At 44.9% G+C, this 143,062-nt stretch overlaps 4 protein-coding genes across 12 annotated transcripts in view; 2 read left to right on the top strand and 2 right to left on the bottom strand.

The window, feature by feature from the left end:
* The window catches only part of MEGF11 (multiple EGF like domains 11), a 669,285-nt gene extending 651,284 nt beyond the window's left edge, over positions 1-18,001 (bottom strand). For all 3 annotated transcript variants that reach the window (XM_081965210.1, XM_081965211.1, XM_081965212.1), the window contains exon 1: positions 17,832-18,001. The gene's annotated coding sequence lies outside the window, so the exon portion shown is untranslated. The remainder of the gene's footprint in view (positions 1-17,831) is intronic.
* A 23,922-nt stretch (positions 18,002-41,923) lies between these two features.
* DIS3L (DIS3 like exosome 3'-5' exoribonuclease) lies at positions 41,924-85,624 on the top strand. 5 transcript variants are annotated; one of them, XR_014176394.1, is made up of 18 exons: positions 48,641-48,794; positions 52,231-52,384; positions 59,017-59,145; positions 60,698-60,833; positions 63,386-63,562; positions 67,401-67,479; positions 68,087-68,266; positions 68,886-69,055; positions 69,171-69,332; positions 70,487-70,734; positions 73,076-73,168; positions 75,354-75,887; positions 76,503-76,657; positions 76,751-76,929; positions 79,106-79,251; positions 81,855-82,029; positions 82,686-84,317; positions 84,521-85,624. XR_014176394.1 is itself a non-coding variant. In XM_081965208.1 (17 exons), the coding sequence occupies exons 1-17, from the start codon at positions 42,074-42,076 to the stop codon at positions 82,998-83,000; spliced, it is 3,060 nt and encodes a 1,019-aa protein (XP_081821334.1). In that variant the 5' UTR covers positions 41,924-42,073; the 3' UTR covers positions 83,001-85,624. The 5 variants fall into 5 exon arrangements, 4 of the variants coding, with proteins under 4 accessions (XP_081821334.1, XP_081821332.1, XP_081821333.1 ...); XM_081965208.1 differs by lacking the exon at positions 48,641-48,794 and adding an exon at positions 41,924-42,101 and having other exon boundaries at positions 82,686-85,624; XM_081965206.1 differs by having other exon boundaries at positions 82,686-85,624.
* A 149-nt stretch (positions 85,625-85,773) lies between these two features.
* TIPIN (TIMELESS interacting protein) lies at positions 85,774-100,884 on the bottom strand. Of its 3 annotated transcripts, none has more exons than XM_081965233.1 (8): positions 100,773-100,884; positions 96,723-96,875; positions 94,974-95,067; positions 93,771-93,846; positions 91,613-91,735; positions 91,443-91,506; positions 87,631-87,834; positions 85,774-86,224 (listed from the first exon to the last, which is right to left on the bottom strand). In XM_081965233.1, the coding sequence occupies exons 2-8, from the start codon at positions 96,850-96,852 to the stop codon at positions 86,094-86,096; spliced, it is 822 nt and encodes a 273-aa protein (XP_081821359.1). In that variant the 5' UTR covers positions 96,853-96,875; positions 100,773-100,884; the 3' UTR covers positions 85,774-86,093. The 3 variants fall into 3 exon arrangements, with proteins under 3 accessions (XP_081821359.1, XP_081821357.1, XP_081821358.1); XM_081965231.1 differs by lacking the exon at positions 100,773-100,884 and adding an exon at positions 99,895-100,004; XM_081965232.1 differs by lacking the exon at positions 100,773-100,884 and adding an exon at positions 99,367-99,385.
* Positions 100,885-104,995: 4,111 nt separating this feature from the next.
* MAP2K1 (mitogen-activated protein kinase kinase 1) overlaps positions 104,996-143,062 on the top strand; it is a 52,298-nt gene continuing 14,231 nt past the window's right edge. The window contains exons 1-5 of the mRNA XM_081965227.1: positions 104,996-105,303; positions 127,024-127,234; positions 129,336-129,482; positions 135,374-135,451; positions 136,838-136,889. Coding sequence (XP_081821353.1) covers positions 105,224-105,303; positions 127,024-127,234; positions 129,336-129,482; positions 135,374-135,451; positions 136,838-136,889 — 568 coding nt within the window. The 5' untranslated portion in view covers positions 104,996-105,223. The remainder of the gene's footprint in view (positions 105,304-127,023; positions 127,235-129,335; positions 129,483-135,373; positions 135,452-136,837; positions 136,890-143,062) is intronic.

Raw genomic sequence — 143,062 nt, 5'->3', positions numbered from 1 at the left:
CAAGCAGAGAAGATTGCGGCTTTCTTCATAGTGGGAAGTTCTGGGATGGAAGATCTGAACCCCTCACATCATAGGACTAGGACCTCCGGACAGCAGATATGCAGACTACCACTATATGCAGAATGGGACAACTCATTGCAGCCAAATCGCCAACATACCACCATCAACTTGCCAAGGCCGATTTGCCATGGCCAATGAGACAATTCACTGTGGGACAATTCTACAATTCAATTTAATTTTAAAAATATTTTGTTTCTGTCATTTACAATTTATTTTGGCCTCCTTCGGCATCCTTTCTTTAATGATTCTATTACACTATTTTTTCAATATTAGTGTAACCCTTGTTCCGCAGCTAGTTGGCTTCAGTTGAGTTGGCCATGGTGAGTTGTTCTTAGACCCCACTAGATGGTGAAACACGTTGGTATCTCTGCGCTATCAGTCATCTGAATTGCGTGCAATCTGGATAGGGTAGAGAGAGAGAGTCTACCATTAAAAAAAGACTGTCTGTACATCATAATTCAAGAGTGTGATTTTCTTTCTCCCTCTCTCTCTCCCTCTCTTTTTCTCTCTCTCCCTCTTGCGATATTGGCCGTCAAGGACTCCACTGAGGAGGAGGAAGCAGGAGTACAGGCCAAAGAGGTTGACGACAAGAACAAGTAAATGAGTGGAACCAGGCTAAACATTACATTTGATTCCATGTAATTTACATTTCGCTATCATTAAAATTAAATTACCTCCATTTAATGTGATTAATATAATTATCATCACCATATTTAATAGCTTTCCTCCTTGTTACACCAGAAGTCACAACGTGGAGATATCTACAGAAGAGGCTCTGGGGGCTGTATTTAAAAAATGTGGGGGGGGGGGTTGCAAATATAACTGTGGGGTTTTGTGAAATCTGTCCTGAGCAATGGCTTACAAACAAGAGTAGTGGCATTCATAGAAGTTCTCTACCAAGTCCTCTGTTTTTCTGCCATTCTCATTCAGCCTGATGAAGAATTTGCTTTCAGGTGAGAAATTTTGGTGACATTCACATGTTAGTTTGAGGTGACAAAAGAACCCAAATATGGGGGTGAACACCTTGGCAAACTTCTCATCTGCCAAGAAAGATTCCTGAGGATCTTTCTTGGATTTGAATGTCCAGGTGGTGAACCAAAACATAAAGGAACCAGCAATACCAATTGTAACCCTCTCTGGCTCCATACCAAAAACATCTGGAAGATTTCAGCCAGAGGGGTTTGAAAGAAATGTCCGTGTCCCTTGAGAATAAAACAGAAAAACAGAAGTAGAAGTCAGAAATACCTGGGGAATGGCAATTTGACTCACACTCGGAATTCCAAAGAAGACAAAAAAAGGAAGGAAGGAAGGGAAAGAAGAAAGAAAGAAAGAAAGAAAGAAAGAAAGAAACAAACAAACAAACAAACAAACAAACAAACAAACAAACAGAAAGATTGATTTACAGTACTTTAAAAAAAACTAAAAATAACAAGAAACAAAATCCATGTTCTGGTTTGATTCATAAACACCTCATTCTACTGTACTTCAGCCAAGGATTTTCAGCCATTTAGCAACCGAAAAGAATGATCCTGCCCTCTTGCAGTCCCAAAAGCATCAGACCAATCTCAGAGGTAGATCTCTTATTCCAATTCTCCCAAAGCACCTCTTTAGGAGACGAATTATGAGATCCATACAAAGTTTGGAATCCAAGGATCTGCCCGTGGGTCAACAGTCAAAATCTCTGACTCCAGAAAGCCAGATCCCATTAACATCAGGGCCACTGTTATTCTCACTCTCCAGAAGCTCTGGCCAGGAGATCCTGAAACCAACCAAGGACAAATAATATCTCAAAGCTGGTTCTTAGTTAAGATCCTTCGAGCACCTTCCAAGAGAAAAAAATGTCCCCTCGGCTGGCAGATTCCTTCCTAGCAATTCATCTGTGTGGTGATGTAAGATACAACCCAATTGACCATGTCAGGTTCATCATGACCTAAAGACCCCAATGCAGGGGGTGTCCAACCTTGGCAACTTTAAGACTTGTGGACTTCAACTCCCAGAATTGCCCAGACAGCATGGGGAATTCTGGGAGTTGACATGCCCTACTGAATACCATGATACCAAACGAAGGCCATGCTCTCAGGGTTCCAAATAGCATCTTCTATGAAATAATAGCTCAAGGCAAGAAGTTCCTCAAAACACCGATTTATTAGAAGAGCCATGTTGGCACATCTGGGAAAACCCAGATCTGAAAGCTTCCAGGTTTTCCCCACCCAGTTGAAAGTTCAAGATCTTGCCCAACACCCACAAGTCCATCCCATGCTCCAATCAATCACTGCCGTGGATGAAGATTCCTCCCATCCACATCGGTCCAGGTGCAGGGATAAGGTGACCTTGACTTTCTGAGAAGAATGCTATTATGGCTACACATCTCCCAAGCTCCATACCATCCCCCCTCCCAGTTTCCCATAGTAACTATGTTTGAACACGTGGCCGGCTTGAGGCCCTATCCCTCCAATGGCTTCCAAGCGTGTTTCTTACTCTCTCTACCGCCTGCAAAGGCAAGTTACATTTCAGCATTTTCCTGATAACTTACAAAACAGCAGAAACTCGAAGTGGACGCAGGTTTCCAACCTGTTTCGTGTTAGAAATTTAGAAAGGTCAGGATTTGCCCACCGCCCTCCTCAAGCAAAAAAAATTTAACCTTATCTCCTACACAGCGAGGCTACAATTTATTCCAAACTAATTGCCCACACGGTTTTTAAAATACAAGCAGTTCTGTCCATCTTTTGAATTTAAAGCCAAGGCAATCAAAAGACTAATTAACACCGTATCTATTGCTACAATGCCACCACATTGTTTTAATTTGAGGATGGGGTGAGCTAGCTGGAGGGAGCAGATTAAAAATATCTCTTCCCAGAGAGAGGGGCAACCTGTGCCTTACCTCCACAGATTCTGTCTTTGTCTAACAGCATTGAGAGTTTCGCCCTTAGCGGAAAACATCCAGCTACGGGTGTCAAAGAGACAACTTTGCCTTTTAATGCACCTGGACAGCTCATTTAATAGGATTGGAAAAGGCTCTCGGGCCTCCAAAAGGGGTTTTGAAGAAGCCTTTTGAAGTCAAAGGCCCATCTTCCCTCAAAACCCAAAGGAAGACCTTTTTCCAATTGGACAAATTCATAAGTTCTTTAATACCAGCAATGAAAAAGCAGGGGTTATCCCAGAAATGTGCTCAAAAAAGTCAAGGTGGCAATGCGGTTGAATCTCGAGTAGACTTTATTTATTAAACATGTTTTATAGTCAGCCAATTTTATATGCAGGACATCTTAGAAGCAGGTGCTTTGACTGCATCCTTAGGAAAAGAAGCAAAAACAAAATACACTAGAAGCTTTCAAGAAGAGACTGGACTGCCATCTGTCAGAAATGGTGCAAGTAGGATCTCCTGCTTGGGCGGGGAGTTGGACTAGATGACCTACAAGGTCCCTTCCAACTCTGTTAATCTGTATCTGCTGAATTTAAGGAAAGCCCTCCCTCCCCCCCCCAAAAAAAAACCCACAGGAAAAAAAGGAGCAAAACACCAAATCTTGGGGAAAGAAAGTGAGAAGACTGGGAGACTCACAAAATTAGATTCTGAAGACCCAGCTGCAAACGACTCCAATAAGAAGGGAAGATTTAAAAGCACTTAAAATAGCCCCTGGCTGGGTTCACCCATTGCGGTAAATTGCTATAATGTGGTTTTTCTGATTCTGGCTTAGACTATTGTACGAACACAGCCACTGTGATTAACAAGTCCTGATTTACAGCTTGGCGGGGTGGGTGAAGCCGCTCCGACTCTCCGCATGGGAAGAGGGGACAAAGGTTTTAAAAGGCACAAACAGGAGATGAAAGGAACACAGCAAAAGCTGCTCGCTCGGGGGCATAACTCTGGTGGGGAAGGGTCCACGGGAATAGTCTAAAGTAAGGGGAGGGCTGGGGTGAGAGGATTAAAAGCTGGGGGGAGGACGAGGAGGGAGGAGGAGGAAGAAGGAGGAAGGAGATGGAAGGAAGGAGGAGAAGGAGATAAGAAAGGAAGAGAAGGAAGCTAACAAGGAAGAGAGGGAGGAAGAGGAGAGGAAGAGAAAGAAGAAGGAAAGAACAAGGAGGAGGAGGAAGAGGGGAGGAAGGGGAGGAAGGAAGGAGGAGGAAGGCGGAAGGAGATGGAAGGAAGGAGGAGAAGGAGGTAAGAAAGGAAGAGAAGGAAGCTAACAAGGAGGAGAGCGAGGAAGAGGAGAGGGAGAGACAGAAGAAGAAAGAGAAGAACAAGGAGGAGAAGGAAGAGGGTAGGGATGAGGAAGGAAGGAGGAAAAGGAAGAGAACAAGGAGGAGAGGGAGGAAGAGGAGAGGAAGAGAAAGAAGAAGGAAAGAACAAGGAGGAGGAGGAAGAGGGGAGGAAGGGGAGGAAGGAAGGGGGAGAAGGAAGAGAAGAGGAGGAGAGTGAGAAAGAGGAGGAGAGAGGGATGAAGAAGATGGAAAAAAGAGAAGAACAAGAAGGAGAAAAAAGGAGGGAAAGAAAGAAAGAAGGAAGGAAGGAAGAAGAGGAAGGAGGAGAGGACAAGAAAGGAAGAGGGAGATGATCATTAACTCCTTGAAAACATCAAATCACTGTTGGGCGCAAAGCCCAAAGAGAACCTGGCACTACAGTGCCCCCACCCCTCACCCCGCCCTTTGCACGCTCACTTTTTCAACTAGAGCTTTTTCACATTCCCCAAATCGGGAGCAGCAGCCAGCGGAGGATTAATGTAAGCCGGACATGGCAACAAGGAAGGACTTGAAGCTCAGGAGATTATTAGAAAGCATCTCTCCGCTTTACATGGCTAGCATCAGGCACCGTGTGTCTACCCTGTGGCTGAACCACAGTCGCTGAGCTCAGCCAATATCCCGAGCTGAGCCCGGTACTGAAGGGCTCGTGGCAAGGAATGGACATAAGCAGGGAGGGCCCAGCTCCCTGGCTGGCCGAGAGGAATTGCACCCCAGCCCTTCTTCCAGCCGCTCTTCAGAACCGCTGCCTGCATTCTGAATGCTTTTCTCCAGTATCAGAAAAGCAGATTTGGGCCAGCACCAGATAGAAAACATCAGCTGGGCTTTCACAACGCCCCCAGGTGGCTTCCTTGCAGGTACTTTGGTCTCTGGGGTGAACGCAGCCAATTGTGGTTTATCCATAAGCTGCGGTTAAGCAAACCAGACGTAGCTTGTGTGAACACAGCCACAAAGTGGCCTGCTTTGTTCTCACCCTGTATTGATGTCAAGGGTGGTTCTTAATTAACTTGAAGACAAGAGAAACACAAAGTTAAAGAACGTCTGGATGTGGACATCAATAGAGTTACGGAATTATCAGGAAAGGCAAAGATTGGGAGGGATCTTGGAGGTCATCTAATCCAGCTGGCTGGAGAATTCTGGGAGTTAAAGTCCACAAGTCTTAAAGTGGCCAAGTTTGGGGACCCCTGATCTAGTCTAACCATCGTTCAGGACAGACAGAATTCCTGAAGCATTCTTGCCAAATGAACACACACACACACGGCCTCTGATTTAAACATTCCCAGCAATTGAATCTTTTTTTTTAATTCACATCTTTTTTAAAATCAAATTTTTGTTGAATTGCAGACTCAAAAAAAAAAAAAAAGGAAAAAAGGGAAAAAAATACAGCAGCAGAACAAAACTAGACAAGAGTACACAAAGAGGAAAAAATGTGCATAAAAAACATTTTACCACCTCCTAAATTATTTGGTGTTTAGTGCACTAACAGAGCAGATCTCCCTTCCAGACCCTTCTTTTTCGTTTGTTTAATTTTCCATAATTTTCATAATCTATTTTATATTTATAACTGTTATTACATGTTGTAAGCTGTTCATCAGAGTTGCTTCATCTGCAAAATGGCCAACAAATAAATGTAATCAACCAATCAATTAATTCATTCCATTCAACCCCTTGTGACTCCCTTCGTCACATTTCCATAGAGTTAAAAGTCTGCTTAACTCTACAAAAGTCCTTGTTTTCTGTTTGTTCGATTCCTCTGTATTTTTTGTTTGTTTGTTTTGTTCCAGGAAGAAACTGGAATTGTGAGTGAGTTGTTGGAGGCCAAGTGCACATAATGAAACACTGAGATATTTGGGGCTTAGCTTTTGGGCAAAAGTTATTTTGGATATAAATTGTATTCTAGAGGAGAGACGATTTTTGCCGATGATCATTTTCTTTTGAATTGCATACAAATGGTTGGAAATTAGCAAGTGGAGAACTGTTGTGGCCTACCGGCGGGCAGCACAATCAGACAGTGAGGACGTTGGGGAGGAACACAGGCCGGTCCTGGGGGCTGAGGGAAGGTCAGACGAGGGCTCTGCATCGGAGGCAGAGAGGGAGCTAGACAGCAATGGGGCAGAGGAACAGCTGGAGCCTGTTCCCAGTGTGTGCATGCACAGAGCTGCCAGAAGACAAGAATAACTAAGAAAGCATGGTCGACTTAGGAGTAACACCAGACCTTGGAGGTGATTGTCCCCTCCTCTAGGAAACAAAAGATGAAAGAACAGGGAGTGGGCTTTTGCAGGAAACCATTCATTCATTCGGTCATTTCAAGAGTGGAAAGTTCTGTTTGTGATTTAAGAGACTCTGTGTTTTGGAAACTGGCAGCGCTTCAAACGAGATAAGGTGCGTGTGGATAAACATTCCTCTGAAAGACTTTTTGCTAAGCCTTGCTGACTGTGAATGAAAAGAATTCACAGTCGTGTAAATAAAAGAGGTTTTGCTGGGACCAAGACTTTGCTTCTTGCTTTCTAAGGAAGCCTGGGTCAGAATAAGAAGAGAAATGGAGAAGGCATGTTGTTAGAGTTGGAAAAAAGAAATAAAACTATTGTCGGTCAATTATATAATGTTCTGAGGGACGTATTTCACTTTCTTTATTTGAACAACCATTTTATTTGGGGGGATGGAAACTGGAGAACTGTGGCAATTTGGACTTTATCTACCAATTCATATATTCATTTTCTTTTCTTTTTTTTACTCTCACGTAAACTTAAACCAGTTTGCCCAATAGTAGAAAAACAGGGAGAAAAGCAATTTTAATAACCAAATAGTACAGTTTGACATGGCCCCCTGTGGAAAATTAAGAAAAAGATTTTAAGTTGGTCTGAAAATGGGAAAAAAAGAGTCTGATTCAATGGAAGATTCGGTCAAAACTGGATAGCCAGACAGAGGAGGGATAACAGAGGATCACTAATGGAAAACAAAGAGAGAGGAAAACTTATTTGCTGCCTTCTACTGGGGGTCTAATTTTTATAGCACATCTGGAAGCTCTATCAGAGCACACAGTGGTGTTTCTCAGCCTTGACAACTTTAAAATGTGTGGAATTCCATTCCCAGAATTCCCCAGGAATTTTAGGAGGGGGAGTCCATACATTTTAAAGTTGCTAAAGTTGACAAAGTTGATATTTATGAAATATCCTACAGCCTATTGCAGGAAGTTAGCACCCACCCCCTCTCCTAGAGAAATGAAATATTTTAGGAAATATAAAAAGGGCAGAATTTTTCCCCTAAAAGGGAGGCAGAAACTCAGCTTCCCCCCCACCTTTGTCAATGGGCCATTAAGGCCTGGGTCAGTCTATTCTACATAACAAAGATATCTCCTTCAAGCAGAGCCATAATAGGAATCCCAAAGCCCTTTTATTACATCATCACCCAGCAAGAGTCAACCAAGCCTGGGACTCAGGACAGCCTACAGAGTTGCGCCTGCATGGCCCCATGGGAGTCTGGCAACCAATCAGAACACAAGCTCAAATTCAAAAGCCCAGAGAGGGCATAAGACCCGAGACATTCTCAGCATCTCTTCCCCTTTTTTCCCCTTTGCCCAAGGTCTTCAAGGCATGTCATCCTGTCCACCATTAAAACCTTCTTTCCAAGCAACTTCCATGAATACAGTGTCTTTTTCCCCACTTGGAACTACCGTGTTTCCCCCAAAATAAGACAGGGTCTTATTTTCTTTTGACTCCCGAAATAAGCACTTGGCCTTATTTTCGGAGAGGTTTATTATTTTTGAGGTTCAGGAGGCCCCTTAACCTCAGCCCGTAGCCCAGCTGATCCAGAGAGGACCGGAGGTTTCTAGCACATTCTTGCCAGCTCTAGCACCACTGGGTCTGCTGCTCTTTTTACAATACAATAATACAATAGCAGAGTTGGAAGGGACCTTGGAGGTCTTCTAGTCCAACCCCCTGCCTAGGCAGGAAACTCTATACCGTTTCAGACAAATGGCTATCCAACAGCTTCTTAAAGACTTCCAGTGTTGGGGCATTCACAACTTCTGGAGGCATTTTTTCTCCTCAGTTCTAAGTTGCTTCTCTCCTTGATTGGTTTCCACCCATTGCTTCTTGTCTTGCCTTCAGGTGCTTTGGAGAATAGCTTGACTTCTACTTCTTTGTGGCAGCCCCTGAGATATTGGAAGACTGCTATCAAGTCACCCCTAGTCCTTCTTTTCATCAGACTAGACACACACCTACTTCATTCATGGCCAACGTTCTCAAATCCTCATCTCCTTAAGAATAACAGAGTGGGAAGGGACCTTGGAGGTCTTCTAGTCCAACCCCCTGCCTAGGCAGGAAACTCTATACCGTTTCAGACAAATGGCTATCCAACAGCTTCTTAAAGACTTCCAGTGTTGGGGCATTCACAGCTTCTGGAGGCAACTTCTGTTGCACTGATTAATTGTTCTAAATGTCAGGAAGTTTCTCCTCAGTTCTAAGTTTCTTCTCTCCTTGATTAGTTTCCACCCATTGCTTCTTGTTCTACCCTCAGGTGCCTTGGAGAATAGTTTGACTCCCTCTTCTTTGTGGCAACCCCTGAGACATTGGAAGACTGCTATCATGTCTCCCCTAGTCCTTCTTTTCATTAAACTAGACATACCCAGTTCCTGCAACCATTCCTCATATGTTTTAGCCTCCAGTCCCCTAATCCTCTTTCTTGCTCTTCTCTGCACTCTTTCTAGAGTCTCCACATCTTTTCTACATTGTGGCGACCAAAACTGAATGCAGTATTCCATTCCATTTTTGTGGCCGCCACTAAGCGAAGGGGCGCAGTAGCTAGGGTTTGCAGGATCTGCCTCCACAAGGCCATTCAGTTGCATGTGGGGGCGTGGGGCATGTTCCCCCCTCTCCCCCTGGGAAATGACAGGGACAGGCTGCGCATGCGTTTAAATATTTTAGAGGAAGGCTTATTATCCAGGGAGGTCTTATTTTCAGGGAAACAAGGTAGACCCAGAAGGACATTTCTTCCAACACTATCATACAGCTATTAGATATGAATTATAGAGAGGATTTGATGTGGAGATGACACACAAAAGAAGAATTTACTTGACCAGAAAAGTAGAATTAGAAATCTCGAGGAATTGTAGGTTGGATAAGCAGGTCAGTGTCTAACTAGTTTACTTCCCCCAACCTGCTGCCCACCAGTTAAGTTGGGGCCAGAACTTGGAAGATTGGAACTGGCAGTGCCAGCTATAAATTCTAATACAGATAATTGACTCTCAGCCATTCATTCAGCGATGATTCAAAGTTACAATGGCATTAAAAAGAGTGAGGACTTGTGGTCCTCACACTTACAGCCATTGTAGCATCCCCAGGGTCACCTGATCGAAATCTGGGCACTTGGCAATCAGCATTTTTGTAGGAGATGACGAGGCTGAGCTTGAAGGAGAGGTCAAAGGCGTCACCAGTCATGAGTCCCTGCGTGCCCACAAGAGATCAAAGGGCAGCCAACCTTGAATTCCTTTCAATTCTTAACTGCCACTAATTTCCTTTGACTGTTAGTAGTTCAGATTCTTGTAGAGAGCTTGCAATAAATCTTTATAATCATGTGAACTGCCTTGATTTTATGATTTCCTGGGTGGCGCAGTGGTTAGAGTGCAGTACTGCAGGCTGCTTCTGCTGACTGCCGGCTGCCTGCAATTTGGCAGTTCAAATCTCCCCAGGCTCAAGGTTGAGTCAGCCTTCCATCCTTCCGAGGTGGGTAAAATGAGGGCCCAGATTGTTGGGGGACAAGAGGCTGACTCTGTAAACCGCTTAGTGAGGGCTGCAAAGCACTGTAAAGCGGTATATAAATCTAAGTGCTATTGCTATTCCTGGCACCCACAGGCCTCCAACCAACAAAGTCAATGGGGGAGGAGCCGAATTCACTTAATGACTGCGTGATTCACTTAACAGCTCAAGTGATTCACTTAACAACAATTGCAAAAGGTAATAAATCTGGTCCAACTCACATAATAACCACCTGGTTTAGCAATGGAAACTCTGACCCCAATTAAGGTCATAACGTCCTGCATTGCCTCATTCCAACAGATTTTCTTTTAAGAGATGAAATTTATGAAAATCATGCAGAGTTTGTTTTTCATGCCCGACTCTGAATCTGAAATTGGCACTCTTTCTTTTTAGCTTTAGTTTAGACCAGGGGTGTCCAAACTTGGGAACTTTAAGACTTGTGGACTTCAACTCCCAGAATTCTATGTTGGCTGGGGAATTCTGGGAGTTGAAGTCCACAAGTCTTAAAGTTGCCAAGTTTGGACACCCCTGGCTTAGACCAACTGGATCTACATTGAATAGGCAAAGGAAATCAATCTAAAGAAACAGCATTCCCAAATCCATCTCCCGCGCAAATGTTTGCTTCTCAGCAGCACCTTTGAGAAATTATTACGAATTCTAAGGTTTCCTGCCATTGTTTTTAGCTGATTTTATTTTATTTTTTAATAAAGTTATTAAAATCCAACTGAAAATAACGCAGGCTCAGCAAAAGGAGACACGAACGCTAATAAAATTTGAAATGTAAATCAATATTGCTGTGCATGTGGTTTGCACGATAAGCTAATATACGGGGGAACACCGCACAGCCATACAGGAAGTCACCAACAGGAATGGCTTTGGCAGTCCTTTGTGCCACTTGCAAGCAGCATAAAGGTTTGGGGCACTCAGAATGGCACTGGGATTAGCCCCACGGACAATCCCTCCAAATGCATATCAAGAATGGTTGCTGGAATTGGGTTTGTCTAGTTTGACGAAATGAAGGACTAGGGGAGACATGATAGCAGTGTTCCAATATCTCAGGGGTTGCCACAAAGAAGAAGAAATCAAGCTATTCTCCAAAGCGCCTGAAGGCAGAACAAGAAGCATTGGGTGGAAACTAATCAAGAAGAGAAGCAACCTAGAACTAAGGAGAAATTTCCTGACAGTTAGAACAATTCATCAGTGGAACAGCTTGCCTCCAGAGTTTGTGAACTCTCCACCACTGGAAGTTTTTAAGAAGATGTTGGATAACCATTTGTCTGGAATGGGATAGGGTTTCCTGCCTAAGCAGGGGGTTGGACTAGAAGACCTCCAAGGTCCCTTCCAACTCTGTTATTCTAACATTCTAAATTCTAGAAGCTTCAAGCTCCAATCTGGTTGACATTGTGTCCAGGTGGCCAAGAAGACAGAGGTCACCCGGAGGAAAGGAAGGTATCTACATAAATAAGGACCAAGTTAAATCATTTTCCCAGAAGAGATGCTGTGAATGTTGTGAAAAAAACATCCCCCAGACCCATTGCCAACAAAATGAGCTGGAAGCTCCTACAGACCGAAGCTTCTTGTCCTGTTTGAGCAGAAGCTTGAAGGGATCGGGAAAACCAACTGGGGTAAATGCCACCCCAGGGGCAGGGAGTGGGATATCTAGTAAAGGTACAGGTTCCCCTCACACATATGTGCTAGTCGTTCCTGACTCTAGGGGGCAGTACTCATCTCCATTTCAAAGCCGGCGCTGTCCGAAGATGTCTCTGTGGTCATGTGGCCAGCATAACTCAACGCCGAGGGCGCACAGAATGCTGTTACCTTCCCACCAAAGGTGGTTCCTATTTTTCTACTTGCATTTTTTACGTGCTTTCAAACTGCTAGGTTGGCAGAAGCTGGGACAAGTCACAGGAGCTCACTCCGTTACACGGCGCTAGGGATTCGAACCGCCGAACTGCCGACCTTTCTGACTGATAAGCTCAGCATCTTAGCCACTGAGCCATCGCATCTCTCCATGGGATATCTACCCTCTCCTTAATTCCTGGGTGAGCCGAGAACAGGATCAATTGCCATGTCCAGAAATTGTAGGATAATGAGGTTGCAACTCTCAGATATCAAGCCAGGAGTGAGGATGTTTTACATCAAAGGACAAACTAAACACTGGAAAAGAGCTACAAAAGTTGCAGGATTAAACTTTAGATCCCCTTCGTCTCCCTCCCATCTAAATTCAGAATTTCTTCCAGAATAGAGACATCCAAAGTTGCCTCTGAAGCACAAATTCTTAGAACACTGACCAGCGTTTCATCAGAGTAAAGTATGAAAACACAACGACGGAAGGAGGGAAGGGAGAGAGGAGAAGAGGGAAGAGGAGAGGAGAAGAGAGGAAAGGCGAGGGAAAGAAGAAAGGGTAAAGGAGAGGAAGGGAGGGAGGGGTAGTAAGAGTAGGAGAGAGGGCAAGAAGGGGAGGAAGAGGGGAGGAGTAGTGGAGCGGAAGGGGAAGAAAAAAAGAGAAAGGAGAGGAGGAAAAAAGAAAGGAGAGAAGAAGGGAGGGTAGGAGAAAGAGAGAGGGAAGAAGTTGCAATACAAGATGGATGTATGGGATGGCAGGAAAACAAGCCCGACTATAAATATTATATCTTTAGGGAAAGAATGGAAGCATAAATGTTAAAGGATGACATATAATACTAATAATATTTATGAGAAATGTATATTTGTGAATCTATGAGAAACAAAAAACTTTTTTCAATAATAATAAAAAAAGAGAACACTGACAAGCGTTTGAGAATCGGTTTGTCTTTTCTCTCCTTGGCGATACAAAGCCATTGGCTCTCTGGTACATCTGGCGCAATTCTAGTGCTCCCTACAAGACAGGTAGCCCTTGACTTATGACAGTTCATTTAATGACAGCTGCAACCTTTGCAGCGTTCCCATGATCACATGATCAAACTTCAGACGCTTGGCAACTGATACATACATATGACGGTTGCTGTGTCCCCAAGGTCACGTGATCCCCTTTTGCGACCTTCTGACAGGCAAAATCAAGACATAAGCCAGATTCACTTAACAACCAAGTTACTAACTTATCAATTGCAGCAGTTCACTTAACAGCTGAGGCAAGAAAGGTCGTAAAATGGGGCAAAACTCACTTAAAGAAGTGTTTCATTTAACAACAGAAATGTTGAGCTCCATTGCAGCCATAAGTCGAGGACTGCCTATAATAAAGATGCTTTTTGGCATCTGTACTCTGCCAACACAGCTCTTCCTAACATGTGCTACTCAAAAAAAATCGAAGTGGCGTTTGGGACAAACTAGGATCCCTCGTCTGGAACGGAGGGAAGGTGGGAACAAAGCAATTGGGGAAGGGGCTTTGTGGACAAGGCAGGAATGTTCCTCCGGTGCAAATTCAATGTCACCATTAGCCCCTCACTCATCATGCGCAGTCCTTAACCATCATTTCTACCTTATGCCACAAGGGTTTCGCCCATCGCGCTAAGCCGTAAACCGCAGTGCAACAAACGGTTGGATTTGCACAATGTCATCTAAGCAGTTGTTTTTTTAAAAAAAATTTATTGCCTTCTTTACGTGCTTTAGGTGTGACTGCAAAGAAGCTTCCTTGCATACACAGGAATACGGCCCCACCTGCATTTGATGAGAAGGCTGCTTTTGAAAGGAAAAAAGTGTTTTTTTAATTTCCTAGTTAATTTTGGTTCCTAGAGGTTTTATAGATGCATCCATATAAATGCTCTTGGCAACAACCCAGAGATGGTTTCCCCAAAGGAAGGAATTGAAACAGTTTATGTCCAGATGGAGTCCCTCCGGGGAGAGGGGGAGGTCTAGAAATTTAATAAATTATTATTATTAAAATTATTATTATTATGCCCCCTTTTTTTTCCTGGAAGCTTTTTAGATTTCCCAACTTAGCCTACCGTCCTGGGATTTCCTGGTGGTGAGCCATCCAAGTACCTAACAAGATGCACTCTCCCTAATTTCTTTAAGTGCAAGAATGGACTTGGAAAAAAAATCTATGTTTGGAAGGCTGGCAGAAAGACTCATGGGCATCCAAAAACTCTTTGAGACTTCTTCAGAGGGTGGGGGTGGGGAGTTAAACTGACCATCAAGCTCTGTATAACTTCATGCTCCAACGAATAGTAAGACTGCAGAAAGAATAATTGCAACGACGGATGCCTTCCGTAGAAGACCTAGATGCTGTAATGCACATGTCAGAAGGGGGGCTGAGAAGAGATCCACAGGCCCCTCACATCTTGGACATAAACTGTTTCAATTCCTTCCTTTGGGGTGGTGCTATAGGGTCCCCAACCTTTAGGGCACTAGGGACTGCTTCCAGGGAGAAAGGTTTTTTACCGCAGATTGGCGGGGATGTGGTTTTGTGTGCTACCCACGGATGGGACTTTGCTTGCGTGGCCCAGTTGATGGCATGGCATGGACCGGGGGTTAGAGACCCCTGCCAAGACAACTAGATACAGGAATAGTTTTTTTTTCCCCCTCGTGCCATCACTCTGCTGAATACCTAATTTTCGCATAGACATAGTCCTGTCTAATGTCTATGTGCTGTATATTTACTCACGTAGTATGGCTGTGTAGTCGTACTATTTATCCTTATTACTCTCTTTTCTTGGTATTATTATTATTATTATTATTATTATTATTATTATTATTATTATTATTATTATTATTATTATTATTATTATTCTCTCTGCCGCTTTGCATGTACACTGAGTGTTTCTGTACCAGAGACAAATTCTTTGTATGTCTAAATCACTTGGCCAAATTAAATAAGTATTTATCATAGCCGCCTTTTCCCCTTTTCCATGTCCAGCAGGGAAGACTGGATAATGAGGTGCAATTTTTAAGGCAACCTGAAATTCCTCCCCATTCAAAGCTCTTAGTCAAAATAACCGTGATACAACCCATCTCGGAGCTTTTATTATGTGATCTGGCTCAGCTTCATAAAATGAATGATCTCCGGGAATTTGAGCATGTTTTCCCTGGCAGCCTCTGCCTGCCTTTGCAGCTTGTTGAAAGTTTCAAAGCAACTAAGGAACCTGTGAAATGATACTCAAGAAACAACCGCCAGACCGTAGACTTTGCAATAATTCAGAAAACATTTCAAACATTTAGAGGAGGGTTCATTTAACCTTTTCACAGGGAAAAACAGCCGGCACAAATTGCTTTTAAAAGCTCTATTCACTCCCTTTAGAAAGTGCCTCATGTCAAGAAATCATAATTTTGCTGAGTAGCAAGTTGGCTTTAAGACACAGAACAATAACGACAGCTTAAAACATAATGCAAAATGAATTTGTAAAGCAAAATTGCTCTAATGGGACTTTTTTTAAAAGAAGAAAGAAAGAAAAGGTGGGGGCTTGAAACATTCTTCAAGCTAAAAACATAGATTTGGAAGGAAAGCCAGAGAGAGAGTTATTTGTTTTCTACCTTCAGAGTTAAAATTAAAATTTAAAAATCTCTCTGCTAATTTAAATTAAGTGGAATTTGTTCAGCTTTAATTTGATTTTTCTTGGAGCAATCATGAAACAAATATTTATTTATTCTGAAAATTACTTCGAATTACTCAAATTGAATTACTTTCCATTTTCCTTTTACAACATGCCTCTGCAAATGAGCAGCAATGAGCAAACAAACTTTCCCAAGTATTTAGCCATAAAAGGATGCGCTACAAGCAGAATTTCTGAGACTCAATCTGAATAGTCCTCTAAAAGGTATAAATTATTCCCTAACCTTACCATCCACCTATACAGCAGGCAAGTAGCATTCAACACGCATCCTTCCAGCTCATGAGACAAAGCACGAGTTGTATCTGCTAGCCCTTGTAACATACATTTTCAGAGGAACAACATTTTCCCAGGAGAACACCTGGGCTTATGCCAAAGCTTTCTCCCGTTCTCTTGGTCTTCACTATTCATCATTAATCCAGTTAACTCTGCACCCAAGTCTCTTCTACAGAGGCAGGCAAATTAAAATTTCATTAAAAGTACAACAGGTTGGTGGATGTACAAGCCAGAGCCGTGACTCCTTCTAAAGACAGTCCTGAGGATGTGTGAATGACACGTTTTTTAAAAAAAAATTCGGTCTCAGCACAGCAGCCTGTTAAGAAGAACCTCAGTAGCAAGTAGAGTAGGTTGTCAGTAACAAACAAGAAAATAAAGTCACCCAATTAATCTCCCTAAGTTAAGAGGAGCGCAGTTAAAGGAAATCAGGCATATTTTTTGTGGGCTATTCAGGAAGCAGAGTTACTTCCAGGGACTCAGAGATGCTAACCAATGCTGACTTGGAGATTTTTGCTCAACTAAGTCATTTTTGAAGGTAATTTTGCACGCTCACGTATGGGGGGAAAGGTCTGCCTCCTTCAAGGTGGGCTCCATTCAACCCAAAAGCCCTAGGTGGTAGCATGGGGCCCGGTTTATTGGAGTGACGGCCTCTCGCCCCCTGACATCTATCGGTTCCGTCCCCCCATCAGACCGCATGCTGTGGGTCCCATCTAGGAAGGAGCAAGTGGGATGCCAGCTCCCTTCTCAACAACCTCCAGAGCAAACTTTAAGAGTGAAAGAGCTCGGATTTAGGGTCACAGAAGAAGCAGCAGCGGGGGTCTTCCCAGTCACTTAGCAGGACGGCTCTCGGTTAGCTAAGAGGCGGCAAGTTCAAGCCTTTGACGGCCAGGATTTGGGTTCACCTTGGCATCTGAGCAGGCAAAACAATTAAAAGCCAAGCTCAGAATCCCCCCCACCCCCCGGAATCTGGATAAGGCTCTGCAGATACGAAACGGGCGCAGATTTTGCAATGCGCTTTGGAGAGCCGCGAGCCAGCAGGCTGTCATTTGCAAAGACCCCCGTCTCTTCCCCCCGCACCCCGCACCGCGTTCCCAGCGGGCTCTGCCACCCAACTCCCGCCCCTCCTTGCTAGAGGCCAGCACGCCCGCATTGTCCCCCGCTCTCCCCCCCCCCCAAAAAAACCCATTTATCACGCGCGGGGGCCGCCTGGATGACCCGGGAGCCCCGAAACCGCAGGGAATTAGTAGGCGTTTTTGGGGGGGGGCGAGCAGAAGTTCATCTTTAACAAGCATCTAACAAACAAAAGGGGGCCCCGCACAACCTCCCCGCACACGGTCAGAGGCACTGGGGGGGGGAGTAAAATCTCCCCAGGTGTATTTGGGGAGGGGGGGGGGACAGTCCTGAAAAGGGGCAGCAACTGGGAAGGTTTTTCTTCTTTGGAGGGGTTTAAAGGGGGGAAGCTCTTTTTCCCAATGCAGTTTTCTTTGGGGAGGGGGGGGGAGAGGCTGGAAGGAAAGTCAAGCCAGCAGAGAAATTAACTCAAGATTTGGGGAGGGGGCACAGGCAGTTCAGCGGGGAATCCCGGCTGGTGGAGCCCCCCTCCTCAGACATCCGTCGGGACTCCAAGGGGGATCCTCTCCCGCTTCTTGCGGGCACCAGGTGACGGCGAAGCTAGCATCCCCTTCTGGGCTTCCCGCGATCCGCCATTCAGCCAACCTGGGGGTGGGGAGCGTCACCCTCCGGCAAGGACAGGGCAGGGCAGGCGCGGAAGAGAGAGAGCCTCACCAGGGACTAGGAACTTGACAGCGGAAAAATGAGCCCAGCTGGGAAAGGAAGGGAAAGGCTGCCCCCTCTCTCTTTGTCTGTCCCCTCCTTTCTTCCGCCTCACCTTCCCCAAAGACCGCAAGACCGGCCAGGTCTGCGCTTTCAGGCCGGCCGGCCTCGCGCGTAAGGAAGCGGAACTCTGCACGCGCTCAGAGACTCGGCGCTTACCTGGCTGGGAGCCGGCGAGAGCAGCGGAGAAGATGCGCGGGGCCGGACTGAGCCAGCAGGGGGGACCGGAGCAGCAGCCGCCGCCGCAGGAGCCGCTGGCGAGGTCGGGAGAGGCTGGGGGCGGCCGCCGGTTGGGGCTCGCTGGTCCTTCCCGGCGCCTGGTCGGCTCGCTGGGAAAGTTGCAGCAGCCGCCCGAGCGCCTTAAACCCGCCTCCCAGCAGGACGGGGCGGCCCGGCGGGGCGGGGACTCCGAGCTGGCCCGGCCCAGCACCGCCCCCGCCTCCGGGGGACAGCGCCTCTGAGCGTCTGCAGAGCGCCGCCGCCCGCCCGCCCGCCCGCCGGGGAGGAGCGCTTGCAGCCGGCGGCCTCGGCCGTGCCGGAGACTGCAGGTAATAAATGATTAAGTCCTGCGACAAGGACGGGCGGTCGCGCGAGTGGCGAGACCTTCCGCCGCTTTGCGGAGCAGAAGTTTGGCCAGGAGGCGGCCGGAGCCGCGAGCCCCGGACCTGCCTTTCCCACGCGCGACCCCCACGCCGCCGCCGCTCCCTCCTGCCGCCCCGGGAAGGCAGCCGAAAGCTCGCCTTCCAGCGGTCGTCCGGATTTCCTCGGCACCCATGGGAGGGAGAGGACGGGGTTCGAGGGCTTGGGGGAGGCGGGCAACCGTGCTTCCATCCTCCCCCCAAGGAAATGCGCTCGTGGCAGGGGAGAACGGGGCCTCTGGGAAAGAAATGCCCCGATGGTAGGGCTTCCACCGACAGGAGCAGTCTACCTGGCGCTTGGAGCAAAGCTACAGATAAGAGCCACGCCGTCCTGATTCCTCTTCTGGGCGTGGGGGGGGGGGGTTGCTTTGCTTCTTTGGACTGCGGGGAGAAGCTGTTGCCCCGTGGCCCCTTTCTCTGCCGACTCCCCTCTTTCTCTCTCTCCCCCTCCCCTCCGGACAGGCGCTTTTTACTAAATGTCTGACTTTTTGTTCACACTTTTCCACACTCGGCAGTGAAAATGCCCGTCGGCTGTAGGGTTGGCGCCCATCCTTGACACACACACACACACACACATGGCTGAGTTTAATCCCGGCTGCCTCTCTGCTTGCATGCACCCCAAAAAATCAGCGTTCCCCCTTCCCCCACCTTCCTTTTTACTGATCCCCAAATTCTGCCTGTCTGATAGACACAAGGCTCGAGTGAGAAACCAGCAGGCAAGGCACGATCACTAGATCCATGCAGGATTCGCCTTATAGATCTGACTCTCTAGAAGATGAATGAAGCACCCAGGAAGTCGGTGGAACAAGAGAGGTAATTTCTGCCACTGGTGGCTTGATCAATCCAGCCAGGAGAATTGATCACAAATGTTGCCACGGTTTGCTGGTGGCCTCTGTCCTTGTGGTCCCTCTGCCTTGTTCCTGGGTTTAAAGCAAGTTTTGGGCACTGGGTTTGGTGGAAGACTTTTAATTATCTTCCCCTTGGAAAACAAAAACACAAAACTTCTTAACTCATAACATTAATAATAAATAAGTGACTGCTGATTAAATTAGAGCCAGGATGGAAAACCATTGAATATTGATTGAAATTTAGCAATGGCTTATTGAATAAACAAGAGCAAGCCTAATTGCTTTTCTTTATTATTTGCATTAGAATATTAAAAACAAATGCAGATCTAGGAGAAGAGTACTTGTGGTGAGAGATTTTGCTTTCTCCCCCCCCTCCCCAAGGTTTTTTTTTAAGTTACAACCCCTTCCAAAAGTGGTAGAAAGAGAATAAAGCAGAGAAGCTGTTCTTTACTCAATGCTTTTAGAACATTTGGAGCATATTTATTTAAAAATAGGTAACAATTATCTCAATCTAAGCAAAATCTATTCCTGACAATAAGAGCACTGTGGGGGGAAAGCATTATTTATTTAAAAATATTTGGTTTGCCCTTTATCTAATAATCATACAGCAGTATATACAAATGGCAATTTAGGTATACAAAGGAATAAAATTACTACAATGAGAAAGGGAAGCGGGTGTAAAAAAGAGAGGTGGCCCACGCCAAGCTGTTGAAGAGAAGGTTGAAAAACTCAAGAAAAAGGATCTCGTAAAAATGCAGCCAAGCTCTGGCCTCTTCTTAACAAGTAGCCTCTCTCCTCTTCTTCTTCTTCTCCTTCTTTCCTCCTGGGAAATCAACACTCGGTGCTTTAGCTAAGAGGAGAGGTGACTCTGGTGGGCAATGAGGGAGGCTTTGCATATGGCAAAAGCTCAGTCCTTTCTCTGAGCAGGTTTTTGACTTCAAAGTGCTCTCCCGCTCCAGGGGAAACGATAGGGAACCAATAAAATAGAGCTGGAAGGGACCTTGGAGGTCTTCTAGTCCAGCCCCCTGCTCAAGCAGTAGAACCTATATCAATTTAGATAAGTGAACGTCTCGACTCTTCTTAAAAACATTCAGTGATGAAGTGCCCACGATTTCTGGAGGCAAGCTGTTCCACTGGTTAATTATCCTCATTGTTAGGAAGTTTCTTCTTAATTCCAGGTTGTTTCTTTCTCTGGTTAGTTTCCAACCATTGTGTCTTGTCCTGCCCTCTCGTGAGGGGAGGGCAGGAGAGGGGGGAGGGGGGGAGAAGAGAAGAGACTCTCTGAAACTCAGAGTTGAATTGTGAGGACCTCTGGGCTCTTGGAGTTTGGTTGTTCTCTTGTAGACATTTCATTACCAGATGAGGTAACATCACCAGTGCTAGAAGGGAGTGAGATTTGCAGAAAGGAGGAGGGGAGGAAGAGGAGAAATTTGACTTCCTTGGTGCTCTCTGAGCTTGGTTGTTTTCTTGCAGACATTTCATGACCCAGCTAGGTAATATCATCAGTGCTCCATCAATGCATCATCAGGGCACGACCGGTTAACCTCTGCAAGCCAACAAATAACCTTAAAGAGCATCAAAGACTCCACAGATATGAGACCTTTATGCTGGATTCTCCCCTTGGATTAAACCAGGATAGGTCCAAATTACGGCCCTCTACATGCGAGGTTAAAAGAAGCCTGATCTCACATATCCTATATCATATCTCCTATAATATCTTCCTCTCCTTTCCTGCTAGGGGTGAGAAAGAGAGTAGAAAGCAACTCCGATCTTCCTTCTTTAAAAAGTCTCTCCAACAACAAGAATTCTTGAGTTGCATCACAATGACGCCTCATCCCCAATTCTTCAAGGTGAGATGTGAAGCAGCATGGGAGATATTCCATTATCAGGAGCCGGTGGGATGCCCCCAGAGTTTGCCAAAACCATTTTCTCAGCCTTCTGCCATGTTAGGCTCTTCTTGGGGCAAGGCATTTAATCTATTGGGGGGGGGGGGGGAAGCATCTTGTTAAAGACTGACACCTTTCAAGGGTATCCATAATTTAAGGAATTACACAGAACAAAAACTTCTGGAATAATAAATGTATTAGCTTTTAGGAGCCTTTGTTTCCTCGGCCAGAGGAAATAGAATAGGATAGGATAGGGAGAGGAATAGGAATAGGAATAGAATGGAGAATAGAATAGAGAATGTAGAATAGAATATAGAAGAATTGAATAGAATTGAATAGAATTGAATAGAATTGAATAGAATTCTTTATTGGCCAAGTGTGATTGGACACACAAGGAATTTGTCTTTGGTGCAGATGCTCTCAGCGGACGTAAAGAAAAATAAAATAGAATACATTCATCAAGAACCATAAGATACAACACTTAGTGATGGTCATAGGTTACTAATAAGCAATCAAAGCATACTAGGAAACAAATAAAACAATATAAATTGTAAAGATACAAGCAACATGGTTATAAGTGGGAAGAAATAAGAACTAGGAAGGAAGAGAAGAATAATGGTAATGCAGTCTTAGTAAATTATTTGACAGTGTTGTTGGATTCACAACCAAAATTCAGACCATGGCCCCAAGCACCTCTTTAAATACCTTTTTAAAAAGCAATTTTGCTATGGCTCCCACTGCTTGGCTGCATTTATATATGAAACTACTGTGCTACACTGGGGAGGGGGGGGGAGCTTCAGCTGGTGCATGAGGCAGCTATTTGGTTGCTTACGGAGAGCCACTTGGAATATTTTGCACTGGCTGTGTGTCGGACAAGGTTATCTCAAGGGCATCTTTCTGAATCTCTGCAACCTGAAAGATCTCATTCAGGAAAGACTTTCACAGCCCACCACTAAGATTTAATAGACGGGGAAACATTTCTGCAGATGTTCTAACCTTGAAAGAGTCCCATCATGGGAAGGGAGGGGAGGAGGAGGAGGAATTAAAGAGAGTTCCTTTCCTTTTGGTTTCCATATAGGCTTTAAAACAGGGGTCCCCAAACTTGGCAACTTTAAGACTTGTGGACTTTAACTCCCAGCAGAGCTGGTTGGAGAATTCTGAGAGTTGAAGACCACAAGTCTTATAAGTTGCCAAGTTTGAGTGGCTGTGGCTACCGGCACCCCGGTTCAGTCAGTTGATTCCATCACTGACCATAGGGGGCGAGCAATTGCCCCCTGTGGAACGGGCGCGCAATTTGGGCGTCCTCCTAGATGCCCGGCTGTCAATGGACGACCATGTGGCAGCCGTGGCAAGGGGGGCGTTCCACCAGGTTCACCTGGTGCGCCAATTGCGCCCCCTACTGGACCGGGATGCCCTACGCACGGTCACTCATGCACTGGTGACGTCTCGGCTGGACTACTGCAATGCCCTCTACATGGGGCTTCCCTTGGGACGCGCTCGAAGACTGCAGCTAGTCCAGAACGCAGCCGCGCGGGCTATTATGGGGAGTACTAGGTACTCCCACGTAACACCGCTCCTGCGTGAGCTGCACTGGCTGCCTGTGGTCTTTCGGGTGCGTTTCAAGGTGTTAATTACCATCTTTAAAGCGCTCCATGGCTCAGGACCTAGGTACTTGCGGGATCGCATCCTACCACACACTTCCCTGCGACCGATTCGCTCTCACAGGGAAGGACTCCTCCTGGTGCTGTCCACTAAGCAATGCCAACGGGCGGCGCCTAGGAGTAGAGCCTTCTCTGTGAGGGGCCCAACCCTCTGGAATGACCTCCCCCCCGATATCAGAACCACCACCGACTTCCGCTCCTTCCGACAAAAACTGAAGACTCACCTGTTCCGTTTAGCCGGCCTGGCCCATTCATAGTCTTATTCTACCTCCTGGCAGATATTTTAATTGGGTATTTTTAGGGTTATTTAAATACTGTTTTTAGCTGCTTTGCTTTATGTACAGTTTCTTATTGCCTCCTCTTTTAGGTACTGAGTATGTAATTATGTTTGTACTTTCTATTTATTTATGTGTTTTATCTGACTGTACACCGCCCCGAGTCCCTTTGGGGAGAGGGGGCGGTATAAAAATCCAAATAAAGTAAAGTAAAGTGAAGTGAAGACCTCTGCTTTAAAAGATCTAAGGACTTCTGGAGAATTTAAAAGCTTGCAATAATACAGGTAGTCCTCGACTTACGACCACAACGAAACCAAAAATGTTGCTGCTAAGTGAGGCGGTTTAAGCGAGTTTTGCCCCCCTTTTACGACCTTCCTTGCCACAATTGTTTAGTGAATCCTTGCAGTTGTTCAGTTAGTGACACGGCTGTTGAGTGAATCTGGCTTCCCCGTGGATTTTGCTTGTCAAAAGGGGAATCACATGACACCACCACTCCCAGGACACTGCAACCGTCATAAATGTGAGTCACTTGGCAAGCGTCTGGACTTTGCTCACATGACCACAGGGATGCAGCGATGGTCGCAAGTGTGGAAAACGGTCATAAGCCACTCTTTTCAGCGCCATTGTAACTCTGAACAGTCTCTAAATGAATTGTTGTAAGTCAAGGACTACTTGTACTCCAATATGGATTGGGGCTTAGGTTTTCTATTCTCTTAGGGGTAGCATCTTTGGTTCGGTTTGTTTTCTTTCTTTCTTTTCCTTCTTTTTTTCTTTCCTTTTTTCTTTCCTTCTGCTTGGCCTTTGCCAAGCAGAAAGTTTGAAGGAGGAGCCAAAGATTGTGGTTATGCGGCAGCTGTATGATAAAGCTGGGATGGTAGACCTAAGATCAACTAGCCGTGGCTGTCTCAAATGACCCAGTCATGTCGGCTAGAGGTTCGTATAATACATTTAACTTGGTGGCTGGATTAACCCATGCTCCGGGTAGCAGGACGCAGTGAATCCCAAATGAATTAGACGGTTTGGAGTTTGCCCCACCTGCTAAGCACCACACAAGGAAACCAAGTTTAAATACCAGCTGAGCAGTTTGTGCTATTGCAGGGATTAGCTTTTTCTGCAAGATTTCTTGCAAACGCAGCCATTGTTTTAAACCCTTGGATCACAAAATCTCCATGCACCCATTTGGCATTTGCTGTAGCACAGCATCTAAAATTAAGGCTTCAATAATCTACTGATCAGCAATCAATACTTGCTCCAGAAAATGACCCAAAGAAGGGAAAAAAATATCTCCCCTTTAGCAGGCACATTGTAATACTTCTGGGAAATCAGGATGGTTATTTTTGCTGAGAAGAGGAACAGGGTCTTAGGCTAAGTGCAGCAAAGCTTAACCCTTCCTTCCTGGAACCCTTTGCGATCAAAATCCATTTCTACTCATGGAGGAAAAAATATAAAATCTACTAGCTGGGCTGATTCCTTCCCCACAGTTGATCGAAACGGCAGTTTCCAAAATATGCTAAATTACTCCATCAAAACCCTGGCAGGGTTCACGTCTTGGGCTGGATGGGAGCTTGTTATTCCTTTGTTAAATAAACTTCAATTGGCTGGGCTCAGGGAAACACAAACGCAACCCGTTGTGGCTTAACATGGTGTCAACAGAGTGATGGTTTGGCCCTGATTCTAAGCACACTTATTACTGAGGAAGTTTCATGGAACATTTCCAGGCAAGGAAATCTATCATTGGGCTGTAAGAAATATGTTGTAAGTGCCAAGAGCAATCTCCTGGCTAATTCTTCAGTTTCAACCCTGGGGAAAACAAGGTGTGTGTGAGTATCAAAAAAAGTCAAATGGCAGCCACAACTGCATAATCAAAGCCCTCTTTTTGTTGTTAGTTGTGAAGTCATGTCTGACTCATCGCAACCCCTTGGACAACGTTCCTCCAGGCCTTCCTGTCCTCTACCATCCACCGGAGTCCATTGAAGCTCAAGCTGACTGCTTCAGTGACTCCAGACAGCCAGCTCATTCTCTGTCATCCCCTTCTTCTTTTGCCCTCCATCTTTCCCAGCATGAGGCTCTTCTCCATTCAGTCCTTCCTTCTCATTAGGTGGCCAAAGTATTTGAGGTTCTTCTTCAGGATCTGGCCTTCTAAAGAGCAGTCAGGGTTGATCTCCTCTAGGACTGACCGGTTGGATCGCTTTGCAGTCCAAGGGAATCACAGGAGTCTTCTCCAGCCCCAGAGTTCAAAGGCCTCAATTCTTTGGCGCTCTACCTTCCTTATGGTCCAATCTTCACAGCCATCCATTGCAACTTGGAAAACCATAGTCTTGACTCGGCACACTTTGGTTGGCAGGGTGAAGCTCTGCTTTTTAGTATGCTGTCTAGAAGCGCTTAAAAAGAGGGCATGGCTTTGATCGGGCAATTGTGGCCACCAATTTGATTTATGTGCCTGTTCTACATAGGGACATGTACATCCACATCACATGTATTTTAGGTAGCTATGTGCAGATGCAGTTCAGATTCCCAAATTTTCTGTAGACTAAGACATGAACAATTGACGTTCATTGAATTGAATTGTGTCTAGGGGCCAACGAAGAGAAGAACCAGGGGTGACATGATAGTGGTCTTCCAATATTTGAGGGGCTGTCCCAAAGAAGAGGGGGTCAAATTATTCTCCAAAGCCCCTGAAGGCAGGACAAAAAGTATCAACCTAGAACTAAGGAGAAACTTCCTGACAATGAGAACAGTCAATCAGTGGAATGGTTTCCCTTCAGAAGTTGTAGGTGCTTCATCACTGGAGGCTTTTAAGAAGAGACTGGACAGCCATTTGTCCGGTAGGGTCTCCCAGTTTGAGCAGGGGGGTTGGACTAGAAGACCTCCAATATCCCTTCCAGCTGTGTTATTCTGTATGCTCTGTTCTTGTGTCACATAAAGCAATAAACCCTCCTTTTCAAGCCACAAAGATTCAGCGTACATGATTTGGAAAACTAACAGGACTTCGCATGCAGTGGTTTAACACGTATGCCCTTTCAGTCAGCCGCAAATTTACACCAGCGAGGCAACTTTTAACGAGTCATTTCTAAAAACATGACAGATGAATTAGAAACAGAATTTTCTTCTGCAAGGTCATGTGTGTGTGTGTGAGAGAGAGACAGAGACAGAGAGAGATTGCCTTCTTCATTGTAAGCAACCTCAGCTCTCTCTGTTTACGGTACCTTTGAAAATGGAAAATCAGATCTTTGGAGAAAAAATAGTGCCGTCAGGGCACTATTCAGAAAATGTGCCTGGACCATCCTTAATAAATTTATCATATCTCGAATATCCAAGTGCAAGCAATTACACAGACACACAGAGACACACACAAAATCCAGACACCGTTTGTTTTTTGGAAGAACAAATAATGGTTTGGTGAAAATGGTAGCAAAGAGATGGGTAGATTGCATCTGTCTTCTCCCGTTTTTATTTTCTTTCTTCTCCACCGGAATCCTCTTTATGAATCGCTTTATCCTTCTCTATAAGATACTGTCTGCACAATCAGCGATGATAAATGGCAAATAATTGTAAACCTGATATTGCTTTTCAATATTGAATTTATCATGCTGTCTTCTTAACACATATTAAATACTTTAAAGAATTTATATATTTGTTAGATTACTCCCTGCTTCTCCCCCACCGCACCCCTTCCCTCCACTAAGCAAAATGTATTAGTTTTCTAGTTTGGGGGAATCTAAGAATAGGCAACATCATTAATAATGCTGAATAACAATCTGGTCTCCTTCACAGCTAATCTCTCCTTACTAATCCAAGGAACTCAAATCAAATAACTTATATTAGATTTAGGTGCCGAGTCTCAGTGCAAAACTCTGCTCTCCATTTAGCTGATTTCACTCAATTTTTGCCTGAGTAGGGGGAAAAAGGGGAACTTATCAAAATTGGAAAGCTTTGAGGAATAATTGATCAAGGTGATCAGCCTCCATCCTGGACTTGCCAGGGATGTAAGACCGATAAAGATTCAGGAGGCGGTTATAGAAACAGTCAGCTGCCAGCTTGGTGAAAAGTCCTTGCCAATCCATCCAGAAAGAGAAACATAGAGTCTTGCCATAACATATATGGGAAGAGATTAGTTCTAATGAGAAACAGTTCAGCTCTTCACATTCTTGCAACCCCCGTGCCATCCCTTTCAATAAATCTTGCTAAAGAAAACCGTGAGCATGACGCATGGAAAGGGCTCACTTTTAGGCAGCTGCCAATAAGCCTGACAGAGGTTGGATTAACTGTCTGAAGACTCCGGCAGCTGCAATCCAACCCCAGACTGAGGAAGGTTGAGTTAATTTGCTGCAGTGATTCCGGATTGTTTCACAAAGAGCAGCACTTCCACTGTTTTCCTAGAAGCGTTAAGGAGTAAATCTAAAATTTAGGGCAGGAGTGAAAGAGCAGTCAGAAACCCACAACATGGGGGCTCCTCAGGGGATGTCCAATGGTGGTATCGTTCCCAGCTTTGTCCATCATCTTTGCTGAAATTTGAGACAGGATTCTCCAGACTAAAAGAATTCAGGGAAGAGCTTGAAGGAAGAATCTAGAATCCCTAACAAATCAGCAGACTTTTTATTAAGACCTATTTTCATTCTTTGCAAACAAAAACAACAACCCTACAATACTGTACTTTTTAGTTTATAGGACTAATTTTTTCTACCGTGTTTCCCCCAAAATAAGAGAGGGTCTTATTTTCTGTTGACCCCCGAAATAAGCACTTGGCCTTATTTTTGGGGAGATCTTGTTATTTTTGAGCTGCAGGAAATGGCCAATATGGTCACCTCATGGCTGCCGCTGGGTTGCAATATTTTTGGGGAGGGCTTATTATCCAGGGAGGTCTTATTTTGGGGGGGAAACAGGGTAGGAAGTGCCCAGTGGCATCAATTTGGTTTGTTGATTCCTTCTACCAGACTCCCTGCTCCTCTTACTGATTTTTTTTAATTAGAAATTTAAAAATTATGGGTTTTTTTTTAAACAGTCACCACTCTCTAACGTTACTTTTTTTTCAAGATTGCCTGGGTTCCACATAGGAATTCTTAGAAGATAAGAGCGAAGCCCAAGGAGGCCATTTGGTGCCATAACATGCTGCCAAAATTCCCAATATTTTCACCCAGTTTAAAATGATAGCAAGCCCGCGTAGCACGGAATCACACTTTTCAAGATAATATTAAGCATCTCCTGCATTGGCTCACAGGAAGCATGGCTGGCAGGGAAGATGGAGGACTCAAGATTGTGTGTGTTCCAGTCTCAAAGTCCAATCAGAAAAAAAATGCAATGGGCAAGAAACCCATCAAGCAAACGATGACTTTTAAGAAGACATTGGACCAGTGACGTGCAGTGAGGTTTATGGCTGGTGAGGCACTGACCCAGTGGTGGGTTTCAAATTTTTTTAGACTTGTGGACTTTAACTCCCAGAATTTCACAGCCAGGCATGCTCAGTTCTGATTTAAAGCGACAGCATGTGTTTTTCTCCTTTGCGAAAGAAGTTTATCTCTTTCTTTTTCTTTTTCCTCTCCCTTACCCTCCTTCCTCCCTCTCTCCCACCCTCCCCCCTCTCTCAAACACACACACACACACACACAGAAGTTGGAATGGACTACAAACACTTTCCCCCAGCCTCGGAAGGATCCAGCCCAGCTTCACTGATTACAGGTTTGAAAAGGCAACGTGGCTCTGCCTGCAATCAAACTACACTTTGAAGTTTGAATTCCTCCCCCTCCCTCCGATCCACATGTACCTTTTCCAGTTGTTTCAGAGAGGATTTCAACTCTGCTCTTGCCTCGGGTCCTCTGAAGAAACCCCACCCAAACGAGCGCCCTCTATTATGAAGCAGGAGAACTGCGTGCCTCACTTACGTCAGGAATTTTTAGGCTTTTAACCCTTGCTTAACTCTGCTAGAGTGATCATAAAACACCTAACGTCAGACTAGATGAGGCATGCAGTTCTCCTGCCTCATAGTAGAGGGCGCTTTTTTAGAGGCTTTTTTAAACAGTTAAGCAGAGTCATCCACGGTGAGGCAGCAACTAGCTCAGCCTGACCTCAGCTCTCGCCTTTTTCCTTTTACATTTTCTTTTCTTTTCATGATGACAGTGGTGAGTCTGTGCCTCCTCTGCCTCCCCTGACTGCACATCACTGCATTGGACAACAATTTGTTTGAAAAGATAGGGTTCCCTGCTTGAGCAGGGGGTTGGACTAGAAGACCTCCAAGGTCCCTTCCAACCTCATTGTTGTGATGATGAGGCACGGCTTGACTCATCAAAATAACTTACAATGGGAACAAAGGGGGGAAAAAAGAGAGTTTCCTATGGTTTGAAATTCAAGGTCATTCCAGAGTTCATTTTTTTTCTCCCAATCGTTCTTTTCTTCCATGATTTTTAGCGATGATGAATATGTTCCAGATCTGAAGGCAGTCACCCTCTCCAAGCCAGTTGTGCGAGATCTACTTTTATACCCAGCTCTCTGGACCCAGCAGAATGTCCAAAGATTAGACTTGCACTGAGTAAAACCTTAAATGGGAAAGGGCTTACATTATTTCTAATGTAATAAAAGGTGCATAAACTCTCGGAAGTGGCTCTTTTGTGCTTCTAAACGTGGAGAGCAGATTCCTGGCTAGACGGGAAGAAAGTGGCTTAAAAAGTGGCAGCGGCACAGAAAAGCAAGTCTCCATTTTACACTACACTTCATAATGACGTCTCCTTTTGGCACAAACTTCGGCTTTTCTGCCTCCTGTTTTCTTTTTCCTTCCCTTCAGGGCACCCCCCCCCCCAGGGGAGATCAAACTGTCTGTGTGGGGTGGGGGTGGGTGAGTGACCTGCTTCCATGCCCCCTCCTTGCTCATCATCTGCTTGTCCGCAGACAGAAGGCAGGAAGGAGAGGGTGCCAGGTGAACCATCTGTCTTCATTATGGCCTAGAAGAGATGCCAAGATGGTTTCCTGCTCCCCCCTCCCCAGTGAAAGAATATGTGAGTGTGGGGGGGGGAGAACCCACTTTGATCCGAAGACATCATGACTCTGGATTTTGCCACCAGATAAGTATAGGTTTTTAATCAGGCTGAAGCTGTAAACCTCAGCTGGACATTTTTCTATCTCCAAATTCTCACCGCATTCAGCCTTTTTCAAAACCTTGGAAAAATAATAGATATCAAAAAGATACATATTTGATTCCTCGGTCTTCTTGCTTTGAGCTGCTGAATCGGTGCCCGTGGGATTTAATCTCTCGCAGGACCCAAAGGAAATGAGATGGAGAATAAAATGGTCTCCAAATATTTTTTTTTCTAGACCAGGGATGTCAAACTCAAGGCCCACAGGCCAGATCTGACCCACAGGGTGCCATGGGGCCACCCTGGAAACAGTGAACGACTGGTCCGTGGTACCTCTGCCACAGTGCTTCGCTGGCAAAGGGTTGCAGGAGGCCGTTGAGCCGAAAACGGACATCGGGAGCTCATTTTTGCTAGCAGACACTTGGGCCACCACAGGCACCGCTGACACGAATGACATCATGTTGGCCACGTCCACCCTGGCCCCTGAGGTCAAACACAACCCTGATGTGGCCCTTCATGAAATCGAATTTGACACTCCTGTTCCAGACCAAAGTTTCAGATTTCTTGTTGCTGTGTAAATGAAAATAGCTACCATGTTTCTCCAAAAATAAGACAGGGTCTCATTTTCTTTTGACTCCTGAAATAAGCGCTTGGCCTTATTTTCAGGGAGGTCTCATTATTTTTGAGGTGCAGGAGGCAGCGAGCGTGGTCACCTCAGGGCTGCTGCTGTGTTGCAATACTTTCACGGAGGGCTTATTTTAGTGCATGAGCTCAAAAGCCCAACTAGGCTTATTATCCAGGGAGGTCTTATTTTCGGGGAGAACAGGTGGATCAGTACAGGCAGTCCTCAACCTAGGGTCACAACTGGGGGCCAGAATTTCCATTGCTAAGCAAGGTGGCTATTAAGTGAGGCACACCCAATTTTACCCCCTTTTTTGCCACAGTTAAGCATGTCGCTAAGTGAATCACACAGTTGTTAAGTGAATCCAGCTTCCTTCTCTGACTTTGCTTGTCCAAAGCCAGCTGGGAAGATCACAAATGGGGCATTTGCAACCAACGTAAATATCTTCCGGTTGCCAAGTGCCCAGATTTTGATCACGTGGCTGCAGGATGCTGTGATGGCTGTAAGTGCGAAGACTCCTCCTAAGTCACATTTTTCAGTGCACTTTGAAACAGCTGAAACTACTCTATACAAGTAGTCCTCGACTTACAACAGTTCATTTAGTGACCATTCAGAGCAGTGGTGGGTTCCGGATTCCGTTCCAACCAGTACGGTTGGAACGGCTCTGGCGCTAGCCATATGGATGTGCACAGCGCTTGTGCACACATGCGTCGTACTTGCCTGCGATGCTTCCGCAAGCCTCCGTGATGCTCCAGCTGCTCAGCAGAGCATCGCGCAGGCGCCGTATACGCCATGCGCATGTGCGGACGTGCCAAAGGCTTAAAGGACAGGTAAGGAGCTCGGGCGGGTGGGTGGGCCCTCTGGAGCACCGTACCGTACTGGTGCTCCGGGCAGGCTCCCGTATGCCTGTACCGGGGTATACCACCTGCAACCCACCCTGGTTCAGAGTTACAACGGCACTGAAAAAAGTTATTTTTCACGCTTATGACTGTTGCATAGCATCCCTATGGTCACAGGAACAAAATTCAGATGCTTTGGCAACTGTCTCATATTTATGACGGTTCCAGCATCCTGGGGGTCACATGTTCCCGTTTTGCGACCTTCTGACAAACAAAGACAATGGGGAAAGGAGATTCACTTCACAACTGCTTTACTAACTTAACAACTGCAGTGTTTCACTTAAAGTCTGGCAAGAAAGGTCATATGGGGCAAAATTCACCTAACTGTCTCGCTTAAGAACATAAATTTTGGGCGCCATTGCGATTTAAACCAAGGACTACCTGTATGCTGTAGGGAGGAAATGGCACCGGGAGCAGCTGTTTGAAGGATCTGAAAACGGGTCTAGGGGTCCAAAGAATGAAATGCTCACCAGGAATGTAAAACCCCTCATTGGGAGCCACAGAAAACCAGGAGCTGGGGTCTTCTAACCCTTTTAGTCCACCAGGCAACATGGGAGCTGCTGCTTTTCAACGTTTGCACAGTTGCTGTGAAGATAAAAAGAGATAATTGTACATTACAAAAACTGTCCTAGGTATTGGTTAGAAAATTACCAACAAAGCTGGATTTAGTCAAGTAAGCAGATTTGATAGCAAGAAATGACAGTTCAGGTTCCAGAAGACAAATCGTAACACGACTAGTTTGCATTATTGGGGGGGGGGAAAGGGGGGATCTACTTTGACCCACAGATGCTTGGTGCTCAAAAACAACAGCAATACCTCTCCTGCGCACTTTCTGTTTTGCGTTTGCAGTGCTGGCCATCAAACTCTAACAAAAGCTAATTCACAAAAATGAAGACAATGAGAAAACCCTGCAAGTAAATGGTGCTTAATGTTGTTATGGACTTTTGCAGGCATGAATAATTTTATCGAGGTCAAAATCGGCCATGCACTCAAAGTAAGTTTAACATTCAAGTTGACCAGTCTAGATGCCTGCTATTGTTTTTAGCATATCGTTTGGCATTTTTCGTTGTTTTTTTTTCCCTCCCTGTTATCTGATACGCAGGAGACAATCAGCAAAGAAGGAGGGTGGATGAACAAAACGGAATAAAAGAATCTGGAAAAAGAAAAAGGCATCCTTAAATTCCAACATTAATAAAAGTGAGGTGATTAGAAGCATATTAAAAATAGTGCAAGGTCTCCTGTATATTTTCTTTACCATTTATTTCAACTGGCGCAAGAGAAGATAAAAAGGGTCTGGAAAAACCATGCCCCTCATAAGAGTTCTGTCTATCTCCATCCATCTCCATTCTTAATTAAATAACTGATTACTTAATAAAGTCAACCGATGATTTATTTGAATTCATTAATTCTAAATAAATGCTCCTCTTTGGTGTTGCTTTTGTCACTGACAAAGATCAGGTGCTGAAAACAATGTAAGATGGTTTTATTTAAGCAGGCCATATTAACAGGCCCCGTGATTAAATTGTGGTAAAAGATGGATGCCCTTCACTTCTGTTTTTGAACATGTGCTGTTGCGGGTTGGGAAGATGGAAGGTACTGAATGATCGCATTGTAATAATAAGGAACAACCTTTCTGGGAGAATTGAGAATGTGGGAACCCCTCCATTGCAGAGTAACTGCCTTTCCCCCAGGGGTGTTCTTGGCATTGCACCAAAATATGCTAAGGCGGCCATCAATATCTCCCTCTGACTTTCATTGCAGGATATATTAAGTTACTGCAAAACTCTATAAAAATAGTTTGCTTGAGGAAAGAAATACGACTCAAAAGAGAACCTGGTCCTGCATAAAACAGCCAACGGGCAACAGATCAGGACAAGGAGACGGTGGGAAATTTGGCTGCTGTCCTGTCAAAGACACTCAACTCAATGGATGACCTCTGGCAAGCTGTTTGACCTTCCTGTTCTTTGGCTGCCAAAATCTCAGTCCTGGTAGAGCTTGTTTTGCATTTGCACCGGCAAAAACCTTTCCTTCGAGAACGCAAGCAGAGCGACACGGCTCAGCAAAGAATCTGCGCGCCGTCTCCTCTGCGCCTCCTCATCCTTGTAGCATTTCATTTTTACCTGCTTGCTTAGAAGTTTGTCAGCACAAACTGCATTTTTCCCCCCTGCCTTTCGGAAGAAAAACCAAACAACAGATGTGTGCTGGGGGAGGGGGGCGTGTTTACAGTGCAAAAAAAATTTAACGAAATCAAAAATTATTCACCAGGAAAATTTAAATTCTGCACGTGCAATATTAGGCATCGTAACATATGTCTATTTTGCATATTATTTTATTCATCTGAAATCCAGCCTGCCAGGTATCTCTATGGGCTGGAGAAAAATGAAGCTGTGACAATGGGAAGTTTGCAGGACAGGGAGGCAACTGTCCAGGGTACTGAAATAAAAATACTGGCAAATACTTTTATTCTTCCGATCACTTTTTACGTATAGTTCACAAAATGCTACAGTCCATGCGCCGAAGCTGTCTTACCTTTATGGTTACTGATTTTATCAGTCAAGAATCTTTAACAGTTGGAATTCTTTATAAAAATAGCTGTATAAATCTCCATGTACATTGCCTGGATTTTAGACCAATCTATAGTTTAAACATTATTCTGTGTCAACAAAGACAAGTTTTTTCAACCATTGTTACAAATCATTTTCTTTGCGGATTCCCCCCCCCCTTTTTATTTCTTTTCAAGTGGTTATGGAAACATTTTTGTTTCTCTCTATGGTGCTATAAAAAGAGCCGTATATGCCAATTATTCTGAAAAAGATCCTCCCTACATTTTGTTTGCAATTCTGGTTTTCTGACGTTGTCCTTACAGGCAAATTACAATTTGTAACAATGCTAGTGTAAGACTGTAGAATAAAATAAGCTTAAACACTTATTTTACCAATATCCAAGGAACAAGGGACCCGAGATAGCCTGGATTGTCTGGATATTTCAGATCTGTCCTTATCTGGGCAGGAACCCCAGTTGGAATGCCCCAATATTTATGGGGTGGTTAGAGTTCTGTGACTACAAGGCTCTTGACTTCGTTTGGCTGCTAAGAATTACATTGCAAAGGCCTGCTAAAAAAATTGGAATCGATTAATTCCTTTTAGCCATCTATCGGGAGAAATTAAATCAGGTGGCATCATTGAACTATTTCGAGTCATCATATGCTGCACAGATAAGATGGGAAGAAGTTTAGGAGGGTACCTTAAAGCTGTATAGAAGGGAAAAAATCTGCACCAGCATTTTTCTCATCTGTACGCGCATTAAAATGGTGTAATAGTGATGAATATTTTCAGATTCCTTTGAAAGCAGTCAGATTTCCATGACAGCATATACAGGCAGTCCTCGATTTACGGCCACAATTGAGCCCAAAATTTATTGTACTAGATCAGACAGTTGTTAAATGGGTTTTGCCCCATTTTGTGACCTTAACACGGTTGTTAAGTGAATCACTGCAGTTGTTAAGTTAGTATGAAGGTTGTTAATTGACTCTGGCTTCCCCATTGACTTTATTTGTCAAAAGGTCGCAAAAGGGGATCGCATGACCCCGGGACACCGCAATCGTCATAAATATACATCAGAGGGTATGAATTTTGATCATGTGACTACAACAATCGTAAGTGTGAAAAACGATCATAACTCATTTTTTCAATGCCGTTGTAACTTTGAACAGTCACTAAATGTATTGTTGTAAGTCGAGGGCTAGCTATACACAGAAATCTTCTATCAGCTTCTATCCATTCAGGTTTTTGCCAATTTTCAGAAAAACTACTAATGAGTGTAAAAGCTATTTGGATATAACAGGTAAGTTGCTGTTGGTGACCCGTTTCCAGTTTTCTTTTTTTATATATATATACTCCCAGGATGATTTGGGCCTCTCTCACCCTCTAACCTGCCAAACTGAGTTGTGGCTAAAAGGATAATCTAAGATACAGTATACAGGAGAAGAATTCTGCTGAAAGAGTTTACTTTACAATAGTGCAATGGGATAAATAATGCAACACGTGGTTTTAAGAAAAGAGCCCCCCCCCCCCGTGTTGTATTGGCTTCCAATTCTGCTAACTGTGAAGCACTTTTCTGAAATTATTAAAAAAAAATGAACAGCTGGATCCCATTATGTGTGTTACTTAGTTCAACAATTGATAAGAATTCGGGAGGCAGTTTTGTAAACAGCCACCTGCTCCTTTGTTATCAGTGAAAAAAGAATTGCCACCTTGTTGGTTCACAACAAAGCTATTAGAGAGGAACTAAGAAAAACACCACCAATAAGGCACGGGGGAATAAATTAGTTCGACACCCGGAATAAGTCAGTTCTAGAATTCTGGTAATCCTTTTTCACCTTGATAGATGGCGTTAAAGAAGACCCTGTGAGAATCTTGCTTGGAAGAATTACTCTGGGTTGAGGTAGTTGCCAAAGAGCTTGACAATACACTTAATTGTAATATAATACGTTTTACAGTATTTAATTTGGTGGAGCACATTGTCTGGTAAGGCGTGCACAGGCTATAATTTAAATGTTGATATAGACATTTAAAAAGATGTATGTGGAGCTCTAGGCTAGATTGGAAAGTTTAAAAACACTAGCACTAGATCAGGGGTGTCCAAACTTGGGAACTTTAAGACTTGTGGACTTCAACTCCCAGAATTCCCCAGCCAGCATGGCTGGCTGGGGAATTCTGGAAGTTGAAGTCCACAAGTCTTAAAGTTGGCTGGCTGGGGAATTCTGGGAGTTGAAGTCCACAAGTCTTAAAGTTGGCTGGCTGGGGAATTCTGGGAGTTGAAGTCCACAAGTCTTAAAGTTCCCAAGTTTGGACACCCCTGCACTAGATGATGTTACCTACTTTGGGTAATGAAACATCTGCAAAAAAAACCAACAACCAAGCTCAGAGGGCACCAAAGCCCTCATAGTTCCGCTCCTTCTCCTCTTCCTCTCCAAATCCCCCTAGCACTGATGATGTTAACTAGTTGGATAATGAAATGTCTGCAAGAAAACAACGAAGTTCAGAGCTCCAAGGACCCCTCATTTCAACCCTGAGCTACAAATATACGCCCTTATTAGTTAAAACGCACAACAAATTTATCTCAGAATGACAAATGTGATGTTGCCAAATATTTGCCGAGTCACCAAACTTTTCTTTTTATACAGGTGTAAAATTGCACGATGTATAAAAGTAGAGTTTAGCAATTTAATCTTAATAATGTTGGAATTGTTTAGCCAATATGTAACAGTAAAAACTAAGCAAAAATAAAAGTAGAGTGAAGATGATCTCTAAGAATTTAATAGGTTATATGTCATTGCTTGTGACAATGTATATAGAGCTGTATTTCTTATGCATTTTTTTAAAAGATGAACTTACAGGTTTATTAAAAAATAATTTGAAGGAAGCAGCCGGACACTGGAACAGTCACAAAAAGGCAATGAAGCTCTCTGCTTCCTCCAGCAGCAGGACTGATCTAGGGAAAGAGTGACTCTCAGTGCCAGTTATGGAAATTACACCCTGAAAACTATTTGCAAATGCACTTAAATGATTTAACGAATTAAAAAAATATTTATAGATAATCTATGGCTCTCTATTGCCATTTCAAATCTGTGAATTAACTGGGTGGGATTTACCTCTATGCAAAGATTTGTAGGATTGCAACAGACCAGCTGTGAGTCATGATTTTGGAAACAGAAGCATTTAAAATACAGAATAAACCTTTTTTGTCTTATTTTTTAGTGGCTTATTCCTTGAGTTGGGCTACTGTATATCTTTTAATTTGCCATATGGAGGGAAAGGCATTTTCTTCCTTGACTGGCATGGGGAAGGAGATGGGAGCTTCTACTGTGTAAATGAACATAACCTGAAAATGAAAGGAGTTACCAGATTAAAATGTCATTAAAATGTCAAAAGTTGATACATTACAACTGCACGTATATGGAAAAATCAGAATTGTGTATATCACAGTAAATTTTCCTTCTTTACTTAATAATTGATCACAACGGCTGTGACATGCCAACAAAAATGAAGATACTAATCCATTCAGAATGACAGCTTTGGGTCTATTCCTCTGTTTTTAGCAACCTGCGGTTATGTTCGTTCTTAACAGCATTGTTTGAGTAGTAAGTTCTTTTATGCTGAAATAAAACAGTACCGTCTCTCTGGGAAAAATACAGGTGGTCCTCGATTACAACCACAATTGAGCCCAAAGTTTCTGTTGCTAAATGAGACCGCCAAGTGAATTTTGCCTCATTTTATGACCTCCCTCGCCGCTGTTAAATAAATCACTGCAGTTGTTAAGTTACTGATACAGGTTGTTAAGTGAATCTGGCTCCCTCATTGGCTTTGCTTGTGAGATGGTCGCAAAAGGTGATTACATGACCAGGGACACTGCGACCGTCATAAATATGGACCCGTTGCCAAGCATTCGAATTTTGATTACACGACCATGGGGATGCAGCAACGGACGTAAGTGTGAAAACTGGTCACGAGTCACTTTTTTCAGTTGTAACTTTGAGCGGTCACTAAATGAACTGTTGTAAGTCGAGGACTACCTGTCACAGGAAAGTATCCTATGAGTTGGTGGGGGCCTTACGGATCTGGATCATTCCTTGGCTAGTTTGGGAATCCAGGAACTCTTCCTGGACAGAAGACTATCTAGCCCAGCGATGGGGAACCTTTTCGGCACCAAGTGCCCAAAATGGAACACGCATGTGTGCGTTTGCGTGCGCCGGAGCACTGGAAATCCAAAGACCAGGTGGCTGGCGCACATACAGCTGGTTTTGGGGTTTCTGGTGCTCCGGGGTGCATGTTCGCCGACCAGCTGGTCTTCATGCGCACCAGAAACCAAGAGAACAAGTGGCGATGATGTGCTTGCCCGCAGAGGGCTCTGTGTGCCACCTGCATGTGTGTGTGTGTGTGTATGTGTGTGTGTCCCTCACCCTCTTAGGTGGATTGTCCCACTGCTCAACAGTTCTGACCACTAGGAGGTTTCTCTCAGAAGCTGCCTGGATCATTCTGTTTCTAAGAGGAAGGCTCTACAGCAGTGGTGGGATTCAAAGCATGCTTACTACCGGTTCTGTGGGGGTGGCTTTGGGGGGGTGGCTTTGGGGGGCGTGGCAAGGGAAGGAAACTGCAAAATCCCCATTGCCTCCTGATCAGCTGGGACTCGGGAGGCAGAGAATAGATGGGGGCGGGGTCAACCAGAGGTGTTATTTGCCGGTTCTCTGAACTACTCAAAATTTCTACCGGTTCTCCAGAACTGCTCAGAATCTGCTGAATACCAACTTACACAACAGCACTAAAAACTGACCTACATCACACTTGATGATCATTGCAGCATTTCCAAGGCCAATAAGGTAAGATCACCTTTATTGTCACTTTTTTTTCTGGGAACACACTAGCACACATTAAAAAATGAAATTCTGAAAAAAATCTGAATTCAGGCGCTTGGCAACTAGCATGAAGTTACGATGGTTGCAGCCTCCCAGGGTCATAGGATCGCCAATTGCGACCTTCCCAGCCAGCTTCTGACCAGCAAAGTCAATGTAGGAAGCTGGATTCACTTAAAGGCCACATGACTCGTTTAACAACAGCAGTGATTTGCTTAACAGCCATGGCAAAAAACTTTGTAAAATCAGGCACAACTCTCTTATAATTGACTTGCTTAGCAATGGAAATTCTAATTCCAGTAGGGGGTCTTATGGTGAGGACTATCTGTGTTATATTACTTTTCAGATACAACCCCCCTCCAAAAAAAACCCACCTCTTTTAACACCCTTATTCCTCCCAACTCCAACCTTACATACTTAAATTACCTGTTTGGATTCCTGCTGAGTCTATTTCTGATATGCATCTTTTTGCTTTTTGGTGAATTTCACAGACTTCTTAAAAGCTTTTCGTTTTCCCCTATTATGGGGATCATTTATGCCTGTATCTATTTTCCCATGTTCTCCCATCCCTCTTCGACTTCTCACTTAGAATTTCAAGTTTCAATAGGCTGCATACCTTTTGCCCAGGCTGACTGAAGCTTGCCTCTGTGGCTAATTCCACTCAGCTTTTCTCCCTCTTTAGTCTGAATATCAACACCACCTGCCCACTTCTCCCAGGGCACCTGATACTATCAGGCTACTGATCAGCTCCTCTCTTCGGTCCGAATTAAGTCCAGGATAGTGGATTCTCGTTTCTAATTCCCCTTCTGAAAAACACTATGGTCAGCGAGTGAGACATCTGTAGGGCCACTCAATCTGAGAGTAGTTTATTTTCCAGCTAAAATCAAGGCATTTCATGTCTCGCATTACCACTCTAGCTTGTTTTCTTGAGAACTTGTGAGATGATTTACAAAACGTTTGGTCACATCATTGCCATCTCTATAATATAACTCATAATTGTATAACCATAATCCATAGCAGTATTATTTTTGCTTCCAATTTCTTTTGGGGCTGGAAACTCTGCTGCTAAGCAATGTGGTCGCTATACAAAATATCACATGATTACAGATTTACATCCCTTCTCATTTGGTGGTTAAGTGAGTCACTCCTCCTGATTGGCAAGCAAAAAGTGCGACCTTGACTTGCAATTTTACTGTCAGCTTCTCCATTGACTCTCCTTATCAGCAGCCAGTTGTGAAGCAAGCAAATGTCAATCAGCACAGGGACACTGCGACAGTCATAAATGCAAAGGCCAGTGGTACTCTGCCTTTTTCATTGCCGTCAAGTTTTAGATCCTTGCTAAACAGGGCAGCTGTTAAGTAAGGCCTTTGTATTGCAGAGAAGAGACGAGATTATCAGTGCTTAATGGTCTTGCTGCCACATACAGGTAGTCCTTGACTTATGACCACAATTGAGCACATTTTCATGCTAAGCAAGGGAATTGTTAAGTGAATTTTGCCCCATTTTATGTTGCCAGCCATTAAGTGAATCAATGCAGTTGTTAAGTTAGTAACATGGTTGTTAAGTGAATCTGGCTTTTTCATTGACTTTGCTAGTCAAAAGGTCGCAAAATGGGATTACATGACTCTGAGACACTGCAACAACCAAAAATACATGCCAATTGTCAAGCATCTGAATTTTGATAATGTGAACATAGGGATGCTACAACAGTTGTGTGAGAAATAGCCATGTCACTTTTTTCAATGCTATTACTTTGAACGGTCACTAAACAAAATGGTTGTAAGCACCACCTCTATTAATTTTTTTTGTCTTCCATAGCCTTATTCTAGCTAAAGTCTCTTATACTATTGATGAAAGGGGTGGTCTAAGAATCTCAGATTTTATACAATTTTCTTAATTATCTATTCACTTTCAGGATCTTGCTTTCCTGCAAAAAAAGCCCTCTTACTTTCACACCCTGCCTCTTCACTTCCTACTCGACTTTATATTTAAACCAGTGTTTCTCAACCTTGGCAACTTTAAAACATGTTGGCTGGGGAATTCTGGGAGCTGATGTTCACATGTTTAAAGCAATCTCCCTTAAAGTAATTGTCCTCTTCTAGCTATAATGCACGCCCACAAATGGGAGTTAATTGCAATTAGTAGTTTTGATGTGGCTCAGTAGTCCTTCCACTTCATCTGGATGCCCTCATCGGAAAGACAGTTCATATCCTACAAAAGATATAGTTGCTCCTACCCATCTCAATATCTCACTAGCACTCTTCCTTTTTCTCATTGAACTTTTTGTTAATTCTTTTGTAGTTGAGAATCATTTACACATTTATACCTACTATTCTGTATGTGTCAGAATGGTAGGATTACACAATATGAAACTCACATTATGCTCACAGTATGTTCACCACTTTGAGTTATTTATATAAAGAAAAAAAAACATAAGAATTGTAGTAATTATATAATTAAATATATTTTTGTGGTTTTAATGTTTTTGGTTTGGATTATTTTGTTGTGTTGTTTTAGATTAAACCAGAGACTATTGACACATATAAAATGTAAGATTATTTTTGTTCTTAGTTTGCATTTTTATTTTTTAAAAATTTTAAAGATTAAAATCTGTTTTGTAACAAAAACAATACTAAATTTTAAAATTGTACTGTTTTATATTTTTAATTATGTATGCTACTCAGACTCTCATATGGTAAGATGGGCAGCTATATAAATTTCCCAAATAAATAAGCAATTCAAATTTATATAGCCACCCTCCACTGATATATGACTCTGGGCAGCTTACAAAGAATGAAAAAGAAAATATAAACCATAAAGAATAAGACAACCGTTTAAAAACATGGAAAAATGCATATAAAAGCACATTTTAAAAAGCTTCATAAAATACATAAAACTCACAGCTATTGTGCATTATTTATTTCATAGGACTTGTACTCTTTTGACAAAGGAAAGGAAGAACAAGATCAAAAAGAGAGACCAACATAAGAGAGTTGGAAGGGACCTTGGAGGTCTTCTAGTCCAACCTCCTGCTCAAGCAGGAGACTATACCATTCTGGACAATCTTTTCTTAAAAACCTCTAGTGATGGGACCACCCGCAACAACTTCTGAAGGCAAGTCATTTTACTGATTAATTATTCTGTTAGGAAATGTGTCCTTGTTTCTAGCTTGGTTCTGTCTCCTTGATTAGTTTGCATCATTTCTTCTTGTCTTGTTCTCAGGAGGTTTGGAGAAGTGGTGGTCCCCTACTTCTTTGTGCTGGACTAAGAGTGCAGAGACCTGGGTTCAAGTCCCCACTCAGCCATGAATTATCACTGGGGGATTCAAGGTCAACTTATTGATGGGGTGGTGGGGAAAAGTGCTGCACTAAGTTGGATGCAGTATTCAAAGTGTGATCTTACTGTTAGATATTAGCATATATCGTAGGAAGTCTCCTCTCTGGTCCGCTGCTACAGCGGGAAACAGGTATCGCTCTGATTGGTCGAGAGGCGTACCCGAGTACTATAAAAGGGGAACCCTCCGGCCACAGAGCAAGCTGGATCACTTCTCCTACTAATAAAGAGCTGTTAAGTCACTTCATGTCCGCAGTCTGTTCTCTCGTTGCCCAGATCTAACATTGGCGACGAAGGTGGGATTGAGAGACAGATAGGACGAAGTACGCTACTTCAGAATCCCCGGATTCGATCCAGCCAGGAATCGGCAGAAATACCGGCAGCCATCTCAGGACACCGCAGCGCGGCAATTTCAAACAAGGAAAATGGCGATGCACACTCCTCCAGCTCCATTCGACCCAATCGCTGATCATTGGGAATCATACATGCTCAGGTTCGAGTGTTTTCTCGAAGCAAACGAATATACAGGCATACCGGACTCTCGAAAGAAAAATATATTCCTGAGCTACTGCGGCCGAGAAGTTTTCGAGACGGCCAGGGACCTCTCTGAACCAACCCCCATTCAGGCGGTATCATGGACGACGCTACAACAAACGCTACAAACCCATTTCGCGCCAAAACCTTCCCGCCACGTTTGCCGCCAAGCATTCAACACGAGGAACCAGAAGGCGGGAGAATCTATCAACCAGTACGTTGCAGCTCTACGAAAAGCAGCCACACATTGTGGATTCAGAGACCTGGACGAACAGATTATGGATCGACTCATATGCGGGCTGAGAGACATTTCCCTACAAAAACGGCTGTTGGCCAAAACCGATTTAAGCCTACAGATTGTACTCGACGAGGCAAGAGCTTCAGAAGCAGCAGAAAGATCAGCAGAGACAATTCAACGCGGGTTCAACACAAACCAGCCAGCGCCAAGACACACCAGAGTCCACTACGAGGACACAATTCCAGACTTCGAGGATCCCGAGCTAGAGGAAAGTCACCTGATGCGGAGCAGTCACGTGAGACCTGGGGGGAGACCCGGATCCCGTTTGCCGCCCTGCGCAAGCTGCGGAGGGAATCACCCCCGGTCTACCTGTCGGTTCAGGAACGTTGTTTGTTCGCACTGCGACAAACTTGGGCACATCGCACGAGTGTGCCCGAGCGAAGTCCCTGCCTCACGGCAGCCACCCATGTACCGCCAACAGAAGCCCAACCCAGGGGCTTGGCGAAATCAAAAAGGGCGCCCAGAGAGAAATCCACAAGTGTTTACCCAGAGAGAAAATCCCCAAAGAGCTGAGCGAGCGTATTCCCAGAGAGATTACTCGCAAAGAGCTGAGAGAGCGTTCTACCAAGACGCTCAACGAGAGTATCTTCAGGATACAAATGCGGAGATAGAGTTGACCCAGAGAGAGGAGTTGCGAACGTATCTCACCACAATAAGTCAGGTCCACACTAAGCGGCCTAAAAAGCTGAAAGTCACAGTCCTCTTGGAGGGCTCACCTTGCGAGCTAGAAGTTGACACAGGATCGTCCCTGACGATCATTTCATGGGCATCCATGAAACAGGCTATCCCTAGCCTCAAAAAGAGCCAACTACGTGTTCCAGACATCCTGCTTCGAGACTACCAGGGGAACCAAGTCCCCATCGTGGGCCAAGGCACATTCCAGATCCGTTTCAAGGACATCGTAGCCCAGCTGCCCGTGACCGTCGCCAGCGCACCATTACAGAACCTTCTTGGACTAGATTGGTTTGAAGCATTGGGGTTAGAAGTCACCGGAATCAACGCCGTGGAAAACAGCAGCGCTGAGCAGATATTTAAGGAGTTCGAGGATGTGTTCAGCCCCGGTCTTGGTAAGTATGTGGGTAAACCAATCTCATTTAATTTAGACCCCAAGGTGGCGCCAATCCGACTTAAGCCGAGACGAGTGCCTTTTGCACTCCGCCCAAAAATTGATAAGGAGATAGATAAGTTAGTGAAGCAAGGAATCCTAGAGCCGGTGGATCACGCGTGTTGGGAAACTCCCATTGTGACCCCCGTTAAGTCAGACGGGTCAGTCCGCATCTGCACGGACTATAAATGCACAATTAATGTCGCATTACAACAAAGCGCATATCCTGTGCCAGTAGTACAGCACTTATTGCACTCGTTGGGGCCAGGAAAGATATTTGCTAAATTAGACATGGCACAAGCTTACCAGCAGTTGCCCGTTGATAGCGCCACAGCGGAGGCCCAAACCATAGTGACGCATAGAGGAGCATTCAAATGCAACCGGCTACAATTCGGTGTGAGCATTGCTCCAGGTTTGTTCCAGAGCGTCATGGAACGACTTTTGCAAGGGATACCGGGAGTCGTCCCCTATTTCGACGACATCTTAGTGTCCGCTGCAAACGAGGAGCAATTAAATAAAAGAGTCAGAACTGTTTTGGCCAGAATCAGAGAGAAGGGTCTCCGCCTTAAAAAAGAAAAATGCCAAATTAACGTGCCTAGCGTAGAATTCCTGGGTTATAGAATCGATGGTCAGGGAATACACCCCACGTCAAAGAAAATTAAGGCGATCCAGGACGCCCCCACACCACGAAATCAGACCGAGTTGCAGGCCTTCCTCGGACTACTTAACTTCTACAGCGTTTTTCTGAGACAGAAGGCGACCGTTGCTGAGCCACTACACCGTCTACTCCAGAGGAACACACCATGGAAATGGGGACGATCCGAAGCAGCAGCTTTTGCCGGAGTAAAGCGCCTGCTCACCACTGACTCGCTGTTAGTCCAATACAGCCAGACACTACTGCTGGTATTGACCTGCGACGCATCACCTTTTGGAGTCGGCGCAGTCCTCAGCCACCGGATGCCAGACGGAAAAGAAGCACCCATCGCCTTCTACTCCAGGACTCTTTCATCGGCCGAGAGGAATTACAGCCAGATGGACAGGGAAGCGCTAGCTGCTGTAGCTGGAGTAAAACGTTTCCACGAATACCTCTACGGCCGCGATTTTGAACTGATTACAGATCACAAACCGCTGTTGGGACTTTTGGCGGGAAACCGCCCCACTCCAGTCTCCCTTTCTCCACGCATGACCAGGTGGACTGTGTTCCTGGCTGCGTACTCCTACAAGTTAATTCATCAACCGGGCTCCACTCTAGGACACGCAGACGCACTCAGCCGTTGCCCACTACCGGACCTTTTGCCAGACCCCACTCCCGAAGTACCGGTGTTGCTCATTGATTGTTTGGACTCGGGACCGGTTTCTTCCTGCGACGTTGCAAGGTTCTCCTCTAAAGACAGTTTAATAAAACAAGTTCTAACTTGGGTTTGGAGGGGGTGGCCGAAGGGAAACGTGGGCCCGGAATTCAAAGTGTTTTGGTCGAAACGGGATGAACTCTCGGTGTTACAAGGTTGTTTATTGTGGGGGGATCGAGTTGTTATTCCTTATGCGTTACGTAGAAATGTGTTAGATGCATTACATGTTGGGCACCCGGGGATTGTTAGGATGAAGGCGTTAGCAAGAAGTTACGTTTGGTGGCCAAACATGGACAAAGAAATAGGGGAATGGGTGGCCACTTGCGACCCATGCCAGGAATCGAGACCAGCACCCCCGGAAGCGCCCGCCACAGAATGGGAGAAGCCTAAAGCACCCTGGTCGCGAATACACATCGACTTCGCAGGGCCATTCCAAGGTCAGACTTTCCTTATAGTTGTGGATGCATACTCGAAATGGCTAGAAGTAGTCCTAATGACTTCAACCACGGCAGAGGCAGTCATTAAGGTTCTACGGCGACTTTTCGCCACTCATGGCCTGCCCGACCTCCTGGTCTCCGATAACGGGCCCCAGTTCACGGCCATGCAATTTGAGACATATCTAGCAGGTCAGGGAATTCGGCACGCCCTCGTCGCGCCATTCCATCCGGCATCAAATGGACAGGCGGAGAGAATGGTGCGATTCGCAAAAGAGGCCCTCGCTAGGATGGGTCCAGGTGATTGGCAAACACGCATTGACCATTACCTATTGATCCAACACATTACCCCCAGCGCAACGACGGGTAGGAGCCCCGCTGAACTACTCATGGGCCGCAGTCTACGGTCTCACCTGGACCGTCTTCACCCAAATTACTCTGCCACAGCTCCCCCAGACTCTACAAGCAAAATTCGGAGTTTTAGCATAGGGGATTCAGTATACGCCCACAACTATGCAGGGGGGACATTGTGGATGCCGGCAAGGGTCATTGGCATCACGGGTCCACGATCGTATCTGTTGGAACTAGAAGATGGGCGGAACTGGAAAAGGCACATCGATCAACTACGGGGTCGCCTGGCGCACTCAGATCTACGAACAGAGAACGAGAGCTACCTGCCATTGCAAAGCCAGCCACTCGAGAGCCCCAACACAGAGAACTACGACACCTGCGAGCCAAGGACAGAACAAGAGGTCGAGCGCGAAACGGAACAACCCCCAAGCAACGAAAGCGAGCAGACCCCCGAACACCCGAACAACGAAAGCATGCAAACCCCCGGACTTGAAACTGAGAAAGCAGCCGATCCTGCAACCACTCCTAACCAACCCGAACTGCGACGTTCCACTCGAGTAAGGCAGACTCCAGCATACCTTAAGGACTACATAACCAACTGCAATGTTCCGTCTAAGAGGGGAGGGGTGTTAGATATTAGCATATATCGGAGGAAGTCTCCTCTCTGGTCCGCTTCTACAGCGGGAAACAGGTATCGCTCTGATTGGTCGAGAGGCGTACCCGAGTACTATAAAAGGGGAACCCTCCGGCCACAGAGCAAGCTGGATCACTTCTCCTACTAATAAAGAGCTGTTAAGTCACTTCGTGTCCGCAGTCTGTTCTCTCGTTGCCCAGATCTAACACTTACCTTGCCGTATAAGGCAGTTTTAACACTTCCCACGTTCTTAAAACTACCCTTTTATTGATGCAGCATGCATTTGTATTTTTTTCTTGCCTAAGTGTAAACCCTTACTTTTCTCCCACTGAATTGCCTTTTGTTGGATAGCTGCCATGTTTTAAGTCTGTTAAGATCCTTCTGAATCTTCAGCCCATTTTCTGGAGTGTTGGCTATTTCCACCAACTTGGCGTCATCTGCGAATTTGGTGGTTTCCCCTTCTATCCTCTACTGCAGGCTACTTCTGTTGACTGACTGCAGTTTGAGTCTAACCAGGCTCAGGGTTGACCCAGCCTTCTGTCCTCTGGACGTAGGTAAAATGAGGACAGAGACTGTTGGGGGCAATAGGATCCGTAGGCTCTGTAAAGCGGTATATAAGTCTGAGTGCTATTGCTATCTTCCTTCCTTCCCAATGGTTAGAATACAGCATTGCAGGCTAACTCTGTCCATAGCCAGCAGTTCGAGTCTCATCAGGTTCAAAGTTGACTCAGCCTTCCAAGGTCAGTAAAAGGAGGACCCAGATTGTTGAGGGGCGGGGGAGTTGTTAACATTTGTAAACTGCTCAGAGTTTTGAAAAGCAGTATATAAGTCTTATTGCTATTGCTCCTGGAAGAGTAATGGGCCCCAGACAGAACCTTGGGATACCCCACTAGATACTTCCCTCTAGGTACACACAGCTCCATGGAGTGTAGTTTGTCAAGTTGAGCTGTTAAGGACTGACATTGAGTGGTGGGTATGTTTTCCAAGTGACATTTGGGGGACTCCCTGTGAAGGGGATGCCTGAGAATGGGGAGAAGCAGGGACTCCCTGGTGTCCTCTGGGCCGGTGGGGAAGGCATTGAACTGGCACGACGGAGACCGGAGCCTCCTTCAGAAGCTCCCTCAGTGACTTCGCAGCTGGGGCCTCATGTTCGCCCAGCCCACCTCGCAGGATTGTTGTTATGGAGAATTAACAGGAAAAAGAATCCCCATCGAACTCTTGAAGGAACGGCGGGGCAGTAAAAGAAGGAGAATCTGCGGGGTTGAAGTGACGAAAGATCCGGTCTCCAGCTCCGCCCGGCCTGCCTCACAGGGGTGTCGTGATGGCGGGCGGAAGCAGGAGGACGGAGCAGGGCTTATTTCGCGCCTCCGAAATAATGAGGAGCCCTCACAACTCGCGCTACTCGCTCGGAGCGCGACGGCCGCTGAAAGGCCGACGGCGATAACAACGTCCAGTTTTCACCTCAGACATTGGCGGGAAACAGTACCGGAAGTGGCGACGCCCTTTTCGCGCGGTCCCGCCCCTCCGCGCGCGTCCTTTCTGTTAGACCCAGCCCCTCCCGGCGACGGCCAATCAGAGGGACAGGAAGGAGGGCTGCCCGGCAACGGGAGGCGGGACGGACCCCCCCTTTTTCGCGGAGATGTTGCGGACCGAGAAAGTGCTGCTGCTGCGGAGCCTGCAAGGCCGCTCCGTGCGGGTCGTGCGTGAGCACTACCTGCGCCCCGATGTGCCCTGCGGCAGCGCCCTCTGCCGGGCGGGCTGCCCCCGCGGTGCGTTGAGAGCGGGGGCGGAGCTTCGAGGGGGCGGGGCGGCGGCTTTGGGAATTGGGTGGTCGTGAGAACGCCGTTCGCGGACTTCCCGTGTGTGGGCGGGGCTTGTGAATGCGAGGGAGGAGCCATGGAGGGGCGGAGCCACGGGGAGGTTTTCTGTCTGATCTCAAAATGTTAGTTTCATGGGGACAGTTTTGTGTGAATGTGTGAACACGTGTTGGATTGGAAAGAGGCGTGTTGATGGAACAAAATCACTGCTGGTGCTGAGAGCTCTTCTTTCAGGCCCACTGAAGGAACTCAATGTCCAATGGAGGGAGGGATGTAAACCTAATATTGGCGTTTAAAGCTTGTATGTTAAGAAGTCAAAGAAGAAGAGATATTAGAAAGTTTTGGTTTAAAGAGAGAAAAGAAAAAAGTGGGTTTTTTTCTTTGGTCTTTAAAAAAAACGTTTTAGGAAGGAAAAAAATGGTGGGAAAAAGGCTTTCCCTTACCCACCCTTTTCCCCCCCAGTAAGGTCAAAGAATTTGAAAGAATACACTGAATTTTGGAAATAAAACTGGTGACAGTTCACAAAGACTACTAGGTGCAAATGGAAAGACGCATTATTTCCATAGCAAGGAAGATAAAGCAGGAATGGTTAAAATAGATTATTTTATTCAAAGAGGTAAATTTGTTTTCATTTGAATTTCACTTCTGGAATTTGTGCTTGTGAAGGGAAAAAACAACTTCATTACTTCTCCTTGAATGCAAAGGGATAGGGAGGGGAGGAAAGTCAAAATGCATAAATGCATTTTAAAAATAGGCTGTTAAAGCAACTTCCTTAGAAGAGAATGAGTTGCATTCCAGCCCTTTTGTTACGTTTCCCTCCCCAGAAGCTTCTGGTGAGAGGCTTTGGGGACCATCCCTAAGTGATAAATTCGGCCCAGACAAGCAAATGAGAAGAATTTATTCCAAGCTTTCAGGGTAGCTTGCAAGAAGAAGGCTTCATGCCTAGCAGAACGGAGCTGGAAGAAGGATCAGATTGCTTTTTGCACAGTTACAGGGCAGGAAAGGCCTTGCAAGCTATGTAGGTTGAATCTAGGAAAAGTATATAGGATTCAGGCATAAGCCAGCTTTAAACTAGGAAGGAAAATCCATCTGGTTCATTTCCAAGGTGGGAGAAAGATGCTGGAATTAACATGGGGCTGATTGGAAAGAAAGTTTGTTGATGGACAGAACCACACACAAAGACAGTTGTGCAGTTTTGGGTCAGCTGAACAACCAGCTGAGTGAGGGGAAGGCTGCTTATATGGTTTTGTGCTTTTGAAGTTTGGGATTTGTGCAATATGGGCTTTGTGTTTCTAAAAAGGGGTATTGAGCAATTCCCATGGTGGCTGATGGCTTTTGTCCTGTGCTGGATTTTGGGTGAGGGGCTGCTTGTTATAATCCTATTACTCACCTTTTGTTAGCTGTCAAACTTTGCTGCAAGGGGTTTGGAAATATCCTGTTTTAAATGGACTTCTGTTGGCAGTATTTGTTTTGCTTATGAATGAAGCCATCTAGATTGTTGGTTTTCAATAAGCTCGTTATTCTCAAGTGCTGGCATCTGCTGTGGGCTATTAAAAAGGCTGGAGGCTGCTTTCTGCCTCCAAGAGCATGTTTCTCCATTTCTCCTGCAGGGAAAGATAATATTCTGCCTCTTTTAATATTTCCCAAAATATTTTATTCTTCGGGGGCGGGGTTTGGCTTCCCACAAAGTAGCCCTTGACTTGCAACCGCCACTGAGCCCCAAATTTAAGGAGGACATTTGTTAGGTGAGTTTTGACCCATTATATGACCTTTCTCGCCCCATTTGTTAAGTGAATCATTGCAGTTTAGTTAGTTCAGGGGTGGGCAAACTTAAACACTCAGAGCCATTTGGACCCGTTTCCCACAGAAAAGAAAACACCGGGATCCCTAAAGGTCCTAACCGGAAACTCCCTGTTCAATTCTGGAGCTGACCGGAAGTTCAGTTCCCCCACCATAGAGTCTCCTCCTAGCGCGGCGTCTTTTTTCCTCTACCTGTCATAACCGAAAGCCCTATCAATGGTGGAGACAACTGGAAAACCCTCCCCTTGCCATAGAGTCTTCTCCTGGCGCACTGTGCTTTCTTCCCCCCCCCCCCCCCCCCGGAAGCTCCTCTCAAAATTGTGGTGCTGACTGGTGACGGAGCCACAGCAGAGGGAGGAAAGAGCCACATGCGGCTCGAGAGCCGCAGTTTGCTGACCCCTGAGTTAGTCACACGCTTCTTAAGTGGCTTCCCCATGGACTTTGCTTGTCAGAAGGTCGCAAAAGGAGATCACACGACCTGGGGACACTGCAACCGTCATAAATTCGAGACAGTTTGGGCGTCCAGATTTTGATCACAGGACGGTGGAGATGCTGCAATGATGTGAAAGTGGAAAGCTGTTAGAAAATGTTTCCTCACCAGAACTGACCTTTACTAATGTCCTTTCCTCACCTATTGGCCTTTACTAATAAAATAGATACGTGTTCTTAATAAAATTATTTCCAGATCGTTTTGGCAATGGAGTCTCTTTCTCATACAAAAGATGGAGGGGTGGGGGACAGATGACATAAGGATGTCTCCCCAGGACTAAATGTGATACGTCAAAGGCAGGGTTTTTTTCTTCATCTTTGCTTAAGGATGAAAAAGGATATTTTAAAAGGATATCATTCGATATCGTTCTCATCAGGTATTTAATTCAATTTCTCAATGTGCATCCCCTCCTGTTGCAACTCTTGATGCAGTGTGTGTAACTCTTGAACTAAACTGCTTTAATGCTGTGAACAGCACATCTGCTTTTGATTTTTCATTAAAGAGCATGGGGAAGTCCCCTTATTGATACAGGTATTCCCAAAAGATGAAGATTAGTTTGAAGCTAGCACCTTGTCTCTGACTCTTTAAAGCAGCTGCATCATTTTGTAGGGTTGACTCCCGCAGCCCAGGGTAAGATGCAGTTGCTTTAAATGCTGCATGTTGCCCTGGGGTGCAAAATTTGGGATTGAGTCCAAAATGCTTCCCAGCCCCAGAAGAATTTTAAACCCCAGTTGTGCTTGTAGGCAAACGCTCCCATTTTACGGGTGATGGCCTTGACAGCAGAATAAATGTTCTCCCCTCTCCCAAAAGGATGATTGTTAAATAGCTTCAATAATATCGTCTAGGTCAGTGATGCCTAACCTTTTGGGGTCAGTGCCCAAAGCGCACATCCGCACATATGCAAGTGCGCTCCCCAGAAGAGGAACGGGCAACGCCCCATGTGCCAGGCGACATGGCTCCACGTATAAGTTCGCCATCACTGCCCTATCCTGTTTTAAATTGTAAATCTCTCAGGACTCCCCTGCCTGTCATCTTCCCACCTGAGAACATCATTATGTACATTGCTAAATTTCGGTGTGTTTTTTTTTTCTGCTTCAGATGGGAAATTGCTGTCCGATGATGTCACTCACTACGTTGTGCCTGACTGGAAAGTGCTTCAAGATTACCTGGAGATCCTGGAATTCCCTGAGCTGAAGGGGCTGGTTTTCATGCAGACCGCATGTCAAGCGATGCAGCAACAAAGAGGCCGCAGGTATCTGGTCTTCTCCGGGAGGGTTGGTAGTTCACAGGCCAATGCAGTCCTAGGTTGCATCAACAAAGGCGTTTTCAAGATGATGTGTTAAGGCACATCCCCCTCTCCCCCTCCTCATTTGAGAAAGTAAAGACTCTTTAAACTTAGCATTTCAAAAGGAACCTTTTGTTGAAGAGGAGTGATAGCAGGGCGAAATCAAAGCAGGCTCTGAGGGTCCTCAGGCCATGCAGTTAGAATAAAAGGAATTAGAAACCCCTCCCAACAGCCCAGTCTGGATTCAGCCAATCCGCAGGTCTGAAGAGGTTATTATTACCGGCCACTCTGAAAAAGTGATAAAGGGGACTTTCGCAGGGTCAACCTCTGCCGACTTTACAGTGATACAACCAGTAGTAGGTTCTTACCGGTTCGGAGAGGTTCAGCCGAACCAGTAGTAGCTTGGCGGCCTGGATTGTGTGAACCGGCAGCGACCCAGGCCTGCCACGCCCCCGAACCGGTTCTCCCGACGGCATAGGTGCCACCATTTTCTTGCATGCGCAGAGCAATTTTAGTTGTATTGCACATGCGCGCGTGGCGCAGCCCTTAGCAAACCAGCAGTAGTCTCTGTCGGAACCCCCCTCTGGATACAACCCACATGGCCCTCCCTTCCCTTCCATGCCACAAAATGTGGGGAAATGCCGGAGTGCCTAGGCGCCAGGCTAAAGGCTATAAATCAGTGGTTACAGGATGCAGGAAACATAGGAGAGAGAGCAATAAAGTATAAAAATATACAAAGTTTACACTAAAGATGCACAATGAATTAGGATCCCCGTCTTCACGGATCTGACATCATGTGACATGATAGTACTCTTTATTTATGTTATTGATTGATTTATCAAACTTCTTAACCACCCATCTCCCATCACAAAGGGGCTGTTTGCTGCACCAGTGGAGGCCACACTTGGAAGGCAGGGAGTCCTCAACTTACGACCACAACTGATCCCCCCAAAATTATGTTGTTAAATGGGACATTTGTTCAGTGAGTTTTGCTCCATTTTACGACTTTTCTTGCCTCATTTGTTAAGTGAATCACGGAAGCTAATAACATGGTCGTTAAGTGAATCTGTCTTCCCCTTCGACTTTGCTTGTCGGAAAGTCGCAAAGGGGGATCAGGTGACCCCAGGACCCTGCAACCTGTCATAAATGGGAGTCAGTTGCTAAGCATTTGAATTTTGATCATCATGGGGAGGCTGTAACGGTAATAAGTGTGAAAAATGGTCATGCATCTTTTTTCAGTGCCGTTGTAACTTTGAATGGTCACTAAATGAACTGTTGTAAGTCGAGCGCTGTCCTGTGTTCAATTCTGGTCACTATGATACACACAAAAATGTTGAGACCCTAGAACCATGATGGCAAACCTATGGCCCGCAGAGCCATTTGTCAGGGCACGCGAGGCCTTCTTTTGACTTAGGCCTTGCTTTGAGGCCGTTTTTCGCCCTCCGGAGGCTTCCCCTACGGGCAAACCGGAAATTCAGAAACATACTTCCGGTTTGCTCGTAGGGCCGTTTTTCACCTTCAGGAAAGCCTCCTGAAGGCCCCTGAAGTCTCCGAAGGTCGAAAATCGGCCCTACGGGGAATGTGGAAGTTCAGGAAAGGTGACTTCTGGTTTGTCCGTAGGGCCACTTTTCAACCTCCAGAGCCTTCAGGGACCTTCAGGAGGCTTCCCTGAAGGCTCCTGAGGGCGAAAAACAGCCCTACGAGCAAACGGGAAGTCACCATTCCCGAACTTCCAGGTTCCCTGTAGGTCCAATTTTTGCCCCCTGGAGGCTTTAGGGAAGCTCCTGAGGCCTCTGGAGGGCGTCCAGGGGGGAGGGAGGCTGTCCCCCCCCCCCAGGCTCCTAGAAAGCCTCTGGAGCCTGGGGAAGATGAAAAAACTGCGGCAAAAGCGGCGGGGAGTATTTGCTGATTGTGTGCATGTGTGCACGCGGGGGGCAGGCGCGCATAGCATTATGGGTGTGGCACTCCTGCGCACGACCCCCCCTAGGCTCCCCCCGCTTTTGGCACGGCAGCCAAAAAAGGTTTGCCATCACTGCCCTAGAAAGAGTGCAGAGAAGAAGAACGAAGATGACAAAGAGACTGGAGGCTAAAACATATGAACCGTTAAGGCAGTGTTTCCCAACCTTGGTCACCTGAAGATGCGTGGACGTCAACTCCCAGAATCCCCCGGCCAGCTGGGAATTCTTGGAGTTGAAGTCCACGTATCTTCAGGTGGTCCAAGGTTGAGAAACACTGCGTTAAGGGAACTGGGTATATCTAGTCTAATGAAGAGAAGGATTAGGGGGAGGAGATAGCTGTTTCACAGTACTCGAAGGGCTGTCACAGAGCAGACGGGGTCAACCTATTCTCCAAAGCACCAGAGGGCAAGAAAAGAAGTACCGTATTTTTCAGAGTATAAGACACACCTTTTTCCTCTAAAAAGGGGCTGAAAATCTGGGTGCATCTTATACACTGAATACAGCATTGTTTTGCCTCCCGAATCCCTGCCCCCTTCATCAAAATGGCCATGCAGAGCCTTTAGGAGGCTTTCAGAGAACTCCTGGGGGCTGGGGAGGGCAGAAATGAATGAAAAATGGGCCGTTTTTTTTCTCTCTCTCTCTCTCTCTATCCCTCTACCTACCTAACTACTCTCTCTCTCTCCCCCTACCTATCTACTGTATTTCTCTTTCTCTGTTTCTCTCTCTCTCTCCCTCTACCTACCTACCTATCTACACACACTCTCTCCCCCTACCTATCTACTGTATTTCTCTCTCTCTCTATTTCTCTCTCTCTCTCTCTCTATCCCTTTATCTACCTACCTACCTAACTACTCTCTCTCTTTCCCTACCTACCTACTGTATTTCCATCTCTTCCTCTCCCTCTCTATCCCTCTATCTACCTACCTACTTTTTTTAAAAAAAATGCTTCTTCAAAACCTGGGTGCGTCTTATACTCCGAAAAATACCGTAATGGGTAGAAGATCATTAAAAGGAGATTCAACCTGGAAATAAGAAGGAACTTTCTGACAGTGAGAACAATCAACCCATGGAACAGAAGTTGCATTCAGAAGTTGTGGGAGCTTCATCACTGGAAGCTTTCAAGGAGAAACTGGACTGCCATCTGTCAGAAATGGTACATAGGGTCTCCTGCTTGGGCGGGTGGTTGGACTGGATGACCTCCAAGGTCCCTTCCAACTTGGTTAATCTGTCAGTCTGAACAGCTTGCCTCTGGAAGTTGTGTGTGCTCCATTACTGGAGGTTTTTGGGCAGCCATTTGTCTGGAATGGTATGGGATCTCCAGCTTGAGCAGGGATTGGAATAGAAAACCTCCAAGGTCCCTTCCAACCCTATTATTCTATGTTCTGGATTGTTTCCACTCTGCTTTTCCACCAAGAGCCAAGCGGGGTGAAGGTGTTGGAATAGTGGCTAGAGTAATCCAGGTTCAGCTTTGCCATCAGCCACAAAAATTGGTTGGGTGACTTGGGGCCAGGTGCTGTTTCTCAGCCCAACCTACCTGACCAGGTGGTTGCGGTGATGGAAAGGAATGGGGGAAGCAGAAGATATGTGTGTGTAGCCTTGAGCTGCTGGAGAAAGGTAGAATATAAATCCAACATCTTCTGACATTCCAGTTTTCACCGAGAATTGATGGATGTTTGTGTTTTCACACCTAGATCCATAAGCTAAAATACCCCCATTTATTTGCAATCTGTGATACATGCAGGCATCAATCCATCCAGCCACAACATACTGTTAATAAAAATTTAAAAATGAAGATTTGCGGGCCCTGCCATATTTAATCTGCCTTGCAAATTAATAGACATGCTTAAAATCACATATTCTTTAGTTTGCAGATTTATTTCAGATTTACCGTGGCATTGGAAAGGCCAAGATATACAGAATCAAACGCTTAAAAAGTATACTGGAGTCTCTCTTTTTTTAAAAAAATAACCGATTGCAAAGGTTAATAATCTGCCTTGGCGATTATATGAATACATCCGTGCTCTAAATACCCTTGAGACCTGAAAGGTTAATCAGGGATGTTTTTGTTCTAGCTGACATTAATTATAGCATCATTATCTATGAATATATTTCAGAGGTACTAGAGGATTTTAATCCAAAGTCATAATACAGCAAGTTAATAAAAATGTTTAAAATCTTTCTGCCACTGGTACGTTTTTTATTTTACTGGTGGACCTTCCCTGAATTGTGAAAATGATTCCATCTTATGCCTGTGAAATGTACTTATTATTAATCTATTTCATTCCTTACACACAATATGCCATTTGCCTCCCCGTGCAACCTCCCCATAGTCTGACAGATGGGGTCAAATAGTCCTCACTAAACTTGGAAGACATGGGTGTGATGGCATGTTTCAGTGGCTTAAATGAATTATTTTTGACTGACACCTTATTCACATAAATATTTATGCATAGTTTGGATTTTTAAGGTTTGGAATGCAATGCTCTTTTATTTAGATACTAGCCAATAATCTGGCATTGCCCAGGTATTTATTTATAAGGGGGAAACATAATTTATAATGTTGGATTTTCCCCCTTAACAGAGGGAGCCCCCTTGTGGAGTACTGTGAAACCTTTATCATAGCAAATGCACTGTGCTGTACAGTAGAAGCTGTTTTACGGCACAACAGGCTGCATCTTAAAAGGACACATACCCCGAAGGGTGTTGGGGGCATCTTACCCCCACAATATTTTTCTCCAGAGAGAAAAATAGAAAACAGTGAAGGTATCTTATCTTAATCTTTATCTGTCTTTGTCTCAGTCTTTATCTTATCCTATTATTCTATCATAGTTCTATAATTCAGAATTGTTAAGTTTCCAACTGGTACTCAACAGGTGAATATGTTCACGTAGGTTAGGGCAGCTCTCCAGACACCCTCCAAATACGCAGAGCAACCCCGGGATTCTCAAAAGGACCCTCCGCCTCTCGAAGGGAAGCCCCAATAAAGGAAGGCTGGCCCAGAAACCTCTCTGGTGCTTTTGTTGGCAAGCAAATATGGCTGCTCCTTCATTTACTGATGATATGGTTGGATTTAAATTGATTTCATTTCCTTTATACGACTGCCCGTTTACAACTACAGGTAGTCTTTGACTTACCGTATTTTTCGGACTATAAAACGCACCGGAGTGTAAGGCGCACCATGATTTTGAGAAGAGGTAAATTTTTGAAAAAGGTTTTTGCACTCTGCGGGCCTCCCAAACCCTCTGCATGCCTCATTTTTTTTTGCAAAAAAAAAGGGGGGGCATGCATAGCCTTTAGGAGGCTTGTAGAGTGCTCCTGGGGGCTGGGGGGGGGAAAACAAGCAAAAACAGCCAGTTTTTCATTCATTTTTGCCCTCCCTGGCCCCCAGGAGCACTTTGCAGGCCTCCCAAACCCTCTGCACCTCCATTTTTGTAAAGGGGGCGGGGTTTCAGGAGGCCGAAAATGCTGTATTCAGTGTATAAGACGCACCCAGATTTTCACCCTCTTTTTTGGGGGGAAAGGGTGCGTCTTATACTCCAAAAAATACAGTACAACCATCATTATGCCCCAAATTTCTGTTGCTAAGTGAGACATTTCTTAAGTGAGGTTTGGCCCATGTTACGACCTTCCTTGCCACATTTGTTAAGGGAATCCTTGCAGTTAAGTTAGTAACATGGTCGTTAAGTGAAAATCGGGCTTCCCCACTGACTTTCCTTGTCAGAAGGTGGCAAAAAGGGATCGCCTGACCCAGGGACACTGTGACCATCATAGATGCGTCTGAATTTTGATCGCATGGCCATGGGGTTGCTGTGAAACACGGTCAATAAGTCAGTTAACAGTAACAGAGTTGGAAGGGACCTTGGAGGTCATCTAGTCCAACCCCCTGCGCACGTAGGAGACCTGTACTAGGGATTCGAACTGCTGACCTTTCTGAGCGACAGATTCAGCCACTGAGCCAAAGTCACGTATTTCAGTGGCGTCGTAACTTCAAGCGGTCACTAAAGTCGAGGACTACCTGTACATGACTCTGAGTGGCTCATTGCATTAAGCAGACTTGGTCAAACCCTTTTAAAATGTGCTCAGGTGCAGCCCTGGCTGGCAGAAACAGCCCTTCCATTGACCTCACAGACTGGCAGGCGGAAGGAGGCGCTGGCATTCTTGTTGGCAGGCAGAGGAGGGCAGGGGAAGGGATGCCCAGGCAGGGACAGGTGGGGTGGCCGGTGAAAACGCCGTAGGACAACACCTGGCCAGCCACCTGCTCCTCACTGAAGTGGTTGATGCCCTCCGATAAATCACTGCCATCCGATGAAAGGCAAAAATGAAACAGCACAGAAGAAAGCACATTCAGGGCACCTTGTCACATTACACAATTCCTTTGATGTAGCTGTTCAATAATTTCAAAATACTACGTTGTTTCTAAAATAAAAAAACTCTCTGTGCCAGTGCGGTTCTTAGCGCAGTTTAACATAACGTATTATCCGAAGGTCTGTGTGTACATCTATCCAGATTTCCTGGCAGCAGAAGGAGGCTGCAAATGATTTGAGCAGGAAAGTCTAAATATGAGGGACGGCTCTTTCGTGTCTTAAATAATGAAGTTGTTCTCCCTCTCAAACCGCCTCTTGTCTCCTGCTTCGTCTACAGGCACTACAATAAACTGCGGAATTTAGTGAGGGATGCCCGTCGCGACTGCATTATATTTTTAAATGAATTCCAGCTGCTTTCTTATTTGCCACGAGAGCGGGGAGAATCGCTGGAGAAATGGCAGACCAGGTAGGTGCTCAACATAACGCAGGGCAACCTTGGCTCAGCGGTGACACCTTCGTGGTCATCAGACCTGGCGTGGCCTGGGGGATGATCATTGTCTTGGGAGTCCTTGACTTACGGCCAGGGGTGGGCTTCAAAAATTTTAGCAAGAGGTTCTCTGGTTGCTGGGTTGGCATGGCCATGGTGGGCGTGGCCTAGTTGGCCTCCTGGACCATGGCGGGGGGGGGGGTTGTTTTCGCCTTCCCTGGCTTTCCTTGAGCCTCTGGGAGGGAGAAAACAGCCTCCCCCGGGCTCTGGAGGCCTTCTGGGAGGCCCGTTTTTCACCGTCCCTGAGCCTCCGCGCATTACCTCGCATCCAAAACGGTCCGCATGGAGACTCCTGGGAGGGTGGGGTGGGCGAGGCCAGCCACGGGTGGGATTTGGAGGTTCTCTAAACCGGTCATTACGTTAGCTATGGGTTCTCCCAAGTCCTGGGCATTTCGTAGCAGCCCATCCCTTCTTACGGCCCAGAGTTTACGTTGCTAGGTGAGACATTTGTAAAGTGAGTTTGGTCCCATATTTCCATTTTTCTTGCCACATTTGCTAAGTGAGTCACTGCGGTTGTTAAATGAGTTAACCCGGATGTTGAGTGAATCTGGCTTCCCCACGGACTTTGCTCGTCAGAAGGTCGCAAAAGGGGATCACGTGATCCCTGGACACGGCAACCGTCATAAATGTGAGTCAGTGGTCAAGCATCCGAATGTAAATCACGTGACTGTGGGGATGCTGCAACGGTCGTAAGTGTGAAAAACGGTCATCGTTCCCTTTTTTCAATTTGTAACTTTTGTAACTTTTGAACGGTCACTAAATGGAACTGTTGTAAGTCGAGGACTACTTGTATCGTGGCAAACGTATGCGAACAAAGCAGCACAATTGAGACTGCTTGGATCTGTTTGGGGTGACACCGAAATAAGATGTGCATCGTCTTGCATTTATATGCTCTTGCTCTATTTTTCACCTATGATCTTATTTTCCCTGTTCCCTATTTTATATTCCGATAAAATATATTCTGATAAGGCCTAATCCAGGGGTGTCCAAACTTGGCAACTTTAAGACTTGTGGACTTCAACTCCCAGAATTCCCCAGCCAGCAGAGCTGAAGCCAGCAGAGCTGAGTTGAAGTCCACAAGTCTTAAAGTTGCCAAGTTTGGACACCCCTGGCCTAATCAATCAAGTATTACAGCAAAGTCACGCGGCCCTCCTGAGCTCCATTTTCACTGTCTGAGGGTTGCAGGAGGCCACGGCAGCCGAAAACAGAGGTTGGGAACCCGTTTTCCCTGGCAGAAGGACCATGGGCCAGTCCTTTTGCTGCTTCCAGGGTGGCCTCGTGGACTAGATCTAAGTACCCCGCGAGCTGGATCTGGCCCCTGGGCCTTGAGTTTGACATCTCTGGCATAGACATAGAGAGTTGTGGCATGTTTTCAAACGGCAGACATTAAGTGGTACAAACTGAGGGATCAGAATGAAACGAGAAGATGGAACATGACATCCAAAGATAAATGTGACGCTGATTCTCCTAGGAGTATTTACAACGCCTCTGTATGGTACTATAATCACTTCTCGGGCCAGATGCCCATCGTCATGGTAACAGAGGATGAAGAGGCCGTGCAACTGTTTGGCAGTGAAACGGAAGGCGTCTTTGTGATCTCGTTCAAGGTAAGGCTTTTGTGCTGTTCTTTTGTGTACAGGTAGTCCTCGGCTTACAACCGGTCGCTTAAACTACTTTGGGGCTACTTAGGACCTGGATTCTGATGGTTGCTCCTGACAACAACTGATTGAACATGGGTGCCCGGCATCGCAGTCATATTTAAGACCATTTGAAGCATCCTTTGTTCACATGATCATGTTTTTATTCATTTACTAGTTGATAAGCTGGCGTTGCCCGGTTATTTATTTATAAGGGGGAAATGTCTGGACCAGATGTAATTTCTAATGATGGATTTTCCCCCTTACCAGAGGGAGCCCCCTTGTGGAGTACTGTTAAGCAGTTACCATGGCAATTCCACTCGCTGTACAGTAGAAGCCATTTTAAGGCACAACAGGCTCTATCAACAGAACACACACCTCAAGAGGTGTTAGGGGTGTCTTACCCCCACAGTATTTTTTTTTCCAAAGAGAAAGTCATCTGTGTACCATGTTTGGTTGAAATTGCTCAACACACACACACATGAAGATGATTTATTTAATTTATTTAGAAAATGTATATTACAGCCTACTCACACATGGCGACTCAAGGTGGCTTACAAGGATATAAAAACACAATATAAAAGAAAAACAATAAAAAAGAAAATAATAAAATAATAATGCCTGCCCCCTCCCCAACTTCCCCTACCCCAGCGACAACACACATTCATATACCAGTTTTGCTTAAAACTGGCACTTCCACGTTTTGGCAATCACTGGTTCACTAACAATAGTGGTGTTTGCTTAACAACTGTTGCAAAAAAAAAAAGTTGTTAAAAGTCATGTGACCAACCCATTTACAAGCATCACAGCCATGAGGGGCAGACTCCCTTATGGTCGTAAGTTGAGGACTACCCGTAATAGACTTTCAGGTTCTTTCTTTTCAAATCCATGAAGAGGGATCCGGATTTGTCCTTTTAGAACCGGAGGGAGGATTTTTTTTTTAAAATAAAGTACCTATTGGCCCAATTTGGAGTCACTCCTGATATTGAGAAGATCCACAACCCCATTTGAGGGCAAAGAGGCATTTGCTGCCTTTCAGAAATGAATTTTGTGCTCTTCACCACCTTACCTTTGTCAGGGTGCCAAATAGCGTCCAAAAGTAAATCAGGTTCCAAGGCAAAGTATTGCTCAAAGTTCCAATTTATGAAGAGAGCCATGTTGGCACATCTGGGAAAACCCAAATCTGAAAGCTTCCCGGATTTCCCCACCCAGTTGAAAGTTCAAGATCTTGCCCCCACACCCACAAGTCCATCCCATGGTCCAGTCTCCCACTGCCATGCTGGCAGTTCCACCCATCCAGATCCAGTCAGGTGCAGAGACAAAGGATGACCTTGGCTTTCTAGAAAGAATGTTGTTATGGCTACATATCATCTTAACTCCGTGCAATCCCCGCTCTCATTTTCCCCACCATAGAAAGTGCATAGTAGAATAATAGAAAGTGTGGCAGGCCTGAGGTCCAATAGAAAAGATGGCTGCAGGCCTGACAGCCTTCCTATCAGCTGCAAGTCCCCTACCTTGTTTAAGGTACCCGTAGCCCATCAATTCCAGGCTAGCTGAGAATCAAGATGCCCTCTTTGCAGAGATGCCCTCAGGCTAGGACTCGGAGCAGCTGCTGCCTTTTAGCAATGAGGAGGAGGTGACGTCCACACCTCCTCCTGATCGAAAGACACGTAGACCAGCAAGGAGGCAGGCACAAGACTTGTAAGCTAGGCTACTCATGTGGAGGCAACTTGGCCTCTCATGAAGGATTGCATGGCATCACCTACTTAACCCCATACTGAGGGCTTGAATGCTGTTGGAGCAGCGTGCCCAGTTCCATGCCTTGTGTGTATCCTGCCTCGTTTGACTTGTGAACAGCTTTCCTGGACTTCATGTGCGCCCATTGGACTCGGTTACCCAGTGACTCTCGTACTGTGCTCAAAATCCGGACCTGCGCAACGGGGGTGTTTTCCGCCAACTGTTTGCGGGTCTTGAATAAATATCTGCGGGACTCTTGCTGTATGTATGATGGTGGTGAGGTGTTGGGTAGCACACCATGTGGACGTGCGCCCAGCTCCTCTGAAGTGTTGTCCTGTGCGCTGTGCATCTAAACTCCCTGCAGAAAAGTAATGGACGTCTTGCTCCCCTCCTTTCAGTCACTGGAAGTGCTAATAACTGGTCTTCCCCAGGCCTCGTAATGGTATGTGGGAATGGCCTTGGAGGCGGGAGGAAGAGCTGCAGGCGAGAGAGTGGTTGGATAAGAGGCCGCAGAGGCTCTATAAGCAACATGGGCATGGCAAACAGCTCAGAAAGGACCCTCCCTAATTTCCTGGGTGTAAAGGGGAGGGGAGGAGAGATATACATTGAGACTGGTAAGATTCTGTTAATGTAATCTCAGTGTAAAGTAGAACTACTTCTTGGGGGTATGTTTCTTGACTGGCCCGTCTTGCAGAGCTGACTTCAATCTTGCAATTCGTGAAGGAAATCGGTGGGTAGCGGGACAACGGGCCTGCAACTTCTTTTTTTGCTGTCTGTGCACACAGAATTATTTGGACAACTTCTGGCCCGATTTAAAAGCCGCTCAAGAGCTTTTGGATTCCATCCTCCAGTCGCGGCGTGAACGGGAAAGCGAAAGCCATGAAAACAGTGGGAAGGAATATCCTGAGCATCTCCCTACAGAGACCCTGGAAGCTGGGATCAAATCAGGACACTACATCCAGGTGAGGCTTGCAATGCACGCACGGAAAGCGGAAAGATCAGAGAGGAAATTATCAGTATTTCTGACCTCAAAGTAGCTCGACAACAGAGCCTCTTCAGTGTGAGTGTTAAGGCCCAGCCTCTCCCCCTCCTCATTTGAGAAAGTAAAGACTCTTGAAACTTAGCATTTCAAAAGGAACCTTTTGTTGAACAGGAGTGATAGCAGGGCGAAATCAAAGCAGGCTCTGAGGGTCCTCAGGCCATGCAGTTAGAATAAAAGGAATTAGAAACCCCTCCCAACAGCCCAGTCTGGATTCAGCCAATCCGCAGGTCTGAAGAGAAAGCACCAGGCTAAAGCATTATAAATCAATGGTTACAGGATGCAGGATACATAGGAGAGAGAGCAATAAAGTATAAAAGTATACAAAGTTTACATTTTACTTTACACTAAAGATGCACAATGCATCAGGGGAGCCTCTTCCCCTGAAGAATGGCAGATTCACGGATCTGACAATGAGCTTACTTTAAACCTCCAAGCATCTTCCTTTTAAATTTGTAGACCAGATCAGGCAATCTGGCCAAGTGGGTCGATTTTGCTAAGAGTCCGCTGTAAATAACAAAAGAGGCAGGCCTGTACAGAATAATAAGCCACGAGCTATGCTCTTATAATAGTTCTATGCAGGGTTTTTTTTTTTTTCTGGAAATAATGGTGAAAATGTTAGAGGGTCGGAGATACGTCAAAACGGGTATGGGAAATTCCTGAAAATAGCAGCCCTTCCTATGTGTTCCATCTCTCTTGCTCTTTTCCCTCAATAATATAAAATGGTTATTGTCTCTGTAGGTAAAATAAAAGGGCCCAGAATCTTGCAGCTATGTCTATGCTGGCCTTTGTAGAATTACGGAATTGGTAGGGAAAAAAGCCCAAAATCCACAAAACGAAAATCTGGAGTGTTTAGCAGCAATTTATTTTAGATAAATTAAAAATGGCCTGACAAGTAGTAATGCAAATTAGCCGTTTATGACTCTGAGAATGACATAGTGAAGCGTCTGTAATAAACGGAGCACAGCTGGCCAGATAAAATAAATAACATGGCTTGGCTGATGGCGTTTGCCACAAGCGAGTCTTCATAGAACGGGGGGAAGCTAATAGAAAAGAGGCCAGTTAGACTGATTAAGCCGCAAGATGGGTATAATATCTGCAGCATGAGCCAGTGAGTCCCAAGGGTGTGTTTTTTTTCAAGAGACAACTGGACTTGTCCAGTCAGAGCTGAAGAAGCTTCCTGGATGAGAAGCGAAACGTCTTCAAAAGGAAAAAACAAGAAAGTCCAGTTGCCTCTTGAAAAAAGCCCCTTTGGGACAACCGGGACTTGGATGGCTGAGAATCTCCATAGACCAGGGGTGTCCAAACTTGGAAACTTTAAGACTTGTGGACTTCAACTCCCATGGCTGGCTGGGGAATTCTGGGAGTTGAAGTCCACAAGTCTTAAAGTTCCCAAGTTTGGACACCCCTGCCATAGGCAGAGCCCATGTGGTTCGCTGCTTAAGGGGTTGAATTAAGAGCAGCAGAGGCTCAGGTTCAAATCTTGTCCCGCCATGAAAACTCATTGACTTTTAGTGTCAGTCGGTGTCTCATCCAGGCTGCCTCTCCGGGTTGAAGTTGTAGGGAAAATTAAAGGTACAGGTTGCCTCGACTTACAACCGTTCATTTAGTGACCATTTGAAGTTGCAACAGGATTGGAGGAAAAAGTGACTTCTGACCATTTTTCACGTGATCAAAATTCAGACATTTGGCAACTGGCGTGTGCTTAGGACACGTGATCCCCTTTGGCGACCTTCTCATGAGCAAAGTCAATGGGGAAGAAGCCAGATTCACTTAACAACCATCTTACTAACTTCAGGGATTCACTTAACAGCTGTGGAAAGAAAGGTCGTAAAATGGTGCAAAGCTCACTTAACAAATGCTTCCCTTAACGACAGCAACATTGGGCTCAATTGCAGTTGTAAGTCGAAGACTATTTGTATTGCATTCACCTAGATCAGAATTTCCCAACCTTGGAAACTTTTCAAACCTGTAGGTTTCAATTCCCAGAATCCCCCAGCCGGCTTCCCACAAGCACGTTTAATGGGGAAAGCTGGGTTTGCTTAACAACTTATGTGATTCGCTTAACAACTGCAGTGATACACTTAGCAACCATGTCAAAAAGGTCATAAAATCAGATGCAACTGACCCAGCAACTGCCTTGCTTAGCAGTTGAAATCCTGGTCCCGGAGGACTACCTATATTAAAAATACTTGAGTAAGGAATCATCCCCTCCTTGCGTTCCTCATCCTTTCTCATCAACTTTGCTTTGCTGCATGTGACTTTATTTTTAAAGTACTTATTATCTCGTGCACGAATACAAATGGGCATTTTAGGATACCTAAACCATTCGGCTGGTAAAAATTCTCAGCATTCCTCCAGGCAGCACTTAAAAGAATGTCAGCCAGCAAATCAAACAAAGAATATCCAGGACAAACAAAAATAAATATGGGCTGCCATTCATTTCCATCCTGTGGATGGCTCTCTTTGGTAATTTGAATCCTGAAGCAATCTTTATACTAGGTATTTCCAAAGCCCTTCACGGTTCAATTCTTTGCTTATCTTAAACCACGACTGAGGATTTTAGCTCACTTCCTAATACTCTGATACCACAGAGATGCTCTTATCAATATAATTGAGAAAAACCTCCCTTTACAGTATATAATCAGGGAACTGAAATAAACCAAGGCTTCGCCATGCATGATTCTGAAACTGCTCCACAATTTAAAAAATATTTTAAAAAAAACACCGATGCAATCAATCCTAAGTTACATTAACAGACGGATAGAATCAAGATCACGTGAAGTGTTAATACCACTTTATAAGGCCTTGGTAAGGCCACACTTGGAATACGGCATCCAGTTTTGGTCGCCACGGTGTAAAAAAGATGTGGAGACTCTAGAAAGAGTGCAGAGAAGAGCAACAAAGATGATTAGGGGACTGGAGACTAAAACATAGGAAGAACGGTTGCAGGAACTGGGTGTGTCTAGTTTAATAGAAAGAAGGACTAGGGGAGACATGATAGCAGTCTTCCAATATCTCAGGGGTTGCCAGAAAGAAGAGGGAGTCAAACTATTCTCCAAGGCACCTGAGAGTAGAACAAGAAGCAATGGGTGGAAGCTAATCAAGGACAGAAGCAATTTAGAACTGAGGGGAAACTTCCTGACAGTTAGAACAACCAACCAGTGGAACAACTTGCCTCCAGAGGTTGTGGGTGCTCCATCACTGGAGGCTTTCAAGAAGAGATTGGATAGCCATTTTAATGGGATGGTATATGGCCGTGATGGAGAACCTATGGCACACGTGCCCAAAATGGCGCATGGAGCCATGTCACCTGGTACGCACGGCATTGCCTGTTCCTCTTCCGCGATGATCAGCCGGCTTTAGTGCATGCGGCAGTGCCAAAAACTGGAAGAGCTGGTCTTCTGTTTTCCAGCGTGAGCATGTACACCGGCCAGCTGATTGACGCATGCGCAGCAGTAACCAAAAGATTTGCTGGCCGGCGCACATGCACGCACCCCAAACCAGAAGTTCATTTTTGGGAGCAGGCATGCCTCCTGGGCAGCTCCTCTCCCTGGTTGCGGCCCAGATGAGAGCACACTCAAAATGCTTCCTTTTCGGGACTCGGTGCTGCGTGTGCTTGCTCAACATCCCTTTTGGGCACCCATTGCCGAAAAGGTTCGCCATGACTGGTATATGGTCTCTTGCCATGAACAAGGGGTTGGACTAGAAAACCTCCGAGGTTCCTTCCAACTCTGTGATTTCATTGTTCTTTTTTGTAGGGGGTCTTGAATGTGAATAAGCACAGAGCCCAAGTAGAGGCATTCATGCGATTTCAAGGCGCTAGCAACAAGGAAAAAGGTGAGGACGAATTCAGCATCCTCCGTTTGGCTCGCAGGCCAAGTCTGGTTTTGCCTTCCTATGCAATGTACACTTGAGGCAATTTAAATTAATTTAAAATTCAATTCAGTTCAATATTATTAATTTATATCTCGGTCCCTGCCTGAAAGAAAGCCTGGCTGAATGGGTGGGATCTGCTTTTGAGAATGCTGTTTCTACATTTTTGGGGCCTTTGCCCCTGTGGTGGGTTCAGTTGAACCTCAGGGTCATTTGGGGGATGGGTTCCCCAAAGCTATTGAGGATACTTGGAACAGGAATGGATTGGATTTGGGTAACAATTCGCAAGATAAATATCCTGCAATGTTGGGCAGTTTTTTTTTTAATGACAAGCCATATCTTAACAGTTATGTGAAAATGAGGCCTTTTTTTGCATATTTGATTTTTTAAAATAATATCGTTCCACTTTAATTAATTATTCGTTATTGAATGGATCATCTCTCTTATCCATGAATATCCTTAATTAACAAACTGAATCAGATTGAAAATCTCCTCTCTCTTTTTTTCCTCTCCTCTCTAACGCTGGAGATCCTCGTTCTCTTGATCCGTATTTTCCTTTCTTGGTACCCAGATCTCAAGACAGATGTTCTCATTTACGGCACAAAAGCCCGGAATAGGGCGATCCATGGGGATGTGGTGGCCGTGGAATTATTGCCTCAGAAGGAGTGGAAAAGGCGGACAGCTGCCCTCGGAGAGAATGAGGGCGAAGAGAAAACCCCTGGGGAGGTTTATGGTGAACCCATGCCCACCGGTACGTGTCCAAGAAGAAACCAGTCTCGTATTTGGATCAGCTCCCAGCCCAATTTATACTTCTGTTTTATTATCAGGTGTAAGGCAGGTCTTTGGGGAGAGGATATTGGGGGGGTGTAAGACTGGGATGGGTTCTGATATGGTGCTTAATTGAGTGCATTCTGAAAGAGCAATCAGGAAGATTAGGGGTCTGGAGGCTAAAACATACAAAGAACGGTTACCAGGAACTGGGCATGGCTAGTCTAGGGAAGAGAAGGACCAGGGGAGACAGGATAGCATCTTCCAATATTTGAGGGGCTGCCACAGAGAGGAGGGGGTCAAACTATTTTCAAAGGCACAAGAAGCAATGGATGGAAACTGACCAAGGAGAGATTCAACTTGGAAATAAGGGAAACTTTTCTGACAGTGAGAACAATCAACCAACGGAACAGAAATTGCCACCAGAAGTTGTGGGAGCTTCATCCCTGGAAGCTTTCAAGAAGAGACTGGACTGCCATCTGTTAGAAATGGTGTAGGGTCTCCTGCTTTTTTTGGGGGGGGGGTTGGGGGTTGGACTAGATGACCTACAGGGTCCCTTCCAACTCTGTTAATCTGATCATTGGCCTTGATTGCCCTTCCAGGCAAAGTGGTGGGCATCCTACAGAAGAACTGGCGTGAGTACGTGGTCACTTTCCCATCCAGGGAAGAGAATCAGTTGCACAGCAAAAACGCCCAGAAGGTTCTTGTGACCCCGTGGGATTACAGGATCCCCAAAATCCGAATAAGCACTCAGCAGGCCGAGGCCTTGCAGGTGAGCGGCTGTTTGGCCTTCAACGTTCCCTCAGAGTCCATCTGTGTGTGTGTGAGAGAGAGAGAGAGAAGATATTTTCTGTTCTTCTGACACCTCTGATGTGGTTTCGCGCCAGGATTTCCGGGTTGTCGTGTGTATAGATTCTTGGGACTCCACCTCGCTGTACCCCAACGGACACTTTGTGCGGGTTGTAGGCCGGATAGGCGACCTCGAAGGAGAAATACAAACAATTCTGGTGGAGAATACCGTTTCGGTTAGTCCTTTCTCTGAGGCACAGGTAAGCTTTTGTTGTTCTTGTTGTTCTTTGGTTAAATTAAATTAAATTCGATTAGATTAGAGTAAGGGTGAATGTTCCCCTCGCACATATGTGCTAGTCGTTCCCGACTCTAGGGGGCAGTGCTCATCTCCGTTTCAAAGCCGAAGAACCAGTGCTGTCCTAAGACGAGACATGGTCATTTTAAATTAAAAAATTAAATTAAATTAAAAAATTAAATTAAATTAAAAAATTAAATTAAATTAAAAAATTAAATTAAATTAAAAAATTAAATTAAATTTAAAAATTAAATTAAATTTAAAAATTAAATTAAATTTAAAAATTAAATTAAATTTAAAAATTAAATTAAATTTAAAAATTAAATTAAATTTAAAAATTAAATTAAATTTAAAAATTAAATTAAATTTAAAAATTAAATTAAATTTAAAAATTAAATTAAATTTAAAAATTAAATTAAATTTAAAAATTAAATTAAATTTAAAAATTAAATTAAATTTAAAAATTAAATTAAATTTAAAAATTAAAGGGGAGGTCCTGCTGAAATTGAAAGTGCAACTTGCTGTTTGCTCCAGGAGGCAAATTGCTTGGAGGCAGAGGCAGATTTTTTTTCTTGTGCTAATCAGGCTGTTTACTGTTTGCTGCAAGGAGGTAAGTCAATAACTATAAATGCCTATAGAATGTTTATTATTGTTCTAGACAACTTAATAAAATGAAGAAGCTTTTTAAAATAAATGCTTGATCTGAAGAGGCCCAGAGGCTATTGTATCTTCTTTTAAATAGCAGAGAATAACGTATACTTCCAGAAACCCACATCAATTTTAACAGCATCTGTACAAGTATAGTCTGAAATGGAACACTACGAACAGTGTATATTGTCTCTGCTGTTTGCTGCAAGGAGGCAAATTGCTGGGAGACAGAAGCAGATTTTTTCCCCTTTTTTTCCTCCCCAAAAGCTAGGTGCGTCTTATACTTCAAAGCATCTTATACTCCAAAAAATATGGTAAATCATAACATTACTTCAAGGCTTCGTAGACCCTCTGTGACATTGTGTCCTGCCAGGGGTCCATGGACCACAGGTGGAGAATCCCTGAGCTCCATTATACCAGTGTTCAGTTTATAACGCAGCGTTCTCCTTGTCCCACTCTTGGTTCCTGTAGATGTGTGAGATGCCCACTCTCATCCAGGAGAAGCCATGGCAAGTAAGTGCAGAGGAGCAGCAGAAACGCCTTGATCTGAGAGAGACCCATTTGGTCTTCAGCATTGACCCGAAAGGCTGCGAAGATGTGGACGATGCCCTCTCCATCAGGCTCCTTCCCAACGGCAACCTGGAACTGGGCGTCCACATTGCTGATGTAACTCATTTTGTGGCAGCCAATTCTTACACCGATATGGAGGCCAAAGCAAGGTAGGCCTTTTTCGGTTTAACAACAAGGGAAATCTGCCAAGTGTCAGGGTTCCAAACAGAATCCAAAATTAAATCAGAGTCCGGGGCAAAGTATTGCTCAAAGTTCCAATTTATTAAGAGAGTCATGTTGGCACATCTGGGAAAACCTGAATCTGAAAGCTTCCCTGTTTTCCCCACCCAGTTGAAAGTTCCAGATCTTGCCCCCCCCCCACACACACACACATACAAGTCCATCACATAGTCCAATCTCCCACTGCCATGCTGGCGGTTCCACCCATCCAGTTCCACTCAGGTGCAGAGGTGCAAAGACAAAGGATGACCTTGGCTTTCTAGAAAGGAGTTTTATTTTGACAACATCACATTCTACTCCTTACTATTCCCCCTCCCAATTCCCCACTAATGAAACAGCATAGTAGAATAGAATATTAGTGTGGCAGGCCAAAGATCCCAAAAGGAACCGGCTGCAGGCCTGACACCAAGAGTAACTGAAGAAACTACTGCTAGTCCTCGACCTACAACAGTTCTATTGTGGCCTGTTGGCCGCTGTCCCCTCCAGCAGCCGAATCGGAGGAGGAGGCATGGGTGTCAGAGCCAGCATCCAGGTAACCTGAGAGCTCCGAGGGGAAAGAGGAAAGGGAGCTGTCAGAGAGAGAGAGAGAGAGAGGCAGAGGCAGAACCTGGGCCGTCCATCAGCCCTCAGTCACACACCCCAGGTCTAGAGGTGGCTAATGAGGAAGAGGAGGAACAGCTGGGTTCAATGCCTGATGTGTGGATGCGTAGAAGGCAGAGGAGAGGAGAGCAGTGGAAATCTAGGGGCCGGTTCTTGGGATGGAAGAGCCACTGCTGCTAGCAAAGCCTCACCCGAGCTCTGGGGATAAAAGGCAGAGGGTGGAGATGAATAGAAGTGCCACTGATAGACTGCACTTCCAAATCCTGTCTGAAAATTATCAAAATTCTTCTTGGAATCTGCAGCGCCTTCTGAGCATGTATGAGTGTGTGTGTGTGTGTGTGCTGCTGGAAGAAAGTGAGTGCACCTTCCAGGACTTCCTCTGGAAGTGTGGGAAGAGAAAAAGAGAGACTCCTGGTGTGTTGGGCTAGTTCAGGGGGAAAGAGATTAAGCGTCACTTTCCACAGGACTCTGAGACTTTGTCGCTTGCTGTGAGAGGGTGGCAGCGGCTGGCACTCCTAATAAAGGGGGCGTTTCATTAACTACAAAGGGCTTATCATGTTTGGGAACTGGGCAGTGGTGAAATTCAATTTTTTTTTACTACCGGTTCTGTGGGTGTGGCTTGGTGGGCGTGGCAGGGGAAGGATACTGCAAAATCTCCATTCCCACTTCACTCTGGGGCCAGCCAGAGGTGGCATTTGCTGGTTCTCCAGACTACTCAAAATTTCCGCTACTGGTTCTCCAGAACCTGTCAGAACCTGCTGGGTTTCACTCCTGGAACTAGGTCAGAACAAGTTCATTTAATGAATGTGTGTGCCTTTGAGTCACTCTTGTCTCCTGAACAGGTCCTTACAGGGTTTTTTTGGGCAAGATTTTGAGAATGGTTTGCCATTGGCTGCTTCCTAGGGAAGCAGAGAGAGAGAGTGACTGGCCCAAAGTCACCCAGCTGGCTTTTGGGCACCAGAAAAGGCTACAACTCAGGGTGTGCTGGTATCTGGCCCAAGGCCTTAGCCACAACACCAGAACGACTCTCAACAAAGATTAACATGTTATCATTAATCCAAATGCCACATGAAACCTACACCTCTTGTCTAGATAAAATTATTTCCGTAATTAAAAGCCTGAACACATCCAAATATGTTACCAAGCAAGCTGTCCAGGAGTCAAGACTGACTCAAAAGCTTAAAAAGATCATGGTGCTATAAGGTGTATCTAATCTTTTTTAAAGCTTCAAAATGTGCAGTGAGAAAATGATACTATATTTGGGTTTGCGGAAATACCATCCCAAGAAAACGTAAACTGAGATTTGAAAGAGACACCTATAACAATAGAAAAAGAAAGGGAGAGAGGAGGAGAGGAGCAAGAAAGAGGAGGGAAGGAAGGAAGAGGTAAGGAGAGGAGGGTGGAAGGGAGAGAAAGAGAAGGAGAGAGGGTAGGAAGGGGAAGAGGAAGAATAGGAGTAGGGGAGAGGTAAGGGAAGAAGGAGGAAGGGGAAAGAGAGGAGGAAGAAAGAAAGTAGAGAAGGGAGGGAGGGAGAAACAAAGAGAAAATAAGGTGATGTTAAAACAGGCGGAAGGGATGGTAAATAAAGCAACCCAAATTGTATATTATCAACTTTTAAATGGAGTGAGAGAAAAACCACTGAGTACTTTTGCTTTGCTCCCGATTTCTTAGGGCTACTACTTACTACTTAGCTGACCGTCGTTATGACATGTTGCCTGCCGTCTTGAGTGCCAATTTATGCTCTCTTCTTGGGAACGTGGACAGGTGAGTTTTAAGCCTTACTAGCTCCTTGTGTTGGAGAAGTTAAGCTAAGCTCCCCCCCTCCCTCCCCCCTTTAGTACACCTTTTCACCAACACTAACTCTGGTAGGAACTATGATTCTAAATATAAAGACTTGCCGCCTTTTAATGAAGAAAATGCAAGCTGCCTTTTCTTGCCAAGTGCATGACTGGGCTCTCCCACTGCAGTAAACAAATGGTTTTCCAGTATGAAAAAACTGTACTTGGTTGGAGTCATCCTTCATATGAGGTCCAAGCCTATTAGCTTTGCTACTACTGACAAAAAGCACGAGAGGCATACGAGCTCTGTCTTCATTATAAGATTACAGAAGTAAGCACGTTCAAAATTCCATCCTTCCACCAAAGTAGAGCCTGGAAGTGTGAAGTGATTGCTTTAAATGACATAGAATACTTGTAAACTTTTTTTCTGTGTTGTTGTTATTATTGTACAAAACATTGGGCCAACCCTGAAGCTGACCTGACCGAGGCCCTTTTGAGGCTTCAGCGTTGCAACATTGGAGCTGAGAGATAGGGAGGGGGGAATAGAGATAGCTGGGGTTTTGTAGCCAAAAACAAAATACCGTATTTTTTCGGAGTTTAAGATGCACCAAGATTTTGAAGAGGCAATTTTTTAAAAGTAGATAGGTAGATAGAGGGAGAGAGAGGGAGAGAAAGAGAGAGAAATACAGTAGGTAGGTGGGAGAGAGAGAGAGAAATAGAGATAGAGAAATACAATAGGTAGGAAGAGAGAGAGAGTAGGTAGGTTGGTAGGTAGAGGGATAGAGAGAGAGAAAAAAGAGAGAGAAATACAGTAGATAGGGAGAGAGAGAGTAGGTAGGTAGGTACATAGGTAGGTAGAGAGAGGGAGAAAGAGAGAGAAACACAGTAGATAGGGAGAGAGAGTAGGTAGATAGATAGATAGATAGATAGATAGATAGATAGATAGATAGATAGATAGATAGATAGATAGATAGATAGATAGTTAGAGGATAGAGAGAGAGAGAGAAACACAGTAGATAGTTAGGGAGAGAGAGAGAGAGTAGGTAGGTACATAGGTAGATAGAGGGGGAGAGAGAGAGAAATACAGTAGATAGGGAGAGAGGGAGAGAGAGTAGGTAGGTAGATAGTTAGAGGGATAGAGAGAGAGAGAGAGAAATACAATAGGTAAGTAGGGAGAGAGAGAGAGTAGGTAGGTAGATGTTTCCAGGTGTATTTATCCATGTGCTGGAGAAGGAAATAGCTGACAATCTGCAGCACCTAAGACTTTGTTTCTGCTGGCACAGCACTTGATCAATCTAATTCTCATCAATCAGTTAAAGAGCTTTCCAAAAGGGAGGGAAAAAAAGTTTTTTTTCACTCTGCAAACCTTCCAAAAATGGCCTGTTTTTTGTGGAAATGGGCCCGTTTTTTTTCCAGAACAAAAAGGCATGAATAGCCTTGGGGGAACTTGCAGTGTTCCTGGGTGTGTGTGTGGGGGGAAAACGAGCAAACAACAGCCCTTTTTTGTCAAAAAAATTGCATGCATAGCCTTATGGAGGCTTATAGAGTGCTGCTGGGGGCTGGGGGGGGGGGGCAAAAAACGGCCCCAGCCTCCAGGAGCTCTCTGAAAGCCTCCATAAGGCTATGCACAGCCATTTTGGTGAAGGGGCGGGGTTTCGGGAGGCAAAAAAGGCCGTATTCAGTGTATAAAACGCACCCAGATTTTCAGCCTCTTTTTTGAGGGAAAAGGGTGCATCTTATACTCCGAAAAATACGGTACTTCCTCCTGGGAACCAAGGACATTCTCACACCTGGTCAGAGAGAGAGGAGGAGTGATGTTACCAGGCAACTGGATGGCACCTTGATTGGACCCTATGACTGATTATTTGGGGAAGGGGAAAAACTTTTAGTTTTAATTAGGTGAAAGAGTTGGGGTTATTCTTCTGAAAGAGAAGAACCTGAGCAACTCCATTTTTGCACTTTATACACTTTACAGAACAGAAGATGAAAACTGTGGGAACATTCAGAGCCGGTTTTCACCAGCCTGTGTCAATATGATATAGCCAGGAAAACTGTTCTTTGAGGAATGTATCTGCCTGGGAGTTCTTTTGTGCTGTGGGTGTATTCCTTGGAGCCCTGACACATTGCTTGTGGGTGCCTTCACTGGGGTTGGTTTGAATATTTGTTTTCAGGTATGCCGTGAGCGTCATCTGGGAGCTGGACAAGGCCTCTTACGAAATAAAGAGAGTCTGGTACAAGAGGACCATCATTCGCTCTTCTTACAAACTCTTTTACGAGGCCGCCCAGGCTTTGCTAGAGGGAGACCTGGCTGTTGCCGCCGAAATCCCGGAGCTCAAAGCCATGGGGGAAAATACACGGCGACAGAAGTTGGGTGAACTGATGTGGGCCATCGGGAAGTTAACCGACGTTGCCCGCCATCTCCGAGCCAAACGCAGCAGCTACGGAGCCCTGGAGCTGGAAGGGGTGGAAATCAGGGTTCAGCTGGATGACAAGAAGAACATCGATGACCTTATCCCCCGCCAGCCGCTGGAAGTCCACGAGACGATCGCCGAGTGCATGATCCTGGCAAACCACTGGGTGGCCAGGAGGATTTGGGAGGTGTTCCCCTACCAGGCGCTGCTTCGTCAGCACCCGCCGCCCCGGCAGGAGTTTTTTTCTGAGGTCCGAGAATGTGCAAGTGCAAAAGGCTTTTCGATTGACACACGGTAAGTGGGTGTATTATTTATTTAGTGCATGGCAGGGCTGTCAAACTCGCAGCCCACGGGCTGAATGCATCATGTGCCCTGGCCATGATCTTAATTGTATCTCTCTGTTAATGCAACTTAGCATTGCATTGGCTTGTTTGGATGCCACGGCAGACTGTTGACTTTATTATACCAAGGGTGAAATCCAGTAGGTTCTGACAGGTTCTGAAATTTTGAGTAGTTTGGAGAACCGGCAAATGCCCCTCTTGCTGGCCCCAGAGTGGGGTGGGAATGGGGATTTTGCAATATCCTTCCCCCTGGAGTGGGGAGGGAATGAAGATTTTGCAGGATCCTTTCCCTGCCACGCTCACCAGGCCACACCCACCAAGCCATGCCACCAAGCCACACCCACAGAATCGGTAGTAAAAAAAAATTGTATTATACTTATCAGCTTGAAAACTCTATAGGGCAGGGGTCGGCAACGATGGCCCCTTTACAACCTATGGACTTTAACTCCAGCTGGCTCAGGAATTCTGGGAGTTGAAGTCCACAGGTCGTAAAGGGACCGTCGTTGCCCACTCCTGTTATGTGGCGTTGAGCGATTAAGAGAAGTAACGGTAGTTCTTTCGCTGACAGGTCTAACAAGGCATTAGCTGATTCTCTGGACAGAGCGGTGGATCCTTCTGACCCCCTGGTAAACCAGCTGCTGAGGTCTATGGTCACTCAAGCCATGTCAAACGCGGTCTATTTTTCAACTGGATCATGTCCCGAGGAAGACTTCTTCCATTACGGTATTTGCTGCCCCTTGGGCGCCGTGTCTCGTTTCTTTCTTCCGCCCCTGGCCTTGTGGACTTTGGGCTTTTTTCTTGTCTTTTCCACCTTAGGTCTTGCGCTAGATAAATACACCCACTTCACATCACCCATTAGGAGGTACGCAGATATAATTGTCCACAGACTCTTGTTAGCGGCCACCTCAGGAGAAGAGGGAGTCGATGCGAAAGGCGGCTTGCTTGGCAATAAAGAACTTGAAGAGCTGTGCAGACATATCAACCACAGGAACCGGGTAAGGCTACAGACCAGTTTCCTTTTATCCACGCTTCATCCAGGTGCAAGGTTTTTGAATTCAGCTCAGAATCTGATAATTCCAATAAAACTCCGAACACGAGGCTACCGATAATCAGTTTTTATTTTCTGCAGAAAGCAAGAAGACTTGAGGGCATTTTTGTCTCCCACCTTAACAGAGCAGGCAGAGAGAGAAAACAGGCGCACGCTGTAGGTTTCAGAAATCCGTCAAGCAGTGGTGTCAAAAATGTCTGCCTGCCTTCGCAGAGTTTATTTGGCTTTTGTACAGTTTTAACAAGCAAAGCACAGAGCAACAATATATTGTTTTGGTTTAGTCCCCCATTTTTTCCCTAGTGAATCCAGAATGCTATTCAGGCCAAGGTTGAATCTCACATAACTCCCTGATACGGCCCGTCTCTACTTGGTGAGATAGTAGGCTAAAAGATAACAGGCTACTCGAGATCACAGCTGTAATGCGTATGTCTGTGCGTAACCTTTCCTTTATTCCAACATCTGGTTCTGCTAATTAGGTGAGCTTGTAGGTATCCAAGATAACCAGCTACTGAGATCATGGTAGCTTCCTACGCATGTAAGGCTACCTCTCATTCCTTCAGCATGCCTCACCGTCATGGGAAAAAAAACTTTTTGTCAAACTTTTTGTAGTCTTACACAGCTTGCATAGATCATCATAGTGTTAGAAACATTATTTCATGTTATGCAAACCTCATGAATTTTGGTTGTAGCTCCACCCTTGTGGACTAAATAGGACAATGGTTCTTGAACCCCAAAGGAAAGCCAAGGTCTGGTTTCAATGTGGATGATCACACAGAAGGCCCACCTTAGTCAATAGTTCTTCAAGTGTGGTTCCTGGGGATAGAGAACAATCCTCTCTCATGTGCCAAGTGCCAAGTGCCGAATGACAGCAGGATCCAGAATACGACAGTGCTTCCAAACTCACAATAAAAGAGAATATTCGTTGCTCAGGGTTGAAACGAGCGGTCCTCTGATGCTCTCTTGAGCTTGCTTATTTTCTTGTAGGCATTTCATCACCCAAACAGCACTGATGATGTTACCTAGTTTGGGTAATGAAACACCTGCAAGAAAACAGCCGAAGATCAGAGACCACCAGGGACCACCACCCCCTTCCAAAGGGCATCATGATGGTAGCTGTATCCCCTTGAGAAGATGCTGACGATGCCATGGAAGCTGCCACAATCAAGGGTGCAGGTGGCTTTAGGACGGTTTGGCTGTGCAGCCATTCAGTTGGGCTTTTGCACAGATGCAAAATCCACAGGTATGAACCGGAGAAGGGTATGCATTGGTGTTGACTACTACTGAATGCCTGGACAAGTTCTGGCAGATTTCTTAGCTAATAGTCCCGAGTCCCCTTGGGGAGAGGGAGCGGTTGACAAATCCAATAAATAAAATAAATAAATAAATAAATATTTTTGGAAGAGGGACGCGGTGACTCGGGCTAAGGCGTTAAGCTTGTCGATCAGAAAGGTCAGCAGTTCGGCGGTTCGAATCCCTAGCGCTGTGTAACAGTGTGAGCTCCTGTTACTTGTCCCAGCTTCTGCCACTTTAGCAGTTTGAAAGAACATTAAAAAATGCAAGTAGAAAAATAGGGACCACCTTTGGTGGGAAGGTAACAGCGTTCCGTGTGTCTTTGGTGTTTAGTCATGCCGGCCACATGACCATGGAGACGTCTTCGGGCAGCGCTGGCTCTTCGGCTTTGGAATGGAGATGAGCACTGCCCCCTAGAGGCGGGAACGAGTAGCACATATGTGTGAGGGGAACCTTTACCTTTATTTTTGAAAGAGATTTGCCCTCTAGGACTCAGAGAGCAGTGGCCCAAAGTCACCCTAGCTGGCTTCATGCCCAAGAGAGAACTAGAACTCATGGTCTCCCAGTTTCTAGCCTGCTGCTTTAACCAGAACACCAAAGTGGCTCTCTAATCCCGGTTTTTCTTTTAAATAGCCACAGTGGATTTTCTGTTTCAAGGGTGCTGGTTAGCTAGTTACAACAGAGCAGACCAGCAGTTCAGATCCTGCTGGCAAAGGGACAAGGGCCAAAGAAATGGCAGCAGCATTAGAGGTCCCGGATTTGACAATATCTGAGACCCTAAAACATTTTGAGAGCAAAGTCTGTGGCTAATTGCAATTGCTTTCTTCGGAAAGGCGGCCCAGAACGTTCAGAAGGAGTCCACGGGGCTCTTCCAGTGCATGTTCTTCAACGACAAGAGTCCTGCGCGGGAGGAGCAGCGCTCAACGGACGGAGTGATCTATTCCATCCGAACCAACGGCGTGCTCGTCTTTGTGCCAAGGTGAGGAGGCACCCGGGAGAGAGGTGAGGAAAGGCTGCAAGAGAGGTGAGGAAAGGCAAGGCACTGGAAGCAAGGGCGGAATTTCAAGATAGAAGTTGTTCTGAATTTGTCCCAGTGAAAAAGGGGTAGAAACGTTTTGTCAAGGGAGAGTCAACCGACGAGAAACAGCTACACCTAGAAACTTGGGGAAAGGCTCCTTGGAGATCCCACAATCAGCTAGCAAAGTTTTTTTGCAGGCAGTGGCTGGTAAGAGTTTTCCGAGAAGGATCTCTGCCAAACAGATGCCGTGGTTTAGACCTCAATTCATGTAACGGCATGTGAGAATGACCTTGGGAGATGGGAGGAGGAAGAAACGCAGCTTAGACAACAACATGCAAAAAGTATCTCAGTCCACGGAAGGAAAAGAGGCCTGGGAAGTGTCTCAGAAGGGAACCCCCTGGTTCTCTGGAAAGTAAAAGTAAGGAGAGAAGGGCTTCCAGACTTCAAGATTCTGAGATAGATAGATAGCTAGACAGACAGATGATAGATAGATGATAGATAGATAGATAGATAGATAGATAGATAGATATAGATAGATGATAGATGATAGATAGATATAGATAGATATATAGATATATAGATAGATAGATAGATAGATAGATAGATAGATAGATAGATAGATAGATAGATAGATAGATAGATAGATAGAGATAGATAGATAGATAGATAGATAGATAGATAGATGATAGAGAGAGAGAGATAGATGGATGAGATAGATTAATAGATAGATATAGATAGATAGATAGATAGATAGATAGATAGATAGATAGATAGATAGATAGATAGATAGATGATAGAGAGAGAGAGATAGATGGATGAGATAGATTAATAGATAGATATAGATAGATAGATAGATAGATAGATAGATAGATAGATAGATAGATAGATAGATAGATAGATAGATAAATAGATGATGATAGATAGATAGATAGATAGATGATAGATAGATGATAGATAGATAAATAGATAGATAGATAGATGATAGATAGATGATAGATAGATAGATAGATAGATAGATAGATAGATAGATAGATAGATAGATAGATAAAAACATGTATGTACATGTGTGTGTTCCAGCATAACTCTGGAACGCCTCAAGCGATTTCAACCAAACTTGGTACACAGATGACTTACCCTTTGGAGAAAGATATTTGGGGAAGGGGGGGCAAGACACCCCTAACACCCTTCGGGGGGGGGGTGTTCTGTTACAATACAGCCTGTTGTGCCTTAAAATGGCTTCTACTGTGCAGGGCAGTGGAGTTGCCATGGTAACGGCTTCACAGTACTCCACAAGGGGGCTCCCTCTGGTGAGGGGGGAAATCCAACATTAGAAATTACATTTGGTCATTTTCCCTCTGTAAATAAATACCCGAGCAACACCGGCTAGTCTTACAATAAAGATACTTTTAGTTCTCATGTCTACGAAGATTCTCAATCATCCAGGTCATGTTTGTCCCAAAAGTTCTTTTCCAAAAGGCGACTAGACTTGGGTGTTTGATTTCCCTTGAAAACGTTTCAGTTCTCATCCAAGAAATGAAGACTGAAGACTGTTTCTTGAATGAGAAGTGAAACTTTTTCAAGGAAAAAGCCAAGCCCAGTTGCCTTTTTGGAAAAGCACCTTTAGTACTCATGGTTTATTCTTCTTGTCTGGACCTTCCCCAAAGGGCTGACATCGCATCTGCCTCTAGAGTAGGTGCTCCGCAGTGGTTCCTTTGAGCATGCTCTGAGTCTCTGATACAGAGTGCATTTTCCTCCCCCAAATAAGGTATCTAGCACAGGATCTTCATGATGCCAATCCAGAGGACTCTTTTCTCCAGCAGCTACTGGGTTCCTTTAACTCAGGGGTGTCAAACCTGATTTCATTGAGGGCCACATCCGGGTTGTTTTTGACCTTAGGGGGCTGGGGTGGGCATAGCCAGCTTGACATCACTCGTGTTGGGGCGCCTATGGTGGCCCAAGTGCTCTGCCAGTGAAAACAGGCTCCTGAGCTTCGTTTTCAGCTGCGATGGGCTCCTGCAACTCTCTGCCAGTGAAAATGGGCTCCTGAGCTTCGTTTCCGGCTGCGATGGGCTCCTGCAACCCTCTGCCAGTGAAAATGGGCTGCTGAGCTCCGTTTTCAGCTGCGATGAGCTCCTGCAGCCCTCTGCCAGAGAAAATGGGCTCCCGAGCTCCGTTTTCGGCTGCGATGGGCTCCTGCTACTCTCTGCCAGCGAAAATGGAGCTCGGGTGGGCTGCATGCCTGAGCTCCATTTTTGGCTGCCGCGGCCTCCTAAAACCCTCTGCCCGTGAAAACGGAGCTTGGGAGGGCCGCATGCCTAAGCTCCGTTTTCACTAGCAGAGGGTTGCGGGAGGCCGTGGCAGCCAAAAACGGAGCTTGCAAGCCTGGTTTCACTGGCAGAGGCACCGCAGGGCGTGATCTAAACACCCTGCAGGCCTTGAGTTTGACACCCCTGCTTTAACTTGTGGCCAATGACTCTTCTATTTGATGCATCAGCTTCCTGGCCATTAAATATAAAGTTATGAAGGATCTTACTGAAGTATCAAGCACGCCCTTTCTCTTACAGGTATGGCATTAAAGGAGCTGCCTACCTGAGGAGCAAGGAAGGGCTGGTCCTCTCGTGTCCAACCGATGGGGACTATGAATGGCAACCTGGATCTTTGCAGCGCTTCCCCAGCAAAATTATCACCACTCCCACTGTCGGAAAGCCTGTGACTTTGAATCTCTTTGATCACGTGACAGTAAGTGATGCATCTTTATGACAGGGTCCCCAACCGGCAACAGTCCGCCGCCCATCAGGAACCGGGCTGTGCAAGCGAGCGAGGCCCCATTTGCACATGTGCAGGATCTAGGCAGCGCATGAAACCACACCTCTCCCTGGTCTGTGGGAAAAACCTCCCTCCACAGAAACTGCTCCCTGGTGCTCAAAAGCTTGGGGGCCACTGCTTTACTACACACATCATTAAGTTATGCTAGTGTGCTCGCTATTTGATGACAGACTGCCTGGAACAGTAGTGGGGGGAGGGAAATGTAATGGGAAAACAGGGGAAACAGAAAGTGTATGCTGTATCTCCTCGAGATGCTGCTTCAAGGCCATCCAGCATAACAGCTGCATATCAAACTCTCTCTGTATTGTCCGTTAAGAAAACATCTTGCTTGAACCTCATTGGTTGCCCAGGAGTGGGTAATGGGAGGTAGATAAGGGATGGGAAGAAGTTGAAATAAGGGATTTTGGCGTGCAATTTTCGATTCTGGCTTTGCATGATTGCAATAAGCTTGATTTCTAATAAAACTATACCTTTCTCAGCAAAATGGGAGTCAAGGATCGTTTCTATTTAGGGGTTTAAGCCGTGGCAGGTCTGACAAAGAGACTTACTCCCGAGTTGTTTTTACCCAGGTGAAAATCTCCGTGCAGACGTCTCGCTGCCATGCAGACAGGATCCAACTTCAGATCACAAGCTGCAAACCATACCAGACTTCGGAAACGGAGCCGTCTCAGACGCCCCAAATGTCTAGAACAGACTTGGTAAGGGAAGTCACGAAGACGGCGGAGGAAACGCAACTTGCACAGAATCTGGCCAAAGCAAACCAGGCAAAGGAAGGATTTGACGAAGAGTATCGGCAAACCCAGTGCAGGAGGAGTTTGTATCACCTGCTAGAAGAAATCAAGGATTTGTCTCTCTTGGATGTATCTGCAGACCGTGGAGCCTGAGGCCTCCTTTCGCACGGCTTCTGTGCCAACCCCTCTCTTCTTGTTTCCTTGTGTTTTTTTTTTAAAGTTGTAAATTTATTATTACAATGTTATGTAAAAAATTGGAGATTCTATTTTAAGCTTGCATTCTTAAATCCATTTACAGCCATTATTGGTCATGGAAGATATGCTTTGTCTTTTATAAATTAAATACAGAGAAATATAAATAGCTCTTAAGCACCTCAGGGAGTTAAGTGATGATGTAGCAGCTTAGTTCTTTAAAATACTCCTGCTTGGTAATTTTGACTGTGGAGAAACCTACATGAAGTGAGCTGCTTCAAAATATTTTAATGGGTAGTGTAGCGTTTCTCAACTTCGGCAATTTTTAAGATCATGGATGGCAACTCCCAGAATTCCCTAGCCAGCATACTGACTCAGGAATTCTGGGAATCAAGAATCTACACATTTTAAAAATTGCTGGGGCTGAGAAACACTGAGCTACTGTTAAGTTATTTTTAGTTGTTTTGACATGCAGACACTTGGATATACAGTATTTAAATCAGGGGTTTCCAACTCTGGCAACTTTAAGACTTGTGGACTTCAACTCCCAGAATTCCTCAGCAGCTTTTCTGGGAGTTGAAGTCTACAAGTCTTAAAATTGCCAGGGTTGGAGACCCCTGATTTAAATGACAGGAAATAGTCAGATGTAACTAAGAACAAATTTAGTTCAGTATTTTTTTATTTAAAAAAGGTTGTTTATAAGCAGTGTTTGCTTAGTGTTTGAAGTCTACAGGAAGCAAAACCAAATTATTTTTGATGTTCAAATATGCTATTTTCTTATGCTGAAAGTTGAATTTTCAAGGTTTCTTTGTAGGAATCCTAATTTCTCTATAAAAGCACAAAAACACCTGGATTTGCACAATATAATTACAAATGGTTAACCTAATGTTCTGGATCTGTAATGGACCATGTACTAACCTCATAGGTTCTCTAAATACACTAAAGTGCTGGTGACTGGTTTGTGCCTCAATCTTAGTTGCTATTTATAGTACCATGTCCTTCTTATTGAGGGTGGAACCCCCACGCTTATCGTTCACACCTGGTCTTTTCCCCTGTAGCACAAGCACTCCTCAAGTGAGTTCACACCAGCTTGGCATAATATGTGAAGCAAGCTTTTATTTCTTAGCAAACGTCAGTGAATTGCCAGGCTTAAGATTTAATTCATATGAATTTGTGGAAGCAAAACAAATGTCTTCTCCTTCCCCAACTACGATCAAAGCTGGCAGGCATCACTTTCAGTGGAAGGGCCAAAGATTTCACCACCTTGTCTGCACTTAAGTTTAAGTTTTATTTGATTTATAGACCGCCCCCTCTCCCCGAAGGGACTCGGGGCGGTGTACAGACATCTCATTAAAAAACCGTATACAAAAATAAATACCCTTAAATTCCCATAAAATCGAATTAAACAATAGGCTGTACAAAGTGATAAAAATTAAAAACAACCTAAAACCCACCCCTAAAAATTTAAAATACAGACTTAGCAGCCAAGGGGGGTGTCCACATTGTACAGTTCTTTGAAGTGGTTTTGGAAAATAAAAATGATTCTTCTTTAACCTGCTTTTGTACAATGTGTGCTCACACTCCCAAACCTGTCCAGACTTAGAAGCCAAATACAAGTGGGCTTGTTTCTTACCTGATTAGAGACTTCCAGGGAATTTCTAGTTTGTAACTTACAGTGAGAAGCAAAACATCCTGAAATTCTAGAGGACGGTGTTGATAAGAACTTTGAGTTGCCACCAAAAAAAAGCATATATGTGTTCATCGGGATTCGAGTCTTGACCCACAGGTGTATTTTCTTTCCCCACATCAGGTATGTAGGATACTTTAAATCCAGTCTCTGGATATAAGTTGGAGCCAGTTTGGGTCTGACGTTAAGGTGTCAGACGGGAAACCGGGAGACTGTGAGTTCCGTTTTGAGCATAATAGCTGGGTAATCACTTTTTCTCAGACCCACGAAGGAGACAGTGGCAAAGCATTAAGTATTAGTTGTGACCTGCATGAAATGGAATACTGCAGCCAATTTTGGTTCCCATACTACAAAAAAGATGTTGAGACTGGAAAAAGTTCAGAGAAGAGCAAATAAGATGATCAAAGGCCTCTAGACTAAAACATATGAAGAACGGCTGCAGGATTTGGGTTTGGCTAGTCTAAAGGAAAGAAGAATTAGGGGCGTATTGTGTAATGGTAGCAATATTCCAGTATTTGAGGGGCTGCCACAAAGAAGAGGGGGTCAAATTATTCTCCAAGTACCAGAGGATAGGACAAGAAACAAAAGGATGGAAACTAGTCAAGGAGAGAAGCAACCTGGAATTAAGGAGATACTTCCTAACAGTGAGGACAATTAACCAGTGGAACAGTTTGCCACCAGAAGTCACTGGGTATTTTTAAGAAAAGACTAGACCAGGGGTGTCAAACCCACGTCATCACAGCTCATAACGCATCCAGTCCATAGGCTGGCAGTTTGACAGCCCTGGACTAGACAGTCACTTATCTGAAATGGTATAGGTCCTCCTGCTTGAGAAGGGGGCTGGACTAGAAGACCTCCAAAGTCTCTTCCAGCTCTCTTTTCCATTCATCTCTTGCTTCTTTTAGTAAACAAAGATTTTAGTTCACTATTTCTGCATATCTTTCAGTCCATGCCTTTAAATCCAAAAGGTGGAAGGCAATCATAGCTTTTAACCAGCAATTACAGCATTAGAAGATTTTTTTTTTCAGGTTGAAGCTTATATATTAGTTCTGGTTTCCAAGATTTATTATTTTCATTTCTAGTATAAAATATGGGCAATTACAAATATTTCACAATGGGAAAGTTATAAAAGATTTAAATTGTAGAAATATAGCATCATTTGACTTTTATGTATAGTTTTCATTAACGTTTGCGGTACAAATGTTGCTTTAAAGCTTAAAATGTTCTTCCTCTGAAATGAAAACACTTCTTTAAAACGCTGGCATAACAGAAAACACTAAAAATTATAGTAGCTGCCAAATTAACCAGCCCTGACATCTAAAGTTGCAGTAAAAACAAAACTCTGCTGAAATTCCCATTCCACAGAACTAAAAAGTCACTTGCTCTGTACTACTTTGCGTGTCCTCAGTAGCTTGAAAAGGAACACCAGCTTGGTCTATGCAGACCTCGTCCTTCTCCTGAGCTGTAATGGTGCCGTCTTCTTCATTTGTAGGCAACTCTAAAGGAAAGAAAAAAAGTTGGCATCAGCTCTTTTCCTCTAACATACGTTAATTATCATGGCACAGTTTTCCAACTGGTCAATTGCTTCATGAGTTTTATGAAGTGAAAAAATTCTCTTTAGTAGAAAATGGGAAATAATTATCACTCAGGGATCAACTTGCAGAAAACACTTGATTTAAAAAAAAACAATGCACATACTGATAGGCAAATACTGATCATTACAGATTTCCATGGAAGACTATAGCCAAATCCTATCAGGCTCTGCCAGAGTTCTCAAAACAGAATCTTGCACTGTTTAAATAACACAGAATATAAGAAACCTTGAGGTGTTTCTCTGTTCCCAGCTTCATCCGTTGGGTGGCTAGAAGTCCCCAGTGCCCAGGAAGGACTCGGAGAAAAAAGTTTGGGGCCAAAACTACATAGGGGATGAAAGCCCAAGTAAAATTTCAAGATGACCCATTTGGTGTAGGGGGAAAGGTAATGGATCAGAAACCAGGAGATCTAGTCCCACCATTTGGGGGCCTTGAACCTCTAGGCCAGGCACTCTCCCTCAGCCCTAGGAAGGGGGCAATGGCAAACCACTTCCGAAAAGCCTTGCCAAGAAAAATGATCTCTGAAAATTGGACACAATTTAACAGAAGAAACACTTTCAACACAGTTAATTACTTACGTATGTAGTAAATTTCCTCTTCTGCCATATTGAAAACAATTCTTGGAGCAGTGCACCCAATAGCTGGGATGGCTGTTATCGGATGAACACTGGTTTACAGGCCAGGCAGTTTGGGGCAGCCCTCCTGCATTTTTGCCAGGAGTTGAGAAATACCGTTGTAAACTGATTTTCTCCAAAAAAAGGGGGGTGGGTGGGGCTGCCTTAATAAACCACAGCAAGGTTGGCTCTGGAATTCTGGGAGTTGAAGTCCACAGGCCGTCAAGGGGCCCCAGCTGTCCACCCTTGATTTAAACACACACTACAATTGACCGACGTGAATCTACGTCTCCCAACAATGCGGATTAAGAAGCCTGCATTTTTTTCACTGCTGTCGTGACTCTCAAATGTCACCATTAAGCAGAGATTGGGTGCCCTTTCTCAAAAATCAAATTAAATGAGAAGCGTCAACTTTCAACCACAGCCTGAAGTGGTGAATTCTAGCAACACAAATATGAAAATTCCCTGCAGCCAATGTTATTGAAGTTCTACTTATTTAAATTATTATTATTTAATAATAATAATAATATTAAAATTACTTTTTACCCTTCGACATTCAGGAAAGCAGCTTTGGGGGGAGGGAAAGAGGAGCCTCTCTAGGTTTAAATGGTTTAAAATGGTGACTTTTGAGGAGGAACCTGAGCATCCTGGTGTCCCCCAAATGCCCCGGTCTTTCCCAGTAGATACTTAGAGCTCACCATCGCTCTGAGACTGGCTGAGCTGGTTTTTGGCTTGTCTTCGTTCAAGGGCTCTTTGTCTGTTCCTTTCGATTCTCTGCTGTTGCTCCTCGGTCAGGGCAGGACTTAAAGATGGAGAACCAGATTCTTTGGGGGTATTCTGCGTTTCGGGAAGGAAAACTGGTTCCTCAGCGGCTGGGCTTAGTCTGTTGTTCTCATCTTCACCTGTTTTAGATGGAAGAGTATCACTATTCATCAGTTATCAGCAAGGCCAGTATTCCTCAATGGTAACAACTTGAAGCTGTGTGGACTTCAACTCCCACAATTCCCCAGCCAACTGGCTGGGGAATTCTGGGAGTTGAAGTCCACACAGCTTCAAGTTGTTACGGTTGAGAAACGTTGATCTAGGCCAGGGGTCTCCAACCTTGGCAACTTTAAGACTTGTGGACTTCAACTCCCAAAGCTGGCTGAGGAGCTCTGGGAGTGGAAGTCCATAAGTCTTAAAGTTGCCAAGATTGGAGACCCCTGATCCAGGCAACCTCTACGGTTAAGCTGGACTGCTTCAAAAAAAGTCCTCCAGGGATCACTTCACCCTTAAGTCACATCTCATTGCTAGAAACGCCCAAATCAAAATGCCCTCTTTTGTTCATTTTTGTTCATTTTTTAAATGTTCATTTTTTAATTTATTGTTCGATCTGCATGGTTGCCCACCTTCTCTAAGCAACTTTGGAGTGGCCATACAATAAAAAAAACTAGTTGTAAAACAAACTTATTTACATACTGTATTTTTCAGAGTATAAGAAGCACTCCCCCCCCCCCCACCCAAAAAAAGTGGGTGGAAATGCCTGCATCTTATACAGCAAATGTTGCCAAAGCTCCGCCCACCTGCTGGTCTCCACCCTTCAGTCTCTGCCTCCCAGCAATTTGCCTCCTTGCAGCAAACAGCTTGGTCAGCTTCAGCACAGCCGGATTTAGCACAGGCAGCTGATTGGCGGCTGGATCTGCCTCCTTGAAAACCTCCCAATCAGCTGTTCCGGGCTGCAGGGATCGCCACCACCCATTGCCGCCTCCACCTGCCTTTTTCAGCCTCCACGCATCCCATTTTTAACCCGTTCCAGGCGCCGATGGGTGGCGGCGATCCCCACAGCCTGGAACAGCTGACTGGGAGGAATTCCGGGAGGCAGATCCAACCACCAATCAGCTGTTTGTGCTTCAGGCTGTGCTGAAGCTGACCATGCTGTTTGCTGCAAAAATCTACAGAGGCAGATTTTTTTTCCCCTCCCCAAAAGCTAAATGCGTCTTATACTTCGGAGCGTCTTATAGTCCGAAAAATACGGTAATCATTGGAATTCGTACCAAAGCAACCACTGACTTATCGTTTTTCTTTCCTTGCAACCCAAATCCTTTCATAAATAAATGTATGGAGCCATCGCACAGAAATCTGATAACTAGACAGACACTGTCGGCAGGAACCATCGCATTAATGTGTGTGGCTACCTGGGGGATGTATTGTATTGCTTACAAATACAACCGACAATTTATCGCAGCCACATGTTTTGAAGAAAGAATAAAACAACTCCTTATAACAGTCTGAACAGTTTTCCCTGGCCTTCAATTGTTTGGAAATCAGTAACTGAATTTCTTCCCAATGCCAGTTTGCCTCTTGACATATACTCTCAAAGTCATTCTTAACCCAGTTTTGAAGAAATTTAATGAAATTCACCACTGTCCTAACCATTTCCAATATTTCTACCTATTACAGACATGAGCATTTTACGACCCTGGCACACATCCAGCTCTTTTGTCTGTTCCTGTCCAGCCCCAAGACGGTGGCAGCGAGGGGGCAGTGGCCCTCCACCTAAGTTTCTTATGTAGGAAAGTTAATTGCCCACCCCTGACCTGGCCAGATTCACTTAACAACCATGTTACTAATTTAAAAACTGCAGCGATTCACTCAACAACAAGTGAATCAAACAAGGCGGCAAGAAAGGTCATAAAGTGGGACAAAACTTACTTTAAAAATGTTTCGTTTAGCAACAGGAGTTTTGGGCTCAATTGTGTTTGTAAGTCGAGGACTACCTGTACTCCTTAGGAAGAAAGAAGTAGATGATTCTTAACCAAAATATGATAGCTGGGATTCTTGGGAAAAGTGATTCCAATTTATAGGGAAAGTGTCTGGTTAGGCTATACTGCAGTGATGGCGAACCTATGGCATGGGTGACACAGGTGGCATGCGGAGCCATTTGTCAGGGCACGCAAGGCTCTGCCCTGTCAGCTGGCCAGCGTGCATGTGCGTGCTGGCCAGCTGAGTTCACCCTTTTTTAAAGCCATTTTTCGCCCTCCCCAGGCTCCAGAGGCTTTATAGGAGCCTGGGGAGGGCGAAAACAGCCTCCCCCGGCCCCCCTGGAGGCGTCAGGGAAGCCTCCGGACAGTCCCTGAAGCCTTTGGAGCGCTCAAAACGATATTCTGAGCAAACCGGAAGTGACTTCTGGTTTGCTCAGAGAGTCGTTTTGAGTGCTCCGAAGGCTTCAGGGACTGTCCAGAGGCTTCCCTGATGCCTCTGGAGGGCCTGGGGGGCGGGGGAGGCTGTTTTCACCCTCTCCAAGCTCCTATAAAGCCTCTGGACCCTGGGGAGGGCGAAAAAAGCATGTAAAAATGGGGGGGGGAAGCGCCTGTAGTCTGCGCATGCGCACGGGGGGTCATGCATTGCATTATGGGTGCGGCACACCCAAACATGACCCCCCTGCGCTCCCCCCCACTTATGGCATGCGAGCCAAAAAAGGTTCGCCATCGCTGCTATACTGGAACTGGGATGGTTTTGCTCTTAGCTCAACAAAACATTTATTAACAAACACACACAGGTGTTTTATTTTCTAGGCTTACTCAATAGAAACTATAGGTAGTCCTCAACTTACAACCATTTGCTTGTTCAAAGTTACAATGGCACTGAAAAAGTGACTTCTGGCCCATCCCTGCACTTACGACTGTTGCAGCATGCCCAATAGTCACGTGATCGAATTTTGGACACTTGGCAACTGGTGTGTATTTATAGCAACTGCAGGGTCTCAGTCACGTCATGGGCCATTTGGGACCAGCCCAGCTGGCTTCCGGCAAGCAAAATCAACAGGAGAAGTTGGATTTGCTTAATGCCCATGATTCACTTAACCAACATGGCAAAAAAAAGGTCATAAAATCAGGCGCATCTCATTTAACCCCTAAATTGCTTAGGAACAGAAATCCGTGTTCATAAGTTGAGGTCTACCTATCCTCTTCTTTTAATGACCCCATAATCCCTTGCTGGGTGGAGTCTGGGCAACTGAATGGAGTTGAGTGTTTTAGTGGCCAGATGCCCTTCCTGTCACCAATGCGGAGTTTTGTTCAGCAGATATATTCTGGTAGTGCCCAGGGAGAGAAATATCTGCCTCTACCTAGGATTGAACTTACAGCCTCCTGATTGTGAGGGGAGAGCTCCACCTGAGATCTACCTATGCTACATGCTTGACATGAGTTCCTCAGTATAAATTCTCGTTAATTTTAACTGAGGACTATTAATTTCTAATAACTAAAGACTAAAAATCCTAGACCAGGGGTGTCCAAACTTGGGAACTTTAAGACTTGTGGACTTCAACTCCCAGAATTCCCCAGCCAGCTGCTGGGGAATTCTGGGAGTTGAAGTCCACAAGTCTTAAAGTTCCCAAGTTTGGACACCCCTGTCCTAGGCCATTATCATTTATTATTTTACTTATTATTTTATTGTTATTTCTCGGGGGCATTTACGTTTGGTCAATTCAAACGAAAAGAATCGAGTGCAAATGTTTTAAAGCCATACGTGCCTTCATGATTTCCGAAGTCTTCGTTCGAAAGAGGGAGATCAAGTCGAATTCTCTTTAAGGACGCCTAGAGGGGCAAAGGTAACGCTGTTTATCCCAGGTCAAGAGGTGTAAGCTTTCCCTTAAGTGTTTTATCTCCCCCCCCGCCCCCACCTAATCCCGTTAACACTCACCTGAACAGGTTTTTTATTTCCCAAGCTCTCTATTCTCTCCACAACGCTTTCAAACTGAAGTTGGGGGAAGAGGCGGTGGGCCCAATGCTCCATGTGCCTTATAAGCGTCTTCAGGTCAGCTGCCTAAATAAAGGAGAATACGTTTGACCAGTGCAGCAACAGGAGAATGGAGGGTCCCTTTTTAGTCTTCCCAAAGGCCAGGAAGAGCATTAAGCTAGGATGGCATTCAGCCCGGAGGCTGTTGGTCTGAGCTGGCACCTGGTGGGAAGGATTGTTTTCTTCTGATTTTTCTTGTTACTGTCTCTTTGAGGGCCCTGGGATCATTAGATGAGCCATGTCCTTCCGAGGTGGGTAAAACGAGGACCCAAATTGTTGGGGGGGAAAAGGCTGACTCTGTAAACCGCTTAGAGAGGGCTGTGAAGCACTATGAAGCAGTATAGAAGTCTAAGTGCTATTCTTGTTGACAAAAATGGTCCCTCTTCATTTTAATATTTAGTCAAGTAGTCTAAAAGCTGTTGCTATATGAGACATGTTTTTTAAATAAATAAATGAGACCTGCCTGTTGCTAGGATTTGTTCCGTTATTTAATTCAAAGGATTTGGTGGAAACTTCTTTATATGTATCGCGTAAAGCAGGGCTCCCAACCGTCGGGCAGCGGCCCATTGCTGAGCCATGAGCCATTCGGAACTGGGCCACCAAAGCGGCAAGGGAGCTCACACACAGACACTCACATTTCCAGTGCTGGACAAACCGGTTGTTACAGTATGTGATGTTTATATTACACCTACATTCACTGTCCTTGTGAGTATTTTTTCCCTCCTTAGCAGAAACTTGAGATGCTAGAAACGCCTTGGCTTTTCATCTGAATTGGACTGGTTCTTTTACATCGATGGCAATAATTATTTCTGCATTACGCATTTGAAGTAGAATAGAATGAATGAGCTGGGAGGGACCTTGGAGGTCTTCTAGTCCAGCCCTCTGCTCAAACAGGAGAACCTATACCATCTCAGACAAGTTGCTGTCCAGTCTTTAAAAAAAAAAACTTCCAGTGATGGAGCAACCCCAATTTCTAGAGGCAAGCTGTTCCTTTGGTTAATTGTCCTGACTGTTAGGAAGTTTCTCCTTAATTCCAGATTGCATCTCTCTTTGGTTGGTTTCCAACCATTGTTTCTTGTCCTGCCTTCTGGTGCTTTGGAAAATAAGTTGACCCCCCTCTTCTTTGGGGCAGCCCCTCAAGTATATGAAGAAAATGCAGCATTTTAGCCTCTCCCTGTTAGCACCACACCCATTTCTGACCGTTTAATAGCCTTAAAAACAGCACTTTTTCTGTAAGGTTAAATGCCGCAAATGCATTCAGAAAAGAACGTTTAAAACCTCACATTTTAAGATTAGAATGCACTTCTTCTTTTTTTGGTTTCTATTTTTAAGATGTTGCATTCAGATTGTTGTGTCTTGAGACTGCATTCAGGTAGTCCTCAACTTACAACAGTTCATTTAGTAATGACTTGAAGGTACAACAGCACTGTAAAGTGACTTATGACCAGTTTTCACACTTATGACCGTTGCAGCATCTGCATGGTCACCTGATTTACATTCGGATGTTTGACAACTGACTCATATTTATGACGGCTGCAGTGTCCCAGAGAATCAGGCAATCCCCTTTTCTGACAAGTGAAGCCCAGGAGGAAGCCAGATTCACTTAACGGCTGAATTACTAAGTTAACAACTGCTGAATTCACTTAACAACTGTGGCAAGAAAGGTCGTAAAATGGGGTAAAACTCACTTAACAAGTGTCTCACTTAGCAACAGAAACGTGGAGCTCAATTGTGATCGTAAGTCAAGGACTATCTGTAATGTCTGTCATTTCATTATTATCCAGAACATCTTTGTTTGAATAATTATTTTGCCTGTAGAGATTGGAGCCTCAACAGTTGCAGAAGTATAAAATCAAACAGAAAATACTTAAAATAATCAATTCTATATATGCACAACTACTTTAAATAAAGCTAAACAGCCTGGCATGGAAGCTCTGAAAATTTCAGCCAGTATATCGAAGACAAACTTCATCTTTGAACATTACAACTCTGACATATTTTAGACTATATATGGGTAGAACAACTACAAAAATCCACAAAATCTTTCTCAGCCATTTCTTACCTCGTGACCTTTACCTTGGAAGGTAACGTTGTCGAACAAATTGCACAAAGCTGGAAGTCCGCGCTCTGAAATCAATCTGCAAACATTAGAAGGGTCTCCAGTTACTTGTAAAATATCATAAATAGGTACGCCATCATCCAAGATCTTGAAAGAGGAAGTCAACACTTTGTGAGTCTTAGGCCTTGTCCAGCCAACAGGCTTTGTTGCAGAATTTACTTAAGTCAGGGGTGTCCAAACTTGGGAACTTTAAGACTTGTGGACTTCAACTCCCAGAATTCTGGGAGTTGAAGTCCACAAGTCTTAAAGTTCCCAAGTTTGGACACCCCTGACTTAAGTCCTTTAATCATCTTCCCACAACCTCACTCTGGAGGCCCAGCAGGGTTCATAAAGGAACAGTACATTTTGCCACACATAATTCCCAAATCAACACATTTTACACAAAAATTGAAATCAATCTTGACTTTTTTTTTTTTACAAAATACAGCTAATCCTCAATTTACGATCACGATTGAGCCCAACGTTTCTGTTGCTAAGTGAGATAATTGTTAAGTGAGTTTTGCTCCATTTTACAACCTTTCTTGCCACAGTTGTTAAGTGAATCTCTGCAGTTGTTAAGTGATTAACACAGTTGTTAAGTGGATCTGGCTTCCTCGTTGACTTTGATTACCAGAAGACTTACAAAAGGAGATTATATGACCCCCAGGACGCTGCAACCGTCATAAATATGAGTCATATGCCAAGTGTCTGAATTTTGATCACGTGACTATGGGGAGGCTACAATAGTCGTATGAAAAATGGTCATGTCACTTTTTTCAGTGCTGTTGTCACTTTGAACGGTCACTAAATGAATGGTTATAAGTCAAGGACTACCTGTAGAAACCAGATGTTAAGATCACAGGCACTTGAAAAAATCCATGAAGCAAGTCAGGGCAATCCCATAGCTAAATGTCAAGGAGTGAGCCCACAGGCAGCTTCCCAATACTCAGCGACAAAAGATGTTTCTCATAACTTTGGGAGGCACCAAACAGGTCAACAGAGAAAAATCATCTCTGTTCCAGGAGTTTGGCATGAAAACCATTTTCAAAATAGCAAAATTGAGGCTTGTGTAAAATATATATATATTGTTTGTATGTATGTATTTTTACATACATACATATAAAAATAGGATATGCACTACACAGAGAGTAAAAGATGACTACGTACCTTTGAGCATCTAATTTAGGTATTGGTCTTTTAAGAGCTTTTCTTGTGGTCACAGAAGAATCCTTGCTTTGGGTCAACTGATTTCCCTCTGGATCTGGTGAATGAAATAGAATCTAAATCTAAAAATAGGAACACAAATTGTACCTATAGGATTTTCGTTATGAATTGTTCACATTAGGAAATACATCTAGCTAAAATATATGTACGACCAAGAAGAGAATGCCAAAGGTAACATGATAGCCAATATTAAAAGAACTGAGACAGTGCTACTAGCAAGAGCAAATCAACTGCAAGTGGGCAGAAATGGTGTTGAAGATAAGGCATGACTTTTATCCACCCAGGCTCAAAATGTGTATGGCTCCTATAGGCACAACAGATAGTGACTACTACTTGAGTAAATATTAAAATGAAGAGAGACCATTCTTGCCAACAAGAATAGCACTTAGCAATAGCACTTACTTATATACCGTTTCACAGAGCTTTACATCCCTCTCTGTTTACAGAGTCAGCCTGTAGGCCCTAACAATCTGGTTCCTAATTTTATCAACCTCGGAAAGATGAATCAACTTTGAGCTGGGCAGGATCGAACTGCTGCCAGTCAGCAGAAGTCGCCTGCAGTCCTGCATTCTAACCACTGTGCCTCTACAGCTCTTATATGAACATGTCCTATCAAGTCCATATAGGAGAAGGCTGCTTAATCTTAAAAGCAGCTAAATGAAGAAAAAAAGCCTTTGCAATATGGTGGAAAGAAATCATGAGAATCCCTTGGACCCCTCAGAACCAAATAATTTTAGATGAAGTACAATTAGACTGCTAAATGAAAGAAAAGTTCGTGTCAGACTTATCCAAATCTGATCTCTTAGGGAAGTAAAACTCTCCACTCCGTTTGAAGTGAAAAGGCACTTTTACTAAGATTGCAGGAGAGCCGAGCGGAATCTAAAATTCCCGAGTGCCAATACAGAATTAAAGCTGAGGTGTTTGGGCTGGTAAAATTCCACTCTCGGGGACAAACGGCCTTGAAGATGTCAGCGTGCCCACACGAAACAGATTCCAAAAGACTCTGTTCTTCCTCAACTGTCAACCCCACCTCCCAATTTCCCATCATAAAGGTATTACAGCAAATTGCTCATTTGTTCCCTTACTTACTGGTTCGAATCCCAGTAAGGGTATGGCTAGCTGATGAGAGCTAAATAGCTTGAAATAGATCTATACTAGTTTCCCTTTATTTATTTATCAGCACAAATACAACACACATTCACACACACACACACACACACACACATCTACATACATACATACATACACACACACACACACACACACACACACACATATACATACACACAAACAATACAATACAATAGCAAAGTTGGAAGGGACCTTGGAGGTCTTCTAGTCCAACCTCCTGCTTAGGCAGGAAACCCTATACCATTTCAGAGAAATGGCTATGCAACATCTTCTTAAAGACGTCCAGTGTTGGGGCATTCACAACTTCTGGAGGCAAATTGTTCCACCGATTAATTGTTCTAATTGTCAGGAAATCTTTCCTCAGTTCTAAGTTGCTCCTTGATTAGTTTCCACCCATTGCATGCATATAATTATATATAAAATGAAATCCTCCTAAAATAACTGGTATTACTAGCATTGACCATTTATATGCATGTGTATTTTGGAGACACTCCCAACGAATATTGTAAGGCTTATTCACAAATAAATACATAATATTTCAATTGTCAAGATAATAGTTACCTCCATTGAGTAAGGCATCTTCAGCTGCCCCCCCTGGAGAGTCTGGGGGGAGGAGGGGCTGAAAGGTCTCATCGTGGGTGTTTTCATAATCAGGAAGATCAAACAAATTGTTTTCAACAGGATCTATCATGTTGCCTCAACAACGCTTAAAATCTGAAAATATCAATAAAAAAGAGGAAATATAAAGCTGAAGAGCACAATTCTGAAATCTTTGCAGAATTAAATGACATCTCAAAATTCAGCGATACCCAATTCCTACAACTGTTCTTCATGCTTTAGCCTTCAGTCCCCTAATCATCTTTATTGCATTTTTCTGCACTTTGTAGTCTCAACATCTTTTTTTTATATTGTGGCAACCAAAACGGGGTGCAGTATTCCAAGTGTGGTCTTAGCAAGGCCTTATTGCTAAGTGTTATTAACCCTTCATGTGATCCTGATTATATGACTGTTTATACAAACCAGAATTGTATTAACTTTTTTGGCGGCGACTGCACACGGCTGGCTCATGTTTAAGCAATTGTCCACTAGGACTCCAAGATTGCTCTCTCTCTTAGTGCTGTTTAGCCAGGTACTACCTGTTCTATTTTTCTTCTTGTGCCATACCTATCATCAGACATTGACGATCATGTTGGCAATCCTATTTTTAGCTGCATGAAAAAGTGCTGCTGAGTTTTGACCAACCAGTCCCTTAGGTTTTGAAGCCATGATGTCCTTCCTCTACTTCAGGGGTGTCCAAAGTTGGCAACTTTAAGACTTGTGGACTTCAACTCCCAGAATTCCCCAGCCAGCTCTTCTGGGAGTTGAAGTCCACAAGTCTTAAAGTTGCCAACTTTGGACACCCCTGCTCTGCTTGGACCTTGTTTGCCTTCAGTCTTCAATGGCTTTGATGATTTCCCTTTGCTTTTCCAGGCAGCTTGTCACCTCCTCATTTCTGAGGGTCAACCCAGCTGTTTTTTTGTCAATCTGTTCTATACCTGTGCGATATACATAGTATGTGCACGCACACACACATATACACACATATCTACGACCACTCAGCCTAAGCTACCAGCCTAAGCTTAAGGCAGGAGATGGCGAGTTGTAGCCAGGCCTTAGACATGAAATCCAGCTGGGGGACTTTGGGCCTGGAATGGAACAACTTGCCACAGCCAACTTGCTGCAGGAAAAATTTAACATCTCTATTTAATCATTTATTTTTATTTAATCATTTAATTAAAATAATTTTAATATTTGCCATTCCCATGTGTCATCTGGGTACAATCTTTGTGTCATCATATTTAACAGTTACATCATTTTAATCTATTTTTATCTTCCATTTATCTTTACATTTCAGTTGCCTTTTAATTCAACTCCTCCCCTATAATTCTGCATTCTTTTCCAAATTATTCAATTTTCTGTTTCTTTTTGTCTATATTCATTTTCTATCCACTGATAAAAACATCTCCGTATCTTATAACACTCTGATTCTTCCTTCTCTTTAATTGCCAATGTTAATCTGTTCATTTCTGCAGTCTAATATTTTTTTTAATTACCTCTCCCTCTGAGGGGATTTTTTCCCATTTTCCAATTTTGTGGAAATACAATTTTAGCTGAAGCTATTACGTGAATAATTAAATATACACTTTCTTTACCATATTTCTCTGGTAAAATATCCAACAAAAACTGTTCCAGTTTAAATCAACATGCTGCTGTATCATCCTTTCCCACACAAGCGAATTTTTGCCTAATGTTTTTTTGCCTCTGCACACGTCCTCCACATATGATAATATGATCCTGGTGTCTAGGAAATTTCTCCTGTTCTCTAAGTTGCTTCTCTCCTTGATTTGTTTCCACCCATTGCTCCTTGTCTTGCCCTCAGGAAAGATGGGAGACAGGACTACTGTGCCAGTGAAGGAAATGAATAAATAAAAATAAGTTACTCTTTCATGTAAAAGTGTAAAATGTAACACGAAGGTCTGAGACTCTTGGAGCTGTTTTTCCTGAATGTAAATTAAACACAAATGTAAGCAGTAAAGACAATACAGGATGACTTGCTAAAATTCCTTTGGCACTGAAGTACAGTAAAGTTAAGTCTGAAGACAAGGACACCAGTTGGTGAGATGGGAACATCTGCCACCTAAAATGAAATAAGGAAGTGGCACAGATGAGTTAAAGGGATCTGCAGGAAAAGTCAGACCGACCTCTTGAAAGGCGAATTAACTTCAAAGAATGACCTTGGAGGTGGGGAGGGCTCCTTCTCAGGCGTTGGGCGTAATGGTTAGAAAAGTATAAATTGTATTGATGAGCAAGATCACGGCACACCCTGGAAAGTAAATCAGGAAGACTGTAATGGGGTGGGGGGGGGGAGTGCCTGTCTGTCTCACAAGAACAAAGAATGCTTATCAACAGGAAATATGCATGTGTAAAGCTTGTAGCAATTCATGGGTAGCTGGAAAGCTGATAAAAAGTAACAGGAATTAGACAACTTGCAGACCTCAGCTAAAAGTTAGCAATAGAGGTGGCCTGCAGCAAATGGAATGCGCATTAGATAACTCCTGGGGCATTCATTAGCCAAAGCTTTGGAATGGGACAGCTAGAGAACAATAGAACAAATTGTAGAATTATTGCTAAAATGTTTATTAGAGGATATTTCTTATTATTTCACCTTGTCCCGCCTTCTCCTTTAGTGAAAATGTATAAAGCTCCCTGAATCCTTTGTTCTTGGCCTTTTGACCAGGAACCCTTTTCCTTGGAGGACTCCCATAAAGAGCAATCAGAAAACCTGCACCTCGTGTTTGGCGTCCATCATTGGCTTCGGCACCAAACTCAGACCCGAATTGGGGACAACAGTATTGCTTGAAATCTGTGTTTTTGCGCTCCTTGTACTCAAGCCATTGGGTAACCTCTATTCCAGTTCTTTGCAATAAACCTTTTGAATTTTGAACCAGATTTCGAATTGTGAGCGTAAGAATTGGGTTTTAATCTCTCAGGTCAGGAAAGAATGTCGCCCTGGAGTTGGCTCTCCTGGTGGCCTCCCATCCACGGACTGCCCGGGACAACCGGGGTTTCCCAAATGAGCCTCCTGCGCCAGAGAGAGAAGCCTCCCAGCTCCCGGGGCAGAGGATGCCCATCCACCCGCGCCCCAAATATCCCGCTGCCTCCCGAAAGGCTCCGCCATCCCGCTCCTTCCTACCAAGAGAGTCGCCCTCGCCTTCGCCGGCTGCCCCGGACGCAGTTGAGCCCGCCTTCTGCGCTGCGCTTCCGCTTCCGGAGCGAAGGAAAAAACCGCGGGAGCGCGGGAATCTTAGGCGGGCATCTCGCGTCCTCTCGCGAGAGGAGCCGCGGCACCGCAAACTTAAAAATGTAGAGCGGTCAAAGTGCTTCTCCCCCCCCCCCAAAGAAGCAACTAGACTTTTTTTTCTTTGAAGACGTTTCGCTTCTCATCCAGGAAGCTTCCGTTTCCCCCCCCCCCCCCATCCCAGTCAGAGCTGAGGAAGTTTCTTGGAGGAGAAGTGAAACGTCTTCAAAAGAAAAAACAAAGTCCAGTTGCCTCCTGAAAAAAAGTATCTTTGGGACAACCATGTCCTGGATGGCTGAGAATCTCCATAGCTGTAGAGAGAGGTCACGTTCTCTCAAACACCTTTTAAAAAGCAGGTCTTCCAACTTGGCAACTTTAAGACTGGTGGACTTCAACTCCCAGAATCCTCCAGCCACAACTTTAAGACTGGTGGACTTCAACTCCCAGAATCCTCCAGCCACAACTTTAAGACTGGTGGACTTCAACTCCCAGAATCCTCCAGCCACAACTTTAAGACTGATGGACTTCAACTCCCAGAATCTTCCAGCCAGTATAGTCCACCAGTCTTAAAGTTGCCAAGTTGGAAGACCTGAGTTTTAAAAGGTTGACATTCTGCAAAGTGGGTGGGCAAGAAACCAGAAAGAGGCTTGCTTAGATTGTGTCTGGGTCCTTTGGCCGGCATTGAAAAAATTAGCTGCAATGGAAAGGAGGCCACGAGGAAATCCCCAGGTTAAGTGAGGAAAAGCAACTTCAGTCCTGCTGTGAAAGCTCACCAGGAAACAAAGCAAACCCGGGTGCTGCAACCCAGGAAAAAGCAATGCTGTCCTTCACTACTGCAGGGGCGTCCTTCATGGAGATGCCACCCTCAGATACAAACGCCTTTCCGCCATTCCAGGTAGCTTGGGTGAAAAGGCAGCCCAACCCCGCCCAACTGAGAGGCTCCATCAGGTGACCCGAGAGAAGTTCTGAATGAGGAAGAGATCACCTCTACAAAAAAATCTCCTATCTATGCCACGCTCATATTCCGGTGGGTGACGTTCCTCCTCTGCGCATGCGTACCCACTCCCTGCCTGCCCTCCCCTCGTATTTCTGGGCCGCTCTGCTGCGGCCGAGTGCGCATGCGCTGCTGTTGCCGCTGCAACTTTCATAGAACTTTAGGCAGTTCGTTCTGTGCGTTTATTTTCTGGTCGGGTTTGGCAGTGCAAGGTTTATAAACCTAAATATTAATGTTTTTTTTAAAAAAATATGGGTTTCTAGGTTTTAATGAAATTTACATTTTTCTAGTCTAATATTATGCTGCATGTATTAAATAGTATAGTCTTTATTGTCATTGTACAATATAAATACAACGAAATAGGTAAGAATAATTGAGTTTTAATGTTGTGTGTGTGTGTTTTTTTTTTTTTGCTAGCTGGATTTTCTTTGCGCATGAAATCTTGTTGCATTTTTTAGGACACTTCTCTGGCCATTCTGCTGCTTCTCTGGCGCAGCATCTACTGAGTAGCCTGTCTATTTGGACATGCCCAGTGATTTACTACTGGTCACCCCCCCCCCCCCCCGGTTGGCTGGGGCATTTGAGAGTTGTAGTTCTTTAGGCTTAAGACTTAGAACAGGGGTGTCCAAACTTGGGAACTTTAAGACTTGTGGACTTCAACTCCCAGAATTCCCCAGCCGGCTGGCTGGGGAATTCTGGGAGTTGAAGTCCACAAGTCTTAAAGTTCCCAAGTTTGGACACCCCTGACTTAGAATAACTTTATGGTCACTTTGAATGTAATTGGCATACATTAAAATGAAATCCCGTTGCATACAGCTCTCAAAAGGATCTCTACCTCCAATTGACACTGCCTAAACACGACAAAATAAATACAAAATTCTGCATATATATGCATATATGACACACAGTATGTTGTATGCGATGTGGCAAAGTATGTTGTCTGCTGGATAATACACCTTTGAATGAACTACACACAATTGTTTCCATTACTGACCTGTGAGCAAAGCAGCTTGTCTTTTTGACAGCTAGTGTAACAAGTGTGCCATTGCAACAGAATTAACAAGCCATGGTTAAGAAGACCCTGGCTTAGAAAGTATTTGGGAGAGATGCTAAATCAAAGGATGGAGTTGAGCCCAGAATTATTTTTATTAGGGATCACAAAAAAAATATGGAAAAGGTGGACTATATTTAATGCTGCATATTTTAACAGTGGCAAGACTGGTTTTTGCACAAAAATTGAAAAATAAAAAAGAGACTTCCTCGGAACAAGAAATAATAAATAAGATACTGACGTGCGCAGAAATGGACAGACTGACTCTAGTGCTCAGAGGCAAGGGGGAGACGGAATATCACAAAATCTGTACCGATGGTTAGAAATGAGGGAAAGGCCGGGACAGAAAAACACAGACAAGTTAAGAATTGGATAATATGGTATTAAGAATATGGGATAGGTAGGAATTGGATATGTATTTGAATGGTTAGTAATTATATAAAAGAAAGGATCAATAGAGAGGTAATCTGACTGACTACACACACCTATGTAATGGATATAAAATGTAATCGTTGTAAGATCCAATCACTATATGGAAACGTTTATGCCAGAAATGTTGCACTATGTCCAATGTTTTTAATGTTTACCTAATAAAAAACCTTTTTTTTTTTAAAGAACAACCTGGTTTAAAGCGATGTGTGAACACAGACACCTTAAGAGCCTTGCAGAATATTAAAACCGTGGAGGGATTGGATTCACAGACCACACTGTTCTCAAGAACAACGCAAGGACATCTGCAGTGCATATACTCTTTGACTTATGACACTCATTGGACCAGGGTTTCTGTCACAGTGATCATAGCCCAATGTGCATCATTTAGGGATCACAATCCTCACAGTCCTGCTTGCTGTCGTAACCCCAGCACCTTGCAGGTCGTTAAGCAGGAAGAGTCAGAAGTCCCAGGCAGGCGGGGGCCACAGGTGGATGCTGGAGAGGAGAGGACTTGAATTGGCCCTTCACACCAGTGGCCTTCGGTGGTCTCCGTCTGCTGCCACTTTTCTATGCCTTTTAATTCAGGGCCTCGAATGCCACAAAGGCAATCCCCATGCTCTCTAGAACCCACCACGGCATCTGGCCTTTGGGCCATGGTTGTTAAGTGAATCACATAAGTTGTTAAGTGAATCACCAAACTTGGGAACTTTAAGACTTGTGGACTTCAACTCCCAGAATTCTGGGAGTTGAAGTCCACAAGTCTTAAAGTTCCCAAGTTTGGACACCCGTCTTAAAAGTTTCCAAGTTTGGGAAATTCTGCTCTAGGTGAATGCAACACAGGCAGCCCTCGACTTAACGACTGCAATGGAGCCCAACGGTTCTGTGCTTAAGCGAGACATGTGTTTTGAGCTTTTTGCTCCATTTTACAACTTTTCTTGCCATAGTTGTTAAGTGAATTGCTGCAGTTCTTAACTTAGTAACGTGGTTACTAAGGGAATTTGGCTTCCCCAATTTGGCTTATCAGTAGGTTGCAAAAAAGGGATCACGTGACCCCGGGACACTGTGACCGTCATAAATATGAGTCAGTTGCCAATGGAGGAATTTTGATCATGTTACCCTGAGGATGCTGCAAAGGTTGTACCGGAAAGCGTGAAAAATATTCTTCAGTCACTTTTTTCAGTGCTGCTGTAACCTTGGTCACTAAGCAAACCGTTGTACTACCTGTACTGTACACAGCCTCCTATATTTGGGGGGGTGGGGTTACAAAGAGTAACAATGGTGCCCCTCACCAAACAATCCGGCATATTCCTATCTGGGAAGACCCTCCTCCTCCACCACCCGCAGCATAAATGGGAGAGTCAAGCAAGAGCCAAAAAGCCTGGGAGTAGTGTGGACCACCTGCATGGAGCAGCAGAGGGAGGGTCGCCAGTGCCCGGAGCCCTGTGCGCTAGCCAGCCCAGTCTGACCCGATTGGGGGGGGGGGGGCAGAGGAAAGGGGGAGCGCAGCGGGAACAGCGCCCGACTGCCCCCTCCTCTCCCTCTTCTCCCTCCTCTCCTCCCCCACCCTCTCCTCCCTCACCCCACCTCACCCTCTTCCTCCTCTTCTCCCTCCTTCCTCTCCTTCCTCCTCTTCTCCCTTGACCCCTCCTCTCCCTCTTTTCCCTCCTCTCCTCCCCCCCTCACTCCACCTCACCCTCTCTTCCTCCTCCTCTCCCTTGCCCCCTCCTCTCCTCCCCCGCACCCTCCTCCCTCACCCCATCTCACCCTCTTCCTCCTCTCCCTCCTCCTCTCCCTTGCCCCCTGCTCTCCCTCTCCCTCTTTTCCCTCCTCTCCTCCCACCTCACTCCACCTCACCCTCTCTTCCTCCTCTCCCTCCTTCCTCTCCTTCCTCCTCCTCTCCCTCTTCTCCCTCCTCTCTTCCCCCACCCTCTCCTCCCTCACCCCACCTCACCCTCTCTTCCTCCTCCTCTCCCTCCTTCCTCTCCTTCCTCCTCCTCTCCCTTGCCCCCTCCTCTCCATCTCCCTCTTTTCCCTCCTCTCCTCCCCCACCCCCACCTCCCTCACCCCACCTCACCCTCTCTTCCTCCTCCTCTCCCTCCTTCCTCTCCTTCCTCCTCCTCTCCCTTGCCCCCTCCTCTCCCTCTCCCTCTTTTCCCTCCTCTCCTCCCCCACCCCCACCTCCCTCACCCCACCTCACCCTCTCTTCCTCCTCCTCTCCCTCCTTCCTCTCCTTCCTCCTCCTCTCCCTTGCCCCCTCCTCTCCCTCTCCCTCTTTTCCCTCCTCTCCTCCCCCACCCCCACCTCCCTCACCCCACCTCACCCTCTCTTCCTCCTCCTCTCCTTTGCCCCCCTCCCCTCCTCCTCTTCCTCTCCCCCTCTTCTCTTCCTCATCTTCTCCTCCCCCCTCCTCTCCCTCCTTCCTCCTTCTCTCCCTTGCCTCCTCCCATCCCTCCTCCCTCTTGCCCCCTCTTTCTCCCCCCTCCCCTCCCACGCATTCCGGGCGGGGGGGGGGCGGAAGCGCGGCGGCGGCGTCTTGGCGCTGCCGGCTGAGCCCAGAGCACATGCGCCTTGCGCGCCGCCCGGCCCGAGGGAGGGGGAGCGCCCCTTCCCCTCGCCCGCCTTAAAGCGCCCCCCGAGCGCAGCCGCCCGCCGGGCTCCGCCGTGGCGCTCCGACCGCAGCCGCTCCGCCGCCCCCGCGCCCCGCGAGCCTCGCCCTCTCCGCGCCCGCCGCCGCCGCCGCCGCCGCCATGCCCAAGAAGAAGCCGGGCCCCATTCAGCTGACCCCCGCGCCCGACGGCTCCGCCATCAACGGCACCAGCGCCGCCGAGTGAGTGGGGCGCAAGGAGGGAAAGGAGGAAGGAAAGAAGGAGGGAAGGAGATAGGAGAGAAGGAAAGGAGGAAGGAGAGGAAGGAGGGAAGGGAAGAGGAAGGAAGGAAGAGAGATAGGAAGATAGGAGAGAAGGAAGGGAGAAAGGAGAGGAAGGAGGAGGGAGGGAAGGAGGGAAGGGAAGAGGAAGGAAGGAAGAGAGATAGGAAGATAGGAGAGAAGGAAGGGAGAAAGGAGAGGAAGGAGGAGGGAGGGAAGGAAGGAGGCAAGGGAAGAGAGATAGGAAGATAGGAGAAAAGGAAAGGAGGAAGGGAGGAAGGAAGGAGAAGAGGAAGGAAGGAAAATAGGGAGGAAGGAAGGGAAATAGAGAAGGAAAGGAAATAAGGAGGGGGGAAGGAAAGAAGGGAGAGAAGAAGGAGAGAAGGAAGAAAGGAGGGAGGGAGGGAGCGAAGAAAGAGGGAAGCCGGAGGTCCTGCGGCCACCGGTGCGGGCAGCTCTCAGCCGCGCCCTCCCTCCTCCTCCCGGCCGTCTCCGGACTGCCTGTTGCCGGAGGCTCCGGGCGGCGCCGGGCGCTTCCTTGCGGAGCGCGCGCGGAGCGGATGCCGCCCTGGCCAAGCGGGAGAGGCGCCGCGCCCCGGAGAGGCATCGCCCGCGCTGGGCGTTTCGCCCGCCGAAGGAGCCGCCTGGGCGCTGCGGCTGGTGAGAGGGGCTGCTGCCCGTCCCGGAGCGCCCTTTAGCGGACCCCCTTGGAGCGCCTGGCGCGGGAGGCCGCCTTGCTTGGAAGCCGGGACCCCCGGTGGGAGTGAGGCTCTGCAGCCCCTCCCCAAGCAGGGGACCCCCCCCCATTCCCCCTCTCCTCTTTGCCTCGACTCTTCCCTTCTTTGCTCCTGGCTTTCCTTCTTCTGGGCAGGCAGCGCTTAGGTCAAAGCCAGGAGGCCTCCTTCCTTGGGATATGAAAGAAGGTCCAGGTGGGATTTCATAGGATTTCGGTGCAGACACCGGACAGGATGAGGGAAGCCGGCCAAGCAGACTTAACAATCGTTCTGGCCCTTATTTAAGAAGTTGATGCTGGGCTTCTGAGTTGCAAAAGTGGTTTCGCTTTATCTAATGCACCCAAGAAGGAGGGATCCCAACTATAGAATAGAATGGAATAGAATAGCATAGAATAGAATTCTTTATTGCCAAGAGTGATTGGACACAGGTTTTTGGTGCATAAGCTCTCAGTGTACATAAAAAGACATGAAAAGATACATTTGTCAAGAATCATAAGGTACAACACTTAATGATAGTCATAGGGTACAAATAAGCAACCAGGAAACAATCAATATCAATATGAACGGAATGGAATGAAATAGAATAGAATAGAATTCTTTGTTGGCCAAGTGTGTTTGGACACACAAAGAATTTGTCTTTGGTGCCTATGCTCTCCATGTACATAAAAAGACAAGATACATTCGTCACGAATCATAAGGTACAACATTTAATGATAGTCATAGGGTACAATTAAGCAATCAGGAAACAATATCAATATAAATTGTAAGGATACAAGCAACAAAGTTACAGTCCTGCAGTCATAAGTGGGATGAGATGGGTGATAGGAATGATGAGAAGACGAATAGGAATAGTAATGCAGACTTAGTGAATAGTTTGACAGTATTGAGGGAATTATTTGTTTAGCAGAGTGATGGCATTCGGGGAAAAACTGCTCTGGTGTCTAGTTGTCTTGCTGTGCAGTGCTCTATAGTGTCATTTTGTGTGTGTCTCGGTTTATGTCTCTGTTAAATGTTTGTTTTGTCCACATATTTATTTCATATGTTTCATTGTACGCCGCCCCGAGTCCTTCGGGAGAGGGTGCGGCTAAGAAATAATAATAATAATAATAATAATAATAATAATAATAATAATAATAATTATTATTATTATTATTATTATTATTATTATTATTATTATTATTATTATTATTATTATTATTATTATTTTGAGGGTAGGAGTTGAAACAATTTATGTCCAGGATGCAAGGGGTCTGTAGATATTTTCATAGCCTTCTTTTTGACTCGTGCAGTGTACGATGGAATGGAAGGCAGGTTGGTAGCCATTGTTTTTTCTGCAGTTCTGATTATCCTCTGAAGTCTGTGTCTGCCTTGTTGGGTTGCAGAACCAAACCAGACAGTTATCATGGTGTCAACATGGTGCTTTTAGATCTGGGAGTTGTTTTTCCCCCCCTTCTGCATTTGCTTGATTTGATCTTAAAATGTGGAGTGGTGATTGCCAGTATTTGTAGAGTCTGTGGCCAAAAAATAGGCTTTAGAATTGGCAGGTCAGCTGGTTAGGACAGATTAAACCGTATCAGTGGAAGTGCAGGGGCACAAGATAGGTTGGGGCAGGAGAGAATATAGGCTCTAGGCAGAAATTTTGGTAGTAATAAACTTTTCCTTGTTAAAAAAAAAACCACACCCAAAAGCACTAAGTTGTATTTCTCCTTTATTTAGCCTTTGTGGAGAGTAAATTTTTTCAGTGTTTTTCCATTATTTATTTCACTGTAATTTCTGTGTTTGCTTTGCACTCAGAGTTCATGAGAGTGAAACAGCCTACAAGTTTAATAAATTATTGTTATTATTTGCAGGAAAGTTGGGGAAAGAATAGAACTGCCATCTGGAAATGCACTGAGATCTGAATATTGGTTCTTGATCTCTCTCTCCTCTCTCTCTCTCTCTCTCTCTCCCTCCCTCTCTCCCTCTCCATTTCTCTCTCTCCCACCCACCCACTCTTCCATCCATATATATTGGATTAGGTAATGGAAAACTAGAAACGAAGGGGTGAAGTGGAGGAAAGTCAGCACTTCACTTTTTCAAGAATTGCCATTGATATTGGGCCGTGATAAATAATCTAGAGTTTGAAGTGAGAATAGTGTTCATTCTGCTTTGATGCCTGGCCCAAACAAGGCACCAGGTTGCTGACAGGTTTCACGCCCCATCCGATTTTAAAAGGTTTATTTATTTTAGAAATGGAAGCTCACACCCTGCAAAGCAACCTTGAGCCCAGAGGGCAACTTAACTGCGAAAAAAGCAAACGCCATTTTAAGGTGCCCCGAGGGGAGCACAGTAACCGCAGTGTGAGAAGCCTTGCCTCTCTGCTGATTGGAGGTTGCCCTCCAGATTATCGTGTCCCCTTCTGGGCACCGAGTGTTGATCGTATTGGCCAAATTGGAGAGGGATCCAGAAAGTCAGTCTGGAGCAAATGACGCAGATCTTCCGGGAGCCAGGAAATATTCCCACCTGCCATGCAGTTGAGGGTGTTCAATGTAATTGTTTTGGCACTTGGGCTACTGCGGAGGCTGTGATGATGGTGGTGTCAAGCTAGGAAACGTTGTGTGCAGTTCTTCCTGAGACGGCATCCAGCAGGAGTTTGAAGTGGAGGACGGATCCCTTCCAAATGGGGGGATTCAGCAACTTGATGTGGGACACGCTTCAGAATGAACATTACCCTCATTGTAAACTCCAGATTAATTATCATGATCAATAGCCATGGCAATTCTTGAGAAGGTCAAGTGCTGACTTTCTCCACTGCAGAAATGACCAGATTGCATTCCTAGTTTTTTCTTTCTTTCTTTCTTTCTTTCTTTCTTTCTTTCTTTCTTTCTTTCTTTCTTTCCTTCTTTCCTTCCTTCCTTCCTTCCTTCCTTTCTTTCTTTCCTTCCTTTCTTTCTTTCTTTCTTCTTTCTTCCTTCTTTCTTTCTTCCCTTTTTCTTTCTTTCTTTCTTCCTCCCTCTCCCTCCATCCCTCCCTCCCTCCCTCCCTCCCCCCCTCTCTCTGGAATACATGGATAAACTATCAAATTTATATCTGTCCACCCATCTATCGAGAGAGAAGTAGATGAATAAGCTATCAAACCTGTATGACTGTCTATCTTATAAGATGTGTGAGTGACTCCAGGCAGCATGTAGCCAAAAAAGTAAAATAAAGTCATTGACTAACAATTGGACAGTCTGTGCTGAAGTGTCATAATTCAAACACTTTTAGAGAAAATGACCCAAGACCAATATTCAGTTCTCAGCGGGATTTCCAGAACTGTTTTTTTCCCCATCTTTCCTCCCAATATACCGTAATAATTTAGTAAATGGTAGGATCGAGGAGGATTTGTTAACATATTAAGCCCCTATAGAGAACAACCAGTTGGCAAAATATTGAATAAAAAGGAGAGTCATCCTTCCTTTCTTTTGGGGTAGAATTGGATCCCTGATGCAGTTTGCAAAGGAAATGCAAGTGATTCATCCAGCTTTTATTTGCACAGACAGCTCTCCCCACCACCACTATCACCCCAAAAAAAGTATTCAGGAATGAGAGAGCGGAGAAGGACTTTAACTGAAAACTGCACTTGGCATGAATTTTTTTAAAAAAGAGATTGTATTTTGACCTCTACATTTTGTCACCATTTCTTAAGACCAGAAATGCGGAAATAGGAATAGACAACTTGCAGAGCAAAATGCTATCATAAACTATGTTCCGATATTTTGCCTAAAAGCACCCTGGTTGGCCCCAAAGAGAAGACCAAGGAATAATCATTAACAATTCAAGCTTTGCCTTTAAGCGCTGTAAAAATGAACATGAGGTAAGCAGAATCTAGGACCATATTTCTTGATCTTGACAAAGATTAGTGGACTTCAACTCCATGCTGGCTGGGGAATTCTAGGAGTTGAAGTCCACATGTCTTTAAGTTGCACTACACTCAATTCCAAAAAAAGGCTGAAGACATTTGAACCTTTACTGCTTTTTCCAAACCAAATGTTATCCAGGTATGCTGCTTGACAGAAATTGTAATTTCCTGCATTTCAGAGATGCAAGTCTGTTGGGAATCCCTGTACAAGCAAACTTTCTTTGAATGTGTGAATTTTCAGATTATCCGGGGCTGTTGCATTTGTAATACTGCATAGATTATAATCTAACCTATTGCAGAATAAAATATGCAAGTTAAAATGTTCTTTTAAGACACTCACAATAGTTGAAGAGGGGCGTGGGTGTTTCATATGTAATTTTGGCAGTGGGAGCATTCATTCTCTTTCACCTGTCACTTATGAAAGCAGCCACCTCTGTTTTTACAGCTGCAGGAAACAGTCTGGGATGGGACTGCTTTAATGAGTCACCCAGAGATGCTGAGTTGATACTTTCTTGCTTTTCAAAACATCTGTCACAAATTGATTCTAAAGCATCACACAATCCTAGAATAACATTAAAGTAACAAGATGGGAGTAGAAGAAATTGAATTAAAACACCTGAGAAAATACAAAGTTTTTATTGTCAAAATAATATAGATAATAATATAGATATAGATAAAAAGCTGTAAAGATCAAAACCATTGCTGTGAATTAAAATAGGATACACGGGGCAGCTGAAGTATTTTTATTAGATTTGATTTATACCCTGCCATTCCTCGTATAATAGGATCAGAGAGCCTGGTCTCATTTTAGTCATCTGGCACTCATATCGATGAATTGTTATGAAACCATCTTAAGGGCAGGCCCATGTATAATACATTAAACATCTGGCACTTAATAGAACATGGATCCTGGAAAATATCCTGCTGCTTTTATTTGCTAAATGCTAAAGAACGTTGGCTCTGGTGGAACGGGGAACTAAGGCCCCAGTCCTGCAAAGTAGATGGTTTTAAAGTTGTTTTTTTTAATTGTATGCTATCTTGACAGCCGCTGGTTGCAATAGTACTTAGACTTATATACCGCTTTGCAATGCTTTACAGCCTCTCTAAGCGATTTACAAAGTCAGCATATTGCTCCCAACAATTTTGGGTCCTCGTTTTACACACCTCGGAAGGATGGAAGGCTGAGTCAACCTTGAGCCTGGTGAAATTTGAACTGCCAAATTACAGGCAGCTGGCAGGCAGCAGAAGTAACCTGTAGTACTGCACTCTAACCACTGCGCCACCTTGCCTCACCTGTGACTTTATGGCAAGCAGTTCAGTGGAATCCACCAAGGTGTCCAGCTGAGACCTGTTCTCAACAGCCCCCCCCTCCCCCCATGGGCAGTTCATGATGCTCTCTACCCATCGGGCAGAATTTCTATGGATTGAAAGAAATCTCCCATTTCAAGAGGCCTGTCCTCAGTGTGAGAGGGGTCTGCTCCGTCAACTGATGTCAGGCTCCAGAAATTAAGAAAGATATGCTGGTAGTCCTTGACTTACAACAGTTCATTTAGTGACTGTTCAAACTTACAACAGCACTGAAAAAAGTGACGTGTGACTGTTTTTCACACAACGGTTGCAATATCCCCAGAGTCGCTTGATCAAAATTTGGACACTTGGCAACTGACTCATATTTATGACGGCTGCAGTGTCCCCGGGGTCATGTATTCCCTTTTTGTGACCTTCGTACAAGCAAAGACAAAGGGGAAACCAGATTCACTTAACTGTGCTACTAAACTTAACAGCTGCAGTGGTTCACTTAACAACTCTGGCACGAAAGGTGGCAAAATTCACTTAACCCATGTTTCACTTAGCAACAAAATTTTGGGCTCAATTATGGTCGTATGTCAAGGACTACCCATATGGTAATTCTTCCAAGCAGATTCTTTTATTCTTCCTCACCTGTCGACAGATTCTTGCCAGACTAAAGCAAACTACCATCCCCAAAAGGGACTTTCTTTCAAAAGGTAGCTGGACTTTCCTTGTTTTGCTTAAAGAAGTTTTGCTTTTCATCCAAGAAGCATTTTCGGTTCCACAGCATTCAGTCAGAACTGAAGAAGCTTCTTGGATGAGAGGCAAAATGTCTTCAAGCAAAGCAAGGAAAGTCCAATTGCCTTTTTAAAGAAAGCACCTTTGGGACAACCATGACCTGGATGACGGAGAAACTCCATAGATATTCCGGCATAAACTCTGGGAACTGATAGGGAGGAGTTATCTTCACCCTCTTTCTCTTACACAAGTTATCTGAACTCAGTTGTCTCCGACTCCTCTGGATTGCACCCAATCCAAGGGGGAAATGCTACTGGTTCTCACGGGTTTGCGCAAACCGCTAGGGACGATTGCCATTGATTCCGTGAACCAATAGTTTTTTAAAAAGCTTCCGAGGACCGCATGGCTCTTTAAAGCATTTTTTTTCCTGCCGGTTCGGGCGAATAGGCAGGAAAAAAATGCTTTAAAAAGCAGGAAAAAATTTTCTGAACGATTGCGTGGATCAGTGAGCCATGCGATCGTTGGAAGCTTTCCCCCCCACTTTTTAAAGCATTTTTCCCCCTGCCTATTCGCCTGAACGGCAGGAAAAAAATGCTTTAAAAAGTGGGGGAAAAGGTTCTATGACAGTGATGGTGAACCTATGGCACGCGTGCCACAGGTGGCACGCGGAGCCATTTGTCAGGGCACGCGAGGCGCTGGCCAGCTGAGTTCACCCTTTTTAAAAGCCATTTTTCACCCTCCCCAGGCTCCAGAGGCTTTATAGGAGCCTGGGGAGGGCGAAAAGAGCCTCCCCCCCCCCCCCCGGAGGCCCTCATGAGCTTCCCTGAAGCCTCCGGAGCGCAAAAAACCGGCCCTTCGGACAAAACGGAAGTTCGGGAACGGACTTCCTGTTTCCTCGGAGGGTTGTTTTGACTGCTCCCGAGGCTTCAGGGAAGCCTCCTGAAGGTCCCTGAAGCCTCCGGAGGGCTTCCAGGGGGGGAGGCTGTTTTCGCCCTCCCCAGGCTCCTATAAAACCTCTGGAGCCTGGGGAGGGCGAAAAAAGCATGCAAAAATGGGGGGGGTTGCACCTGTGGTGCACACATGCACACTGGGGGGGTCACGCATTGCATTATGGGTGCGGCACGCCCGCACATGACCCCCCTGCGCTCCCCCCACTTATGGCACGCGAGCCAAAAAAGGTTTGCCATCGCTGTTCTATGACAATCAGCTGTGCCACGTGATCGTCAAAACCTTTTTTTCACTTTTTAAAGCATTTTTAACTAGCTATTCATCCAAACTGGTAGTAAAAAAAATGCTTTTAAAAGTGAAAAAAAGGTTCCCATGGTCGCCCGGCACAACTGAACCTTTTATTTCATTTCTTAAAGCATTTTTTATTACCAGTTTGGGCAAATAGGTAGTAAAAAAATGCTTTAAAAATTAAAAAAGAGTTGGCCACCCCCACCCAGTCACATTACCCCCACCACCCACCAAGCCACCGCCCACCAAGCCACACCCGGAGAACTGGTGGCAAAAAAAAATTACATTTCACCTCTGACCCAATCCCTCCTGGGAGTCCAGACTGCCTTCCATGACACCTGGGCATGAAGAGCTAGGGTTGGAAGAGACCTTTCCCAGGTGGTCCTCTCCTTTCTTGGAGTGAGTAAGTCTAATCCAATACAGCCTCATCCTGCGTGAGGGACTCCAGTCGAGCATCTCTGAAGGTCTCATCCACCAACAAGGTGGTGTAGGAGGACAGGAAATTGGTTTTTCCACCCACCACTTCCCCCGGCAGCAAACAGCTGAACAAACTCTGGTGCAATATATATGAGCCGAGGTGGCGGAGTGGTTAGAGTGCGGTACTGCAAGCTACTTCAGCTGACTGCAAGCTGCAGTTTGGCAGTTCAAAGCTCTCCGGCTCAAGGTTGATTCAGCCTGCCTTCCTTCTGAGGTGGATAAAATGAGGAGCCAGATTGTTGGGGGCAAGAGGCTGACTCTGTAAACTGCTTAGAGGGGGCTGTAAAAACACTATGAAGCAGTATATAAGTCTTAAGTGCTATTGCTGCTATATTAGCTATTTAGTTTCTGCTTCCCTTTTAGTCACTATTAGAGGTAGCCCTTGACGTACAGCCACAACCGGGGCCAGAAAACTCATGGTGTGCAATTCTTAAGTGAGGCTTATAATAAAATTATAATTTATTAAATTTCTAGACCGCCCCCTCTCCCCGGACCCTACTCCCCACGTGACTGCACCCTATTTTACGACTTTCTTGCCACGTTTATTGAGTCGAGCACCATGGTCATTGAGCGAGACATCACACGATCCGATTTGTAACCTTTCCTTGCACTGACTTGTTGGAAGCCGGGTGGGAAAAGCTGCAAGTTGCGACCATGCGATCACAGGACGCTGCAGCTTTCGCAAATGCAAGCCCGTTTGCGGGTGCCTGGATCGCAATCACGCAACCATGGGGGGTGGGTGGGTGCAAGGTGCAAGGGTTCAAGGGTGGGACGTAAGTCACTTTGTCCGGCTTCATCATAACTTCAAAATGTCATTAAAACAAATGGTGGTAAGTTGATGAGAACCTCTGATATTATGAAATCATATGATTGCATGCCTTATAAGACAGGGAAAGGAGCAATTTTGCGTGTGTCTCCTCTTTTTTTTTTTTTCGTGGAAGAGGAAAGGGAGCCCATCGCTTTGGGCCAAAGATGCTTCTCATCTGGCATTCTGTTAGCTTCTTAGTCAGATGCTTCTGGTAGCTTCAACGTGAAAGCAGCAGCTGACATCTTCAGCTGGTCTCCTCCAACCCAGCATCTGCTCCTGTGTGGTTTGTGCTACGGCAGATTGCCTTGTGCGCAAACATTCCCTGGCCCCAATCCAGTTTCCTTCGGGAGATGCCTTCCACCAAGCCAGTTGGGTTTCTTCTGCATTCTCCAGTTATTCCAGGCAGGTCTTCACCCTAAGCAGGGGCAGCCTTCTCTGGGCTGCTGTGATGAGTGTTGCAGGCTGGCACATCTGGGAAGCAGGTTGGGGAAGTCTGCAGGAGGCTTTTATCGCTCTGAATGTCCGTTTGATAAAGTCTTGAGGTACAGAAGCCTTTGACTGCAGAGAACATCTTGATGAGCTTCATTAGGAGCGTGGACAAGATTTCTTTAATCCTGGTTGAGTCTCCTTCACCTCCTCTTCTCCCATTGCACAAAGAGGACATCATCATCTTTCAAAGGCCCCATAATCCCTTGCAGGGTGGAGTCTGGGCAACCGAATGGAGCTAGCAGGAGTGCTTACCGGCCGGATGTCCTTCCTGTCGCCAATGAGGAGTTTTGTTCAGTAGATATATTCTCATTGTGCCCAGAGAGAGAGAAATATATCTGCCTCTACCTAGGATTGAACTCACAGCCTCCTGATTGTGCGGCGAGAGCTCTACCTTCTAGGCCACCGCACCACTCATTGCACACAGAGGACATCCGATGGGGGGAATGATGTAATTGCTTGCTTTGTCCTGCATAGAGTCAGAGGAAGAAGCAATTCTTGACCAACGTCTGCTCTCTGATTGAGGCCTTCTCCATTACAAATTCCTTGGGAACATTGTTAGCTGGTGGTCCTTCCCAGCGAGGATAAGGAGGCAACTTTTACTCACGGTTTCACTGCTTCTGGAATGTTCTCTCAGGAGCACATAAGGACCAAGCAAATTGGTGACACAGTGGCTCAGTGGCTAAGAAGCTGAGCTTGTTGATCAGAAAGGTCGGCAGTTCAGCGGTTCGAATCCATAGCGTCACGTAATGAAGTGAGCTCCTGTGTCTTGTCCCAGCTTCTGCCAACCTAGCAGTTCAGAAGCACATAAAAATGCAAGTAGAAAAATAGGAACCACCTTTGGTGGGAAGGTAACAGCATTCTGTGTGCCTTTGGTGTTTAGTCATGCCGGCCACATGACCACAGAGACATCTTTGGACAGTGTTGGCTCTTCAGCTTTCAAACAGAGATGAGCACCGCCTCCTAGAGTCGGGAACGACTAGCACATATGTGCGAGGGGAACTTTTACCTGTCCAGGAAGTAAAGCTTAAGGTGTCACTATGAGTTCTTCAGGGATGGTTGCCACCCATGGTGACCTTCCAAAGTCCCCACCAAATTGCAACTATGGGTGGGCCTACAGGGAAGAAAAAATTCTCCTTACAGATCAATCACGTTAAATACAAAATAGATCTTGCTGTACCATGGCCATCAAAAAATGTCAAGATGGCAGAAATGACCTCTTTTTAGATGAACCCCAATGAATGAAATATTGGTTTCAGGCTCATTTCTCAACTATCATATCTCAGCTCTCCAAAATGGCTCTTCTTGATAAGTGAACTTATAGCCTTTGGGCAAAATTGTCTTCAGAGTAAACCTGAGAAAACATTTTCTCTTCCTAGAAGTCATCTCATCTAACTACTTCTCAGCCTTCCTGAGTAAAGGCCTGAATTTCTCCAAAATCCTTCATTGCTGAAGGAGACGGAGCATTGGAAGTTCTTTGAAATTGGCCAAAAGTACTCCGTATAATCATGCTTATTTTAAATCTTGAAACTTGCCCCTGTGGTGGGTTGCGTGCCGTTTAAATCTGGATTTTAAACAGCCTTTCCTAGCTCTTCGAACAGAAATAAATAGTTGGTTGCTTTGCCAACTGCTGTGGAAGTTGTGAGATTTATTTATTATATGAAGTGACAATATGGCGGATTATAGGGACAGATGGCACCGACTGGGGAGGCTTGTTCTGAAAGCAACAATCACTTTCAGTCTAACATGAAATTGACATGCATTTAATTTCAGTGGAATAGGAATGGAATGGAATGCAAAGTAGGGTGGGGTGGAATAGAATAACAGAACAGAGCAGAATAGAATGCAGAACAGAATAAAATAGAATAGAATTCAGAATGGGGTGGAGTGGAACAGAACAGAGTAGAATAGAATACAGAATGGGTGTCAGGCCTGCAGTTATATTCCTTTTAGGATCTTTGGCCTGCCACACTCTATTATTTTCCTATGCTGTTTCATTAGTGTAGTAATTGGGAGGGGGAATAGTAAGGAGTAGAATTGTAGAATGTATTGTTGTCATTCCTTTCTAGAAGCCAGAGGTAATTCTTTGTCTCTGCACCTGACCAGAACTAGATGGGTGGAAATGCCAGCGTGGCAGAGGAAGATTGGACCATGCGATGAACTTGTGGGTGTGGGGGCAAGATATTGAACTTTAAACTGGGTGGAAAACCCAGGAAGCTTTCAGTTTCGGGATTCCACAGTTTGTGCCAACATGTCTGTCTTATTAAATTGGAGCTTTAAGGATAGCTCTGCCTTGGACGCTGATTTAATTCTGCATATTTGGAACGCTGACAATGGGGTTGGTTGGTATGGAATGAGAATAGAATAGAATAGAATAGAAAAGAAAATATAGATAATGGGATAGGACAGGACAGGACAAAACAGAATAGAAAATATAGGGAATGGAATAGAACAGAATAGAACAAAACAGAATAGAAAATATAGGGAATGGAGTGGAATAGAATAGAATAGAACTAGAAAAGAGCAGAACAGAATGGGATGGTGTGGAACAGAACAGAATAGAATTCTTTATTGGCCAAGTGTGATTGGACAGACAAGGAATTAGTCTCCAGTGAATAAGCTTAATGTGCATAATATAATCATAAGATACCAATAGGGAAAAGTAATAGAAAGGATGAGAAGGTAATAGTAACATAGCGCTACTACATGGGTAAATATCCTTAGACATAAAACAGCACTGTGGTAATTAGGTGTTCAGCAGAGTGATGGCACGAGGGGAAAGAAACCATCTTTGTGTCTAGTTGTTTTGCAGCGTTGTCAAGTTTGGCAACTTTAAGAACTTTTTCAGCTTCCGTTCTAGTTTGGAAGGATGACTAACCCTTAGATCCCCCACGTGTGAAGTTCCCGAGCCTCGAGACAGAGTTCAAACAAAACCCATTCATTTATTAGGATCAACATCTTAGCATTACTTCTGTGGAGCCTAAACTGACTTTCGCTTAATTGCGTTTGAACTTTACCCTCCAAACTCCCCCCTTCTGTCCTGCGTCATAAATCATATTCTCCAACTAGATTGTAGAAATATGAGACCGAAGGTATGCATGGAATTCTCCCCCCTTCTAAAGTTGATGGTAGTCATGGAAACGCTTTAGACGTTGACACCACGAGCCTATGTTATATATTTTTAAAAATTGTGAAATCACTTTGCAAAGATGTGCTTGTTTCTACTTATTACTTTCATTAATTTCTAAGGGCAGTTTTTTTTAAAGTCTCTTTTAAAAATCATCCTCCTGACCAATTTTTATGTACGTTTGGTCATAGAGAGCACTCAATGTGGACTGACGCCCAGCTGTCTATTTTTGTGGCCGTGGGACAAATTAACCAGGGCTTCTGTTAAGTTACCCTTGTACCAAATGGTGGCTTTTTGAAACAAAATGCCCTATCCTTCCAAGAACAGATCAAACTTTGGAGCATTTTCCCCAAATTTGGAATATTTGAAACAGCCGTATGAAATTTGGAATCTTTTAAGATAGGGAAATTTGCACACCCTATTGTCTTATTTTAAATATTAACCAAATAGTTGTGAGGAGTAATGCATATACCGTATATACTTGAGTATAAGCCAAATTTTTCAGCCCACTTTTTGGGCTGAAAAATCCACTTCGGCTTATACTCCAGTGAACAAAATAAAAATAAAAATGTGGCTCTTTAAACATTTTAATGCGGCTCTTCTGTGTGCCAGGCGCCCGCTTCCCTCCCTCCTCTCGGGCTTCGGAGGGAAGCTTCTGCATAACCCCGGCGAGTAACAAGTCTCCCAGGCTGAAATTTGCCGAGCTGTACGCGCGCGTCTGTTTTCCACGGCGTGGAGCAGCGGCGAGATTCTGGGCGGCGAGCGATGATTCCGGGGGCCATCAGTGGGGGGGGCAGGGTCCCCCCTCGCATTCCTCATCTTCCCGGATGGCCCCTGGAATCATCGCTCGCCGCGCAGAATCTCACCACTGCTCCACGCCGTGGAAAACAGGCGCATGCGCACAGCTCGGCAAATTAAAGCCTGGGAGACTTGTTGTCGCCTTTGCAGAAGCTTCCCTCCGAAGCGTTCCGAGGGAGGGCTGTAAACTTCCCTCCGAAGTCTTGGGATGTTCTGAGGAGCCCCCCAAGGCAAAACGCCGCTGCCAGGTAGTTAAAAGTACATCTCTGATTCGTCTCTGTCAGTCTCTCTCTGATTCCCTCCCTCACTCCCTCTCTCTGTTCCTCTGTCTGTCTGTCTCACTCATACACACACACACACACACTTTTAGCAATTTTATTGTTATCTACCTGTATTTTTATTTTTGAAATTTACCGTGAGCTGCTGCATTTCCCATCCTCGGCTTATACTCGAGTCAATAACTTTTTCCAGTTTTTTGGGGTAAAATTAGGGGTCTCGGCTTATACTCGAGTCGGCTTATACTCAAGTATATACGGTAATCCAGCATGGGATTATATGGAGGTAATTCTTGATTTACATCCTTCTGTTTAGTGACAGTTTGCAGTTACATCAGCACTGAAAAATATGAAAAAGTCACTGTTTTACATGCTTACAACCGTTGTAACATCCCTGTGGGCACATGATCAAAATTCAGAGTCTTGGCAACTGGCTTGCATTTATGACGGTTGCAGCGTCCCGGGATGATGTGATCCACTTTTGCGACCTTCAGACAAGCGAAGTCCATGGGGAAGCCAGATTCACTTAACAACCGTGTCACTAACTTGACTGTGGTGACTCACTTAACAGCAAAGGTGGTGAAATGGGCCAAAATTCACTTAACAAAAAATATCTTGCTTTGCAACAGAAATTTTGGGCTCAATTGCGGTTGTACGTTGAGGACTACCTATACACAATTCCAGTAAACAGTTGAAGAGTGACTCCCCTCTGTCCATTATCTATCATCACTCTTTGAACCAGTGGTAAAATTCAATTTTTTTTACTACCTGTTCAGTGGGAGTGGTTTGGTAGGCATAGTGTGGCTTGGTGGGCATGGATGGGGAAGGATACTGCAAACTCTCCATTCCCACCCCACTCCTGGAGGAAGGATATTGCAAAATCCTCATTCCCACCGCACTCCAGGAGAAGGATACTGCATAATCTCCATTCCCACAGCACCCCAGGGGAAGGATACTGCAAAATCTCCATTTCCACCCCACTCTGGGGCCAGCCAGAGGTGGCATTTGCCGGTTCTCTGAACTACTCAAAATTTCCGCTACCGGTTCTCCAGAACCTGTTGGATTTCACCCCTGCTTTGAACAAATTCACATTTGCCCAAGGGATCTGTCTTGGGTCCGGTTGCATTTAAATCCCTAGAAAAAGTTGGATCTGGGGGAGGATGAAGTGCAAAACTTGAAATTGTTCTGCTGCGTTCCCACGCACTTTTGAGAAGGTAGGAGGCAGTTAACAGTTCAATTTGCATGAGCAATTACTGGGGAGGTGGAGGAGGCTTTTAGCAAGGGAGGGAGTGATTCTGAAGACAGCCTCATACATTTTCAAGGGCAACTGTCTTTTTCTATCCTTGACTGCTGAAGCAGAAAAAATAACAAAGAACATATGATTATTTCCAAGCATAATACTGGAGCTTGAAGCAGCTGTTCCCAGCCAGGCTTTCTCCAGATGTTTGAGGATTCCGACTCCCAGAATGCTTAGCCGATGGACCCAGAAGAGATGGTTATTGATATTCTAGCACAGGGGGTCTCCAAACTTGGCAACTTTGAGACTTGTGGACTTTAACTCCCAGAATTCTCAGCCAGCTTTGCTGGATGGAGGATTCTGGGACTTGAAGTCCACCAGTCTTAAAGCTGCCAAGTTCGTTCTAACACCTCTGGCTGGGGAACAGTTTAAGGACACAGAAAGTATCCTTAACAAGAGAGATTATAAATAAACAAATAAGTCCCTCAACACCATCAAACTATTCACTAAGTCTGCATTTATTTTATTTATTTATTTATTCTTCGCATTTCTAAACCGCCAACTCTCCCAAAAAGGGACTCGCATGACTATTAATCTTCTCATCGTTCCTATCACCCTCCCACTTATGAATGTATGACTGTAACTTTGTTGCTTGTATCCTTATAATTTATACTGATTGTTTCCTAGTATGATTTATTTATTTATTTATTATTCATGCTTCTAGACCGCCCCCTCTCCCAAAAGGGACTCGGGGCGGTGTACAGTCCATGCAAAATATATCAAAATACAATAAAAATTGAATATGTACAGTTGGAATGGAGGAGGTTAAAAATGGAATTAAAAGAACTGTACAAAGCAATATATATAAATATAGGATTTTGAACCCCTAAAACACACACAATAAGTTAAAAACAATACCCCTAAAATAACCAGTTAATACATTTGCCAGGAGGGACAGTTGTAATTATGCCAGGCCTGCTAATCAGAACAGGTGAGTCTTCAATTTTTGCCGGAAGGAGCGGAGGTCAGTAGTGGTTCTAATGTCGGGGGGGAGGTCATTCCAGAGGGTTGGGCCCATCACAGAGAAGGCCCTACTCCTTGGTGTCGCCCGTTGGCATTGCCTAGTGGACGGCACCAGGAGAAGTCCCTCTCTGTGTGAGCGAATTGGCCGCAGGGATGTATGTGGGAGGATGCGATCCCGCAAGTAACTAGGTCCCGTGCCATGGAGCGCTTTAAAGATGGTAATCAGCACCTTGAAACGCACCCGAAAAACCACAGGCAGCCAGTGCAGCTCGCGCAGGAGAGGTGTTACGTGGGAGTACCTCGTACTCCCCATGACAGCCCGCGCGGCTGCGTTCTGAACTAACTGCGTTCTGAACTAACTAACTAATTTGATTGCTTATTTGTACCCTATGACTATCATTAAGTGCTGTACCTTATGATTCTTGACGAATATATCTTTTCTTTTATGTACACTGAGATCATAAGCATCAAAGACAAATTCCTTGTGTGTCCAATCACACTTGGCCAATAAAGAATTCTATTCTATTCCTTGTTCTGTTCTATTCTATTACAATTCTATTCTGTTCTGTTCTAATTCTATTCTTTATTCTATTCTTATTCTATTGTATTCTATTCCATTCCATTCCCTATGTTTTATATTCTATTCTATTCCTTATTCTATTCCATTTCATTCCATTCTAATTCTATTCTATTCTTTTCTAATTCTATTCTAATTCTCTTCTATTCCTTATTCTGTTCTATTCTATTCCTATTCTATTCCTATTCTATTCTATCATATCATTAGGTTTTCAAACTGTGCTAAATCAGAGTTTATTGACTTACCGTAATCACAGTGGGCTGGATTTCCATAACACGTTAAGTCACAAACCATAGTTTCCACCTAGAATTGCAACAGCAGCAGCAACCCCTTCCATCAGGGCCAAATTACACGATGGCTTAAGGCAGGATGTGAGCTCAGCCTATTCCTCCATCTAGCCCAGCCTGTTGAATTGTTTCCTTGGGCCGAGAACCAAATTGCCCATTATCTGCTATCTGGTCCCTTTGAGAGAAGAAATGGATGGCGTTCGTGATTCAGAAGTGCCAACCTTGATGACAACTGCAAACTTAAGTTGAGCGGAAGCAAGAGGCTTTTCCCGCTATGTCCCTGCTTCTAACTCCATCCAATTGTTGAATTAAAGAATTATCTTTTTGGCAAGGGTGGGAGCCAAAACAGCAGTCAGTTTAATCACTCTGAAATTCTCCTCTTGCACTTCTTCATCGTTGGAGCAGAAGCAAGTTAGTTGGAAGCCAGAAATCGGGAGTCTGGAATACTTTTTCAGACTCAAATAAAGATAGAAGCTCATGAAAGCTTACTCATTTCCATTGTTAGTTACTAAGGTGCTATCAGAGAACCAACCTAGAAATAAGGAGAAATTTCCTAGCAGTGAGAACAATTAACCGGTGGAACGGCTTCCCTCCAGAAGTTATGGGTGCTCCATCACTGGAGGCTTTGAAGAAGAGGAGGGCCAGGGGAGGCCGTTTTCACCCTCCCAGGCTTCAGGAAAGCCTTTGGAGGCTGGGGAGGGCGAAAAATGGCCCCAATGGGACAACCAGAAGTTCGGAAACGATCCATTTCCAGCTTCCAGGGGGCCAGGGGATACCATTTTCACCCTCCCCAGGCTTCAGGAAAGCCTCCGGAGCCTGGGGGGAGTTGTACATGCATGTGGGGTGGGAGGGGTTTAGGGGGTTGGACTAGAAGACCTCCAAAGTCCCTTCCAATTCTGTTATTCTTCTGCTGTCTGGCTGAAGTTGTGTATTTTACCTTATTTCTGATTAAAGTGGCAACCTGATTTTAAGCAACGTGCTGCAGTCCTGGATTGCATCAACCAAGGGATAACTTCTAAGATCACGGGAAGTGACAGTACCACTCTACTGCACTAGGGAGGCCACCTTTTGAATGATGCATCCAGTTCTGGTCACCACAATACAAAAAAGATGGTGAGATCCGAGACAGCGCAGAGAAGAGCAACTAAAGCGAGAAGCAATCTGGAGGCTAAATTGTATGATAAATGGCTGAGGGAGCTAGGAATGTCTAGCCCAGGGGTGTCCAAACTTGGGAACTTTAAGACTTGTGGACTTCAACTCCCAGAATTCCCCAGCCAGCATGGCTGGCTGGGGAATTCTGGGAGTTGAAGTCCACAAGTCTTAAAGTTCCCAAGTTTGGACACCCCTGGTCTAGCCTATCAAATAGAAGGATTAAGGGGGACATGATAACCATTTTCCAGTACTTGAGAAGAGAGAGTCCCAGAGAAGAGAGGATTGACTTTTTCTTCAAAGCACCTGAGGGCAGGACAAGAAGCAATAGGTGGACGCTGGTCAAAGAGAGATCCAACCTAGGTGTAAGGAGAAATTTTCTGACAGTGAGAAGAATTGATCAGTGAAACAGTTTGGCTACCAGATTTGTGGATTCTCCATCACTGGAGGTTTCCTGGACAACCATTTGCTTGGGATTTACAGATTAACAGAGTTGGAAGGGACCTTGTAGGTCATCTAATTCAACCCCTCCCCCAAGCAGGAGACCCTACACCATTTCTGACAGATGGCAGTCCAGTCTCTTCCTGAAAGCCTCCAGTGATGAAGCTCCCACAACTTCCGAAGGCAACTTCTGTTCCATGGGTTGATTGTTCTCACTGTCAGGAAATTTCTCCTTATTTCCAGGTTGAATCTTTCCTTGGTCAGTTTCCATCCATTAATCCTTGTTTGGCCTTCGGGTGCTTTGGAAAATAGCTTTGACCCCCCTCCTCTCTGTGGCAGCCCCTCAAATGTTGGAAGACTGCTATCCTGTCTCCCCTGGTCCTTCTCTTCACTAGATTAGCCATGCCCAGTTCCTGCAACCATTTTTCATATGTTTTAATTTCCAGCCATCCTGGTTGCTCTTCTCTGTACTCTTTCTAGATTCTCAACATCTTTTTTATAGTATAGTCTCCTGCCTTGAACAGGGGGTTGGACTAGAAGACCTCTGAGGTCTCTTCAAATCCTGTGATTCTGTGTTCTAAGCTTGATGGTATGTGTAGACTTTGCCATTGTATAGTGGTTTTGTGTATCTCAGATTGTTCAGCATATGAGTAAACCTGGACTTCCATGAATTGGAATTGGAATGAATGAAATTTCATGAATTTCACTGGATAAATCCCCAGGTCTTGGGGTAAGCAGTTAGCTGGGAAAGGAGCCCATTGCCAGCGGATGCCCTTTTGAAACACAAGCTGCGTTCCACTCTGTTCAGGGAAAAGAATCTTTCCCGGAGCAGGAAGCACATAATCCAATTGCAATGACAGTTGAAAATTTACTGTGGCTTACTAATGGAAGATCTGTGTTGCTCCTAATGATAGCTTATTCACATTTTGGTTTGAGATTGTCAACCTAAAGACAAGGGGTAGGCAAAGACAGCTGTTTTGGTTTTTTATTTCTTTTAACAGCTTTTTACTTTCAGCTAATGCTTGGAAATTGCCCCCTGCTTCCTCCCTCCTCCCACCAAAGGAGAATTTAAATCAGAGGTCTTCAAACTTAACAACTTTCAAGACGTGTGGACTTCAACTCCGAGAATTCTCCAGCCAGCTATGGGAGTTGAAGCTATGCTGGCTGGAGAATTCTGGGAGTTGAAGTCCACAAGTCTTAAAAGTTGCCACGTTTGAAGACCTCTGGTTTAAACCATCCATTCTGTGAAAATTGCAATGTTCCGTAGCTGTCTTCTAATCAAAACCCATTTTGTTGTGAGCGTGAAAAGTGATTTCTTGCTGTTTTAAAAGTTACTGGTCCACAAATCCATTGCTGTGCAGCGCTTGAGTTTGCAAATTGTCGCTGATTTTGCTGCTGGATTTCTCATAAGCCCTTTGCCACCTGCAGGAGCCTTGCTTAATGGTGAGAACTGGTCAAGCCTAATCTGGCAACATCTGCCCAAATTCAAGGCGGAAAGTGTTAGGCTTAACAGTTGGCGTCAGCTCATTTCTCTGTCTTTTGGTTAGCAAGGTTCAAAAGTGGCCGTTGGCTTTCCTGAACTCCTTAAACGTGCTTAGCTGAAGACCCCAAAATACACTAGCAGCTGACAGGATCTGCTGCAAGAGAAGAGCAGAATGGCTTTTACACCTCTCAGCTTAAAAATAACCTCCAGGAACCATCTGCAGGAACCTTCAAAGAAGCCCAAGACGGTGGTGTTTGTTAGCCGTAGCAACTTTAAGATGTGTGGACTCCAACTCCCAGAATTCCCCAGCCAGCATGGAATTCTGGGAAATGAAATCGTCATACCTTGCCACATTGGTCTAAGACAGGGGTTGCCAACCTTGGCAACTTGAAGCCTGGCAGACTTCAACTCGGAGTTGAAATCCCCTAGGCTTAAAGTTGCCAAGGTTGGAGACCTCTGGTCTAAGAGATGATGGGCCTTTAGAACAAGAGGCAAAGCATCTCAGGTTGTCTTCTTTTAAACCTGTTTACTGTATTTTTCTTGAGAGAAATGATGAACAAGTGAGGTGCATCCATGCAAAGGGTGAGTGGGTTGCGTAACGGCTTGCAGATTTGGTTCCATGGAGCGCCTAAAACATCTCAGCAGAATGGAAAGTACTATCTGTTTGTGGCAAATGAAATCTGAGAATATTCTCTGTAGGGGAAATGATTGCTCATCGGGAACAAGGCAGCTGTGTTGAATCAATGAACCCCAGAGGATGGAAAACGTTTTTCTTCGGTTTGAAAGTTAATTAATGATGCTTGTGTGGTTGCTATTATTTCTGCTGGATGGGCGTCCCATTAAGGTGTTCCATCTGTGCAACAGGGAGGAACAGAGGCAGGAAAAATACACGTGTGTGGATAGGGACATATCTGGAACGTTGAGAACAGAAGTGGAGCACGCTCACAAGATGGCTGCCAGTCACTAAGAATCCATTTCATAGAAAGTGGAATTGGTCCTTCGCTTCCCAACCAAACCTCAGGAGGTGCATTGTGGGATGTGAAGATCTTGCAGCTTCCACCTGCTCTTTAGTAGGCTGTAGAGCTCCCTGGGATGCCTAGGAGCCATGCTGTCTTGTGCCCCAATTTACTCACAGGGTGGTTGGGCGATAAAACTAGGAGGGAGCTCTTTGTAAGGAGATGTCAAGAGAAAAAGATCGTATCTACCTAAAAGATCATATATACCTTACCTGTTAGACTGATTTATTGCTAAACACCCTAGGCACAAGAATCTTCTCAACTCATGGTTTGCACATGCTTGGAGTTAGACAAGGCTCCACAGAATTCAAGAGGACTTGGCTCGCTTGTGGCTACGTTGGGATTCCAGGCTGATTCCTCTCTTGACTCCACCCCCAGATTCTGCCACTCCTCCTCTTACGGGGGAGCTCGCAGACAAAAGGCAAGACACAAACACCATAACAATTGGTCAGGGTAGTGGGTGACGGGAGAAACAACAAGGCAGCTTTGCTCTAACCTGCATCAAAACTCCTTACAAGCAAGTTTTCTGTACCTTGAGAGGAAAGAGCATGCCCAGAGGTCTCGGCTCCTGTGTCTTTAATAATAGGAGTTTCTCCCTTCTCTCACCTGGGACCCACAGGACCAATTTGGAAGCCCTGCAGAAAAAATTGGAGGAGTTGGAACTGGATGAGCAGCAGCGAAAACGGCTGGAGGCCTTTTTAACCCAGAAGCAAAAAGTGGGAGAACTGAAGGATGATGACTTCGAGAAGATCAGCGAACTGGGCGCAGGGAATGGTGGCGTGGTCTTCAAAGTCTCACACAAGCCTTCTGGACTCATCATGGCCAGGAAGGTGAGTTTCATGACTGGCGAAGTTCGCATGTCTTGCTAAGCCATTTCTGACCATGGTTTATTCAATCAGCTGCCTTTTGTAGAAGTCATTAATTGGAGGTGGACAATGTGACGTCCTGAGCATTAATGTACCTCCAATTACCAGTGTTCTGGCCCAGCCTTTGAAAGCAATGAGAAACCACTTACTCACGAGTAAAACAACCCCCTTTTTAAAACAGGACAGGAGCAGTTGTCAGGGTTCCAAATAGCATCCAAAAATAAATCAGAGTCCAAGGCAAAGTATTGCTCAAAGTTCCAATTTATTGAGGGAGCCATGTTGGCACATCTGGGAAAACCCGAATCTGAAAACTTCCTGGTTTTCCCCACCCAGTTGAAAGTTCAAGATCTTTTCCCCACACCCACAAGTCCATCACATGGTCCAATCTCCCACTGCCATGCTGGCAGTTCCACCCATCCATTTCCGGTCAGGTGCAGGGGTGCAAAGACAAAGGATGACCTTGGCTTTCTAGAAAGAATTTTGTTATGGCTACATATCATCTAACTCTGTACAATCCCCCTGTCCCATTTTCCCACAATAGAAAATGCCATAGCAGAATAATAGAAAGTGTGGCAGGCCAAAGATCCCAAGAGAAAAGATGGCTGCAGGCCTGACATGAGAACTCAGGATAAAAAGCCTTTGCAATGATTAAGCCAAACAGAAACAGCTCCTGTTCACGCCGGCTGAGGCAAATTCACTCCCTATTGTTTCCCAGCAGGGAGAATCTGTCGGAAGCTCAAACCTGGTTCTGGCAAAGGCATCCGACTTGATGGATGTACACATGTAAACGAACAGCTGCCTGCAACAACAGGCCACTCCCAAACCCCTTCTGTTTATTTCCCAGCCAGGAAAGGCCCGGTTAGCATCTACAACTTCTTTTCCCCGACAGCCGGCTTATTGCTTTCCGTTGTTCTCCTCTCCTCTTTATGCATACATGCATCTGAGTTGGGCCCCATCTGTTCCTCCCCCTCACTCAGCTCTGGCCCTGAAGACAGCTGCCTCTCCACCTGGGGGAGGACAGAAATCTGTCTCTGATTCTGCTTCCTCATCAAAGGCCTTCCAAAGGCTCTGAAGCTGTCCCGGGTCTTCCCTCAACCTCCTCTGACTCCCCTGCTACCTCTGCTGTCAGTCCACGGAACACAACAACCTGTTTTTTGTTTTAAAATGCTTAAAAGCGAAACAGCAGAGGCCTCCAAGTGTTGGGCTGGAGTCTGCCCTCACCTGCGGAAAATCATGCGCTTGGTCCAGTCACTCTCTGAGCCTGCTCGCTTTCCTCAAGCTCGTGTCCTTAAGAAACTCTTTAGGGACGTAATGAACAAATGAGTCACCTCCTAGCTTGTTGTTGCCGTATCAAACTCTTTCTTTCTCTTCTATCATGAGCTCAGGTAGAGATTCAAATGGGGCACAGGTGGTCCTTGATTTACTACTCTTCGTTGGAGGATGGTTCAAAGTTACATCAGCCTTCAAAGTGACTTACAACCTGCCCCAGAAGTTAAGGACTCTTGTACCACCCCATAGTCACGCGATTGCAATTCACATACTTGTAACCCAAATGTACAGCTGTGAGGTGTCTTTGACCATGTGGACGTGACTTGGGGACCTTCCCAGATGGCTTCTGACAAACAAAGCCAACTGGGAAAGATGGATTTGCTCAATGACCATGTGATTCATTTAACAGCTACCTGAATTGGTTAGTGAACTTGGGAAAAATTAAATCATAAAATTGGATCTGGTCAGACAATGGCTTGCACCATGATTGCGTTTTTGGTGACTGAAATCCTGGTCACAATTGTGGTCATAACTCAAGGACTGCCAATATTCAGTCTTAGAATTTTGCCTTCCCCTCTTAGGCAGGCAAGGAACGTTGGTAAATGAAGGATGGCACGGGCACCTTTGGGGGGTGGCTTGTTGGCACGGAGCCGTAAAGATCAGCAGGGGGTTCTGATCAGAGGCCTTGCCCTCTGCTTTAGCCCCCTTGAGTCATCTGCGGGCAGCAGGGTGGGCTGGGCTTGGGAGTCCTGGAAGGAACCGAGGGGCAACCCACAGTGACTGGTTCTTTTGGCAGTTGATTCATCTGGAGATCAAGCCGGCAATTCGTAACCAGATAATTCGGGAGCTCCAAGTCCTGCACGAATGCAACTCCCCCTACATTGTGGGGTTTTACGGGGCCTTTTACAGTGACGGCGAGATCAGTATTTGCATGGAGCACATGGTAAGTGACCCTCTCTGCTTGCGGGGGGGGGGAGGGGGGACTGCTTGGGGCGCTTGAGTCATCAAGGGTTAGGGGAGGTTGGTTGGAGGAGCAGAGTCAGAAGTTCCTTCCTTCCTTCCATCCATCCATCTATCCTTCTATTTTCTTTCCTCCCTCCCTCGTCTCCATCTATCCATCCCTCTATTTTCCTTCCTTCCTCAACCATCCATCAATCCCTCTACTTTCCTTCCTCATCCATCCTTCTATTTTCCTTCCTTCCTCATCCATTCATCAATCCCTCTACTTTCCTTCCTCATCCATCCTTCTATTTTCCTTCCTTCCTCATCCATTCATCAATCCCTCTACTTTCCTTCCTCATCCATCCCTCTATTTTCCTTCCTTCCTCATCCATTCATCAATCCCTCTACTTTCCTTCCTCATCCATCCTTCTATTTTCCTTCCTTCCTCAACCATCCATCAATCCCTCTACTTTCCTTCCTCATCCATCCTTCTATTTTCCTTCCTTCCTCATCCATTCATCAATCCCTCTACTTTCCTTCCTCATCCATCCTTCTGTTTTCCTTCCTTCCTTCCTCATCCATTCATCCATCTCTTTATTTTCCTTCCTCATCCATTCATCGATTTTCCTTCCTTCCTCATCCATCCATTCATCCATCCGTCCTTCTGTTTTCCTCTGTCCCTCTGTTCAGCCATCCTTCTATTTTCCTCCCTCCCTCCCTTCCTGATTTAAAACCTGCCTATGGCTACCAGCTTCAGCAATGCAACTCTGGGCAATGTATAATAATCCAATGAACAAAAATGCCACAAAAAAACAACAACCCCCAACTATGGATACCAACTAAACACAAAAATAACATCATAATTGTGATGCTGGCCCTCCAGACAGAAGCCATCCTAATCTAGTTGCCTAAGGACAGAGTTGTTCATCTCATTGCATTGGGAAAGCCAATGAAAGGCAGGTCAAGACGAAACACTAAAAAACGAATCTTTAAAAAAGGTTTCTGACCTTGAGGATTAGGATTAAGGCTCATTTTGTTGGATTAACACGTGCTACCGAATGCAGCTTTGCTGGCCCAGTTGCTCTTTTGAAGGGTTTGAGTCCCTGGAGACTATCTGTTGGGGGATTTGCCGGCCAGAAATTCTGCTTTCGCTCACAACGCCTGCTTACTTCTCACAGTAAGCAGACGTTGGCTGAGCTTGCTTTCCTCCCATGTCCTGCACTGACCCAGGGCTCAAATAAGGCCATCTATCCGGACCCCCAAATGGCCCCTCTCTATAGCAGCGTCCGCTCTCTGGACTGAGGTTGCCCTGAGATTTAAAGCGCCCCAAATTTAATGGTAATTAGAAGCACTTTGGACCTTTTTCTCTTTTACTCCCAACTGGGTTTCTTCTCTCCGCTATTTTCTTTTCTTTTCTTTTTGTATTTGCTGCATTGTCTCTTTTAAAAGTTTTTAGCGATTTGTGAACTATCCAGAATTTCAGTACACACATTTCATGAATTATTATTCTTGTTATAGCATCAAAAGTGGTTTTTAATTTTGAAAAGGCAACTGGGCGGATTTTTTTGAGGAAAAGAAGACTATTTCACTTCCTGTTCTGGAAAATTCATCAGTTTACCATCCCACCGGTGCTGGGAATTGTCTTATGCCCAAATTGCCTTCCTAGGAATTATGTACGATGACTTCAATGTTTCTCAACCTTAGGAACTTTAAGATACGTGGACTTCAGCTCCCAAAATTCCCCAGCCAGCCATGCAACTATGGTTAGAGACCTCAGTGTTTCTCAACCTTAGCAACTTTAAAATATGTGGATTTCAACATAAACCCTGGGGATTGAAATCCACATATCTTAAAGTTCCTAAGGTTGAGAAACACTGAACTAAAGAATTGGGGAACTGACTGAGTTTGCCTCTATTTCATTGCAGGCAATATTTCTTGTTCCCTTCTACACCCACCTTCCTGTTCATTTAAAAAAAAAACGTTGGACATTCCTGCTCATAGAAACAAAAATCTCTCTTTATTTTGGACATCTGTCAGCCTTGGTCTGACCAGATGGAGCCCCCCCCCCCACACACACATGTTAGAGCACTGTTTCTGTGCTTGGGGGTCAGTTGTGCCCCTCCTCACCTGATTCTTGATGAGAGGCGGAAGAGTTCTATATGTGGGGAAGAAATCGCTTTTAGGGCCCTGCAAAAAATAATTCAACAAAAATAGCTTTTGATTCCTTCTTTTTTTGAGCCATGTTTGCTACGGAGGTTCTTTCGTGGCCAAGCAGAGCTTTTAACTCATCTTCCCCTGTTGGGTTGCTAATATTCCTTGGAAATTGGAGGTAGAAATTTAGTTTTGACTTCACAGAAAATAGAGACTTTTGGGGAAAGGACCATCAAGAGTGAAGAGAGGGAAGGATGTAGTTTGTGTAGTTTTTGTGATGAGAGGAGAAAGGTATCATCTGTTCTACACCTGTTCCCTTGGTAATCTGTCAAGTATTGGAAGAGTAGACTAGCACTGATGATGTTACCTAGTTGGGTAATGAATCTTTGCAAGAAAACAACCAAGCTTGGAGAACACCAAGGACCCCATTGTCCTCCTCCTCCTCTTCCTCCTTCTCCACCTCTTAATCCACTCTGCAAACCCAATTAGCACTGATAATGTTACCTAGTTGGGTAATGAGATGTCTGCAAGAAAACCAGCAAGTTCACAGAGAGCACCAAGGACCCCTCGTATTGAAAGAGTGATTTTATGTCTCCTCTTAGCTTTCTTCTGGCTGCACACACCCCAGTTCCTTCACGTGTTCTAGTCTCCCAGTTCTTCGCCATCTTTGTTGCTGTTCTCTTTACTCTATCCAGTTCCTCAGCATCCTTGTATGTTGGCAACTAAAACCAGACTCGGTATTTCTGTAGGAGATGATCAGGCTGAGCCCCTGAGGGAGAGGTCAAATGCATTATTGCATGCGCACATGTGTCCACCCACCTGCGCATGCATGCGCAACCACCACCACCTGTGCAGGGGGGGATTTTCACCCCCCCCCAGGCTCCGGAGGCTTTCCTGAAGCCTGGGGAGGGTGAAAACGGCCTACCCGACCCCCCGGAGGCCCTCTGGAAGGTAGAAACGGATCATTTCTGAACTTCTGGTTCGGCCGTTGGGCCCGTTTTTCGCCCTCCTCAAGCTCCTGAGGCTTTCCTGAAGCCTGGGGGTGGATGGAAAATGGCCCAACGGCCCAACCAGAAGTTTGGGAAAACGCCCTCCCCAGCCCTAGGTTCGCCATCATGGGTATAGGGTCTTCTGCCTTGAGCAGGGGGTTGAACTAGAAAACCTCCAAGGTCCCTTCCATTATTCCGTTATTCTATCAAGATTCTTTCCAACCTTGAGTTTGCTTTCTGAGACGTCCACAGTCTCTCCCGGGTGTGTGTTGTCTACAGATTTGCAGTGCATCTTTTCCACTTATAGAAATGTTGAATATGACTCAAGCTGAAGATCTCTCCACGTAGACCAATTTCCATTCAGGACCATGCACCGAGCACAGTTGTTCAATCTACTGGAAATCCATCTGTTTCGTAGGGGGTCCTCCAGCCCTGAATTTTTTCCATTTTATCAAAGAGGAGGAACTTTATGAAATGCCTTTCTGAAGTCCTCCCCCCCCCCAAAAAAAAATGCAGAGAAGAGTGACAGAGATGATGGGGGTCTAAACTGTATGATGAACAGTTGAGGGAACCAGGTGTGTCTAATGTCTAATGAAAAGAAGGACGAGGGGTGATTGGATAACTCTTTTCCAGTATTTGAGTGGCTGCCACAGAGGAGGGAGGGGATTGATCCTTCAAAGCACCCCGAGGCAGGACAAGAAGTAACAGGTGGGAGATAATTAAAGAGAGATCTAACCTAAAGAGGAATTTCCTGAGCATTAGCACAATTAATCGGTGGAACGGCTCGTCTCTGGAAGTTGTGGGTTCTCCATCACTGGAGGTTTTGGAGAAAAAACTGGACAGCCATTTGAGTCTGATCTGTCCCAGCTTGGTCTTCTAGGAACGGAAAGGAATTCTTTTACTAAAAGCCAAGCGGTTATAATAAGGCAAAGCCGGAACTGAAGTTTTCGCATGTAAAAGCTCCCTGGATAATTTTTCCCTTTCTCCTTCTGGTTACCTTCCCCTGTTCGATTACTTTAAAATAAATTGCTTTGGTAACGGTCCCTGTCTTGGTGGGTTGGATGATGTTGAGTTCCATGCCTTGACTTTGAAGCAGTCAAAGGCTCTCAGGACGGGACTAGGAGTAGTTTTGATTCTCCCTTCTTAGCCCCCTTCCTTCCCTGTGGCTCCTTTCCCCCCATTGTCTAGGGCAGACTGGCGTCTGGCAGAAGCACGGTTTGTGCAGCTGAATGACCATTTGTCTGTAATGGTACAGGGTCTGCTTGAGCAGAAGGTTGGACTAGAAGACCTCCAAGGTGCCCTCCAGTCCAGAGAGCATCGTGTTTATCCTTTTGGGGAAACGTGACATCAGTGGGATATTAGCAGCTTCTGTCTTGCTTTTCAAACTATACACAGAGTCAATATAATTAATAGAGTTAAATAAATCAAGAAGAGGATTGTTGCAATATTAGATATCTAAAGTATCAGTTTTAAGCTAGGAATAGATTGAATAATGGAGCACAGCCTCATGGGCGAACGGCTGTGTTGTGTTGCGCAACACAGCAGCCATAAAGCGACCACGCTCAGGAGCAGCCACCCGGCAAACCCCCTTTCCAGCCGGGCACAGCGCCATTCACTGACCTAGGGGTATCGCCAAGCCAGGTGAGTGTCTGTTTGCCGCGGCTTGGCACCTTCGAAATGCCAGTGAATGGCGCTCTGCACAGCTGGAGAGGGGGGTTACGCTAGCAGCTGTTACGCTCTCGCTGACACGCCTCCCAGCCTCACGATGCCCTGGCCCAGCTCTCCCCACAGAGCCAGGGCACCTCCGCTGCCACCGCCATCCCAGCACGGCTTTTTTGGCAGCTTCCAAACCGAGTCTTCCAGCAGTGGCCGCTCTGGGCGTACGCTCTATGATTGTGGGCCAGCTGCCGGCAGAGCGTACAACCATAGAGCGTACGCCCAGAGTGGCCACTGCCGGAAGACTCATTTTGGAAGCCGCAGAAAAAGCCATGTGGTGGCGCTCACGCGGCTTGGCCAGGTCAGTGAATGGCGCTGTGCCCGGCTGGAAAGGAGGTTTTGCCGGGTGGCTGCTCGTGAGCATGGTCGCTTCATGGCTGTTGTGTTGCACTGCTGCGACAGCGTAACACAGCCATTCGCCCATGAGGCTGTGCCCGGCTTTTTGGGAGCCCGCTTGCAAGAGAGCAGCCGCCTGGCACCCCCCCTCTTCATCTGGGCACAGAGCCGCTCACCAACCTAGGGGTATCCTGAAGGCGCCAAGCAACGCAATCACCTTTGCCTCCCTCCCCCCCGGTTTCCGTGGCGGAGATGGGGGGTTGTCCAGGGGGCTTATTTGCGGGGGAGGGCTTATATTTTTGCCCACCAGAAAAATGTGGCATGGCCTTATTATCAGGACATGTCGTAATTTCAGGGAAACGCGGTATTTAAAAAAACTATTTACACAGTGTAGGAATGTGCTTGTATCCTGAGTTTTAGTTGGGAGACTTGAGGACTAGAGCCTTGACATTACCAAAGGAAGGGCCAGTTTGGGAAGAGTTGGGCTGCAGAGATTTGGTTCAGCGTTATTCCTCCAGCCATGAGGGATTATTCCATGCTGAAAACAACTTTTTAAAGGTTGAGTTTCATCAGCCAGTTGCGAAATTTGCATTTTCCTGGTTTTCTTTTGCCGTGTTTCAACACTTTGACAATGAACACGATTAAAGGCTCTCTCTCTCTCTCTCTCTCTCTCTCTCTCTGCTTGAACATTTCTTAATAGGATGGCGGATCCTTGGATCAAGTCTTGAAGAAGGCTGGCAGAATTCCCGAGAAGATTCTCGGCAAAGTCAGCATTGCAGTAAGTATGTAATTTGGGCATGTGAAAAGACAGATGCCAACATGGTTGGTGTCACTCTGGGTAGAGGCCCAGAAGGGAGCGAGTGGTGAGAACATCTTTAAGGCAACGAGACATGAAATTCTTCCTCCCTTCTTTCTTCCTCCTCCGCTTCTTCTTCCTTCCTTCCTCCTCCTTCTCCCTTCTTCCTTCCTCTTCTTCCTCTCTCCTTCCTTCTTTCCTTTTCTTCCTCCTCCCTTCCTTCTTCTTTGTCCTCATTCCTTCTTCCTTTCTCCCCCTCTCCTCATTCCTCCTTCTCCCTGCCTCCTTCTTTCTTCCTTTTTCCTTCCTCTTCTCCCTTCGTCCTTCCTTCCTTCCTTCCTCCCCCACCTCTCTTCTTATTCTTTCCTCCTCTTCTTCCTTTCGTCCTTTTTCCATCCTCATCTCTTCTTCCTTCCTTTTCTTCCTCCTCTCTTTCTTCTTCCTTCCTCCTCCTCCTCCTCTCTTCTTATTCCTTTCCCCCCCTCCTCTTTTTCCTCCTCCTCTCTTCATTCTTTCTTCTTCCTTTTTTCTTCTGTCTTTCTTTTCCTTTCAAAATGAAGGCCTCAAATAAGGCTGACTGTGCAGGGGGCAAAATCAGGGATGTTTCCTCCCCTCCAAGGATTGTAAATCATGTAGCAGCCTCTGTTTTATGCCTCCATCCCCAGGAACACATTTGCTGGGTCCTGCCTCTCTCGCAAAGAAATGACTCACTTGCCTTTGGAAGAGCTGTGAATTATTACGAAAGACCCATCCAGATGGGTGAACATTTGTGGGTGCTATTGCCAGAAGTTAAACCTGATAGTGTTTAACAACAGCTCTCCGTTCCTTGGCACACAATATGGATTGGGGTCACATAGAGAGAAAAGCAGGAAAAAAAAAGACAAGTGGAAAAGACATTCTCTCTATGTGCGTTTCTCTTTCTGCTTTCCATCTGTCATAATCGGCTGGGGAAAAAAATAGCTTCCCAATTTTCCTAAAGTTTTAAGACAACGTAAAATGACCTGCATCAATGTCCCTCAACCTTGTCACCTTTAAGATGCATGGACTTCGACTCCCAGAATTCACCAGCTAGCACTGCTGGCTAGGGAATTCTGGGAGTCAACAACCACGCATCTTAAAGTTGACAAAACTGAGAAACATTAACCTGTCCCATGGAAATTGCCCCTGTGCTTGGTTGAGCTGCAAACAATTTTTCTCTCTTAAAAAAAGTATTGGGCTTGGAGAAAATGATAACAGGTACCTGGGTGTGCCTGCATCAAACTGGAAGATTCTATTAAGGAGGAATACGGTTACGTTCCTTCAAAGTTTATCCAGTTGCCTGCGGTTAATTGTTTGCTTTTGCAATTAGCGCCTTCTTTTGATTCACAGGTCATAAAAGGTCTAACGTATTTGAGAGAAAAGCACAAGATCATGCACAGAGGTAGGTGATTTATCTTTCCTTTGAGCTCGTCCTTAACGCAGCCAGATTTTCGTCACTAGGCATGTTTTGCTAAAAATTGCGAGCAGGGCTTGTAGCTGAGAGATAGAAATGTCAAGAAAATCAAGACTGCACCTGGGACTACGGAACTGGAACTCTCTCCCAAAGGTCTGTGGAGATTCTCAATCATCCAGGTTGTCCCAAAGGTGCTTTTTTCCCCTCTTTTTTTTTTCCAAGAGGCAACTGGAGGTTCTGGTTTTTCTTTGAAGACATTTCACTTCTCATCCAAGAAGCTTCTACAGCTCTGACTGGATGGTGGGGAATGGAAGGATTTTTCCACCCCAAGGATAAAACACCCAGGTGCAAACTGAGCAACGTGGTCTATGCAGTACAATGCAGTGAAATACGTGCAGATCTGTACACTGGGGAAACAAAACGACCCCTCCATAAACACATGGCACAGCATAGGAGAACAAGCCCATCAGGACTAGATTCAGCAGTCCGTCTGCATTTGAAAGACACAGGGCACTCTTTTGAAGACAACAAAATCCACATTTTGGACAGAGAGGACCACTGGTTTGAAAGAAGAGGGGTCAAAGAGGCCACCTATGTCCAAATTGAACAACCTTCTCTCAATGGAGAGGGATGGACAGGACATCCTCTATCTCCAGTCTACAGCACAGTCCTTTCAGCAGTTCCAAGAAGGCTCCACATCCATTTGCACCACTCAGGAGACCCCGAGGACACAGACAAACCTCCAGGTGGCCTCAAGGACCCTCTAAAAGGATGCAAATGACCAACTGTCTGCAAGGAGTATCAAGGAGTACCACCTATCATCTATCCATCTATATCCATCCATCCATCTATCTATCATCTATCTAACTATCTATCTCTCCATCCATCTCTCCATCCATCTATCCATCCATCTATCATCCATCCATCCATCCATCCATCCATCCATCTATCTATCTATCTATCTATCTATCTATCTATCTATCTAACTATCTATCCACCTATCATCTATCCATCTATCTTTCCATCCATCCATCCACCTATCTACCAATTTAGCATCTATTCATCTATCTTCTGTCTGTCTATCTATCCATCTATATCTATATCCATTCTTGTGGTTCTATCTATTAAGGCGCTTTGTATCCTCAAGTGGAAGCAGCAAGCAGCTCTTTCCCGCTGCTTGATGCCTGCTTTCCTCGAACTGCCCCCCCCCTCCTCTTCCTTTCTCCCTGCCCGGGTGGTGGGATGAATGGCAGATGGGCTTGCTTTCTCCAGGAGCCTTAATGCAGGGCTAATGACTGGATAAGTGCTGTGCTCTGCTGAGTGGAGTCCTACGCCCACGGGAAGAAGGGGGGGGGGTGGAAGGGGCGGCTTGCGAGGCTTCAGTCTTGGCGGAGAAGCCGTTGCCTGGTTACCAGCAGCCTTCCCGCAGGGTAGAGGAGCATCCCAACATGTCCTCATCCCGCCCGGTCATCCTGTGGTCCTCCAAAGAGCTCGAGATGCTGCAGGCAGGGAGAAGATTCTGGCTGCTGATTCACTTCAGGTGGAAGAAGCCCATTCAGATGAGCAGGAAACCTAGCGAAAGGTGGATCCTGGCTTGTTCCACAAGAGTGGCTTGTAGAGACTCTTGAAATAGTCCTGCAAGACAGCGCGGGCTGTTGCTTTCTGGATACCAACAACAGCTGGGCTTTGGCATACAGGGGGGTCTTATGCCCACAGGTCCAAAGCACCAGAGGGCAAGACGAGAAAGTAATCAAAGAGAGAAGCAACCTTAGAGAAACTTCCTAGCAGTGAGGACAATTAACCAGTGGAACAGCTTGCCACCAGAAGTTGTGGGTGCTTCATCACTGGAGGTTTTTAAGAAGAGATTGGACAGTCACTTGTCTCAAATTGTATAGGGTCTCCTGCTCAAGCAAGGGGTTGGGCTAGAAGACCTCCAAGGCCCCTTCCAACTCTGTTATTTTACGTCCTATAGTGGGAGCTATATAATAGAGTGAGGTGGGAGCATCTATTTCATCTAGTAACTGCGTTTAGAATGGAACGCCGACTGAGATGGAAGATGAAAGGAACGTTGGCTGAGGAATTCTGGGAGTTGAAGTCCACAAGTCTTTTTTTTTTTTTTTTTTTTTATTAAAAGAGTTTTGTACAAACAAATTTTCCCCCTTTTCACCCCCCCCCTCCATACAATATAAATCTCATACAAATGCTATACCCCCCCGCAAAAATTCACATTCAAATATTATACCAAACACTTTACCCCCTCCCCACCCCCCATCTTAAAATAGATTGCTCATAACCCCTCTCCTCCCAACAAAAACTATAGAGATTAGTCTTAAATTAATAATAACACATTGATCATTTTCTAAGCTAATTTAACATCTATAACTCTTAATATAAATTTCTCCTAGCCTAACAATGTTTCATTAGTCCCATCTTCTAATTTATTCATACATATATATTGCCCCACCCTCCACCCTAACCCTCCCCCACCTCCCGCACAAACCCACCCCCCTGACTTCCGCTGTATACCACTCTAATAATTCCAAACATCCCATATACTATTTACTCTGATCATCTATCGGTCTAAACATTCTTACCTAAAGGCTAGATAATAACTCCTAGTCTGGTATTTATTCTGTATATAATCAATCCATTTTGCCCATTCCTGTGTGTAATCCTCCTGTTTCTGAGCTTTTAAGAAAGCTGAAATTTTTGCCATTTCAGCGAACCCCGCCACCTTCTGAATCCATTGATCAATTGTTGGCAAAAAATCTTTTTTCCAATGTTGCGCAATCAACAACCTAGCTGCTGTAACCATATACAAGGCCAATTTTGTTTCCCCTTTGGTAAAATCCTTAACTATACCCAATAAAAACATTTGTGGAGTGAATTGTATTCTTTTCTTAAATACATTCTGCATAACCCACCATATTTTTATCCAAAAAGCTTTAACCTTGTTGCAAGTCCACCATACATGAAAAAAGGTAGCATCTAGACACCCGCATCTCCAACATTTTGGTTGAACATTTGGGTACATGCATGATAATTTTTTAGGATCTAAATACCATCTGTAAAACATTTTATAAAAATTCTCCCTTAAATTCTGTGACTGTGTAAATTTAACATTCTGAACCCATATTTTTTCCCACGTTTCCAACATAACCACTTCCCCAAAATTCTGAGCCCATTTAATCATACAATCCTTAACCAATTCACTTTCTGAGTCTCTTTCTAACAGTACATTATATATTCTTTTAACTTGTTTTGGACCAGTCTCTTTTATCTGCTTAATCAGTTCCACTTCTTTATCCATAAAGCCGACCCTGCGATCTTCTTCCCATCTCTTCTGAAGCTGTATGTAATGTAACCAATTTAAAGTAATTCCTTCTTCCAACAGCTGTTCCAAAGTTTTTAACTTCCATTCGCCCCCATCAGCAATAAGCACATCTTTATATAAACAACCCCCGAGTGACTTAATATTCATGATCCCCATGGTGTCTGCAAGATCCAACCAAAGCGGTATTTTATAATCCCAATTGGGCCGGTGCTTCTTCCATATTCTCATCAAGGCACTACGGAGAACATGGTTGTTGAACACTTTATCCACCCTGTCTTCATAAAAAAGATATGCATGCCATCCCAGAACAAGATCATGGCCTTCTATATTGAGCAATTCCATTTTTGTTTTCCCAAACCAATCTGCTACATGCGTTAATACCGCAGCTTCATAATACAATCGAAGGTTTGGGAGTCTGAGGCCACCTCTTTCACGTGTATCTTGCATAATCTTCATCTTTACTCTCGGTTTTTTCTCCTTCCAAACAAATTTATTTAATGTTGTTTGCCAATTTAACAAGGTTTTATCTGACTTGAGCACCGGAATCATCTGGAATAGAAAGATAAATCTAGGTAGAATGTTCATTTTAATTGCTGAGATCCTTCCAAGCAAAGACAATTGTAACTTTTTCCACGCTTCAAGATCTTTCTGTATCTTTTGCCACAACACTTCATAGTTATTTGAGAAAAGTTTTGTGTTTGATTCTGAAATTTGTATTCCTAAATATTTAACTTTAGAAACTATTTCAAAACCTGCTAAACTTACAAGTCTCTTTCTTTGAGTCTCTGTCATGTTTTTAACCATCATTTTCGTTTTGTTTTGATTTAGTCTAAACCCAGACACCATGCCAAATTCTATTATGATATTTTTCATCTGGATTATTGATTTCAAAGGATGTGAAAGGGTAACAACCAGATCATCGGCGAATGCTCTAGTTCTGTATTCCTTTTGCCTGATAGCTATGCCATCTAAGGATTTTGAGTCCCGAATTGCGTTCAACAAGACTTCCAAAGTTAAAATAAATAACAATGGGGATAATGGGCAACCTTGTCTTGTGCCTTTTTGTATCTCGAAAGTTGTTGACAAATTTCCATTAATAATAAGTTGTGCATTTTGTTGCTGATAAATTGCTCCAATCGCCTGCCGCAATCGTGGTCCCATATCCATCTTTTCCAAAGTCTTGGTTAGAAAGTTCCAATTCACTCGATCGAAGGCCTTCTCTGCATCCAAGAAAACCAGCACTGCAGAGATCTGCTTATTCTTATCAAGATAGTCAATTAAATCTATGAGTTGCCTTACATTCTCCTTCATATGTCTGCCTTCAATAAATCCTGCTTGATCATGATGAATAATCTCTTGAATAACCGGCATCAATCTGTTGGCTAATACTTTAGCAAATATTTTATAATCTGTGTTCAGAAGAGATATCGGCCTGTAATCCTCTGGTTTCTTAGGGCCCTCTTTATCTTTAGGTATCAATGAGATAAAAGCCGCTTTCCATGAGAGAGGTATTTTACCTCCTTGTTGTATATTACAAAATAGTTGTGTAAGATATTCAATCATTTCCAGTTGTAAAGTTTTATAATACATTGCAGTCAAACCATCAGTCCCTGGAGCCTTAGCTAATTTAAGTTGATTTATAACTAAAGTGATCTCATCAGCGGTTATAAGACGTTCCAAATTTGCCTTTTGAAGCACAGAAATTTTTGCAACCCTTTTTCCTTCCAAAAAATCATCTATTAACTTGTTCTGTATATTATCCTGTACATATAGCTTAGTATAATAGTCCACAAATGATTTTTTAATCAACTCTTGTTGATATACCATCTTCCCTCGAAACTCAATTTTATCAATAATTCTATCATTCATATTCCTTCTCAAAGTATATGCTAACCATCTACCAGGTTTATTAGCGTTGGCAAAGGTGTTATGTTTAGCAAATTGCAAATTGGTTGCTGTTTGTTCTGCTATAAGCATCTGAAATTGATCTTTCAACAGCTTTAGCGCCATCTGGAGCGCCTGGTCATTCGGGTTTATTATAAGCAGCTGTTCTTTACGTTTTATTTCATCTTCCAATTCCATTCTCCTTTTCTGTCTAATTTGTTTGTGTTTAAAGTTCATATGTATCAGGACCCCACGCATATAAGCTTTACTTGCATCCCAAACTATTTCAATGGGAGTGCCCTTATTCATATTAAAACTAAAAAATTCCTTCATGTGTTTTTTAAGTTCATCAACATTTTTTTCATATCTAAATAAATTTTCATTTACTCTCCAAGACCTTCTTGGCCTCATCCCTAATTCAATTTGTAACCACACCGGACTATGATCGCTAAGTGACCTGGCGAAAATCTTGGATTTCTTGGCTTTAGGAAGTAGATCCGGTGTTAACAAAAAGAAATCAATCCTTGAAAAGGATTTATGTCTATCTGAGTAGAAAGAAAAATCCATCTCATTTAGATGTTGTGTCCTCCAAACATCTTTTAATTTCAAATCGTCTTGTAAATCAAAAAAAGCCTTTGGTAATTTGGTAGTGAATTTCGTCTTTGTACTCTTGTCTATCTTTGGAGAAATCACTCCATTCCAGTCTCCCATTATTAGAATACTCTTAAAGTTCCAGTCTAAAATTTTTAAATGGAGCATCTTATAAAAACTTTCTTGGCATTGGTTAGGAGCATATATTCCTAGCACCAAAATGGAACCGAAGTCTGTATCAAATTGAATTGCTATATATCTACCAGCGTCATCTGCCTCTATAACTTTAGTTGAAAATCTTTTATTTATATATATCACCACACCATTTTTCTTTACCAAATCAGAGGCAGCA

This window comes from Natrix helvetica (assembly GCF_964273705.1).
Source record: "Natrix helvetica genome assembly, chromosome: 12".
Lineage (NCBI taxonomy): Eukaryota > Metazoa > Chordata > Lepidosauria > Squamata > Natricidae > Natrix > Natrix helvetica.
This window is presented reverse-complemented; position numbering and strand designations above follow the sequence as displayed.

Bases quoted from the DNA above. Each gene is read 5' to 3' on its own strand.
- TIPIN (XM_081965233.1), bottom strand. From the start codon at position 96,852: ATGATAGATCCTGTTGAAAACAATTTGTTTGATCTTCCTGATTATGAA. The intron at 91,736-93,770 runs GTAAGAAATGGC...TCCTTTATTTAG, and splicing joins TCCAAGGTAAAGGTCACGAG to GCAGCTGACCTGAAGACGCT. The intron at 87,835-91,442 runs GCACGTATGGCT...CATCTAAAACAG, and splicing joins AGACTTCGGAAATCATGAAG to GTGAAGATGAGAACAACAGA.
- DIS3L (XM_081965206.1), top strand. From the start codon at position 48,665: ATGTTGCGGACCGAGAAAGTGCTGCTGCTGCGGAGCCTGCAAGGCCGC. The intron at 67,480-68,086 runs GTGAGGACGAAT...CTTGGTACCCAG, and splicing joins CGCTAGCAACAAGGAAAAAG to ATCTCAAGACAGATGTTCTC. The intron at 69,333-70,486 runs GTAAGCTTTTGT...TGGTTCCTGTAG, and splicing joins GTCCTTTCTCTGAGGCACAG to ATGTGTGAGATGCCCACTCT.